The following is a 141,739-nucleotide window of genomic DNA, read 5'->3' on the forward strand; positions in this document are numbered from 1 at the left end:
TGTGTTTCCCACCAAGGCTCTAGTCTCTGATAGCCCACCCTTCATTTCATCTTACATAGCTCCTGGACTCCTGTGTGGAGCAAACCAATTTGGAGGAGAGGCTAGCTGGCTCAACTGGCTCCTAGGGAGGCAGTCTTCAAGCACACAAGGAAGATCAGTCAGCTGTGGTTGTTACTGAGCCAGGGACTTGATGTGGCACGAGTCCCAAACACGGTACACGTGTGGTAAAACACCTTAGCAGCGTTGAACATCACATGCTTTCTCCTCACTTTCTTCATGAAAGCCTCATGCCTTCTTTTGCTCTCTGTCACTGTTTTTGCCCAGCAGAGACCTTTTACAATTATTTTCACTTTGGTGTAGAAATACTAAAGCAAAATAAATACTATGCTCTGGGTTTCTTGGCTTCCATGTTCATGTTTTTGCCTTTGGGCCATGACACTGTGATAGGTTTAAGAATGCAGTATTTTGACACTTGTAATTCTGGTTTCATTATTACCATTACAGTGTGCTTTTACGTTAGCTATGTAGGTAGGTGGTCTAGTTTATAATATAGTTCTGCACAAGTCTGACATTAATGGTAAGAAACAAATCCAGTTTATTGGGGGGAGATCTAATTCAGCCAAGGTGGTGCTAATTTTCACAAACATGGCGTGGTAGCTGTCACAAAGACTGTCTCTCTTAGAGCAGTAAATCCAATCTCTGATTTTTTAATAGACCGAGTACATGCTTATCAGGTTTGTGCTAGTTCTCTATGCAGGTCACTATGTATTTCTCAAAAGTCCACTGCTATGGCAACAAATTAAGTATTTTGTTCACTTAGAGGCTAATGACATTACTCTAAAAGGGAAATTGAGGGCATTTATCAGAGATTTTTACAGTGACAGATACTGATAAATGTCATAATAAAGCTAACATCCACAGACTTAGTTGAAGTAATTATCAGAATAAGAAGAAAATTGTAGTTTTGTAAATATAACCAAATAACCACTGTATTTCTTAACAATGTTTTCTTTTCCTGAAGTCTTAATTATTCTAAATTGGGGAAAGAGAGAACAAATATTAACATGGCAAACTGGCTACTCCGTTGGGAACACAGTACTAGCAATACACACAGAGCCCTTTACTGCTCCATGTCTCATTTTAAATCAAACCAAGCCAGTGATGACTGAAATGAATTTGTCACATGCCAGATGGCATAACTGATAAGGGTTGGTGGCTTCAGCCAAGCTTCTGCTCACATCATGATCACTTCTGCCATTACTGCCAACTATTCTATTCTAATTCTCTACCCTGCCCTAATTTCTATCTTACTATACTCTACACCTTCCTTCTCAGAATATTTCCTTTCCTGTCCTCTCACAGCAGGAGATCTTGTTGATTGTTTTCTGTAGATAGTGCTGTGTGGTAGTACCATCGAAGGCTTAATAGGAAGTTTTCCTCGCATTTTTAAGTCTCAGGATGGAGGCTGAGACTGGATATCTTCCCGTCAGAAGAAATTATTTTCCTGCACAAGATTATACAAGCTGTCAGGAATACTGTGTTATTTTTGTGCATAGACATAATTTTCTGTGAACAAGAAGAGGTGCTTTTCCTGTTCACTGTCCTTTGGCTGATGCCAGTTAACCCAGGTATCTGAGCCCTGAGGAACAGCTCCAGCAATCATCCTGTGTCAACCATGATACATGCTGTAGCCTATTTGAGTTGAGCCTAACTGTCTAGTTTAATCCTAGACAGACTTTTCCCTCAAGCAATTATCTATTTTACAATCATTCATGAGGATTAATGCTTACAGAGAGCAAAGATTTAGAGATAAATTAAATTTCATGGGGTCTAACTATTGCTGTCAAATACGCATGTCTGAGCCTGAGGGACTCTCTCTGCTGTTTGAATCTGACAGAGAGGAGGTTGGTCCCTACACAGGACCTATACAGGCTCCAGTCCTGTACCAAGTCCCCTGCATCAGCATTGGTTTAGCCTAGTAAATACCCAAAAAGCACCATGTGGATTGAAAAGTCCTGAGGGCCAGAGAAGTTTGCCTTCTGCTCCAGTTGACTCTGTGTTTGACTTTTCTTACGGGATTACCATTGGCTCATCAAGCAGACTCTGCTCTCCCCTGACTCCCTCCATGCCACAGCCTTTAATTCAGATAGGCTTGTAGTGATTACTTTTCAAACATGTCCCCACCTCTACTGTGGCTTTTAATATCCTTATCACCATGCAGTTATTGATAACTTCCTGCCAAAAAATGAGGACATTTCAAAAAATCAAGACATTGACTTAAAATAAATGAAATTGGAAGTTGGCTGGTTTTGTTTTGTGTTGTTTTATAAAACTTCCAAAGCATTTAGGCCCTTGCCTCTCATTTAGGCATTGAAATCCTCATTTGTTTCAAACATTGTTTATATTGCATTTGAGTCTTTGAATATGTCAGGCAAGAACTAACTTTCATTTAAAATTCAACTAGAGATTCTTGTAATTACCTGACTCTGGAAGCTGAGCCTCTAAGGAAACATCATGGGAATGTAATAAGGGTTGGTAACAGTGGCCACGTCTGTATATAAATGAGTAAATATATACCTGTAAACAGATAGATGAATTTTTTTTAATATATGAATACATTTACTTTAATTTATGAACAATTTAAGGAATTTTCTGTACATGATTCAAGGTAGGATAGCTTAGGATTTTGTATTTTTCAGAAAGGATTACCTTTCTAAAAGTAGATTTGCTAATGCTTGGAGATTAAAAAAAAATCTCTGTTTGGAGCTGAACACTTGAAAATGTAATTCAAAATGACAACAGTCATATAAATAGTGACTTCGGCTCTTGATGACTTCTTTTCCCCTTACAGTGTTTTCATTAATTTATTCTTGAATTAAATTGTAACTACAATGCACACTGTTAGGCAGACAAAGTTTAGTTAAAAACCAGCACAATGCACAGAAACAGGATGCTCCCCAACCCTTCCAAACCTTATTTACCTTATCCTGCAAAAGCCACAGCAGAAGGAAATATGATAATTAAGTCTATTCAGCCAGTGAAACAGAGAATGCAGTTTATAACTAATTCCTCAGTGAGGGGTAGATGTATTTCATAACTATCTTGAATATATTTTTTCACCTTAGTATCCAGACATCCAGCTGACTGATATTCAAGGATCACCTCCGTCAAGTGCCAGAATGGTCTCTTCCAACATGGAGATTGTCAAGCACAGGTCCAGGAGACATGCATGGCTGAACAAGGTGTTCCTGACCAAAGCCAAGAAAAAAAGCATACAAAATGTGAAAGAAGGAGCAGGTGACCTGTGATTCATGCAGAAACACTGGCCAAGTGTGCAGGGATGGGGTTAGGAAAAGCAAGGACCACTAGGAAATGAATAGGTTGAGGGAAGATGAAGAACAATGAAAAGGGATTTTATGGAAACAGCAGCAGCAAAAGGAAGGCTAGGGAAAATGTGGGTCTGTTGCTGAATGGGGCAGGGGACCTGCTGATGAATGAAATGAAAGTGGCCAAAGTACTCAAATTCTCCTTTACTTTGGTCTTTTCTGGTAAGACCTTGTCTTCAGGAATCCCAGGCCTCTGTGGTCAGTGGGACATTCTGGAACAAGGAGGACTTACCTGTCAGTAGAGGACAATCAGATAAGGGAACATTTTAAAACAACCTGACATACACAAGTCCATGGGACATGATAGGATGCACACACAAGTGCTGAAGGAGTTGGCCAATGACATGGTAAGACTGCTTTTGATTATCTTTAAAAAGGACAAAACAACTGGGAGAGTCCTGAGAAACTGAAGAAAGCAAATGTCATTCCTATTTTCAAGAAGGACAAGCAAGAGGATCCAGGAAACCATAGGTCATTTCTCTTCACCTTGATCCCTGGGAAGATGATGGAGCAAATAATCTGGTAAACCAATTCCAGACACATTGAGGACAAGGAGGTGATTTGATGCAGTCACTGTGCATTTACAAAGGCAAAATCATGCCTGACCAACCTGATAGCTTTCCACAACAAAATTACTAGCTCAGTGGATGAGGGGAGACCAGTGAATGTTTATCTTTACTTTAGCAAAATTTTCATCTGTCTCCCACAACATTGGCATAGACAAACTGATGAAGTATGGACTAGGCAAGTTGACAATGATACGAATTCAAAAGTGGCCAAACAAACTACCAGGCTCAAAGGGTTGTGATCAGGGGCAAAATGTTCACCTGGAAAGTAGTCACTAGTGCTGTACTGCAGGGGTCAATACTGGGCTGGTACTGTTTCCTATCGCTGCCAGTGACCCAGATGATGGGACACCCTCTGCAGATATATAGGTGATACAAAACTGGGAGGAGCAGTTGATACACCGGTTGGTTTTGCTGCCATTCAAATGAGTCTCGAGAGGTTGGAGACGTGGGCCAACAGGAATCTCATGAAGTTGAACAGATGAAAATTCAAGTCCTGCACATCAGGGGCAATAACTAAGCACCAGTACAGGGGAGGCTGGCCAGCTGAAAAGCAGCTCTGCGAAGAATGACATGGGGGTGCTGGTAGTCACCAAATTGACTGTGAACCAGCAATAAGCCTTTGTGGCAAGAAGGCCAACAGAATCCTGAGCTGCATTAGGAAGACCATGGTCAGCTGGTCAAGGGAGATGGTTATTCTCCTCTACTTAGCACCAACTAGACCAGTGGTATGTCTAGTTCGGGTCTCACCAGTACAAGAAAGACATGCATATACTGGAGTAAGTCAAGGAAGGGCTAGGTGATGAAGAGACTGGAGCACCTCTCATATAAGGGGATGCTGAGAGGGCTGGGATTGTTTAGCCTCAATGAGAAAAGATTTGGAGCAGGGAGCAGTGGGGGGTCTTGTCAGTGTGTACAAATTCTGTAGGGGAGGGAGTAAGGAGATGGAGACAGACTTTTCTCAGTGGACGTCAGTGGCAGGACTAGAGGCAATGGAAACAAACTGAAATATGGGAATTTCCACTTAAACATAAGAAAAAACTTTCTACTGTGAGGATGGTCAGATGTTTGGACAGGTTGTGTAGAGAGGTTGTGTGGTCTCCATCCTTGTAGATATTCAAAACCTGACTGGACAGGGCCCTGAGCAATTTGCTTGCTGACCTTGCTTTGAGCAGGGGAGTTAGATCAGACAAGCTCCAGAGCTTCCTTCCAAACTCAGAGATTCTATGATTCTGTAAAATTTCAATGCATGATCTCAGAAAAGTAACATTTATTCTTTTCATTTTTATCAGTTGGTATGTAAGTTTTCCACTCCCCATTCATTTATTGTTAAAAGTATGTTCATCCATTAATGGCTTGTTGACTTTCAGATGCCTGCAGATTTATGTGTTCTCTTAACTGAGTGTGTGTAGAGGTAAAAAGCATATGGAAATAAACCTTAGCTGCTTAAAAATGTTTCCAATGGAGCACTGTACCCATTTTACTAGGCACTCTCATGAGGATCTTGCTGAGAAATGATGACTTTGGTTCAGCACAGAGACTTGAGAAATTAATTCCCAGGGTGCCATGTTCCCTTTATTTGCTTGTTTATGACATTTGTTCACAATGTAAAGTGTGATTCTCCATACTTGTATTAAAAAACTAGGTAACTATTAAATTGTTTGACCAAATAACAGATGGCTTGTATAGGATTTAGTTAGAGCTTAGGCATTGTTTAGACATGCAAAAGGACTTATAAGTAATAAATTGCTTTCCATGTACCTGAACTACATGCGGAACTGTGTAGGACCTTGTTCAGTAAATGCAGGCATAGCTGCAATTTTCAGGCACTTAAACCAAAGAAGAAATTTTACAAGAGAAATGGAATTAATATTTTCTCAGTGTATTCCTACTTCATCAAGCTGAGTGTTTTTAGTATTCTCACCACTGTAGTATGTGAACATTTGGTATATTTTAAAGATACCTATGAAATCTGAGTTCCTCTCAGTGCAGAGAGTTCCCTATTGTTCTGTAATGCACAATAAAGCAATTCAGATTGATTTGTGGTATCAGCAGACGCTAATTTAGACTTAGACTAAAGATGAAACCTGCTTTCAACATCTTATTTCAATGAAGTCTGAAACCCATTTTTATGTATTTTCATCACTTACGCTCTACAATGAGAGACCTAGGGTTGGGGGCAGCGGGGCTTGCAGCACCACATGACATCCCTGGGCACTTCATTAAATAAAATTAAATAGAAAAACTTCCATTGACTTCAATGGGATCTCATATCAGCTTCTAATAAAAGAAAAATCCTAAATGTTTACTCTCAAATATTTAAATGAAAAGAGAAAACTTAGATGTTCAGGTAGAAACCTACATGATCTTACAGCGAGCTCAACAGGAAGAAGAAAACCATATATAGGAATGAACACCTCGCTGGTGTTCCTTGCTTTTGTCAAGTAGTACTCAGGGAAATGGAGACAACTTCTCTCCCAGTTAACTCATGCCTTTCAGTTGCTGATCAGTGCCACTGTAGTCGTGGCAGCCTGTTCATGCTAGCCAGTGGTAGTGGTATAAATCGGCTCTACTCTCTCTTTGGGGCTCACAAGCAGCAGGGAGTGTGGAAAAAACTATGGCCTCAAGTAAGAGCTCTGTTTTGTACCTAAGAGGTGCTGAAGAAAATTGCACGTGCAGTATATTTAGAAGATTGCTTTCAGAAAAAAACCCCAACCTATTAAATGCCAGTGAACAGCATCTGCCCCTTTGCTGCAGCTCCTGGCACAGAATGTGCATCATCACCAAATCAGGGCAGCACTGCCTTGTTCAATGAATAATAAAACATACCTGTTTTCCTCCACCTCCACAGCACAGTTCTCTTTGGTTGCCACAGGCCTACTCATCTTACACAGCTCAGTGTTTTGATGATGTTGCAACTGAATTTTTTGTGTGTAAACATCAAGGCTCCCATGCCCTGGCTGATGAAATACTATTGCTTCCATGAAGCTTTTTCAGAGGTGTGAGGATCTAAAAAACTGGTTTGGAAAGTTTCACAGAAGAAACTCATAGCTAACTTTTCATTTCTGAGACCTGGTAAGGCCAAGTCAGGACACCCGGGAAGTTGACAGGACACATGGTGGTGAAATAATTTCTCTTGGAGCAATTTTATTGTTATTACTGTACTCCCACTACAATCAGATGAAGGCCTTTTCATTCCACCTTCGTCCTGAGACAGTCACCATGGCTGGGATCTGGTGATGGAGAGGGAACACAGTCGGGGCTGAGCGCAGCCCTCGTCTTAGGGAAGGCATGACGGTCCCTAGGGGCTTGGTGCACTATGGAATCAGGTTGGGAAACCCGGGCAGAGGTACCCGACTGCCTGCCCTCCTGGGGTAAACAGCTGGAGCCCAGGGGGGTCGAGGGGAGAGGTACTCAAGGGAGCCACAGTTCTGTTCCATGCAAAGAATCAAATGGGATACCCAGAACTGTCCGCTCTGGACTCGCTCAGCGCAGCCGGGGGTGAGCAGCACCAGCCCCTCCGCGGTCTCAGCCCCCCAGGATACCCGGGGGACACCGCCGAGGCTTACGAAGATCTTCGGGCTCGGCAGCTCCCAACCCGGCGCCGTGGGAAGCTCGGTGGGGCACCCCACCCCAACACACCCGACCCGGCTCGCACGCGCTCCCGTCCTGACCAGCGCAGCTCCCCTCCTCTCCCGTCCCGTCCCGTCCCGTCGCTTCCCGAGGCCGTTCCCGGTCGCGGCCGCCAGGCGCTGCCCCTTTAAGCGCGCTCCCGCCGGCGCCGCCCGCCCGCCGCTCCCCGGCCCGCAGCCCTGCGGCAGCGGCACCGGCGGCGCACCCGGCACCGGCGCAGCTCCATCGCGGCCGGGGGCCGCGCTCCGCGGCGCCGCGGGGCAGAGCGGGGCGGCAGCATGTCCACCAAGGCGGAGCAGTTGAGTGGGGGCCGGGCGGGCGGCGCGGGCCGGGGTCCGTCCGAGGGGAGGGGGGCGGGGGCGGGGGCGCGTCCCGCCGGTGTCGCTGCCCCGCTGCCCCCCCGCCGCCGCCCCGGCCGGACAGCGCTGCCCCGCGCCCCTCCGCGCCTTTGGCGAGCGGGCGGTGCGGGGGAGGGGGCTGCCGGCGTTCTGGCTCTTTGCTGCCGGAGCCGCCGCCGGTGCGCGCGGTGACGGCGGCCCCCGGAGCCCCCTCGCTGGCCAGGCGGTCCCGCGGGGCGGCGGCGCGTTTGTGTGAAGGCAGCGCCGGGGATCCGCGGGGAGAAATGAGGGGTCGGGGCTGCCAGTTAAGACTGAGACCGCCGGCTTGGCCCTTCGCCCCACGGCGGGAAGGGGCCAGCCTGCCTCGTCTGCCAGCGCCATGCTCTATCTCAAGGGATGCAGCCACCTGAGAGACTGGAGATGCGCTGTGAGGACCAGCGATGACCCACGCGTTGCCACCTTGCAGGTGGTCTGATAGTGAGATAGAGTGAAGACAGAGTCGTGCTGCAGTTCTTGCCCGTGCTATTCACCTTTTGGGTGAATGTAGGCTGGGTGTTTGTGTCTTGCCTGCGGACAGCCTGCGACAGTGCCCAGAGTGTCCCGTCAGGATTCCCCCGCTGCTAGCATTCCCCTGTGACTCTGCTCTGTCACGGGTGTTTTAACCACCATGTTGGCTGGATCCGATCGGAGGATGATCAGATGACATGGTGGTTGGCATATCAGCATCTGTGGAATGGAACTGTTCCCCAGTGTTGTTACAGCTGGTAACACCTGATGTGTCTGCAAGAGTCCTAATGGGAGGCTGAGAGGAAAATAACGGGATAGTCAAGCTCGTCATCCATATCAGAGCTACTTTCTCCCCTGATACAGTGCCATGGTTATGAGCAGGCAGTCTGTGACCAGGAGGTTGGATTGATGTTTGTCATGATGATGTGATGTGATTTGACACTTCACATGCTGAGATTTGCTCTCTTCTTCCTCCAGGTCACTGAGGAGGATCCTTGTATTTATATATGCCTTTGCTGAACCTATCTAACAAAAATACCTGTATTTTTTTCCTTTAGGGTTTACTGCTTATTTAATGGATGATCTTGCTTTTAAAATATTATGTGTATGTTAATATATTGCTGTAGATGTACAGTTCTGGCCTCATAAACAGAGACATAATGTTCTGACTGTGCAGAAACCCTAAAGTGTGCAATGTTTGGATATGTACCATTCTGTTCTTTCTACCTTCTCTACCCTCCACCTGAGTTCTGAAATAGTTTCATCTTTCATGTGACACTTATACATTAATTACGCTTCTTTCACACTGCCATGCGGAAGAATTTGTGCCACCTTTTGTCCCAGCACTGCCTATGACATTTTCTTTTATTCTGCCTTCTCTGCTCCTCCATTCCTAATGCTTTCGGTCTGCTCCATTTGAGCTTCTTTTTCATATGTAATCCTTGGCTGCTTTTAATTTTCATCCCTTTGTACTTTTCAAGACACTACATCTAGGTCTGCCACGTCCCTGTTGCTCTCTATTTTAAGATTTACTTGGGGTCTGGATTTCAGGTCTTTCCACCTACTAATGTTCTTTTTCATGATACTCCAGGAAGAATATTCAGTTAATGGGCATATTCTGTGCATTCTAATGTACTGAATGTATGTTGTTTACCAAGGCTACTCCCCTGACTAGTTCTTATGACATTACCAAATGTCTTTGTTTCTACATAACTTCAAGATTCCCTCAGCTGCAATTTTTGACTAATGGGCTCTGACAAGGATGTATTGATGTGCATACACCACTACCAGTCAAACTTTCAAACCCCAACTGTTGCTGTTGTTGCTTCTGCCCTCACTGACTGACAGGCAAGAACCAGCATGTCTTGGGAAGGACTCAAGTCACAAGTCATAATGAATCTCAATTTACCAAGAACATCAGCAAAACACTACGAATGAGGAATCACACTGATGGGAACAGAAGATGTGCTGGTCTAAACATGACTCTGTGGCTACCCCACAGCTCTTGAGCAGGCTGTATGAACAACAGGTAAAATGGTGTAAATCTGGGAGGTTGACTGGAGAAGCCTCCCTTTTTTGTGACCACATGCATCTTGTATCACATACCAGGCACATTGACAGTGACTTTGCAGCATGCCTGAGGTGTTCTGTTGTATTCAAAGAAAATGAATTCTTTTTCACCTTACTTAGCAGTAACTGATATTTAGTTGTGGTAAGTAATGTCCTGGGAATGCCTGATGCCCACTGTTCTCCTGCAGGACAGTCGAGCAACCAGAGCCATCTTTGAAGACTCCTAATTGTTTCACTCTTGATTCAGCTAATGCTTATAAGGGGACTAAAGAGTTTAGTGAGGTCTGTGTAGATCCTAGAGAGATACCCATTTGTTTTTTGTGATGACCCTATGACAGGGGCCATATACTTCCACAGGGTGACATCACTTTTGAAGTGTGCCTATGAGTACTCAGAAAATTGGGTCATTCACACATTTCTGTAACTTGAAAGCTGGCAAAGATTTTGCTCTGGAACTTTCCTTCAGAAGATTCTTTGTGTTCTGGGAGGCTGTGCTGAAATGGACAGAATTCTGGGAAACAGAACTGAGAGATGAGGCTGAAACCTTTAGCCTAAAGCTAGTGTTAATATTTAGGCTTTATAAATAATTTTTCTGCTTTGGTATTTTGTCTGATACAATTGCGTGACAATCCTGATTAATAGAAATAAATAGGTTTCCTTCTTTATTAAAAAAAAGGTGATTCTAGATACCCTATGCCCTTTATTGAAAGTTAGTAACTGTAGGGAGGCAGACAGTTCTCTGAAATGCATCTAGATCTGAATTCTGACATCATCTTTGGCATTTTGTTAATCCATTTAATTTACACATATCTGACAACAAACCGTGGCAGCCACAGTAATCTGTGCATCTGGCTGTGAATTGTTCTTTGTTGGGTACTATGAAATGTGGTCTGGTTTTTTTGCAAATATACCTGGCTTTTTTTTTCCCAGACAAGAGTAAGTAACATCACAAAATACATCTGTGAAGTAATTTCTTTCTTGATCTACAAACTAATCAAAAGTGTCTATCGTCTAGCAAGATGACCTGCAAATCTGGGACTAAAACTGAGATTAGTGGGCAGAGAGAATGAGATATGGGACGAGAAGGGGAAAACAGTCTTGGACTGCTAAAGTCAACCTCTGTAATCTGGAGTGAAAGACGTCCTGATCAAATGTTACTACCCCGGTGGTTTCAGGAGTGTATAGGAATATAGTTATGGCTGGTCTCACACAGGATAACTTCCTGGAAAGCATAGTTCGTAGTTCAGGCCTATGTAGTGACCTGAAAGGCTCTGATCTTGCTCCCAGCTATACTGAGGCAATCTGAGTCCATGTGACAAAATTTCTGTTTTCATTTGTTTGGCGGGGGGGGAGGTCTTGATTGACTTTTGGTTATTCATTAATGTCACCTTAAAATAAATTTGTGAGGTAAAAGACTTAAAAGTGTTGAAATAATAGGATGCTTATGTGTTTTTAGTTTGTTACTTTTACATATGCATTATGACAGCGTCCCTAGTTGCATTTTTACTTGTTTTTACAAAGACCCCAACCTTATTCAGTCACATAAGGGGCTTTCTCCTTATGATGAAGCTGGGTAATATCGTGAGGGGGACTTTTTTTTGTAGAAGCTTCACTTGCTGCAGAAATTGGGTGGGTATGGTCAATACAGCAGGAAATGGGTGAAAGAATTACCCTGGTTGGGTGCTGCAAGATTGATTTCTTGTCATGCATTCAAGCAAACAATATCCTTCATTTGATGATTATTTGAGTGTTCCTATCTTGTGGATAATTGACTTGATGTTGTCAAACCTCATTTTTTGTATGGCTGACCACTCACAGAATCTTCTCTTTTCTGGATGTGGAAGTCCAGTGTGTACTGTTACCTGTCTGGCAGAATGGCTCTCAGTATCTCAAGCTGAGCAACTCCCCTTTTCACTGCCTGTTACACAGTCTTGGTGCACATTTAACATGATGAAGAGTTCCCAGCCAGCTCTGCTGTCATGAAGGCTGTATCTGCAGTCCAGCACAGCTGAGCAGCCCCTGCCACAGCCAATGCACTGTTTCTCAGCAGAGTTGGTTGATCTGAGCAGAGCAAAAGGAGTTGAGCGTGTGTACATGTCTCTACATGGGACTATATTGTGCTCTATAGGCAATGTAAGGCATTGCAACTATGGTGGGTCATCATTTTTTTCCAATACTGAACAAGGATCCCCATTAGAAAGTAAACCCACTGTTACTTGTAAAACAACAAAAAAATGGTTTTAGTAAGGGTGTGCACCTCCTACTGCTCTTTGAAATCCCCTCATTTGCTTGATCAGACTTCCTAAGACACTTAAATAAACAGCACAGATCTTTTTATGTCTTTAGTTCATTGCATAAAGCAAATGTATGGCCTACAATAAATCACATAAGCTTTCTCTGTCTTAGTTTATATCTCTACTTTGGCTGTAGGAATACTTACCTGTCTCACATGAACTTCCTGTGATCCAAAGACTCATTCATTATAAATGAATCTTGAGATGCTTGGAGACATGGAAGAAGTGCAGGGTGGTAATATATATATATTTTTTTTAAATTTACTAGCATGAAGTTTTGCCTAATACAGATGCAGCCATTCACTTCCATGTTTTCTCCTTGGCAATCTTGTTCATTTTATGCAGTCAAAATAGAAGGAGCAGAGAAACTTTTCTGTTCGTTAAGTTTAATTCTTAAATTTAAAAAAAATCAGAAATGGAAGAAACAAATATGACTCTGTCAAAGTCTGCAAAAAACCTAAATGAAAGTTTCTGTGTTTGTTTTTTTGTCTTTTATGTAGTTGCTTCCAAAATCCGTTACCTTCAGGAATACCACAACCGGGTTCTCCACAATATTTACCCTGTGCCCTCTGGAACTGACATTGCAAATACTCTGAAATACTTTTCTCAGACGTTATTGAGGTAAGTTTTAACTAATGCTCTTGAAGAAAAAAGAGCTAAAGAATTGTAGGGGCTATTGATTGGCTTTGAATTGGTTGCAAGATTTAATGAGTCAATGCTCAGACAAAAAGAGTCAGAGCATAATTGAAGAAAAAAATGGTATAAATTAATCTTTTCAGTGGCTGTTGCCCAATTTGCCCAGTTAAGCCCCCTTATTGAGTGGCTGATTCTAAAATAAGCTTGGTTGATTATGCATTTGCTTGGCCCTCCTAAGACTTAGCTGAACGCACAAACATGCTGAACTTGTGAAGAATGGAGTTTGTGACCTATGAAGTTTTAGATGGGTGTACTCATGACCTCCTTGACAGTCCTTGTGCCCCACAATCCTAGAGTGACGAGCCAGACGAGCAGAACTAGGTTATTATTGTGCCATTGTTCAGCTGACTGTCAGGTTCGGGTTCTGGTTCAGTCCCTCAGAACAACAGGAGTAGACACAAAATTCGTTTACAGATCTGGATTTGGATGGCAACAACAGGTCAGGATTGTTCTGACCCAGGGTTTTGATTTATTCTGATATTTAGTTATAACATGCAGTACTAAATACCATGTGATTACAGGATATATTATGGATAGAAAATACTACCTGTTGCCTTGCTAAAAAAACCAGGAAAAATTACGAGACTTTATTAGGAATGATATACATTCCACAGTGCTTCCTAGTGGATTCATATTTTCAAATTGCTTTTAAAATGGCTTTTGACCACAAAGAGGTGATTATTATCTGCCCAGATTTTGACTGGCACTAGTTTTCACATCCAGAAAAATGCAGTTAAAACTGCATTTCTATGCATAGCTTCCTGATTTATACCTGGAAAGATTGTCCCTAGTAGTTTGGAAATAAAATGATTTGCCTTATTTGAGGAGGAAATATTAACAAAATACAATTTACCCATACATTTGTATGCGTACCTCTATGATGTATACAAGTTGAGAAGCAAGAATTTAAACTTGAGAGAATGAGAAAAGTTCATTCTAAAAGTGAAAGAGCCTGAGATGCATCAGAATTCTTGACCCTATTTATAAGAAGGAAAGACATAGAAATAATTTTCGGTGGAACATCTGTTTGCAGCAAACTTTAAAACCTCTCATTTACTTTTGAAATTTTCAAGAGCAGAATTGTTTAACCACTGAAATTTGTTTCCTTCCTCATTTGCTCTTTTAACTGTAACTACCAAGTGCTATAATGAGATATGTTTCTTTTTGGTCGGAAATTCACTGAGTCAGGATAGATTTAGAGTCTGCCACTTAAAGAAAGCATCTTTATACTGCTCTGTTGTCTTCACCTTTCTAAGCAGTACAGGTGACACATTCTGTGTGATAAATTCTTTGCACTCCAGGAGCAGTGATGTTTCTGGGCTTACTGAAAAAGCTTTATACTTAGCACCTTTGAGAGCAGATCAGAAATCAGGGCAGCAATTGCACAACTGAGCAACTCCATTTTTTTATTTCATGTTCAGAATGGGACTGAACCAAAATCCTATTGTTTATAATGCTGAACCTCATGGGTTAGAAGTCATACTCGTATCTGATACCCAAGTCTACACAAGTGGCTTTGTCCTTCATGATCTGAGATCTGATCAGCCTCAGAACTAAAAAGGCATGAGAAATTAAAGCCAAGACCTGAATCTAAATTTAAGTGGACTGATTTCTGATACTCAGCTAGGTCAAATTCATATTTTAAATCCCTGTAACTGGGGAGTTTGAACTGTGGATCAAAGCCTGAGTGCTATGGCTGAACCAGTATAAGTTTATATACTTGCTGATACTAAGAAAGAAGCTGGATAAAAAAGCAAAACAACACACCCTGTATTTAGTGTGACAGATGGAAAGAAGGAAACTCCCACCCACTGCGTGCAGATCTCTGCGAGATTTACCCTAAAACTAAACAGACTGGTTAAGAACCTTTCTGAAGAGCATGTTCAGAAATTTCTTTGAATATTTTGCATGCCAAGTCTCCTTTCTACCTCCTACACTGAGACTCCATTGTACAAGGTTTAACATCAATGATAGAAGTACATGGTGGAGAATAATCTTTCTAGCTTCACACCAAACATATGCAATGAATTTGGGCTGCTAAGAGAATGTTGATCAAACAGTAGCAAAAATGCCCATTGATATCTGGAGGTTTTAGATTGGTTGTCATCATCTAATATTTTAAAATAACTTTAAAAATGTTTCTCAGTTTATCAACTCTCCTTGCAGCTGATTTTTTTAGGACAAACAATTCTTGATGAACATATGTAGTCATAGAAATAATGGAGGAATAGTGATTAATCAGATTTTACTGTTTATTACAATTTTACCTTTTCCATGTTATGGACACGTTGACTGTGTTCTTTTCAGTGGGACATGCCCACTGTTTCAAATGACATTGATATCTGGTGTCATTTTGCTAGCTAAAGATGGATTGCACAAGGGATTAATTTGCTCCTTTGCTCTGTATGCAGCCTTCATAAATTACAAGTTGGGGGGGGGGGACAGATGTGAAATGGCTGAAAAAAAAATTCCTTATTTCTATGAACAAACATCACATAAAATCACCATACACAATGCATAGCACATTGATTCATTTAGTTCTTCTTTAGTTTTCTCTTTGGGACAAGCATTTCTTTACATTACAGCATGAATTTGTTTCATGCCCTGCTCATTTTCAGTGTTTCCTCCCTCATTTGAGGAATGATCTAAGGCTTAATAAACATCCTGGGAAAGAATTTATTCTTTCACATTTTCATGAAGAAAATTCTCCATATGTATTTCTAAATAAAACATTTTACATAAGAAATAGTTATAAATGCCTTGGTGGCTAACTAATGATCAAGCTTGTTTTGCTGCCTTGGTGAGATGTAATTCTCTTGTAGGCATTCTAGGAAACCTTTCCAGGAAGGCAGTACTTTTGGGATAGATTTGTAGCAAAGATATACACATCTTGAAACGAGCCTTGGTAGCTTTGTCCCTAGTCACAGAGCAAGTTCAGTATGGAGTAAGTTCAGTATGGAGTTATGATTTGCAGACATTCCAAATTCTCAGTACTTGGTTTGAATGTAAACAGAAGCAAAGTGCTGTTATTGTGTCTTGGTCTTAAGAGACTTCCTAGAATTTCAGTTTTGACACTTCTGTTTATTACTTTTAAAAATATGGGTCAGGCGGGTCAGGCAAAAGCCTGTGTCTGAAATTTTTTTTTTTTTTAATAAATCTGGTGTGATTCCAGCTGGAATTTAGTTCTGATCTTATTATTGTTGAACAGAAGGATGCCCTGCTCAAGATACAAGCATGCTTTGGCTTCTAATCCACAGATGGGCCGTAGCTCCATGTAAAAAGGAAGGATTAATATTCTTTCTAGAAATAAGTGCACTTGAAGTGATGTTTTGGCAAGTAAAGAGATGGGTAATTGGTATCACCTGTTGGTAGACAAGAAAGGAATATAGTGTAGTACCTTCATATCTCTAAACATGAGCTGCAAATTATGGCAAATGAACATCAAGCAAATTAAAAGGAATCAGCACTCTGGTAATTGCTTTTTAAAGTCATACTAGATCTTAGGTGATTTTCTGATACAATTTCATAAACACTGCCATGACAGTCACCATGTTTCTTGTACTGGACGTTGGGTAACAGAACAAAAATAATCTGCCAAATATGTAAGGAACAATAAAAAAGGAAAAAAAAAAGTATGTAGTTTCTTAAAACAGACTGAGCCTGCCATCTCTGACTGCAAGTGTGATGCGATAGTAGCCACTTGGCGTAGAACTGTTTTTGTAAAAATGTTTTATATATGTGGCAAATGAATGGCACCTTCTCTTGTAAGCACCTTAGCAGGAGTTTGGCTTGTTTGTGTAAATTGTTGAATTGACTTGGAAGTAAGATGTATCTTTGCTAAGGTGATTATATGATGGGGATTTCTGTACTGTTAAAGAGATCAGAGGTTTCCAGAAGTGCTCCCTCTTGGCATAACTCTGCTCTTCACGGGTCAGTGGAAATTTTAATGTTACTGACTTGTCTTTTGTAAGTTTTAACACTGACTTTGGGAACAGAGTTAAACCAACAGCAACTGCTTTTGGAAATCCCAACCACTGAGAGGTGCAAAATGTGCTTAAAAAAAAAAAAAGGCGCATTGTGTGTGGTTTAATATATTTAAAAGGTGTATTATATTTTATAGGCACATATTAAGATTATGAACTAACCCTATAATTGCTTGATAACTAAACTATAACACTGCTTAAGTGACAATTGATTTCTATTTAAAATAGTGGGGTTTATTTTTTTAAAAAATTAATTAGATTAACATGTTTACAACCATGTTTGCAACATTCTTAAAGTGACATAACAAGCTGGTTGACGTATAGCCTCTATTTTGATTCCCACTAAATCCTTTTTATTTTTTGAAATTATCTCTCCTTTAATTTATAGTGAGTTTTGTTGAATAATAACGTAAGTAACAGCAGGAATGTATGGTAACATACTGTCTGATCTGCAGTTACATAATTGATCTTGCTTGCTTAGCCCTTAGATTTTTGAAGGTAACTATTTACCTAAGGAGTGTTTGTATTCATAAAGTAAAATGTTTCCTCCCTAAACATGGGCAAAATTAAAAACACACATAAACAACCATTATCATTAGCTCACAAACATATGCCAAAGACCATCTACTATATATTATTTTATAACTTTTCCAAATGTAGTTTAGTTAACATTTTAGAAATATTATATTATTTCTAAATCCATGTGCCTGTTTAAACTTCATTATCTCAAATGATACTGAGTGAGTGGTCATGAAACAGTATCATAAAATACATACAGACATTATTTTAATGCAATAAACATGTGATTTTTTAAGACTATCTTAACAAACACACATGTTTATTCTTTGCTAAAACATGTTTCTGCAAGTGCCACACCTATATTTTGCATGTTTTCAGTCAGTTGGCTCAAAAGATTGTAGGGGGAAAAAAATAAATCTCTCAAAATCTTCAGAATCTCAGAGCGAAATACCAGCCTATTTTGACACAGCTATTTTTCCATAGCAAACAGTTTTAATTCTCAGAATTTTTCTTAACTGTGAAACATGGGTAGGGCACTGAAACATGCATTTTTATATTTTTGCTCCTTATGAACCAGATAACACATGAGATGCAATGAAATTTTCCTAGATGTCAATTTTTAATTCCCTTATCTTGAAGCATGAAAGTAAATGGTTGCTAGATTTGTAGATACACTGGTTTTGGTAGTGATTGCATCTTATGTGGGATGTATCTGGTCTTTTATTATTTGTTTTATAGTGTCATTTCAATGTAATGTGCTGTTCTTTGTGTCTTTGTTGTCTCTTTTTTTTCTTTGTCCCCCCAACAGCATTTTGTCCCGCACAGGGAAGAAGGAGAATCAAGATGCCTCCAATTTGACAGTGCCCATGACCATGTGTCTTTTTCCTGTGCCATTCCCACTCACCCCATCTCTAAGACCACAGGTCAGTTCCATCAACCCTACTGTTACTCGCTCCCTCCTTTACAGCGTCCTGCGAGATGCTCCATCTGAACGTGGCCAGCAAAGTCGTGATGCTCAGTTATCAGACTACCCATCTTTGGACTATCAAGGACTTTACGTGACACTGGTGACACTGCTGGATCTAGTTCCCTTGCTACAACATGGTCAACATGGTAAGCAGGCCCTTGAACCCTTCCAGTATGCTTAACTTCAGTGCTGTGAATCCGTGAGTGATGATATGCAGTAGAAGAGATGGGCCTGAGCTGACCTGGATCTGGAATTCAAATCTTCTGGGATGTGTTTATATCCAAGTGTTTGGTTTGACTTTCTTAAATAAAAGACTTTTTTTTGCTAACTGTGGATTTGAGTTTGAATTCTGAGGTTGTCTGATTTTTAGTGATATGCTGGTGGTATGTAACTAAAATACAATGGTCTGTAACAAAAATTAGACAGATGGGTCTAAAAATATCCAGATTTTGGACTTGAATCTGCTGGGATAACTTCAGACTGTCTTTTTGGGGTGAATCTCTTAAAAAGGCACGAAGAGCTTGCCAATGTGTATCTGGCCTATAACAAATATACAGATTGAGTGTTTTGGTGAAGGTCCATCTCTAAACAGAATATAGTATATATCTAATTGAAGAAAAAACATGGTAACTGTGCTTTGAGATGGCTTTAAAATATTCCTGTGTAAAAGGATGGCAACATCTTTGTCTGACTCACAGAAAAGCAATATTTTCTTACGTTTTGAATTAGTTATTTGCAAGCTTTTTTCGTGACTGTGTTGTATTTGTACTGTTTTCCCTCAAGTTCTTCATCTGTCTGCTTCTTAATCTTTAGGCTTTCCATACTGGGATTCAGTAGCCCAGTATTCTCCCTTTGTTACATTAGCCAAATATTAACTTTCGCTATGGTATCAGGAACTATTAATTACATAGTTCAGTATAGGAAGATTGTTGTCAATCTGATAACACTGCTGAAATTCTTTAGGAGAAAAGTTATGTCTGTTAAATGCTGAATTCCTTTTGAGCTGGCAACAGCATGTTTGAATCAAAGAGCACTGCAGTATGAAGAAGTATGATCTTGCAAAAGTGGGGCTCCCAGCAAGTCGTAGATTTGTTGACTTACCTTCAATTTCTAGAAATTTTGGAGTTAATTATCAGAACAGTCTTTTCCTGAGTAGATAACATGGTGATAATTAACAATCAATGGAGACCTGTAAAGAAAAAATAACACTGAGCAAACACAATGTCTCTCCTTGCGTGGTTTTCCTCTCCTTAGTCAGGTTATGTTGCTGTGTCACTTGACATCCTAATGGGCAATCTGGGACATGGTCTCACCAGAGTAAGGAAGACACTCTGGGAGTAATTACCAGTGGCTCAGCAGCTGGAAGGGGATACCAGCCGGAAATCTTACAAGAGTCTGTGCTGGGTCTAGTGTTATTAAATATTTTAATTTTTTTTACTTAGCTTATAGAATTGAGAGAACACTTTGATTTGCAGATGTTATCAAGATGTCCTTTATGTGAAGGATATGTCATCATTCAGAGTAACTGTAGCAAATTGCATTCTGTTTTGAAACATCTTCAAAGGAGAAATATGAAATACTATGTTTAAGTGGGAGAAATCAAAGGAAATGGGAAAAATACTAGCTTGCAGCTGTACTGCAGAAAGATCTGGTGTTCACGGTAGAACAGAGCAGACCATAACTCACCAATATATTAATATTATTCTAGCAGTAAGTAAACAATTTTTTTGTGTATGAGACACCAAAGCATTATGCTTATTATTTTAACAGCCCTACCATGGCCTCAGGTGGAGTAAAATTTTCAGATTTGTCCATCTAACTTCAAGAAAAACATGGAGTATTTGGGATGAGTCCAGGAAGAATAAACAAGAATGAATTGAGGTCTAGGAAATGTGAACAGTGGGGAAAAACAGAAAGAACTTAGTATGTCTAGCTTAGAGAAAAATGGAAGGAAGATATGTTTATCATATGCAAATATGTAAATGTTACTGTGAGGAGAAATGAACTAAACCAGTCTATTTGTGGTTACAGTTAATTAGGATAAGAAATGTCAGCAAGCAAAATTTTTTTAAAAAAGAAGGTCTTTATATGATAAAAATAATTATGATGAATTGACAGGAGAAGGAGTGAACTGTCTTGCAGATTTTTAAGAACAGTTTAGATAAATATCTGCCAGGAATAATTTGGTTGACTCATGCTTGGGGCAAGGGGAGGTCACTTGCTATTTTTATGAGTTTGTGTGTGGAGAATTACATTTTGCAATACAACTTGTTATTTATTTCTTCCTCAGCCTAGTATTTGACTAAAAGAAATATATATTTTTTTTTTATCAGAACAATCAATGTTGTTTGGGTAAGTACAACTGCTGTGCTAGGCAATCCTGAGTTTCAGCCCAATCAGATTATAAAAGACTGTGTATTTAGCTGAGAAGTATGAATTGCAAGAGAGAAGCACTCTCTAGCACTAGAGGTCTAGTCAGACCCTTGCATAGAAGACTTGCCAGAACCACTGAAATGGAGAGGCAGTTTTTAATCTTACTATGACCCGGGATGTTCACAGCTGCAGATGTCTCTGCACGTTACAGAGACAGTTTTACATTGCACTGGTTTTACAGATGAGACTGAAGGCCTATGTAATGTACTTAAGGCTGGGGAGTAAGTAACAAAAGGAGAAAGGTCTTCTGATGTATTTGGATCATCATACAGATTGAAACGTGGGGTTCACTGAGTGCTGTAACCTTTGTCAGAGGGTTATGGGCACCAGCTTAATTCCCTATTTGGGAGAGAGTGTAAAGATTCCACATGATGGCACAGATACATAATAAATTGTCCCTTCCCTTTAGATCTTGGAATGTTGTGCAGTTATTAAGTATCCTTTCCGAAGACTTATACTGTGATAATAAGTATAGAAATTCTTGATAAATATTATTTTTCTTTTAAACCTTGGCCATTTTTGACCTCAAAGACTTCCCAGGAAATCAAGATCTGTAGTTTAATCGTGTGTGGTTTGAAAAATGCAGTGATGCTTCCTGTAGTCAGTATGTGTGGGGTACTTTGCAGCACTCTTGATGGTAATTAAGATAAAACCCTTATTTTAATATGACTGATAAAGGCTAGAATGCTTTTTGCAAAAGCTGGCCTTTCAATACAACATGCATTTCAAATTCTGATTCTAGTAACATCTCTGCTTAAATACAAGCTATTATATGTTAATCACTCTATGATTAAAGTCAATATTGATTTAAAACTATTATTTTATTGGTTGTAGTATTCATATTCCCTTCAGACTCTTCTGATTAGTGTTCAACAGCTGTTTCCCTCAACTTAGGAGGGGCTTAAAAATTATGAGTGAAGTCACTTGCTTCCCAAATGGTGATTAGCTTCCCAAATTATTTTGAGATGAAAGCTTGAATTTAAATGTAATTTATTTTTATAGATTTGTAAACAAAAAAGTACCTAGTCATAATTACTTTTTCATTGTAATGATTCTGTATTTTTTTTCATTTTATTCAACAGATCTTGGGCAATCAATTTTTTACACTACTACATGCTTACTTCCTTTTCTCAGTGATGATATTTTGAGTACTTTACCCTATACAATGATTTCAACACTAGCTACCTTTCCTCCATTTCTGCACAAGGATATTATAGAGTATCTCAGCACATCTTTTCTGCCTATGGCTATATGTAAGTAGAACAAATAGTATTGTTTTGTCTTGGTGCATAATAGTATCAGACTGTAGGAGTCAAAGCTGGGTCTGTCATAGTATTGTAATGGGACATCAATCTACTGTATATATGCAAAATAATTTCATGTGACTACTTTTCAAAGGGAAATAATTCCATAATTTGTATTTATTTATTATGCTATGTTTTTGTGTGAATTCTTCCTTCATTTAAGGGGTGAAGTTCACCTTATTTAAGAAATACCAGGTTTTCAGACCTGTAGAACTTCCGGTGCCAACAGTGGGAGTTTTGAATACAGAAAATGGGCAAACTGCTCCTGAAATTAATAGATGCAATAACAACATGTGTAACTTTTGCATCTGGACTATATCTGGATGTACAAGGATGATTCTTTTCAATGTAATGATGTTGTGATGAATTTCCGATTTTTCTTTGTCTTTTCTACACTTTCTTAAGTTCTGTACTAAATAGCTGTGCCTGTGTCTCCTATCCACAAGTGTTAAGATTGAATTTGATGGTGCCTGCCTTTTCTCCTCTTTTGTTTTTCTTCCCCTCCCTGAGGATGTCATGTGATTACTTAATTACACAGACCTTGGACAATGTGGATCCTAAGGTGTGTTTTGGGCGGTCATCCATGTACCTGATAAAAAGCCTGATGGGATTTCAGTAGTAACAAGAAACGTGACCATATTCTGCAGATGGAAGCGTTAGGGTCAATATTAAGTCAGTTTTAACCAACAGGCCTTTTACTGTGTGGGATAAAACACTGGAACAGTTTACTAGAGTAGTTGCAGATTCTCCATCCTGGTACATGCTCAAAGCACAACTGGTCCTGAGTACCTGCTCTAGTTACTTTTCTTTGAGTAGAGGGGTCAGACAAGATGATCTCCAGGGGTCCCTTTTAACATGAACTGTTCTGTGAGTCTGTGAGAATGTCTCCTACTTACTCTGTATTCCAGACCTTTATGGAAAAACATGAACAACTTTTGTATAGAGATCAACACTGATGTCATTTAAGCATGTAGAAGATGCTGAAAGAAGCATGGTGCAGTGTTGAGATTTAGGTTTTATGTAAACTTATCACGTATGTTTTCTGACTCGACCAGTCAATGGTCTTGGAAAAAATCCCTTACCTCTCCTGTACCTCATTTTTCCCATATAAAATAGTAATTGTAATTAGACACTGCATTGAGGTTTTCTCTGTTACCTTTGACAGGTCTAATGACAGTATGGGAATGAATATTGCTAAGATATAAGTCATACATATGTGCAATATAGCTCCTCTTCCGGTTAAGACCATAATGCTGCATTAAACAACTCTTTTTTCCATTAGTGCTATCTGTTAAAGAGCAACTGGAGTTGGTGACTTATCCTTTCTGTCCTCAGATCTGTAGAACTATTCCTCAGAATAACTGGTTGAGCCAAATGCTTGGTTTACTTAAATAGATACTGTTCCCGAACTGCCCTTGACAGAGATTGCATTCGTGCATTTGCATTTGTCATGCTGCCTTTCTCCTCAAACTGTTTTGGTGAGATCTCTGTATGTAACCAGTCTGCTGCATTTTAAATTTGGCTTCTAGTAGTGTCCTACTTTTTTTGCTGATGGCCACATTTTAATTGCCCAGTTGGAGCCGCTGAGTATTTTTCAATTTAAATCCATACAAGTAGACCTTGCTGTAATAATTTGGGGGGCTCTTATTTGTGTGAATGAGATTCGAAAACAAAAGTGCAATGAAGAGAGCCATAGTACTGCTGGATCATGTGGAGAACAGAGAGAAATTCTCCATTTTCCCTTCCCTTCTTTTTTTCTGGTTGAGTGCTCTTTTAATTGGTGTCCTAGTCTTTCCCCACTGAGAATTATATGCTCCTTTACAAGGCGAGTGCAGAACCTCTCCTTCCTCTAGTGTTCAGCTGTGATTTAAACTGAAAGGGAGGATTCAAGAGATTGTGTAAGCAGTTGGAGAGCCAGATGGGAGGGATGAAAACAGCTCACTGAGCTGGTAGCTACAGTTCTGTGCTTCTATCCCAAATGCTTGGTATTTGGGTCCTGGCAGCCAGGCTTGGGAAAGTACTGTGAGGATGGAAAGATATATGCCACATCTCTGTGTAGGAGGTTGCCTTCAGAGATGTATTGCCCTGTAATAGTTCAGCAAATAAACACCTACACTCTGCAGGGTTTTTCCAAGTATGCCATTTAATAGTAGCCCACTTCATAGGAGACCAGAAGGAACTCCGGCCACTTTCTGTGTGAGGTCAAAGTTACAATGTAGCTTAGCTACAGTGCTACTGTTTATCATTATCTTAGCACAGTTCACATAACAGTGGGGACTAATGTTTCTGGTATGTAGCTGTGACTTGAGCTCATACCATGTGCTCCCAAGAAGTGCTCTGCCGTACACCTGCAGCTATCACCAGCCCCAACCCTTCGTCAGGATGCCTCAGCAGCAGGCTTTCCATTTTTTCTCCATTCTTTACCCTCCAGTTCCTTTTCACCCTTCCTACAATCCAAGGCTTAGGTGGACTTGGCTGTGTAAGTAATGTTATTTTGATCAATCTGTGGGTTCTGAAGGAGAGTGCCTGAGAAGATAACTGTCTGGTTAATGTAGCTCTGGGAATGAAATCTTACTGATCTGGAAAACCAGGTGTGCGCTCTGGGAATCAATATCTAGTCATCTTTCTCTTTCACCAGAAAAGGTGGAATACAGAAAGTTTCTAGTTTTTTAGGGTTTTTGTTTGTTTATTTTGGGGGTTTTGCTTTTATTTTTTTTCCCTTTTTCTTTATTTCTTTGGTTTTGTTTTCATGACATGGTACCTTAGGAATTTTATTTGCATGTGTTGAAAACAGTTACATGCTATTGTCACCTATGACAATAGAAAATTTATATATTTGTTGCCCTTTCTTTTAAGTGGGATCCTCAAAAAGAGAAGGTGTTCCAGCACATGTCAATCTGTCTGCATCATCAATGCTAATGATTGCAATGCAGTACACATCAAACCCAGGTATGTGTAAACATGCAACACGGTATCATTCTTTCTGAGACTATCAATCAGGAAGAATTGTCAAATGCAATCAGAAAAGTTTAGATGATGGGAAAAATCTGTGTCGTTATCCAGCACAGGATGAACAGTAATTGATTTTAGTCAAAACTGGAATTTCTGAACATCATACTGGAAGTAATCCTTATGTGGATAAGAGATCTCATTGTGATGAAGAAATAGGATTTTGCCCAGGACTGGAGATTCTGGTCTACTCTTGTTTGACATCAGAAAATCATGTTAATATATATAACATCAGTATTGGAGAGAAATACCACTTACCTTGACTATAGGAACTCATAGTAACAGTTTGTCTTATACTATGATTCATCTACCATCAAGTTCACAACTGGTACTATCTGTTAAAGAAAACAGGTAATGCTGGCTGCAGGCTCAATGGAACGATAATGAATTTAAATGTAATCATGAGTATCTAAACACAAGTCCAAGGCCATTCTCTCTCACGGAGACACAGTCCCAGTTAAATCAGTGGGATCACATAAACAAATTGAAACAAAATTTAACCCCAAGGGGCGGTTACATTACATGATAGTCAACTATCTCCTGTTTTATATAGATGGGTAGATGGTGTGTATGTGAGGTGTCACATCATGACATATACTTCACACAGGTAAATAAAAGCAGCACACCATTCTTAAAAACTACTTGCAGAAGTCAGGTTTTTTCATGAAATGTTCTGGGGGTTTTTTTTGTAAATTCCATGTTCAAACCATCTGAGAAAAACGTTGCCCTGTGGTTTTTGGGAAATCAAACATGTAAAGTAGTTCATTTGGCTCTTGTGTTTGTTTGGTGCAGAGTGGCTCCTGTAGCCTTTGGTATTCATGGGAACAATGTATTGTTACATGTGACTCCTATTGTTGCCTCAAGATGAATGAAAAGATACCCATTTACATTGTGGCAGAGGGATAAAATTTAAATGAATCATCAGGTATTCTTCAACTAGATGTTTGAAAAAGATCTCCATTGCTGTACAAAAAGCTGTACACTCATGATAATCACCTTACTGCATTTCTTAACAGAAACAAGTTACCAATATTCAATTTCTAATATTTTATGATGACTGTCAGGGCAATGATTCTTTAGCACTTTAAAATAAAAAATAATTGAATAGAGTTTTGGATGGACAAAGCAAAGCCAATCAGCTAATTAAATAATTTCTGTAACCTGAGTTTCCATTTCCATATTAAGACTATACTGTCTCTTTTCTCTCAGTGTATCACTGCCAATTATTGGAGTGTCTCATGAAATATAAGCAAGAAGTATGGAAAGTAAGTTTATGATCATATATACTTTGTGGAAATGACTGTATTTGGGTAGCCATGAAAACCAGATGGCTTGAAAATTGAACTGACTGTATGCCAAGAAGTTATAAATGATCTTTATATCCAATCCTCCCTCTGGATTATGGAGAGGAAGGTCCCTCTAATTTCTAGTTACTGTCTAGAGACAGTTCCATGTTTTGTGGAATAGAGCTCTGTTTCCTAAGTACCATGTGGTCGTGGCTCCAATTAGCAGAAATTTTAGTAACTAGCAGTCTTCTCAGTTCATGTGGGACTGGATTTTTACGAGAACTATTTGTGAGTATTGTCATCATCTGAATCTGCTCTGGATTCAGTTCTTTATCTATACAGCACCTCTTTGCTCCATGGCTATATAGGGGGTTCATTCTGCTCTGTTAGTACACTGCAGGGTGGGTGGTAGCTGTTGCATGCTCTGAACAAAATCAGAAGAGCTGAAGTTAGTCATCTAATCTGTCTGTAAGAACTGCAAAGGAAGTTTGGTAGGGCATGAAATGTATTAACTTTGTGTGTTCAGATGTCTTTGAAAACAAGGACTATTTTGAATTGTTGTTTGTTACCTTGCAAAAATAAACACTTTGTACATGTCTTTCCTTAGGATTTGCTGTATGTGATAGCCTATGGACCATCTCAAGTTAAACCTCCAGCCGTACAAATGTTATTTCACTATTGGCCCAATTTAAAACCCCCTGGGGCAATCAGTGAGTACAGAGGACTGCAGTACACAGGTCAGTGCAGATGGTTTTGTATAGGCCAAAAGAAATAAATGATCAGAAGTATGTTAAAGTCACATATTTACAGTTCTATGATGTATTTTGAATTTTTTTGTTTGATAAGTTGTACTTTCATAAGTATTCAATATCTGTTTATCTGCATTTTCAAAAGATGTTATGAAAAATAAAAACTCAGATCGTGTCTAGTAAATACGTTGTCTTACTCCCAATATTAACTAAACCAGAACAGGAGAAGGAACAGGATATACTCTGTTTGTTCCAAGTGGTCTGTGAAGCTGCTGCCTTGGCCTTACAATGGTTCTGGTTTATGTTCCTTTCAATTATTGCTTTGTTTGCTTTTGTTCTGCCAGCTGCTAACACTGCTGCTGTTGCTAAGACTCCTTATCTGGCTGTTACTGTCAAAAAAAGTCAGGTGATGTCAGGTGCAGTCAGTATAATGGATATGTTCTCAAGGTTGATTATAGGATGAAAATGAGAGACAAACTCAGCAATGCAGCTGGAGCTGAGTAGGTGGATGGTACAAAGTCCACTGTCTGCCAAACTCCCAGTGGTACTGATGGGACAGTGCTGCTAGAGGGAAGACTGTCCATTCATGACTTGCTTTTACCTGTGTGTCTGTCTCAACCTGTTTCAAATAATCTCTGTCATATGGCATATGTTTTTTTCACTTTTAAAATTTCTGGACCAAAATGTGACATTTTAAATTATAAAAATGAAGGGTTGGAAGAAACCTTAGAAGAGCCCCTAGACCAACTCAAGTGCATCCTGAATGTTCCTGATAGAAGTTTGTCTGATCTGTTCTAAAGCTTTCCATTGAAGGGTTGATGGGTTTTCATGACGACTTTTTAAAAAAAAAAAGTCTTCATATACTGCTCTGCATCACTTCTATGCAAGCAGGTCTGTAAACTAAGCATGATATTCCATCTGAACTGTTACTAACACTGTATAGACTGGATTTTTTTTAATATATATAAGCTTTTTGTTAATATATCCCAGAATGGGATGAGTATTATCTGCGGTTGCATAGCATTTTGACATGGGGGCAACCAAATGTTACCACTTGATCATCCCTTTGTTGTTTACTTCTTGTTGTTACAAAACTAAGGCTCCTGTCACTGGACTAGTTTTCCTTTGTTATAGTTGTGTTTTCATTTTGCCTGGGAATGTTACTGAATTTACTCAGCTACTCCTACCATCCTGCTCCTGGAGTGGAAGGATATTTAATTAATCAAGGTGTCGGTGAGATGAAGAAGGGTCTGCAACAGGAATATCTGTGTCTTACTTTTTCCATTTCTTCGCTGAGTCCATGGTTCATTTCATTATATCGTAAATAACTCAGTAGGCATGTATGTTCAAGTTGTTTATTGTAATTATTAAGCCTCCTGAGGAATGGCTATTTGTGTAGTACTCATGTTTGTATAGTACTTACTACAAGAGCATCTTGTTCTCAATTGATATCACTAGAGGCAAAGAATATAAATATCTCTTCTCCATTTATTAATCAGCTGTGTTTTGGTTTTGCAGCCTGGAATCCTATTCATTGCCAGCACATTGAATGCCATAATGCAATTAACAAACCAGCTGTGAAGGTACTGCTGTTACTTTGGGGGGTCAAACCCAACTATCTGGGGGATGGGAGGTTGCACTTTTACCCCAGCCATATGCTGTGGTTTTGTGCAGGTGACCAAGAGCAGGAGCTAAGGGAACAGCAAAGCCTGTTGAGACCACGGGTGTCAGACCTTTGTGAATATGTTCTTTGGCTGCTTAAAGCAAGATGAGATATTCACTGCAACTACCATGGGCCAGATCTTGAAATTAAACATGGGGATGGTGGTAGAACACTTTATAAAATTCTAAGCTGGTTCCTGGCTAATCCATGTATATATTTTCCTGAACATGTATATGTGTATAAATATGTGCACAAATATTTCTGTATACAGGAAACATTATTTCAATTACATAGGTACATGTTCACCTTGGTATCTTGACTGAGGTCATACAATGCACCTACTCTGATTGTGATCCTTGCTTGAAATGTGTCCTAAAGCAAATAGCAAAAAAGCTTTACTTACCTCTTCTGCAGCCCTGTTGAGGGAGGTAAATTGTATCTTTACACACAGAGTAAAAATGCAAAAAGGTTTGACCAGGATCACAACACAGTTTGATGGCAGCAGCAAGAATACATCCCGAGTCCAGAGCATATTACAGTTAGGTGTACTAATTAATTGATTTGTATCTTGTTAAGTATGTAGACACAACCAATTTTTCTAGCATCAGTTCATACACTAACATAATTTCTTTAGTTAAACAGTTCTTCAGTGAGCCGTTTCTGCAGGTTCTGACACTGACAGGGCATAATGGTGATACCTATCTCAAAAGTCCTGCAAGAGACCACCTTCCTGCCTATTCCAATCATTCTCAATGATCCCTATTTATAGGAAAAATGCTGAAAGGTGTTGCTTCATGTTGAAGTGATTGCTAGATTCAGACTCATAACTCAATAAAGCAAGATGTCAAAAAAGTACAGTTCCAAGCTTTGCAGATGAAATACTTGAATATTTTTGAACGATCTCTTATCTTCATTTTGACAGAACCAGTCTTGATCAGTCGTCACTCAGAAAAATGCAGCCTGTTTTATCTTGTAGAGATGAATGTAAATTTGGTTAACGAAAATGAGAAACATTCAAGGACACATTTTTCTTTGTAAATAAGGTCTTGCACTTGAATGGATTAAGAAACATTTTGATTAAAGTGGTTAAGATATTGTGTATGCATACTACTGTTCAATGTTTCCTTAGTAGTACAGAACACTGACAAATATGTACGTAACTGGCTATTAACTGTAACTGTTTTCTGTAACTGACTAATGTGAAAGAATAAAAGCTAATGCAAGACAAAGTCTGGACCTATGTTGCCAAGGGAACTGTGAGTCTTTGTTCTGTCACTGCAGTTGTGCTGTATATTAACAACTGTGATGACTGAAAATTAGATTTTGCTGGAAGAGGCGTTACTGAGAGAGAAAAATCCAGACTTTTACATTACCTTCTCCTAAACAATGGAACCTCTAAGTGACTATGTCTTTGGGTGGAAAAAAATAAATTAGAAGTCTATAGTGAATATGCAATGTGAATATGTAACACAACGTACCTGTCTTTCAGACAGTGATAATACTGATTCTGAAGGATGTCCTGTTTCTTATAGGCTCTTATTTTTCACGTAGATCCTTCTCTTTTTTAGAAATAATTTGAGATCTTGTGTGCCACATGCTGAGTACCCTCTTTCAGAATGTTGCTCTGAACACATATCAGAGCTGTGTTACATTGTATGTCCCAGCATTAATGCGTTGAACTTTTTCAGTGGGTTTCGGTGAACAGGTGTCTTAATTCTTTTCCTTCTCTGTTTTTCAGATGTGCATTGACCCATCCTTGTCTGTGGCTTTGGGTGATAAGCCACCTCCCCTATATCTTTGTGAAGAATGCAGCCAGAGAATTGCAGGGTAGGTAAGCTAAGAGCTGGAAAGTGATCAAGTATCATCAGACTCCAGAACTCTGGAGTTTTGCCTAATTTTATTATGATTAGCATATACTTTATATAGATAAACCTGATGAAATATATGGAGCACGCTGCCATTTGTTATGAATAAGGATTGCAGAAATTTATCTCACATGATTAGCATTTGCACCTAGCTTAAACAGAAGTGAATTTTGAAGTTGAGATCTCTGAATGAATAGATGCTGTGGGATGCATTGACTATAACAGGGGAACCTCATTATTGTACAAGCTGCTGCTTATGAAATGTCTTTTGTCCTCATCCATTAGTTGCCATTAAAAGCAAAACGTTGCAGTGAAGGCTCTTTCACAGAGACTTCATTAGTTTTCTGTAGCGTGCATTTGGGATTATTCTCTAAGGTGTACTGTGAGGCAGCAGAGATCAAAGAAATTGATCCAGGATTGGCTGGTGCTTGAAAGAAATATAGCCTGAGATGAATTAACCTCACTTGGGTTTTTGTTTTGATTTTTCTTTTTTTCCTTTAAATTTCTAATATGGTTTGCATTAGTTTATAAAATCTACTAATACTTACAGGGAATGCCAATAATTAGTTGAAATGAACAAGATTACAGGTAATTCAGAACCTACATGGGTGTTTTTCTCCCCAGTTTAAGACAACTTTATATCACACCAGCTGTGGGAAAAGCAATTACATCTCACCTTAGGTTTTAAGTCATCATTGATTTAAAGCTGCAGGAAAAAGCAGCTGAATTCTGTAGAAGCATAGCTTCTATGGACACACAGAAAATGCTACTGGTACTTTGGTTTTTTTCCATGTTCGTCTGTTATTCTTCACTATCATTTCTTAGCTGTCAGGCTTTCAGAGCACACACTATTTTAATTTGATAAATTTATGCCTCAAAAGTAATTTTGGAAAGCCTTGAACATAGTGACCAACATCAGCAAAGTGGTAATTTAATAAGACAGGCACAACAAAGAGATGTAATGTAAAGCAGCCTGCAATTTATAGAACTACATTTGAAAAAAGTAGCTTCAGAATAATGTCAGTGCTACCATATTAATTTATCTCAGTTTCCTCTGTGCAAAAAATAAATGCATATATAAACAAAAAATGGAAAGCTAATTATATCTATAATATTTATAGGGATCACAGTGAGTGGTTGATTGATGTTCTTCTGCCACAAGGTAAGAGGTATTTTAAGGGTAGGTGCAAACTAATCATAATTGTACAAACCTATGGTTCAGTATGATATTTCTGCATACTGTATTACTTGAAATGCTGCATTCTGTTCAAAAGGGTTTTTTTTTTTTAGAATTTTGAAGTAACTTGTACTTAATGCTGCTGAATGACCTTGAAGTACTATGAAAAATTGACTAATCCTCTATCTGAAAATTGATACAACTCTTTATGTGTGAGGAAACAGAGACAACTGACAATTTTGACATCTTGAAGTATTCACAGTTGGGACCAAGTTCTTAAAAAGTATTTGTGTCCCACACCAGTGTCCAAAAAGAGGGACTGGTTCTTCCAGTAACCTGGGTCTGATTCAAAAGCTCTTAAAGCTTGTGAAAATCTCTAATATGACCCTGCAAAGGATATCAGAAAAAAACATAAAAATATAAAAAACATAAAATATTTGTCCATGATCCAGTCATTGATCCAATCATTGTCCTTTGGCCAGTGATATTTTATTATCTAGTAGAATGCAGACAAAGCTTGTTGACAGACTAATCAGCACGTTATCTAAAATAACCCTTTCAGGGACACAAGGAAGACACCACCTCTCTCTTTGCTCTGCAAACTGAAAATTTGTAAGCAGTTGAGATTTTTTTGCTGTCTGCTTTTAGTTGAAATGTTACCCAGATTAAGAATGTTTTATTTACTTAAGGGAAGTACTTCCTTTTAATCAGCCACTTAAATTTACTGAATCATATGTTGCCAGGACAACAGATGGAATAGCTACTGCTTACAGGTTCAATCTGCAAACATTTCACATGAAATTATAGGGCACAGACGTAGTAGCTGCTTCATCCATATTCACTACTCTTTTATCCCATGAACTTTCACAAGCAGTGTAGGCACATCTAAGCCTACAGCATGTTACTTACAGCATGCCACAGTAGTGTGCCTGTGAGGTGTACTTCTACAAGTCTGTCCAGGAGGCAGAAGCATAGGCAGAAGGTGGATGGGTAGCAGAGCACACCACACTTAATGCACAAATGCTGTTATTGCATTTCAATGTGGAAATAGCCATAGGCTTAAGTATAGTGTCCTACCTTATGCTGTCCAACAGGCTTAGAGGTTTCAACAGTATCTGGAAACCCAAGTTTAACCTCAGAGATTTCCTTGCAGGAAGTCCCTTTTCCCATGGCTGCCATAATAAAACAGAAAGATCGTCATTTTGTGTTCATGTTTTGTATGCCTTCCCCTTACAGCTGAAATTTCTGCTATATGTCAGAAGAAGGTAAGATTCAGCCATTTGTGTGATGAGGCATGATTTGATGTTGTGTGTAGTGTCATTCCATTAATATGTAGTGTGCTCTTCTTTGTATCATTCCAAAATTTCACAATTTATCCATGAATGCATTTGTTGATGGATGAGAATGATTCAGCAGCAAGGTTTCTTTTTGTTAAAACTGACAGTGTTTGATTTGAGTTGTAGAGTTTAGTTGAAGTGTCAATTAGTAAAGCAATTCAATTATGCAATTGAGCTCATTTTGTATTCTATAACTCTGCCTATGAAGAGGGTAGAGGAAGAGGTGAATTTTAAATTCAAGTGTTTATATATATCTTCTTATCTCCTCAAAGTCTTGGATTAATCCTAAATTGGACAAAAATCGTACTCTACAATGTGTATTTTTAAAACTCTTCAGTGCTTGGCTCTGAAAAGATTGCTGACAAAAAGAATCTGCTTGCAATACATACCAGCTAGTGTGTTTTAATAACACTTTAACAGCAAGGAATACAGTGCATAACATATTCTAGTTCTCATATGGTAAAGAAAGCTTTTGTGTTGGGCTGGATTACCAGGTGACAAAAATAAAGGTAGCACCTACTTCAGAGCCTTGGTCAGTTACCTGTGATAAGGTAGATCCTTACATAGCATAAACTGTGTCACGGTGGCACCATTTTTTTGCAATCCTAAGGATCTGCCTGTTGCTACTTGTAACTTAAAAAGGCATTCTGAAGCATAAGAGAATGATTGTAAATTTTAGAGATTGCTTCAAGCCAGAAGGTTGAGGCTGATGACTTAAATGTCAATTTGGTCTGCTCCAAAGAAAGAGCAACTGTGACATTTAAGTTCAGGCTCGGCACTTGATCCTGAGTTTATCTTTCTGGAAGGTCAGTGATACTTGACTTCAGAAGTTTCCACACAGTAGTGCTTATATATAACGATTTTGGAAATTACCAACACTTGAGCCAGTTCCCAAGTTTTCATGCCTGTTTTCATTCCATTTCCTGCTACCTGTGGCCTGATAAAATCTTTTCTGTTTTTCAGAACTGTAGTTCACACGTCAGAAGAGCTGTTGTCACGTGCTTCTCAGCGGGCTGCTGTGGCCGCCATGGCAACAGGCCAGTGCGCTACTGCAAGAGATGCCACTCGAATCACCACAGCAGCGAAGTTGGGGCAGCTGCAGAAACCCACCTTTATCAGACCTCACCCCCTCCTATCAACACCCGGGAGTGTGGGGCAGAGGAACTCGTGTGTACTGTGGAAGCTGTGATCAGGTAATATGGCAGCTTACGAGGCATCAGTATGTAAAGCAGGATCAGGCTTTCCTGTAAATATTACCTGCAGGTCTTGTGCAAGTGGATTTTAGATTCACCTGGATGAGTTCAGAGCAGGGACACTGAACTCCAGCTGCCTTATCAGACAATGGATCAGCTGTGAGTGTTGTCCTGACCAGGAAGTCAGCCTTGAATCCTAGAATTTGATGTTATTTTGTTACTGTTCTCAGGAAAATGATGACATCTAATGCCTTAACCTGTAGTTATTCTTGGTTATTCTCACCTGTATCCAGTGCAGGAAAGCTGCATTCACTGACCACAAGCTTGTTTTATAGCTTGCTGAAGGAAGCAGAGTTTCATGCTGAGCAGAGGGAGCATGAACTCAACCGCAGGAGACAGATGGGCCTCTCCTCTTCCCATCACTCCCTGGACAACACAGACTTTGATAATAAAGATGATGACAAGCATGACCAACGCCTCCTGAGCCAGTTTGGAATATGGTTCTTGGTGAGAAATTCATGCTTTCTTCTCTCACTCTTCATGGTTCAGTCTACTTTCTGAAGCCTCTGTTTTATCTGATTTTTTTCCCCCCACTTCTTTGCTTTAGTTGGAGACTTTTCTGATTTGTAAGCAAAAAGTTGTTCTTTGAAGCTGTCAGACTTGGAGATTTCATAACTAGTTTGGGTGGAGCTTGTGACTGCCTCCGACTACTATGTAGAGTGTAGAACAGAATTGTTCAGTCTAGTTTTTTAATTGCCTTTCTATGTGCCATCAGCTTCTGCTCACAAGTGCCCCTTGCTGAGTGTCATTATTTTAACTTCAAAAGGCAATCCCCTAAGAATCTATTTTTTACCTTCCAGCTTTCAACATCACTCTCTGGAAGCACAGCTTTCTCTCTTACCTCCAAAAGGCTGGAGGAGTCTTAATGGGCTGCTCTTCCTTCCTGCGTTTTGCTTGGTCTGTCTGGATCAGCCAGTGTACTCCAGCTCATTTACCTGGTGTGGGTTGACAGAATGAAGCTGTGCTGGTTCTACTACTCACAGTAGTTAGCAGAGATTATTCCAAAATATCAGGACTGCTGCTGGCCAGTTCATGAGCAGGCCAGGCTGCAGCCTGATAGATCCTCAGAAATTGCATTCTGCAATTCCCCTTAAGGAAAATTCTCCCTCTCAGGCTGTTTCCAATTCCCTTTGAGCTCTCAGGCTCTCTCCTCAGTCACCTAGTGACAGGTGGGGAATAGCAGGACCCTCATCTGTCATCTAAACAGAGATAGGATCTCTGGATGGCCAGGTGCCAGGTGTGGAATTCCATAGTTCCAACAAAGCTGCTATGCAGTTTCAAGTGACTATATGAATAAAGTTTATATTCTGATGATAGGTTTTGGGTTTTGTTGTTCAATATTGTTTTAGTGTTAAAGCCTTTTATTATTTTAACCTTTTTTTTTATTTTACTGTGTTCATCTATTTCATTTCAAATGATACCTTATAAAGACTGAAGACCTGCATTTCCAGAAGTAGAACTGAATTGAGAACAAAAAAGGTTTTGTTACACTGTACATACCTCATCCTAGACATTCAGCATGTACCTTTCTGTGATAGGGAGGAGGAGCTCTCTGAATCCATTCTATTCTTATAAAATCTCTTGATCTCTCCGTACTGAGTATTGGTAGAGATCACCATGCAGGTTGTGAGAAATCATGGGTTGCTGTTTTCTTTCATAAAATGAATACCTGTCATCTAGAAACTGGACAGGGCTCAAGAGTTCCTATTAAAACGGCAGCCAGCTGATACTGTCTTTGAGTTAACACTCAACTGAGACAAGCACAAGGAAGCAAACACCTTAACTTCAACCTGCAATGAAGTAGAACAATGAAGACTACTTTGAATTGAAAGGGGTGTTGATTGCTGCCTCATCCCAAGAAAAATCACGGAGAAGAACATTTGTAAGGTGGATTCTGGTCTTCTCTGGAAAGCAGTGCTGTCATCTTTCCCCCCAGATATTACAACACACTTTCTCCTTTGTTCACTTGCTGCAAAGCAACAGTGACCAGTTTCAGGCTGCCAAGTGAAGAGAGTACAGTTTTCACTAGGAAGTGGCTGATAGGTGGTTAAAGGAGCTTCTAAAATCTCCTGTCATCTGTCATTTTCCACTCTTTGCATTCAGTGCAGCAACTTGACTTGAAACTTTGTCTTCTGTCGCCAAGAGCTCAAATAGCAGATAATTAAGGGCTTAGCAGTGTACTGGTCTGTGAACTGGGGTAGAGGGTCGGTCTCAGATTTGGGACAGTTTTATAGTCCAGATATCATTTTAGAAAGACTTTGGAGCGGGGGAGAATAATGTTGATTATTATGTGAGGATTTCTGAGGACCTAAAACTCACCCCAAGTGAGGACAAAAAATCAAAATTTGAATCTTTTTGCAAAGTAAAGATCACTTATTGTATTAAGTAGACATCTTCTTTCAGAATTTTTGAAGTTCTTGATTTGCCCTTTTATCTTGTATGTTTTATATATGTGTGCGTATGTATATCATATTTTTTACCAGGTATTACATTACCTTCTGAAATGAAAAGTCATTTTAAAGTTCAAACCAAAATGTTTCAGTTTGTCAAACATTCTATATTGATATTTTTCAGTGTTGAAAATAAATAAAAAAATTCAGTGCTTGGCTTTTTTTTTATTTTTCTGGTTTGGAAATGTTTTGTCAATTGTCCTGTGCCAACCTCTACTTAAAACTGATCATCTTATTTGTCTTCTAGATATATCCTTGTAAATCTGAGAATATGCAAAATATAGTAGATAAATAATTTGCCACCTTTAATTCTAGAAATGAAAGTTGATTTGTGTTTCTCTTTTCCAGGTGAGCCTTTGCACTCCCAGTGAGAATACACCCACAGAGAGTTTAGCAAGGCTGGTTAGCATGGTATTCCAATGGTTTCACTCTACAGCTTACATGATGGATGATGAAGTTGGTAGCTTGGTTGAAAAGCTCAAACCCCAGTTTGTTACCAAGTGGTTGAAGACTGTTTGTGATGTCCGTTTTGATGTCATGGTTATGTGCCTCCTTCCTAAACCAATGGAGTTTGCCAGGGTAAGAATGATTTATCTGAAGGTTCCTTTATTTGCTGCAGAATTTAAGGTATTAAGTAAAAAGATCCTTTTTTTCCTAGTCTGTCAAGGCAAAGAAATCTCAGTGGTAGAGGGAGCAGTGAAGTTCAGGAATTTTTGCTCTTCATAGCATTTTTAGTTTTACTATATTAGAAAGTGAGCATTATTTACACTAATGCGAAGACAGGTTGGAAGAATATTGTAAGTATTGAAAAATACTGCGTGTTTTTGATAACTGCATGTTTTCATTATGCTGCTGAAGTACCCAAACTTGTCTTTAGTAAAAGGTATCATTTACCTACTCACAGATATAAGCCTGTCCTTTCATAATGTTTCTGTGTTCTTTGCATACCTCATCTCTGAAACTGTGAATTCGGGTTTGTGAAATCACACAGTTGTAACCAAAGGGAACTCTGGGCATACTGATGCCCTGTAGCTTCAGAGACCTGATTTAAGTGACTGAGTTGAAGACCAGTCTGACATGGTTTGCCTTGTTGCTGGTGAAGAGAAAGAGATTTACCGGGAAGGCCATCCAGGGTGCCTAAGTGCAACCACTGGTAGGATCTCTTCCAGAAAGAGTGTCATTCTTTCTGTCGTAGAATCACAGAATCAACTGGGTTGGAAAAGACCTCCGAGATCATCAAGTTGCAACCCTTGATCCAACAGTGCCGTGGTTACCAGACCATGGCACTAAGTGCCACATTCAGTCTCATCTTAAAAACCTCCAGAGACGGTGAATCCACCATCTCCCTGGGCAGCCCATTCCAGTGTCTGATTACTCTCTCTGTAAAAAATTTCTTCCTAATGTCCAACATAAATCTCCCCTGCTACAGCTTAAGATTGTGCCCTCTTGTCCTACTGCTGGCTGCCTGAGAGAAGAGACCAACACCCACCTGGCTACAACCTCCTTGCAGGTAGTTGTACAGAGTGATGAGGTCTCCCCTTCTCCAGGCTGAACAACCCCAGCTCCCTCAGCCTCTCCTCACAGGACTTGTGCTCAAGTCCTTTCACCAGCTTCGTTGCTCTTCTCTGGACCTGCTCAATATCCTTCCTGAACTGAGGGGCCCAGAATTGGACGCAGTACTCCAAGTGTGGCCTCACCAGTGCTGAGTACAGAGGAAGAATTCCTTCCCTGGTCCTGCTGACCACACTGTTCCTGATCCAGGCCAGGAGGCCATTGGCCTTCTTGGCCACCTGGGCACACTGCTGGCTCATGTTCAACTTCCTGTCAATCCAAACTCCCAGATCCCTTTCTGCCTGGCTGCTCTCCAGCCACTCTGTGCCCAGCCTGTAGCACTGCAGGGGGTTGTTGTGACCAAAGTGGAGGACCCGACACTTGGCCTTGTTGAACCTCATCCCATTGGAATCAGACCATCTCTCCAGGTTGTCCAGATCCCTCTGCAGAGCCCTCCCGCCTTCCATCAGATCAACACTCCTCCCCAGCTGGGTGTCATCTGCAAATTTGCTAATGGCACACTCAATCCCCTCATCCAGATCATCAATAAAGATATTAATTAGAACTGGGCTCAACACTGATCCCTGGGGGACACCACTAGTGACCGGCTGCCAACTGGATGCAGCCCCGTTCACCACCACTCTGGGCCCGGCCCTCCAACCAGTTGTAACCCAGCACAGGGTGCCCCTGTCCAAGCCGTGGGCTGCCAGCTTTTCCAGGAGTATGCTATGGGAGATGGTGTCAAAGGCTTTGCTCAAGTCCAGATAGACACATCCACAGCCTTCCCGTCATCCACCAGGCAGGTCACCTGATCATAAAAGGAGATCAGGTTGGTCAGACAGGACTTGCCCTTCCAAACCCATGCTGGCTGGGTCTGATCCCTTGTCCATCCTGTAGATGCTGAGTGATTGCACTTAGGATCATCTGCTCCATAATTAGGATGATCTGTCCATTAATTATGAAGCAGAAATCACTACTTAACCATGCTTTTCTAAGACATTAATTTTGTGACCTCTCATGTAAAATGTTCAGAAGACATGTTGGGTTTGTTTCCCAAAATTAAGTTTAGTTTCCTAAAATTAAGGCTATGCTAGAAAGGGCCATTGGGGCTTGATGCAATGTATCACATCATCAGGCATGAACATCTGTGGATTTTTCATGACCTAACTAATGGGATTTGCTGTAGACAGACCAGCATACGTGTGCAGACCAGCATGTATATGTGTCTTACTGTGAACCATTGCTCAGAAGATACATAGGGCTGTGGGAGGATCAGAGGGCAGCTGAGGGAATTTGAGAGGTGGATGGATACTTTGACTGTTAGAAACTGAAAAAAGAGATCAGAGCTTTGAGGCTAGGGGGTAAAGGAAGGACTGAACCTCATTCTGTAATCTCTTATGTATTTTTTTTCTTGGATCCAGCCCCTCTTTTGAATTTTGTTACCCTCACTGCAATACTTAAGACTAGACTGACAACTTGCCAGATTTGCAGGGCTTCACTGGAACATGTAGACAAACAGCCATGAAATTAGCTGTGATGAAGAAGAAAAAGTAGTTTGTTGGCTGAGATTACCAGTAGTTTCTGCCAGAACAGCAGGCATCTCAAGAGCCATTAGTCAGGAACAGCAGATGTGAGCTGAGGTCAGTTAGAATAATTAATCTCTGTATGCCAATTACTTACGTGCTTAGAAGTATACTTTTTGACTTACATCACTTAGAACCTTTCCTCAATAAAACCTAAACAAACATCTATGAAAGAACACCTAGTACAGACCATGTTTTTCAAAATAAAGATCCAGCACTGTAACAATTTATGGAGAGCAAATACTTTATGGTGCAAGTTTAACCAAATAAATCTGTCCCTTTTTGAGAACTGTAAACAGTAATACACTGTAAACAGTAATATAATGGCCTGGAAGTGAGTGAACTTCTAAGACTTTGACAGTGCTTTTGGGTACTGTGAGTCAAATGGAAGAGGAAAAAAACAGTGCAACCCCCATGGCCGAATTCTAAATTCTGCCTTGCAGGTACTAATGATCACCCCCTACAGTTTCCTGGCTGCAATACACTGAACAAATTTATGATGCTGAGCAAGTTACAGGGACTAGAAATGTTGTTCATCATTGTAATGCTTGGAAATACCCACAGGTTGGCGGATACTGGGACAAATCGTGTAGTGCTGTAACCCAGTTAAAAGAAGGGCTAAATCGAATCCTTTGCTTGATTCCATATAATGTGATAAACCAGTCGGTGTGGGAATGTATCATGCCAGAATGGTTGGAAGCTATAAGGACAGAAGTGCCTGACAATCAACTGAAAGAGTTTCGGGAAGTGCTGAGGTATGTAGACATAAGTTGGAATCATTCTGTTGTTGCCTATGTTGATTCTTGAGTGTTATAGCACAAGATGGTGACAAGGAATAAAAATGCCTATATGTGCAACAAACAGTAGTGAGTGAATGCTTCTGATTTGTTTTTATGACTTATATTTAGACTAAAGCACTTAAGCTTTGGGAAAGTCTTCTTTTATTGCTTCTGATATCCTCAAATCTGGTTCAAGAACCAAGTACATGGATGCTTCTTTGCTGTGAGCAAGTCACATTATTAGTGGCTTCCTGCAACATGCTGGAAGGAGCATCTTTCTCCTTCTGTCAAGTTGATGAGAAATGGTGGGGATTAGTAGAGCTTTCAGTGATATATTTATTTAGCTAATATGTTCCCCTATTGAGCTAAGAAAACACCAGAATAAGAATGGTGGCTGAGTCATAATTTCATGCCTTTAACAGTAAAACTTCTCGTTGCCTTTTAATTGATGAAGAGGCTCTGAAACTGACTCTTAAGTTCATATCTCTAGGTATTGCTGTAAACTTTTTTTTAGTGCAAGCATGGAATAGTGGACTATTGGTGAGATGAGAAATTTTCCAATTTTTACGTTGGATGTTGGAGGAGATATTGCTATCAGATGCAACTGGGCATATTAGATGTGATGTAAATTCTTAAGGTGTGTCACCAAATTCAGAGATGAACTTACACAGTCAGGACAGCTGGTATCAGCAACCTAGCAACCCTGTGGAGGGTGAAAATGCAAGCTTTCTACCAGTTTTCTGTTATGTCTCATGTGGTGTGTGCCATCATAACTCAGTGATGGTATGTTTTTGTTCTACTTTTCAGCAAAATGTTTGACACTGAACTTTGTCCTCTCCCTTTCTCCATGGAGGAGATGTTTGGCTTTATTAGCTGTCGATTCACAGGATATCCATCCTCTGTGCAAGAGCAAGCATTACTCTGGCTGCATGTAAGTGTCCTCTCTTGATGACTCATGCTGGAAGAGCTTTTAATTTTGAAAAAGAAAAGAAAAAGGAGAGTAAAAAAATGAAGCCACTTAACCACTTTTCCAGAGTTCATACAATCCTTCTGCTCTTTGCTTAGCTCCTGTGTAAGGATGGTTGGTAGACGGACCCTGAGAAGCTTTGTTACTAACCCATCATGAACAATAATCTAGTTGACAGGGTGGTGATCTAGTTGACAAGGTGGGGATCAGTCAGAGGTTGGACTTTATGATCTTGGAGGTCTTTTCCAACCTAAATAATTTTGTGATTCTGTAATAAAATAGAAGGCTGGGAATTTCTGTTACTTCTGAATGCCAGTTGTGTTTTCAGGGTCATTGAGCTGGTTGACTTTTTGGCAGCAGAATTTGTTCTGTAGATTCCAAAATTAATTCCAGACTCCAGAAACAGCTGTAGTTGTTCCTGCATATGAAGACCTGAATGAGACTAGCTCTATACCCATCAAGCTTTCTGCTGATCTGGCCCTTTTGCACTATATTTGCCCACGAAACTGGCGTTCACCCAATGTTCATATTTTAAAGCTACAGGGATAATCATGTCAGCTGAGGGCAGTGACTTGAAAAGGGGTGTAAAATTTTCCACAGCACCTTGGGATAATACCTGTACTTTTCATTATCGCTTCTTTTCTGCTGAGGCTTATTTGAATTGAGCCTCTGCAAAGACCAATTTACCTGATGACTAGCAATTTTCAGGTATACAAGGTTTTCAATTAAAGCATGATATTTTTAGAATTTTCTTGACTTAATAACATTTAATGACAAGTACAAATGAGCTCATATTTTTCTGAGTGTTGGTGACAAAATAGATTGTGAATATTCTCAGTGATTTGCAAAAAACTATCCAGTTACTATGTTGACACCTGTAGGCTACCATTGTGACTGGATTCAGAATAAATACAGGAATTCAGTTTTAAGTAGTAATAAATAAAGTAAATAGTTATTCATTCAAGTATTGGTAATCTTCTGCTTTACAGAAATATTTTTGTGGAATAACCTCACATCCCTGTATGGTTTTGTGCATAAAACTGATCTCAAGGTGCACCAAGTGGATGCCAACAAATATTTTGAAAATAACCTATTTTTTACCAGTTTTCTTTTGCTTGGATTCTAAAAGAAATCTGAACTTGCACCTCACCTCATTGAATCTCAAAATTAAATACATGGAATTTGCTGAGCTGAGGATTGTATTATAAAGATGCTTATAAAGTAGATGGTGTTTGTGATTAAACTTGAAACTTACTTTTTATTTATTGTCTATCCTCAGGTGTTGTCTGAACTTGACATTGTTGTACCTCTTCAGTTACTAATCAGCATGTTTTCTGATGGAGTTAATTCTGTAAAAGAGTTAGCAAATCAAAGAAAATCGAGAGTCAGTGAACTGGCAGGAAATCTTGCAGCTCGGAGGGTAACTGTTTCTTATCCTGCTTATTTTTTTTGCTTAGAACAGTCTTCCTAATAGAATGCAGGTGAAGGATTAAAAAGCCATCTTTCAATATGGCGGCATTTGATTGGAAACACTATAAATTTTGAAAATGGAAGAAAATTGACATAACTTCACTTAACATCGCTCTATCACATGATCAGTGTAAAGATAATACAGGTAGCAACTTGGTATCTTTTCCAACCTTTTTTGTTCTTTTCACCTTCTATTAATGACTGTCAATGGCAAGTTGTTATGGACAACTGGTCACCCAGAGTAACCTTTTGTGTTCCGGTACGAATTTGGTGGGCCCAGGTATGTTTTGGAAGAGTGATGGAACAGAATTATTTCTGTTTCCCAGAATTTTTTTCCACACCCAAGAGATGCAAAATTTGATCTGAAGTTGCCAAAGGCTTTTGGTCTGAAAGAAAATACGTACAAATCTGTAGGCATTACACATGCTTGGTCTGATGTGGCTAACTTCCCAGTAGTTTGGATGAAGTGCTTCAAGGACATCAGGAACAAGATTGCTTGGGAAGGTCAAATTCTTTAGATTTAAGGAACTACAGCATCGAGGCAGTTGATGATGCTTTACATGTGGTCTGCCTGTCTTCTGATGTAGCTCTGCAGACAGCTCTCCCACACCTAGCCCAGGATCACTTCTAAACTAAGCAGAAAAATGGACAAACTTACTCTCTGGTCTTTCAGACCATACCTGGCCTGAAAATAGACCTCATGTGTCATATACATGTGTATCTCCCTACAACACCTAGAGCTTCTCAGGTATTTTAGGTGGCCTATTGTGATGTGGGCATGAATCAGTGCAGACATACACATCTTATTACCATGGTGTCTAGTTCAATTCCAGCTACCTGTACTCTTAGTACAGCCTTAGTTAACACCCTTCTCTTGAGATGGCCTCCTTTATTAGCCTCCTGCTATTAAAATTAGTGACCATAGATCATGGACCAGATCGTTGTAACCTGATGGCTGCTTTACTGTCTGCACCAGTTTTCTGTTTGGTTTATGATGTTGAAATTCCTTCTCAGTAAGAATAATATAATGAATGTCAGCCACTTAGCTTAAGAGAATATATACATCTGTGCAGAAAATGGTTCCCATACTTCTATCATATTTTATCATTTAGTGGCATTAAGGGACGTGTATATTTTGCAAAACAGCTACAGAAGGGTAAGGCTGTCATAGTTCTTGATATTTTTTGCATTTTCATATAGAATGGGATTTCTTAAATGTCTAACAGTCATTTGGACATGTTGATTTTTTTAATATTTTCAGGTGAGCGTTGCTTCTGACCCTGGGCGCAGAGTTCAGAACAACATGCTGAGTCCTTACCCAAGCCCCTTCCAAAGCCCATTCCGGAGTCCAATACGTAGTCCTTTTCACAGCCCTTTCAAGAACTTTGGACACCCTAGTGGAAAAACAATTGATTTTGACTGTGAAGATGAAGAAATGAATCTTAACTGCTTCATTCTGATGTTTGATCTCATACTGAAGCAGGTATTTGCAGAAGAAAAACACCCACGTGGAAGGGACACTGAAGTTCTGTAGTCACTTTTGGCTCTCCTTTGGTCCTGTATTGATTCCCTTTCTGTTAAGGGATTGGCATGAAGTATAAGACATTTAAATTCCAATACAACTGTCATCTGCCTTTACCTCTATAGGAGTTATAGGTTCATGTTCAGTGAAGAGAAGTTAAATACCTCCACATTCAGGTTAGATGCTAACCTCATAATAGTGAAAGGAACTTCTTGAAGATTTCTACAGACTAGAAGCAGAGGATTCTTGATACGCTTAGATTAGATACATAATTTTTGGATAGCTAAATTTGGACATTGTGAATCCAAGGGCAAGTGCTTTAGATAACTGTCTCCAGGTAAAATTAGTGGATCTTGTGCTTGAAATTGTCTCTTTAGTTTAGCCGTTGAAGCTCGGGCCTCAACACCAGTGAAAATTTAAAATTTAATATGTTACAGTTTATCTCAAATTCTTCCCAGCACTGTAATATAAAACTAGTAGAAATGTAGGACGAGTCAGACAGTTAGGGCTCTGGCTTTTAAATAAATAATAAATCCTTATCATTTTCACTTTCTTTCAGATGGAACTCCAGGATGATGGTGTCACTTTGGGCTTAGAGAACAGCATTTCAAAAGATATAATATCCATCATAAACAATGTATTCCAGGCACCCTGGGGTGGTTCTCACACCTGTCAGAAAGATGAAAAAGCAGTTGAATGTGGTCTGTGCCAGTCCAGCATTTTGTGTTACCAACTGGGTTTTGAGCTGCTGGAACAGCTTGCTCCAAAGGAAGAAATTAGGCTTGTGGTAAGTAGAGCTGGGAAAGGGTCTGTATTATTGGTGTGCTAAAATTCCTCTTCCTCATTTTTCTCATTCCATTGTGCTTGAGGGAGCAAAACTGCACTGACCTTTGGCAGGAAGGATTCATGAGGTTAAAGCAAAGTGCCACTGAACTGTAAAATTTAAGTCTGAATTGATTCAAAGTGTGGGTACTTTGAAATGATTATTGATTTTGAGTGAATCAGTTGTCAAGTGAGCAAGCCTTAGTTGGTGCTTGACCATTGAAAATGCTGAGCATTGTTGAAAAACTGAATGTACTTCAGGTTGTGTATCCAGCTTTTCGGACATAAATCTGTACTCTTCAATCACTAGTTGTCATTAAAGTCTTCTGTAGGTTTGCAGAAGAACTAGAGCATTTCCTGTGGTGGTGATGGTTTGATGAATTTGTTTTAAGCTGTATGTCTATTATACATAACTCTTCAAACTGATAGTTGAGAAGACAGCATCATTCCGCTTATTCTGAGTGCTCATTTGCTGTGACATGTTAGTAGCAGATGTTTATTAGTATTTCCTTTTTCAGTGGAGGGCATAGTGATGCCCTTCTAAGTGTAAAAGGTTCAGGATTTCATTTGGATGTTTTTGCTAGTAGCAGGTATTGTGCATGTGGTATTCAGTAACTTGTGCTAGAGAAATCTTCTCATGCCTGGTCAGTACAGATTCTCATCTCAAAATTAGCAAGTAGTGCAGTCTTGGGTGCTGGGGTATGGTACCACTTCTAGGATCCACCCTGCAATTTACAACATAAATGTCACAATGACAACCTTTAATCCTGAGCTCCTGGCCACTGGCAGAAGTAACTACAGCCTACTCCTTTGTTCAATGTAAAAGTGGTTGAGGTAGGTCCTGCCCCTAAGCCTGTAACTCTGCAATCATGTAGGAGATGCCTTGCTCCTGTCTGTTACTCCTTTCAGGCAAGGATGACAAACTTGGTGAAACATTGGCTCCGTGACTGGATCCACCTCAGGTCCAATATGGATATGCAGTTTCTGTTAAATCCATGTCTGAAAAATAGTCTTTCTGTTGGTATGCATTTGCTGATGCAAAATATTAGATAGCAGGTGATTTGAATGCACAAGTGTACATGGAACTAAACAATGCCTCATTTGAGCTCAGCTTATCACACCAAATGTAGCTTTAACAGCAGGATATGGACAATATCAAGAAATGAATTTAACCTATTATATTCTTAAAGGAGCCCACAGATAACCTCGAAGATAGTCTTCTGTATACTAGACCTGAGTTTATTATAGGAACTGAAGGAGAAGAGGAAGACAAATCAGCACCAAAACATGGTGAAAATCCAGGAAATCACACAGAGACCACAGAAAATGCTGGTAGGTAGAGGATGAGAAGGTTGAGTATTTCCATAAGGCTTTAAAAGAAATGCTTTACTCATATAGAATACAAATTTCTGAAACAGTCTTCCAAGTCACTTTTTTATCATGCATTTAATTATTTCAACATATTAATTAAATAAGAAGGCTGTATTTAGGTTGGTAGCATGTATGACTGTCTCTCAGAAAATTGTTAAAAGAAATTTTGACTTTTTGAACATAAAATAGCAAAAACACTGCATGCCAAATTCCATGCTGTTCTAACTTTACTGACTGCAGGTTCTGTGGCTAGAATTAATATATCTTTCATCACCTCAACATTCTTTAGTTTCATTTTTTATCCACAGATAAAAGAATTTTAACATTGTCTGTAACTTATATTTTTAACAGCGATAAAAAATGACACAGAAAGAAAGTTTTGTTATCAGCAACTTCCAGTTACCTTGAAGCTCATATACACTATATTGCAGGTAACATTGATTACTTGTTTGTTTGGTTTGAATTGTTGGTGAAGTGGTGTCATTATGTTGACAGTAATAGATCTGCTTACACAGGAAATGTCAAGGTTTGAAGAACCAGACATTCTTTTTAACATGCTGAATTGTCTGAAGATCCTGTGTCTTCACGGGGAATGCCTATATATAGCAAGAAAGGACCATCCACAATTTCTTGCCTATATTCAAGATCACATGCTGATTTCAAGGTAGGTTTTTATTGCATATTTTGTCCTCATACTTTGTTGGTTCTCCAGCTATCCATTTGTTGTTAGCATCAAAGAATTTGCACGTTTAGTATGGAAAATTAACACGGGTGGTAGGGAAGCATGGAAGGGTTAAGAAACCCATTTAAGAGCTCATTGCACAGGCTAATTAAGACATTAGAAATGAAGCCAAAGTACCCTGCATTGTCCATCATGGCTACTCTGTCATGCACCATTTGTTTTGAATAATAGCATTATCTGAGACTGAGGTATATCTTCTCTGACTCTACAAAATAAAATAAAAGATGATGTAGAGACAGGTACACAGTTTGTAGGACTTTATCATTAAAACTGAGAGAACAATAGTATTACACCTTACTTTTATGAGGAAGAGGAAGTTTTTTCATTTAGAATCAGAGTGAATTGGATTGAAATCTGTGCATTTTAAGATTCTCTTTGGAGAAAGGGACTTTACAGAAAACTAGCTGAATAAACATCAGCATATAATCTTCTAAAATAGTGTGTTCAGCACCACTTACAGCTGCTCTGTATCAATTTCACTGAGCATCTCCTGAGGCTGTAAGGTTTCAGCAGATGAGAGAATCTGTTCTGAATCTAGATACCAGCAAATTGTGAACACGCAACATCTTAGTTATTCGTGGTGCCGGGGAAGTTCATGTGGCTTATGTGCTGAAGCTGGTCATGCTGAAACTCCTGATTCATAGGACAGTTTATGTTCCATGGTAGTTGCCTTGAATTAGGCAACCTCTTTTAAAATCTGAAGTGTTTCAAAGTAAGGAATATTTAAACTTGGATTTTCCAGACAAACTACTCAAGTTGAAGATTTGCAAGTAGCTCAATTTTCCTACAAGTCACTCTGTAGAATTCACATAAGTGCCTAGGATGGCTCACAAAGATTTTCATGAAAAGTGCATTACATTTAGAAGAAAGGATATAAAGGGAGTGTTTTTATAAGCAGGCTTGCTCTTTTTTGTCTTTCCAGTTTATGGGGAGTTGTGAAGTCTGAGTTCTCTCAGCTTTCTTCCCTGGCAGTCCCACTTCTTCTTCATGCACTTTCGCTTCCCCATGGAGCTGACATTTTCTGGACAATCATAAACAGCAATTTCAACAGCAAAGATTGGAAGATGAGATTTGAAGCAGGTAGGCCTGAGGAATGTACTCTATTTTCTCTTCGTTACTTCTCTGAAGAGGTAGAACTTTCTCTGCTGTAACTGAGGAGACCTATAATAGATGATGATCTTTTTGCTGCTATGGAGAGTTTTGAAGATAGTCTGTTGCAAAACTATGGCACAACAGTGCTGTAAAATAGAGGAGAACATGAAACATTTTGGGTAATAAAAACAAAATTACAACTCTTGCTAGCTATTCTTGTTGTTACTTTCTCAGCTGTGCATGTTTCTAGGAAAGTTCTATTCATCAGTACATAAAGAAGCCATTGCCTAAATGAATATGCCTCTTTTCTTTGTCTGGGTACTTGATGGCTACAGTGGAGAAGGTAGCTGTTTTGTGCAGATTTTTGGATATTCACTCTGTGACAAAAAACCACCTACTGAAGTACTCCTTAGCTCATGCATTCTGCTGTTTCCTGACTGCTGTGGAAGATGTCAACCCAGCAGTAGCTACAAGAGCTGGGTTATTACTTGACACCATAAAAAGACCAGCTTTACAGGTGGGTGCATTGTGTGGGAAAAAGTACATTCAAACAGGAAACTGGGTTTTCACCTGAAGTTCAGATGTACAGCATCACAGTCACTGCTAATACATCTTTAGGCAAGCATTATAGGTCTTGATCATTGACACAGGCACAAAATAGCCAAAGGAAATGGTACTGCCCTACCCCCAACTTAGAATCATGGAATTGTTTACATTGGAAAAGACCTTTTAAAGATCATCTAGTCCAACCATAAATACTTTGATGACTGCAGAGGATACTATTGCATTTGAAGTGGTTGTAAAAAGCTGTAAATATTTTTTATTACTTTAAAATAATTTGATATTTTTCAAATAAAAATACATTTGTAAGTCTTATGACACCCTGCTGAGCTCACAATGAGAAAATTTATTTGAGCAAAACCAAACATGGCCTTCAAAAAATTTACGTAGGCATGTCATTTTATCATGTGAGAGAGCCTGTCAATTCGAATTCTCATGATTAAAACTAAATGGATATGAGAGAGAGATAAGCAAGGTAAATAAATCTCACAGTACTCAGTTCAGTTCTAGTTCTCTGGAGAATAGAATGAATATGTATTTTGAAATGTTCAGTTTTGCTGCCTGTAAGAAGTTTTTAATATTTTCTAGTTTTATTCCATTTGGTACCTTTTCAAAATAGTTACCAGAGAATAGTTACCAGAGTTCAGTGAGACTGTACCAGTATACCACACTTCCATATTTAATGTGAGCTTTCTTCTCAAAGTTAAGTCTTGACACTAGAACCGAAATTCTAGTGCAAGTAATGTGCAGAAGAATTTTGAGGCAAAGTGCCTCTGATACACTTCACCATGTAATTTTTCTTTCTCTGTTTGGGCTTGATGATTCATTCTTTTTATAATTAAGGGCTTGATTCAGTTACCTGAATGTAAGGTTTTTCTCAAGCAGGGGTGTATGAGCAAAGTACTTTGATATTATGTACCAAATGTGCAGTAGGGCAGAACTTTGCCTGCACCTTTACATTCCTTGGAATCCTAGCAAATTCTATATTCTAAATATTATGTTCATTTATCTCCTTACTTACCTTACTTTCCTGTTGATATCAATAGCATTAGTTCTGACTTAAAGGACTTGATAGAAAAGAGGAGCTAAATCTTTATCCAATACTAATTGGCAGGAGTTGTGACCTTTCACCTCCTTTTGCTTTAAAAAATCCTGAAAAGATTTCATATCTCACTTCTCTGTTATTTTTTTTTTTGTTTCCCTCTACAGGGTCTCTGCCTCTGCCTTGATTTCCAGTTTGACACAGTAGTCAAGGACAGGCCCACAATTCTTAGTAAGCTTTTGCTACTTCATTTTTTAAAAGCAGATATTCCAGCTTTGAGCTGGGAGTTCTTTGTGAATCGCTTTGAGACCCTGTCTCTGGAAGCACAGCTTCATCTGGACTGCAACAAAGAATTCCCTTTCCCAACAAGTAAGCAGAATCCAAATCAATCTGCTCTCCTTTTATCATGTTCTGGAATTTAATCTTCCTGCAATGGTCTGAGAGACTTGTAGATATCACATGTATAAATTCTCTGAATTTAAGTAATCTTTCGGGCCAAAATAAAATAAATCAAAGTGAGGATTTTTTGACTGCCCAACTATGGATTAAGCTATACTCTGTTACACCTTTGGGCATCATGTTTTGCTCTCCCTAGCATGTGATTGCCAGCCTTGGTCGAAATGCAGTCTGGTTCTGTCATCAGCTGCAACCTGCATTAACCCACCTGTTCTGTTGTAGCTGTTCTTATGCTGTCAAGTTCACTATTTTCAAAGTCCTAAATTGTGCCTGACCCTGTTCTGTGATGGTCTGTCTAAACTCAGCCCTAGGAGCTGTATGATCCTCAAAAAAACCCCAGTGTATGTGGCACAACACAAGAGGCACATGGACTCCTGGAGCCAGTGTTCAGTTAACTATTCTTGCAGTGACAAATGTATGTAAATGTTTATCCTGTTCGTACTTGGTTTCTTGATGAGATACCATGTCTCCTTACATTCACTAGGAAGGGGCTAAAAAATAATTCATGCATGATTGTTTGGCATTTAGAGTAATTGAAAATTTCCTAACACAAGTGGTGGCCCATAAGGAAGATCTATTTCCATCTGATTTTCTTGGAGGAGGTGGGAACAGCTGTTTGAACAGCATGTGCTCCCTCAGCAGCCTAATGCCTCCTCCTACATTTCCATGGAGCCCAGTGCCTGAAAATTCCCGGGTGCTGCTGCACAGGAGAGGGGTGGAACTGCAAATGTATTTTCTTCTCCATATGTGAGTAGCTTAACCCAGTCCTGGGGACTGCTGATGTGGCCTGAGGAGGGAATCTTGACACTGTTTTCTAGCATCTCTAGCTACAAGTGTGGGGTCATATCTTTAAATATGTGTATTTGGGAGTTATTTAAATTATGCAAAAGATAATTTTTAGATTTCTTTTTAACCTTCTCTTTGCCATTTCAAAGAGTGGTGCAAAGGATGGGCTCACTGGCTTGTCACTCAGATCATTAAACTCAAGGGGTTTCAGTGCACTCTAGACGTAAGTATGGAAAAGTATTGGTGACCACATTAAGACATGCAGTGATGCTACTGGTAACACCACTGTAACTGCATAATGAACACTCACAGGTTTTTTGTTCAAATACAGGACGATAGGTGTAGGCAGGACCAGAGGTCAGTGAGGCAAGACTAGAGGCCAAATCAGTGTATGAGTGCACTAAATGTGATCTGTACTCATGATATTTTTGACATTTTAAGTAGGGTGCATCTCATATTCCCTTAGCCTGAAATTCAGGTTTTGATTTTAAGAACCTGTTTTTATCCAATCTCTAAAGAAAGAAGTAACAGCATATTTTTTTAACATAGTTACGCCACTTGGGATTTTATGGATTTCAGAACGAGAGCATGCAAATGAGTACCTTGCAGGTGGACCCTTGAGCCCATGTGAAGCTTTCTTGACTGGAGTGGGACCTGGGGCCCAGTTGCATTAGGCACTTGGCAGCGCTGGGGCCTCACCATGCTGTGGAATGAATCCTAACTTGGTCAATTGCATTTGCAAAGCTATCACTGCTGTCCGGACGAATGTCGCCAACCTCAGTGATGCAGCAATGTGGAAGATCAAGAGGGCTCGTTTCGCGCGTAACCGTCAGAAGAGCGTGCGCTCCCTGAGGGACAGTGTGAAGGGACCAGCGGAGTCAAAGAGAGCGCTCTCCCTTCCAGAAACCTTAACCACCAAAATTCGTTGAGTATCTGTTTATGTTTTTGTGACACACCTCCATCTTCTCCCTTAGGGTCGTATCCTATTTATGGGTACACATTGGAGCTGCCAATATTTATCCAATTGGATAGCAAATTTAGGTTTCTGACTGTTTTGGGCAGTATTCAGATAATGACAAGTTAGTGAGTTTGACAAAGAACATAGACAGACATTATGTCTATGCTGTGTTTGTTTAAAATGACATAACAAAATGCTCCAAGACTAGTTTGTATATAGATCTTTATTTGTGGCTAAAACACACTAGTTTTGTCTTAAATTGAAACAGTGTTTACAGGAAAATTCATTTGTTACTAGTTTATCTATTATTTGTAATTATTAATCAGTGCATGCAATATATGGTAGACACGTAAAATCAACTTTTAATATCTCAAATGAATTTTTGGATATACTCAGAATTCTTTTGTTAAGAAAACAATGTCAATGCAGCACATCCTTCCTACTAGCTTCTATAGGAGGATGTAGGTGCAGGAAAACCATAGGCCTATATGGAGTGCCATGCAGATACCTTTCCAAGCAGAAATAAACCTCAGCCATTCTCATTTAGAGAATTTTACGAACACAAATTAGTGTTTATATTCAAAATGGACCTTTACTCTTACCCATATAAAAGGATGATAAACCTTTCAAACTTGGGTGCTAGTAAACTATTAAGGTACAAAGTAATTTTCTTTCCAACATTCCCTCTGCCCTTGAATATTTTGGTATTCTTAGGTAATCCTTCTTGACCAATTATCGATCCTGCACATGGACTCCTGTGTGATAACTCTTCTACCAGCAAAATTAAATGATGGAGAAAGTTAGAGTTATAGAACATGGTACACAAAACCTGTAGGGCACAGAAGAAACACATTCCAAGCAATTACACTCACTGCCTGACAACAGCACATGAGTAAATGAACATAAATATGCTAGCACTGAATATATGCTAAGTGTAAGATGTCAGTGCTGCCTTATTAAACAGAGTTGCTCTTGTTTTTTTTAAAGCTGTGAGCTTGACCAGACATGAGCAGTCTGCACCAGCACTTGGAGGAACACCAGAGCAAACACCAGGTGGGTTTGACAAGGGAGGTGTGTTTTGATGGAACAGGAAAAGGAAGGCTCTAACTCTGACTTTCTTGCTGAATCATGAGATAAACTTACACAAGATGAAGGTTGTCTAAGTGGCACAGTGAATCACATCTCAGCATGGTTCCAAAAAGTGTAAATTGAAGCTTTGCTCACAATTTGTGCTGAAAACTGCCTCCAGTTGTAAGTAGTACTTCAGAGTTGGGGGGAGGTTATTCAGAGGCAGTCAGCTATGCCAGCAGTGCCTCACCTTCCTGTGTTTCATTGCCCACAAGTAAATCTTTAGTAAACTGGCCCTGTGGGTCATCTATGTTGAGTCTGATCTTTGACCAGGTCAGGTTTTACAGACAGCTTTTGCTTGTCAGTACCATAAATAACACTTATCTCTTCTGTATGCTTACAGACATCTTAAGTCCTTTGTTTTGTATTAAGTTTTGTGAAGATGTCACCCTTCTGTCAGCAACTGTAGAACATACCAGTTTATTGGGCGATCAGCTGAAAGGAAGATATCTTGTCAGTGTGGGTGCTGACTAAGCTGTGAAATGGAATAGTAGAGCTGCTGAATTAGTGGTATATAGCCCTGTTCTGCTAGCCCAGTGAGAGCTGCAAGTCAACTGGTTTCTTACAGAACGGGTGGGTTGTCACAGGCTCATAGAAGGAACAAGTGAAATAATGGTGTGATGAATAGATGTGTCAGTGAATGACTGTTCTTCACTTAATGGCACCAGTCACCTGGTATGTACTGGGCTTAAAGGAACTTGTCATATAAGGAGTGTCAGTCTCACAGTAGGCATTGTTAGCCATTGTGATTTTATTAGATGTATTCCGGTATTTTGAACCTTCACTTTCCATGCTCAGGCTCTCTTCTGCCTCTCAGTCACCTGAGGTTCAAATGAAATTTCCACTAAAAATGTATATATAAAAGAAGTTGCATGTAGCTAGTAACTACTGATCTGAAGTCTGATAATATGATTCAGACTATCACAGGTGATTTGGGAACTAGGAGACAAGTGACTGTCCCTCTCCTCCTGCCCAGTATTTATTATTTCTTTCTGAAATAAATAAATAAATTCTTGTAAAAAATTATTTTAAGGTTTGACTCATTGTTTTTGACACTGCATTGGCAGTACTGAACATATCTGATTCAGCTAAGGAATTGACTGACTGCTGAACAGAGGCTCTACATCTGTTGTAGAAAAACATTTGTTTTACACGTATCACTTGAATGAACTAGTCCTCGTGCTGGTCTGTTCTTTCTAGATCTAAAACTGTCATTCTTGCACAGTCCAAATGCAAGCTGAGTTCTGTGTGCATTTTGTATGCACTGAACACCAGGATCATGTATTTGTTCGTGTATCCTCTACCTGTATCCTGGACAGTCACTGTGAGAGTTCAGCCTGAAGAAGAGGAGACTGAGGGGAGACCTCATTGCGATCTACAATTTCCTTGTGAGGGGAAGAGGAGGGGCAGGCACTGATCTCTGTGGTGACCAGTGACAGAACCTGGGGAATGGCCTGAAGTTGTGTCAGGGGAGGTTTAGGTTGGATATGAGAAAGAGGTTCTTCACCCAGCAGGTGGTTGGATGCTACAACAGGCTCCCCAGGGAAGTGATTACAGCACCAAACCTGACAGAGTTCAGGAAATGTTTGGATGATACTCTCAGGCACACTATTGGGAGCAAGGCCAGGAGCTGGACTCAATCCTGGATCATCGAGGTCCCATCCTGGACCCACTCGATGACCATGGGTCCCTTCCAACTCAGAATATTCTGTGATTCTATAAATTGAAATTTCAGGAAAAATCCTGGGAAGTCTTTGTTAGCTGGTGTTAGTATTACGAAATACTGGCAAAATTGAACATTTTATCACTGAGCTTCTAAATTATATTGTTCAACAAGTGAAAGTAAAATGGATTAATCTTTTCAGATTAATTACTCATTGAGTTCTGTTTGGAGAACCAGGATTTATTTAGAGCTCAATGATCCTTTTCCTCACTTCATCTTATCTCCTTCTTTGTTTTCTTGAAAATATCACAACATGTTAAAGAGATGAAAATAAATAGGACTAATTAAAACAGATCTAATGTCATCCTTAAAAATTATGTCTTTATGATACAATTTCACGGAAAATTTTAACCTGGGTATAATATGTGGAAAGATTATTTCTCAGTTGATGTCCACAAAGCTAAGGTTATTTACTATGTGCATTTTTAATGTGCTTCTGAAAATGGTACTTGCTTTATTTCTCATTCAAATTATTTCAGATTTCATTGTTTTTGCATCCGTAAATCTTGGTCCATCAAAAGTTTGGGTAGAGAATTTTCATTTTGAGGGAAGGTTTCAGTAAATAAAAAATCCCAGTGAAAACTGTCTGGAACAAAAAATATCGTAGAACATGAAATTCATTGTTTCCTTTTACCAAAATGAGACCAGGAAAGGAAAGTTATTCTTAGCAGATGTGGATCTGAAAATTGCACACCCCCCTGCCCAGTGGAATGACAGTTTTCATTTTCACCTGTCATAGAAATAAAAACCTTCTCCCATACTCTGCAAAACAGCCAATCAAACAAACCCCTTTGCTCACCCACCAGTAAAAAATGTAAAATATTTTACCATTGTTCAAAAAACTTACAGACACTGCAGTTTGTCTAGTGAAGATGCAGTTGTACCAGCAAAGGAGTCCCTTGTCAGAATAGCATATTACATTGAGAATATTGGTAAATTAGAAAATTAAAATAATTTTTAGTATTTACTATAAATATATAGCTATGAATGTACATAAAACCTAGGGCATGTAAGTAACTTGGATATTAAATGCTGACTAGTAACCCTGACACAGATGCAGGAGCCATTTTAAGATTATACTTTGAGTAATCTTGCTTGTTTAATTTTCAGATTAAAGTGTTGTTGCAAAAGTAAGGACTATGTCTGGTAGTTGAAAGGATTTACACTTGAAATGAAAACAAGTGGATCGCTTTATAATTCTGCTTCATACCAGCTTCCTTTATCTCAATTATTCACTGTCAGACAAATTTTAACCATGGATCAGAAAATACATCAGAATACATTTTAGTAGCAATTAATTTTAATTATTCAGTTATAGTGATTAATGAACAAACTAAAATTAATGGTGCAATAAAAAATTAATGTTCATGTATTACCCTGTTTTGATGCTGTCAAAATATTTCTTTTATTCCTTTTGTTGATCAATACAATGAAAAGTTTTTAATATATTTTGCATATAATGCATATATAATGCATTTTATTTATACAAAAATATTTAATTTAAGTTGCTCTTTTAAAATAGAACACTGTGGACTAATACACTTTACTGTTATTTGGCTATGGATTTATTCAGAATTATTTAATAAAAAGAGTTGTATCTACTGTTGTGTGAAATGATTTCTGTTTTTTCATTCCTAGTGTTCCTACCATGTAGAGCTTTAGAAACAGCTAAGCACTAAAAAAAGGCTTCATACATAGGGTGAAATGGAAGAGAATAATTTCAAAGGGAATTGCTAGAAAATTCTATTAATCATACATGGTTTTAAGAGTGACTGGAAATACTGTATTTAAAAAAAAATTAAAATATGAGAATGAAAACACTTGCCCAGTTGGCAACTGTTATTTGCAGTGTATCTGTTTTGGATAGTGACAGCCAGCATCCAAACCTTCCTGTGCTTTGTAAGTAGCCTCTTGTCTTTGACATTATCATATTCCTGTGGAAAGTACTACAGATTCATTATTTCCATTCAGAGTTTATAAACCAAATCTTAAGGTTCTACTCTGGGGAAAAAGTCACCAATGTTTTCACATAATACATAATGTCCTAAGAACTAATAAATGGTAATAGTGCCTGTGTTTTGGTCCAGGTTATTTAAGTGAAATACAGATTCAGCACTGAAAGGGAAAGTCTTCATTCTTTGTTTAATCATTATTTGGTAGAATTTTTCGTATTTCCTACCTATACTCTGTACCCTGTTTTCGGTGTTACCCAGTGTCTGATTCCAGTGTCTCTTGTGCTGATAGGACAACCCTCCCCAGAGAATGATAATACCATAAAAGACCTGCTGCCAGAGGATGCTGGGATTGATCACCAGACTGTCCACCAGCTCATTACGGTGCTAATGAAGTTCATGGCAAAGGATGAGAGCAGCGCCGAGTCGGACATCAGCAGTGCTAAAGCTTTCAACACAGTCAAGCGCCATCTGTACGTCCTGCTTGGCTATGATCAGCAGGAAGGATGCTTCATGATTGCACCGCAAAAAATGCGTGTTTCAACATGCTTTAATGCCTTTATTGCTGGAATAGCACAGGTAGGTGAAGGCACTTACTACTTTTTGCCTCTATTGCTTATTGCCTGTTGTTGAAATGGTGGTAGCATAGCGTTCTTTGTAGCAAAATAATGGCTAAATGTGTTAATCTGACTTAAAACTTCAAGACCTCTTCTGTTGGTGAAAGAATTTCTACTTTCTACTAGTAGTCTAAACTTGCTGCCTCATTGGCATAGGGATAATGGTTTTGTGTGCATGGAGACATGCAAATACTATTACTGTATGAAAAATTAGTGACTGCTTCAGACCTCTTTGCCTTCTTTCACTAGCCTGTGAATGCCTTACTTTCCTCATGTGTATTTCCTCCTTTCCTCTTCAGGAAGACCTGGGACCCATGTGTTCTTGCTTGTTTCCCTGTGTGAGTGATCTGTAAACTCTTGAACATTCTTCACTTTGTAGGAGGCTCATTTTTCTTCCAGTACTTTCTGTTCTCCCTTTCCTAGGAATTGGCATCACCATGATGAACTTTTGCCTACAGTGCTATGATAAATGACCAAGCACATCCTTGCCTTGTACCTTCTTTCTCCATCTTGTAAGGAGGACCATAATTTTCTACCTCACAAGGCTCTTCTAAGGCTCAATTAATTCTTAGTCATAGCAAGTGCGTGGTACTGGGCTGAAAAATATTTCACACTTATAGAATATTATTTGCAATGAAGCATTATCATGACTTCAATGCTTTTTCCTTATCACAGACTCTCATAAAGGATTACCTTAGGGGAATAAGAGGGTTTTGATTTCAGGTGTCCACTGTAACCTTCAAATTTCAGTGATCATAGTTGACCTGATTTTCAAAAGTACTACTTACTGCAACTCTAAATATCACCGCCTGCCTTTCTCTTCCACCTTTAAAATGTCTCATGATAGCTGAATTCACCATTTCTGTTTAAAAGCTTCATAATTGAATCCTAGTTCCTCTGACGTCAAATGGAGTTTGAGAACTTCAGTAGGCCAGGATTTTTTTCTGTGCAGCAGACATCAATATTTTAGTTTATATTTTGGGGGAATTTGTTTCTTAGCTATAGGGCTGCTTAGTGTTGGGAATCACTGTAGTGCAAGAGAAATGCTCTTTGCAATCTGAAGATGTGTTTACACAGTGTAAAGTCAATACTGAGCTCCTAAGAGATCTATTTCAGTTTTAGTTCCTGAAGTCCTAAATACTTGCTTTCCCCACCAGCTCCACAAAGGTTGGGATTGGGTTGGCTTGCTGGTTCGTTGATTTTGATTCAAAGCTTGATTGGAATCGCCAGTTCAAGAAAAAAAGGTCCAATATCTCTTAGTATTTTTCATCATAAAATCTGAGTATTTTGAACTGCTGAAGACATAACCCACCTATTTCTCCCCCTGGCAGCCCAAGCTTTGGCTCTGGCCGCCAGTGCGGTGCTGCCCCACGTGGTGGCGCTGCTGCGCAGGCCTGGCCCAGCATCCATCCCAAATCTCCCTGTGGGAACTAAAAAATGGGTCTGCTCAGCCTGAGACATGTTTGCATTACAGCATGTGCTGTGCGCTAAGGCAGCGCTCTGTCTTCTTTGTATGGATGAGTTTTTCCTAACCGTGCTCTGTAACTATCACAAGTTACATAGGCACCAAATTCGGTGATTATATATCATATATTCGACAGGCTCACCCTATATGGAAAGGCACGGGGGTTCATCTATTTAGCTTTGTGCACGCAACACAAATATTTGAGACAGCTGCGCATCGAACTAGAGAATTTTACGTGGAAAAACTAGTCATCTTGTTTAGAGAGAACTTGAGACACAAGTTTAGTGTTTGTAAATTAGGCTCATCCCCTTGTTCTAATAAAAAACAAAACAAATACAGACTGTCTGTTTAAATGTACAGAGCTCCTGATAAAATGTGCTTAGTCCACTGAAACTGCAGGGACATGTTAGATCTTGGGGTTGTGCTGGAGTTGGTTTGGCCTGTTGTTACATCTTCCTGGTGTCAACCAGTATAGGTCAGCATCAGAGATGAGAGCTTTGTGGATCCTTGTTAGCATCTAGTTTAACTGCTGATTTCAGGGTGTGTGATTTTAAAAATAGCTAATGTTGCAATGCTAATGGGAAGATTATGAAAAATAGCAATGCAGTTTCAATCGAAAGCGCAATTGTGCCAGGGTAGTGGAAATATGTGGCCTCAGTGCACCTAACGATCAGGATTCAAACCTCTAGGACAGACCCCAAATACCATAATGCTCTTCAAAGTTCATGGAAGGCAAGGCATATGAGTAGCAGTAATCACAGCAACCTGTCTGGAGCAACACTGCCGCTTAAGATTGATGAGCATTTTATTTAAAGCAAGAGATTTTTCATTCACTTTATTGTCGGATCCTTTAGAATTTGTGTGCTTAGGCTTCCCACATAACATAGTGGACATACTCTTACCTTTGCTATGGTGGAGAGTGGGATTCTAGTGTCATTACCTAATTCCAGAACCTGAGGCTTAAACACCTAATGTGGCAAGCCTGTTGAGAAAAAAATAAAAAAATGGCAAAACAGTGTTAATACAAAGCCCCCAAATAATTAAAAGATGCAACACCAACCTTCAAAGCTCACGGCTGCATCCTGTCTGTTAAACATGGGATATACATGATATGGTTTTGTGTGTTGAAGTATGATCAGCTTGTGCTATAATGCAGGGCTATCCCACCATAATATACTTTATGAAATTGCCAGCGTATGTTAGAATTTAGACTGTACTGAATGAAAGGCTTTCAGAATACATTTTCTTTTGTTTAATTTTGCCTATCTAGCTAAAATGAGAACATGGCAATCTGGCAGAAAGCTTCTCACTGGTGGTGAGGCTTCCTTAAAACTATCCATTTCTTTTCAGTTAACTAGGACCTCAACTGTATTATTTTATTTTTCAACATAAGTGGATTTGGTTTTGGTGAGGTGACTCCTGTGCTCTTTTCAGGTGATGGACTATAACATTAACCTGGGAAAACACCTTCTTCCCTTGGTGGTGCAGGTGTTGAAATATTGCACTTGTCCTCAGCTAAGGCATTACTTTCAACAGCCTCCTCGCTGCTCCCTCTGGTCCCTCAAGCCTCACATTCGGCAAATGTGGTTAAAGGCTTTGCTCGTTATTCTCTATAAGGTGAGTGGTCTTAAAAAGATGCTGTCCACAGAAAAATTTACCCTTCAATTTAAAATTTGTTGCAGGGAACACCTAAATGTACAGCAAGTGAAAGGAACTGTAAAGAACACTTTTCTTTTATATGCTTACTCACTGCATTTAATTTCAATGTCTGAAATAGTTAGGCTTTCTTCTGTGCTACTGACTTCATCTATGCTTCTGCAGTGTATATTATCTTTTGTGTGTTTACCTGAGAAAGAAAAGTATGAATTTGAAAATAGGAAAATGATGTATGAAATTCCAGTGAGAAGTATTTTGAGTAACTTAAAATTAGTTTTGAAAAATTAGTAACTTTAAATGGGGGAGTGTGTCAGTTTAACAGCTTGTATTCTTTAGCTGAGTGATGTTAAATGGTAATGTGTCTATGCACTGAAATGGAGCTGTGAGTACTTTTGATATGCTTAACAAATTTCCAGGAAGTCTGTAGGGCATACAAGGAAGTGGAGACACTAAATGTTACTATGGACTTCTAATATTTTATTAAAATAATTCTGTGTACAAAGCTGACAACAGTCCTGCTTCTCATGGTGTAATTGTGAATGTATGATGAAAGGAAGGCAAAGGGCATCCAGCTGACCATATTCTTGTAATTTTTCTATTTTACTGCCTAAATGTTTATCCAAGGAGAAAAGTTAGTTTTTAAGCTGAAGTTTTTCTCTTTTGCTGAACAGTACCCCTACAGAGACTGTGAAATCAGCAAGATTGTACTTCACCTAATCCACATCACAGTCAATACCCTCAACGCTCAGTATCACAGCTGCAAGCCCCATGCAACTGCTGGTCCTTTGTATAGTGACAACAGTAACATAAGCCGATACAGTGAGAAGGAGAAAGGTACTTTTAACACTGATTTGTATGATAGTCATTGATTTAATTCATTAAATCTTGCAGTTGTTGTAGAAATGGGTAAATAGGGTCTAAACCTTAGAACATAATACTCAGAATTAAGTCTGAAGTGTGACTTATCTGAGCAGCTATAGCCACCTACAGTAAAAGACATTCACAGTTGCTCCTTAGGTTGAGATGTCTCACATCTCTTGGGGGAGTGTATCTTAAACTTAGTGGTTCAGTCACCATGATAGTGATGGTAGTTCTTGGCCTTTTCCATGGCAGTGCTAACTGACCATGTTCACATGCAAGGTGTGCAACCAGCCTAATGCCACATTCTGATTTTACATTGTAATGACTTGGAATCATAGCAAGAAAAGAGAAAATTATCAATTCAGTCTATAGTTTGCTTTTCTCTGTTAAAGGAGCTGAAGTTGACTAGTTTAATGCAAATGTATTTGTGGATGTCTAACGGCAGAAGAGAATGGTTCAACCCCTGGAGTCAGTGTTCGATTGTTAACTCTATGTGCTTGCAAGGGTACTCTGATGATGTGAGCTGGTGTAAACTTGGGGCTTGAAGTCACATGGTGTCACTGAGTGTAACTCCTTACAATTGTGAGGTTTATTACATGGTAAGTGTTAGTGATCAAAAGGTTTTATCAGGTTTAGCAGGTTCTTTTGATGATAATCTGTAGCTGCTTTTCGGTTATTTTGCCTTTTAGCTGCTTGTTTGTGATTTACATCCTCCTTCTCAGTCGTCTTAGTGTGGAGCAAACTTCTGAAAAAAAATCCAAGAAGCACTCTTGTTATGCATGTTGGTCCCTTTTCCTCTTGCTGCTTGTTGCTTGTGAAAAGATATCCAGCAAAAGAAGAACACATTTTTCTTATTATCTGAGCACCCCATTACTCACCTCTTGAAAATTAAAGCAAGCTTAACATGGATTTAACCTATATATCACATATTCTCACTCACTTGGATGTTTAGTATTGGTAGTGGAGGGCTAAGAGTGTTTAAATAACTGTGGCCTTACTATAAATTTATCTTTGTTTTGAGCCAAGTTAACGATTTAATTCATAGTGACTTAATAATGCTGAGGGTAGTAATAATACATTTACAAAGTGCATTCACTTTCTGGATTGATTCTGAGATGTTTCTGAGACAAAGTGAGGTGACTAAGTACCCAGCTTGTCCAACACTGGTTCCCTGGGTGGCCTTGTGTCTCACTTCATCATTGTTTCCCTATGTTTACAGTAAGGTTAATAATATTTACTTGCTTTCCAAAGCTGTTGTGATGGGCTTTGGGCTGTGTGGAGGTAAAGGACCATAAATGGGTGCATTTTACTCTGTAAATTCTGACTTAACCATAGGGCTTATTCTCCTCCTTTGTGGAAGGGCTGCAGAAAAAGGAGGATGTAGGAAAGTTTTCTTCCATCTGCAAGAAGCAGCCAATATAATTCCATAGGGACTTGGAAAGTTGAAGCCTTTCCCACCTTTTCTTAGGAGACTTGCTTAATCTCTGGTCAGGTAATGTGTGTGTTGCTGTCATCATCAAAAGTGGTGTTTAGAGAAATGAACAGATGAGAATTTCTTGTCAGGCAGCAAGAATCCCTATACTAAAGATGGATTTTCCAACTATTGAACCTTTTTCCTACTTTTTCTGCCAAAGTTTGTTGTGGAGTTTGTGAGTGTTGTGGGAATCAAGTATACAGACTGCTGCAGAACTGGTGATAAATATTGTGAGAAGAACCATTTGTTGCCAAGGGGAAGAAGAAGTCACACATAGGATGTGACATTAAAAGCGATCTTCTAACTTATTAAACCCAGTTCATGTAGAAATTCTTACTATCAACCTTGTTTGATTTTTCTGGATTTGTCATTTCAATTATGTATCTTATGCCCTGGTGCTTTTAGGTGGCAGTTCCATAGCTTCACATGTACTAGCACTTTCCAGAAATTTCAAAGCTAAAGATATTTATGTCGAGTTTAAGTCTTCAATTTTTGTCCATTCTAACTCTTTGACTTACTTAGCTCTCCACTCCTAGACACCAAATGCATTTCCTCTCCGTATTTACTTGCTAGAATAAACAAGGCAAACTTTGTTTTTCTTTTGAGTGCTCTGTTTTCTTTATGGTCCCAGTAGTGTTTTATTTCCTTGGAGATGAATCACTGGATGTAGAATCACAGAATGATTCCTCGTGATAAGTATGGATTTTTCCTTTTTTTATTTCTGTTTCTTTTAATAGCCATTTCATACAGATGATGTGGCATTTTTGAGATGGATAAATAGATTTGGATCTTTCTTTCTCTTTGCCATTTTCAACTGGCAGGTCTCAGGGCATAACATTTTACTATTACTACTTATATCAATAATTTCATAGTTCATACTCTTAGGTCTTATTCTATTACCAACTTCTCCAGCTTCTCCATTTCTTTCTTTTTCACTTTCGTATTTTGCTGGTTTATGACTGACCCTGCAGTTCTTTGAGTAATTTCCATCTTCTTCAAGTTACCATTTCTCACTGAGCATTACAGAAGTTGTTTACTCGAGTCAGTGTCCCGATCAAGTGTATTTCTTCCATCTAAACAATCTGTATTATTATCAGTAGAAAAGATCAGCTTAGAATGGTAAAAGCATTGGTATACTTTTGTTGTGTTGTAACCCATTTTTATCTCTGACTTTAACTGAAGAGGTAACAAGAATGACAAAGTTATACCTGGGATATAAATTGTCTTGCAAACGTCAGATGATTCTTCATTTTTCAATCAAATTTAGTTGAAACTAGCTGGGGTTTTGTTACATAGACAGCTTTTCATTCGAGAAATTGTGCTCTCTTAAGAGTAATAAAGCTTTTTCTTTCTCCAGCAGAGGAAGACAGTGTTTTTGATGAATCTGATATTCATGATACACCAACTGGACCTTGCAATAAAGAGTCTCAAACTTTCTTTGCAAGACTGAAAAGAATTGGTGGCAGCAAAATGGTGAAATATCAGCCAGTTGAGATGAATGCTCAAAGAAGTATGAATTGTTTTGTTGGTATAAATTCATGTAGAAATACAATTTCCTACTCTTAGTTTCAAGCTAATGCCTTTCTTTGTAGAGTTTGTTGCCCTGCCTGATTTGAATACAACTACTCTATCTGACTTAAAAGAGCAGATACTCCTCATTTTCCTGAATGAATTATCTTTCAAGAATCTCAGAGTAGGCATTCCAGAATAAAAATATCTGAAATCAGCAGTTGTTCTCTGAAACATTAAGCTCTTTTGAATTAAATAAAATTATGAGGATTTGCTGGAATTTTCTTTGACCATTGGGCTGAAGATTTTTACTCAAATTAATTTTTTACTAGAAATTGATTTTGTTGGTGAGGTGGGACTCTATGGTAAGCAAATTTGTTGTTGCTGCTGCAAATGTTACGCTTTCCCATTGGCAAAAATGGTCATTTGGGGGTTTTGAAAAGTTGGAACTATTTGGATTTCAAATTTAGGGTTCTGAAATGAATAGCCTAAAAAAAGTTGAAGAGATTTCCATCACCACCCTCCTGCCTTTTTTTTCTTTCAGGTGTTTGCATGGGGTGGGGGGATGATTCTGACTAGAGCAAGCATCTACTTTAACTTTTCTCACTTCATGTGTGAAGTATTTTGAAATATGGGGATATTGATGATTAGGAATATCCTGTTTTATGTGAAAATATGTAATTCATAATAATACTACAACAGTGTTAACCCCTTAAATGTTCTCAGTGAGTATGTTTGCACAGCAAAATACCAGTGCAGTGGTAGTACCAGCAAGTGTAACTGTGCTTACTTCCCTCCTCCCTAGGACAAGGAACTATGACTAAGTGGTGTGATAGTTGCTAGACTTACTGCTGATACTACCCTTGCTTCTTGAATTAGAAGCATCCATTTTAAGCCCACTTTGCTGCAGTAAATTAATGTAGGTGTACTTACATGCAGCCAGCCCAAGTATCTGTAGAAATGTCTTCTTTCAATGCACAAGGCTAAACAGTCTATCTTTAGGGTACATCTGTCCAGGATGTATAGAGTTTGGACAGTTTTTAGATAAATCCTATTATCCAAATGGCAGGTTTTTGTTATTATTCTTTGTAAAAATCTGTGTAATGTGATTCTGAGGTTAAAACGAATGTGGACAATTTTGACTAATACTGGGTTTGTATTTGAAATGCTAGTCATGTTGAATTGTGAGATAAAGATGAAGATATCTGCCAAAAGTCTCCAACTGAGGTAGTATTAGCTCTTTCTGTTTTGATCAGGTGAAATAGAGCTGGCTGAATATAGAGAGACGGGGGCCTTACAAGACAGTATTCTACGCTGTGTGAGAGAAGAAAGCATTCAGAAAAAAAAACTGCGCTCTCTAAAACAAAAATCTCTTGATATAGGGAATGCAGACTCCCTGTTGTTTTCATTAGATGAACATCGCAGGAAGTCCTGCATAGACCGGTGTGACTTAGAAAAACCACCTGTCCCTGCTGCTTATGCCATGCACAGGCAGAGCGATTATGGACGGTCTCGGCAGAATTCTTCTACTAAAGCTGAAAATATAGAAACACAAGAAAGTCTTCCTCGTACAGAGAGTTTCCAGGAAACAAGAAGGCCTGTCATACCAGAAGTTAGGCTAAACTGCATGGAAACCTATGAAGTAAAAGTGGACTCCCCAGTTAAACCTGGCGGTCCTAAGGAAGATTTAGATCTGATAGATTTGTCCTCTGATTCAACGTCGGGTCCTGAAAAGCATTCAGTGCTCTCCACTTCAGACAGTGACTCTTTAGTCTTTGAACCACTTCCTCCCCTTCGAATAGTGGAGAGTGATGAAGAAGAAGAAGCAACAAACCCGCTGAACGATGAGGTCTCTGGAAAAACTGCTGTGTCATCTCCTTCAACTCCTATCAACGTCTCTGCACTCAGCCTCAGCACAACTCCTCTGGTACAGTTCAGCATTGAAGATTGCTCCAAAGACTTTAGTTCTAAGGATACAAGCAACAATACTTCATCAGGAATAGAGGAGATAATTTCCACTTCTCCCAAAGATCAAAAGGGCTCTTCAGAGTTAGTTAAGCCGGAAGAACCTCAGGACATGTCCCCTGGGAACCCACTAACACTGAAACAGAAAAGGGACCTGCTGCAGAAGTCATTTGCCCTTCCAGAAATGTCCCTTGATGATAACTCGGAGCTCAATGTGGAGGAAATTAGACCTAGTGGAACAATTCCAAGCCCTAATGTAAAGACAGTCCTTATTAAAGTCCCCGAAGATTCTGAAAAGCAAACAGAAAGTGATAAACTTGATACCAACACAGAGTCTGACACCGAACAAAACGCAGAGCAGAAACAAGAAGAGGAGACTGAGGAGTCAGAATTTAAGATTCAAATTGTTCCTCGCCAGAGAAAGCAGAGGAAGATTGCTGTGAGTGCTATTCAGAGAGAATACCTGGACATTTCCTTTAACATCCTTGACAAGCTGGGAGAGCAGAAGGAGGCAGGTGAGCTCACTGACCCAATTGAAAGGCTTATTACTGCATGAAGGTTTTAGTAACAGACTGGTGTAAGGAGAGACGTGTATATTTATAGGGAGAGATGTGTATATGTAGCATCTGATGTGGTCCCAGGCAGCTGATGCTTCCAGGTGTTTGTTTCTCACAAGGAATGTACTGATACAGGCATTGTGCCTGTGCGAGGGCCCATTTGAAAAGAAAGTGGAGCTCAGTGACAAAAATATTCATTCTGATTCAAAGTTAAGGAGTGAAACTCCATGGCCTCTTTATACAGGGAGTCAGAAAAATGGTCATACCTCTGTGCCTTTTATCCTGCTGAACTAGTCTCTGCTACACTGATTCTCTTCTGGTGTAGTGATTTTTGGCCTTTATTTCTTTTGCCATCATAAGGCAGTGGAAAGCAGAGTGGATCACAAAGTGCAAAGCTGAGCAGGCTGTGAACTTCAGAACTAAGAGCACTTAGAATTAACCACAGTTTGCATTTAGGAACAGACATACACACATATTTTGGTTTTATACACTAAAAGCTTTTGTATTGGGTATCCACAAAGTTTACACGGCCTGTTTAAATCTTTGTTAAAAATTTAAAATTCAAGCATGGGGAATCCTCTGTGTACTGTAAGTTTTTTCAGGTGATTTCAATGCAAAGTTTTGTTACTAAGTTTTTTCAGGTGGAGAGAAAGTAAGTTTTTTCTGTTTCCTCAGTTTCCAATTGAGTCTGTGAAACAGTTTGAAAAACTGTATGCTGCTGTGCTTTTAATTGTGTGGCGCAGTGAGGGGGGATATTTACGCATTCCCGACCTCACTTTTTTCTTAATTGCTTCAGAGACAATCACAGTGTACTTTCTTATTATGATATTCCACTTTCACAAGGAGCAGTCGTTCAGTGTAATCATAGTTACATTGTTCCCTTTATGTTTCAGGCCTATTGTCCCATTTATGGTTGTAGTAAGCTGAAGAACTACTGGAGCTTTATAAAAACTAAAGAGAGCTGAGTGCTTTTGAACCTTTTTGAACTGGGTTCTTAGGGAAACAGAGTCCTGAAAGAATTGTGCAATTAGACTCAGTGCTTTTTGACCATTCATAAGGACCAGTTTTCATGCAATAACTAGCACTATCATCCCTGAAACTGCTGTGCCAGTTCTGTAGTACCAAGTGGAATCTTTTTAGTGAAAGACTTAAACTTTATGAATCTTTGGGATCAACTGCTGGATCAACCACCTTTTGAACGGTAAACCAGACAACATGTTGGGGATAAGGCTTTTAAAAGATGTTAAACCATCACTTAAACTAGATTTACATCAGTGGTACCTCTATTATTTCCATGTTGGTGGTTCCAATAATCACTCTGTGAGTGGGATCAAGATCAAACGATGTGCATTTATTAGTTCTGAGCTCTAAAGACCACAGGCAGAAATCTCCTTTAAAAAGTGATTTTGAGCACTAGATCCCTGTTCCCCTATAAAAATTCTTGTGACACACACACTGAATCCTTTTAAAGCTGCTGGGAATGCCAGATGGTGTATGGATGACTGAAATGATTTGAAAAAGCACAATTTTCACATGCAGATTCTGCTGCCAAAGGACTTTCAACACTGGAAATGCCAAGAGAATCATCATCTGCACCGACCCTTGAAGCAGGTGTCCCAGAGACAAGTAGTCACTCTTCCATATCAAGTAAGTTTACCTCTGGTTTGATGATTAAATCAAAGTTGCTGTATTTGTGCAGCAAATGCATATCATGTATGGTAAATTCCTTCCTCTGAGTTTCATGGATTTGTGGAAATAATGTGTTGGATATAATTAGATCTGTTAAACCTCTGATGGTCAGCAGGATTTTAGCAGTTAATGGGTACAAGATTTTCTGTTGTGACATGGCAGGTTTGATAACTGTGGTTTTCTTGAATTAAAGTAGGTAGCAGCTAAAAGCAATATTTCACTAAAGCATTGTCAACTGTCAGTGCACAGAGGCAGAGGATGAGAACTCCACAGGGCTGTTACTGTGGCCTTTGATACATTTCTTGCTGTACCTTAGGGAAAGAATCTCATGCAATTTTTGTAAAATGCCTTGAGTGCCACTTCCTCAGCTGCTTGCTGTAATGTGGTAACTATTTATCTGAGACTCCCATATCCATTTCAATTGAAAATGAACTATATTGACTCAAGTAGACATGACACATGGCTTAACAGAGCACATGAAGATAACATGGTTAGAACACTAACAAAATTCAGAATGGTGTGTCCATCTAGGTAGTGCTAAATAACACATCTGAAGGCTGATGGGACAGAACTCTGACTAGTAGAGAAGGGAGGGGAAATGACCTTTGATACCAGTGAACTGCTAGATCAACTCAACTGTCTTGCCGTGCTTCAATTTCAGATTGCTATAGAAATGTTAAATTTCAGTTTCTGAAATTCATTGTCTGCTGATTTGATCAGAAGGGGTTTCTGGCCTATTAAAGGAAGGTGTTAATTTAGACATGCAAGTTGAATACTCTGAATTAGATCTTACCTCTCCAGTTTTCCCACACGTGTCTCATGTCATGTGTATCTCATGGTCAGAGTACATTTGTTGGCCACCTAATGATACAGATGTCACTTCCTAAAGCAGCTGAAGAGGTACCAGTTAAGACCTATCTCTTGTGGGTTTAGCTGAGTGCTGAGGGTTCCTGTAAATACCAGCATATGACACTGAGATTAGCTCAGTTGTTTAGAGCATGGTGTTAGTAACACCAAGGTCGTGGCTTTGATCCCCATATGAGCCATGAGTTGGACTCGATGTTCCTTGTGGGTCCCTTCCAATTCAGAATATTCTGTGGTTCTGTGAAATTGGAAATATTACTGGTATGATGTTAAGCCTAAGTTCCTATGTAAATATTTCTTTCCTCTTTCTGTGTGCCTCAGTTTCCAGCTGCAAAAAAGATCATGAATGCTTCCATTGTGTCTCTTGTCCATTTAGACTGAAACGGTTGTGACCTACTGTGTGTCTTTACAGTGCTTGGCATAAAAAGCCCTGATCAGGACTGTGAGCACAAGACACTTCAGTAACACAAAGAGATAACATTACTTTTACAGCCAGTGCCTGGCCACAGGAAGCATACATCACTGATTGTGACAGGAAGATTTTGCCTTTGAACTTCTCTTTTTGAGTAGAGAATTCCACAGGAATGGAGGGATGATTGTGTAGATCACTAGCTACCAAATGAAAGAGTTGCCAGCTACTATATGAAGGTTACTGATTTTCTCATGATTGTTAGGTTTGTTGGAGAAAACCTGATAAGGGAAAACTTCCCTCCCTATGCCACTAGTCAGTCACAGGCATGAAAAGTTACGTGCTGATCCACAGCAATCAGCCGGCCTCCAACACTGTTCAAAGGCTGGCAGCTCTTTGGTTTTTTGTTTTGTTTGGTTTTGGTTTTGTTTGTTTGTTTGTTTTTTTTGTTTGGGTTTTTTGTTTTGTTTTGTTTTGGTTTGGTTTTTATATTTCTGTGTTTTGGGTTTTTTATTTTATTTTTTATTTTATTTTTTTAATTAACTTATCAATATTTGAAATCATGGCTGTCCTTGAGAAATGAGCTAAATAGTCCTGGAAATACAAACCTGCTCAACAATAGCCTGATCATGTGAAATATGCATGAAATTTTTTTAATTACAATCACAAAAAGCTGTTAAGAAAATTCAAAGAGATAATTTTCTCTATTTTGACAGTCATCTGCTCTCCAAGCAGTCTTGTCAGTTCTAACATTAATTGCTGTTCTTTTATCAGGAAGTTCTGTGCTTGATAAAGTGATAAAGCATCTATTTAAAATGATTGCCCTGGAAACGATGGAAATTCTGTTTTTTTCCTAATTTGCTCTGAAAGGCAGCTGCAATATAACTTTTAAAAGTGAAATATGGAATGGTCTCTTGGTCTGCTTCAGTTCCGCCAGCTCAGTTACACCAGGACTGCTTTGCAAAAATGCTGTAGAGGTTTGTACTTGGACGAAAAATAGAATTTAAGTGGACTTTGAAAGGGTATCACTGAAAAGGATATAATGAGGAAAACTTGAAATACTTTATCCAATAAAATTTCAGCGTGCAGATTTCCTCTGAGGTATTTATTGTGTTTACTATTATGCAAGGCCTGTGTATGTTTTGTGAGGGAGTACTCTGCTTACTCTACATTTTAAAGTCTCCGATAGAAACTGAGTAGAGCAATTTTAGAAGGCACTCAACCCTCAGAGCTTTCTGAAAGTTGTAATTTATCCCTTATCTCTAGTTCTTCATCACAGTTAATAATGTGAAATGCTGAGTTTAATTTCACAGCTTAGCTGGATACTGTTTGGAATTTTAGAACGGAACTAACTGATATTATGTTAATGTCCTTTTTAATGATGTTGAATGTAGTTGCAGATGAAAATAATCATTCGGAAAAGATTTTACTTTGTTGCCCTTGTTTTAAGGCCCTACTGAGGAAAGAAGTTAAACATATACTTAAGGCAACGTTTTAAAAGCTTTCCTGGATATTTGTGTCAGCAGTTTCACAGTCCTTGTTCAAGCATGGTCTTAAAACTCTGTCTTCGTACTGTGAACAATGATTTTATTTTCAGTGGTGGAAATATATTGTTCGGACTCAACTGTCCAAGTGAATTTATTATACTTATTCAATTTTAATTTTTTTATGAATGAAGGAAAAAGTAAGAAACTCAGGAATTGTGTATAATCTGTTTCTTCTTCAGTTTGAGCATAGAAAATACATAGAATCATTTAGGTTGGAAATTACCTTTAGCATGGTAATTTAGCCAAGTCCACCCTTCAGTCATGTTCCTAAGCACCAAATCAACATAAACAAAAAGTGTAAAATTTTAAATCCACTTTATGTTTTGATTTTGAGCATTATCCAGTGAGAAATATCTCATAAAGCAATCCTTTTAAAGAAGTAAATAGTTGGATGAGGAAAAATTGAATGCTTGTTGCTAGATAGATTTGTGTAGGAAATATGGCAGTTAAGTTACAAAAGGGTCTCATCTTCAAAGGTGTGCTGGCTTCACACTCCAGCAGAATGTGCAGGTGTTAAGCCTGAGTGGTGGGTATGTAGGAGTCATGTTCAGGTTGTACCACCCACGAAGGGTGCTGGTGGTACCCTCGGAGGGTGCTGGTGGAGAGCACTAGTGTCAGTGAATTTGTTTTCTTGCAGTGAGCACAGACGTAGAGCAGCAATCCTTACTTTGTCAGGAGGAGACTGAGTTTCCTTCCTTGGTACATTGTGTATGAGTGAGATTCAAGAACACATTTTTTGACTCAGAATGGGAATTTTGGGGTAGTATCTGACACTTCACAGATACCCAGTGTTTTGATGAACTTTCATGATATTTGGAGATAAAAAGGCACTGACAGTTGACACAGTGAATCCAAGCCACTTCTGACTGATGGGATTGAAGCCAGAATTGTAGCCTGTGTAGTTGTGTGAAAGGTGTGTATTGACTTGAGAAAGATCCTTAGAGCAAGCAGTCATCGTCCTTTCAGTATTTCTATAATGCTGGCTTGTAAGATCAGGAAATAAGAGTAGTTTTAAGTGTTGTCTGAGCTCCTGAAATCCTTTTGCATTTCTGACTTGCAGCTCAGTTCAGACAAATGAAAAGAGGCTCTTTGGGAGCTCTGACAATGAACCAGCTAATGAAGAGGCAGCTGGAACACCAGTCTAGTGCTCCTCACAATATCAGCACTTGGGATACTGGTGAGCTGCATTTATTGTTCTTTATTTTTATTTTTATTTTCTAAATCAATTACTGTGTAACAATCCACTTAAAAAAGAGGAATATTTCTGTTCTATCATCACAGATAAGTAATCAAGATCAAGTCTAAAGTGAATCTTTGTAGTGAGTACAAGATTCTCACCTGGTATGAGTTGGAATAGTTACGTATTTGGGAGGTAGATCCTCTGGTACAGTGGTGTGCCTACAGTTTTGCATATTACCTGGATTATTCCCTGGCCTCATTGAAAGAAATGGAAGTATCACTGTTGATTTAATTAGGTATAGGATTTCATCCCTGGTGCATGGAATTATTTATTTGCATGTGTTTTTACAATGGTGTTGCTACATCACAGAGTTGTACCTTATACCAGCCAGTTTTGTTTCTCTTTAGAGAAGTTTCTACCAGCTCATGCTGAACACATGAAGTTTCTGTTCACTCACTGTTTTTTCTCCCCTTAAGATGAATGAAAGCAATGAAAACTGAATTAAACACAACATTTACTCATTACTTGTTTTATTTGTTTTTATCGTCTGTAAAACATTTTCAGTTATGACCAAATTCATAGCAGATGTCACTAAACAATGGATTCATTCTGGTTTATCATAAATGCTAGATATTTCAATGCCCATCTTGATATTAGTGGCATTACACAATCATGCTACTTAGGAATTTATCAGCAGATCCAGATGCATCCAGAGGCAGGAATGCTTAAAATGTTATGTGGTACTTCTGCTGACTGAATTGTCTCACCAGCAGCTCTGGATAGCTGAGTTGAAATTTGTCACCAATTTAGATTTCAGCATGAAGTTCCATCAAACTAAATTTTGTAGCTGAAGAGTGGCTAAAGATGTGGTATGTAGTTCAGGATTATCCTTTGTGTTCCAGTCTGCTGAACAGCATGCTCAGCATGAGATCCTTAAATCATAAAGGTCAGAATTTGTCAAAGATAACAATGGTGGTTTTGTCCTATCAGCAGGTAAGTTTATTTATTGAGGAGACTTAACTGGATCAGCTAATCTCTCAGACAGGGTTTTAAAGATTGAAAAGTTACTACTTTTTTCTGCAAGAAGTAGTTAGCCTGTATTCAAGAGAAATGAGTAAATACTCAACACCACTTAGGAACTCTGTCTTGTTAATCTTGTTGCAAGTTTAGTAGCTTTCTTCATCTATGACTTTTCCCCCCAACATTAATTTCAGCTAAAGGCCTTCAAGCATGGAGAGGCAAAAGAAAATGTTCTTTTCTGGAAAGCTTTTCATCTCTCAATCTCTTGTTCAACCACTAGCTTAAAAGTAAAATTATTATTTGAACAGTGGGGGTTTTTTTCAGGGTTAAATGCTCAGTGTGACTATTTCTAATTTCAATGTTACACCACAGTTTTAAGAAATGAAAATATGAGTTGGTATATTTATGTACCAACTAGGAGGTGGTCTCATCCTACATAAGTATATGACTTGTGTTTGGTCCATGCATGCTTTAGTAATTTATTTATTTATTACATGGATATGTAATGTGTGTCTCTTTCATTGCTTATTTGAAACCACTCTTTTCTCAGGCTTGCTCTCTGTAGAATAAAATTATTCTGTGCCTGGCTTCTTTCAGTACAAACTATATCTGACTTCTAGTCTCTTGGTATTTCTAAACACTGTCTCTTTCTCTTTTTGTGGTTCATATATTTTGTATCTTGTTGAACCTTTATGGTTAGAACTTCCTTCCCTTTTTAAATGACATTTTTCTAAAATACTTTCTTTGTTATTTGGTTACCTGTGTCCTTTTTCCTTTATGGACTTCTTTTGTCTTTCTCTCCCCTTCCTCTCTATGCTTAAAAAATTAACTCTTTTGTTTGTTTGTTTTTTCAGTAGCAGTTGTATTTGTCTTTTTCTTGTTTTAACCGTTCAAGACTTGTGGTGCTGGTGACTGGTGACAGATGCCAGAATCATGGTTCCGGAGACTGAAATTCTTTCTTTATTCACAGAGCAGATACAGCATGGAAAGAGGTTGTGCAATGTTCCTGTTTGCCTAAACCCTGACTTGGAGGGACCACCGTTAAGAATCAGAGGTTAGTTCAGTGTCCATTTGACCTGTCTCTCTGCTAAGACTGCCAGGAAAGTTTTATAGCTCGTACAAAATGGTACTGAATTTTATGTTCCAATCAGCTGTTTTAAAGCCCTCAGCTGTCCTGTAGACTGTAGGTTATTGGGAAATTATTACACAAAACATTTAATTTAAGACAGGAACAACTGATAAGGAAGTACTGGCTTTCCTCTGTTATTTGTTTTGGCTGTCAACCTGGAAATAAAAGACTCTGTGTGCAGAGTTGAATGTCATTTCTTTATGAACTTTCCTCCCTCTCAGCTGAAGTACATCCAGACTTTCTTACAGCCCTGCAAGTGAGGCAGTGACCTACCTTCTTTGCCTAAATCATGTGGTTTTTTTCCTACTCTTCAGTAAACAAGAGAGGACATTTTCATTTTGAGTGGTTAAGTCTTATTCGAGCATCGTAACATGGGTTATGACTGCTTTTAGCATTTGTGTGCTGCAGTGGTGACTTAAATCTAGAGAATGTAACAATGGAACTTCCAAAGTCACAGCAGAGGGATCTTTATGCATTTGTGAGGGAAAGGAAAAACTTGTCTAGAAAAACCTGAAGATCTGTTCCTGTTCCTTGCATTCTGGATGTTGTCCTACATTACTGGAGTATTCTGGACTTCCTGAAGTGTCTGCTCATATCCAATAAAATCTTAGGGGACAGTTATGAAGTCCTAAACTCTCTATGTAGACGAAATGTTTCCTTCCATGCTTAGTGAAATGTTTGTTGAAAACCTGTCCTATTCTTGTGAAACAAGCCCTCATCACTCCACATATATGGACTTCAGAAATGGCGCGAGCTTCTTAGATTATTTTGCCTGAGAACTGATGTTAAATATGCCTTTCCTGCCATAACAGGATTATCTCATGATAAATTCCATCTGAACCTTACACAGAGAAGCTTCCTTCTGTTTCCATACTTAAATATTATCAGAACAGGCTAATGGTAACATTAAATCTGAATCTACAGATTGAAGCAACCAGAAAGTCAATAATGAATTATTTAATCTGTGGTTGAATTGGCATCAAAAGGGCTTTGATACTCTTTTAAAAATTGATTCACAAAATGAGCTTTTCATAAATTGGTCTTTAGAGTGAGACACTCTTGAGGGACAGCTTATATAAATAACGATGAGGTTTATCAGCTGAGCTCCCTGGCTTTGTTATTGCAGCTGAGCTGTATAGGAACAGGAGTTAATGCTGTTTCTTTTATGGCAGCTACATGTGACAACAAAGAGATATTTTTCTTTAAGAACAAAATATCTTGTTTTGTCTTAGTGACTTGGAGAATGAAACTGCTAACAATATTTAAATGTTCATCATGAGGCATTGCAGATGAATGATGTAGCTCATACATCACAGTAACTTTGATCCAAGTTTCTGAATGCTCATAAGTGAGTGTGATTATTCTTGAATGTTTCTGAGCAATCAGACTAGCTGGAGAGTTGTCTGTTATTTAGTTTTGTTTGGGTTTGGATTTTTTTTTTCAATTGCTGTTGTCTTCTTAATGAAAACAAAGGGACCAAGGGAGGAAAACTCTCCTTACTGGAGAGAAGTTAGACAGTCAGACTACCCATATTGCTGTAATTCTGGAAAGCAATGCTCTCAGAAGCCAGGACTTTGGATCTTTCATTATACATAACTTTTCCTATTAAAACAAGCATCTATCAGACATTAGGTGCATATAACATGCCAAAGGCAAAGGTAACCCTGTATGTTGGCATGATCACAATGGCTGTGCCCCCAGCGAACAACTCAGCTTTGAAGAATAAAGATATTTGTGAAGACTTTCAATAGAAAGCATTTCAAATGATCAGCCCTCCAATGTATTCAATATTTTTCAACTCATGAATTATTTCTTCTGTCTGTTCTTTCCTGGTTTCTCTCCTGTGGCTCTGTTAGGGATGGTATGAATAGATTGATGACCTGATTTTGAGACATAAGAACTTATTTTCTTCTTCATGTCACTGAGAACTGTAGAAAGTTAGTTGTCCACAAGTATGGGGGAAGAATACAATCTTCTGATATCCACTTTCATAGCAACTGTAGAACCATCCTCTCTCCCTACTAGATACAATTGTACCCACTTTCCTGAACTTCTTGTTATTTGTCATATTTTTTTCACCAAGGATTTATTTATTTATTTTTAATTGATAGTTCCAGGTAATTGGAATAATCTGGCAGAAGCAAGGAATGTGCTGTATGTCCTTTTGTGGACACACTTTATTTCTTATTTCTAGGCATAGTAAAACCATTATGATTATTCTTTAGAAGTTTGCTCTTTGGATTTCTGTTTAGTGATTTTCTTTCTTTTTTTTTCCCCCTAATTGCCATAAGGTGCTACAAAATCTAGCTTGCTGTCAGCACCCAGTATAGTCAGTATGTTTGTACCTGCACCAGAAGAATTTGCTGATGACCAGCCCATTATGATGACTGACAAGTAAGTTTTTTTTCTGTTCCTTTCAAAGAACTAGTTGAACTTTAAATATGTCAAGTAAAGTATAGATATACTTTATGGAAACATTCTGTTATTTATCTCTATGCCAAGTTTTTTACTTAATTTTTTTTACCCCAAGGTAAACACTTCCTAAACACTGCCAGCAAGATGTGGTTTTAATTCGGTAGGACCTGGATGATTTTACCCAGGTGAAATGATGACTCAGGCTATTGCGTGTGCACAGATGGCAAGGGAAGCACTTTCCATCCTATTTTAAATCAAGGCTTCTTTGTGATCCATCAGAAACCACTTTTGTCTTAGGGGAAAAAAAAGAAGTTCCATTTAAAAATTCCTTTGGGTTTCTGTTGAAATCAGTATTGCGTAATCATGTGTAATCAGTGTAGCATTTTTAAAGCTGATACTCACTGATCCTCAAAGCTTTTTCAAACCCTAATTGGTTGATTCAAATGCCTCTAAAGGAAATGTTAAACAGAAGTGTATTCATTTAATGGAGAGGTAAAGCAGTCATCAGGGAGCCATGCAATACTTGGGAAGAGAAACTACAAGTTCTTTCCTGCTCAGTCCAAACATGCAAGGATAATCACTGGAGAAAGACAGGACCATTGTGCAGGCTGTGACTGGAAATGGACTGTATTGTGTGACTAAGTGAAGCATCCCAAAAGTTAGTCTGGTCTGTGGCACTTCCCTTGGCCATTTCAGCAAAGCTTAAGCACCACCTATTAACATACAGACCAGCTCAGCTTGACTTTCATGGCTTTGTTGGCATATTTTCTTTCTGTTCAGTAACAAAGGCAAGAAAATTGCCTGTTCAGTTCCATTAAGTTAAAATCTCACAATCTGCTGGAGTCATTAGCAACTGATTGATCAAATTAAGCAAGCCTTCCTACTGGGCTGAGATGAGCCAGTTTCCCACATTGGTTTGCCTTTTTCCTAGGTTGTGAAAGCCTGTCTCATCTCTCCTAAATCTGACATCCCCTTTATAATTAGACATTACGGAGCCCTTTCAGAACTTCATCACTTGTCTTTGAGCATTTCAGGTAGGATAAGTGACTCAGAAGCAAATCTGCCCTGGGAAAGTAGACTTGTCTGAAATCTAAGGTTCTGTGCCCCTGAAAGGTCCTTTCATTTATTTCTTAATAGCTGTAACTGCTGTGGGAACCAATCATATTGTTTCCTAATCATGTAATTTGTTATTCATAATTCATGACTAACAGGAAGGGCAATGTGAAATTGTTCCATCTCTTTAAGATCATTTATGAGTGTCATTGTTTGTGTCTATGCTGCTAAACAGAAGAGTGCCAGGGACTTGAGCCCTTGCCTGAGTCCAAGTCACAGGAATTGGCTTGTGCTCACATTGCTGAGGGCTAGTCTTCACTGCTGCAGGTTTCTCTTGGATAGTGCAAACTGTAGCAGACCAATACAGTGAGGGAGTTGGAATACAATTACCAATGAAGGACTCAAAACAAGGCCAGCCCCGTGGCCCTCTTTCATTCCTCACGGAAGAAACAGCCAGTGCAGCTAGTGAGAAGCTTCATTAACGTTTAAAAGCTATAGACTGTTACACAATTTCATTATCTTTCTAAATAAATTTGGAGTAGAATGTACTAAGTAATAGTATTTTAAAAGACATAATTATACACAGATGTATGTATAATAATACTTTGTTTTAAATTTGTAAACATCAGTTTTAAAAACTGTTCTTTGCAGGTGCCATGACTGTGGAGCTATTCTTGAAGAATATGATGAAGAAACACTAGGCCTAGCCATAGTTGTACTCTCAACCTTCATTCACCTTAGTCCAGACTTGGCTGCTCCTCTGCTATTGGACATCATGCAGTCTGTAGGAAGGTAAATTCAGGACTTTCCTCTCTCCAATAAGATTGAAAGAATTTTGTGCCTGGAATTGGGTTTACATAACCTTCACTGTAAAAAAGCATATCTTTTAGAACTCTTAAGTAAATAACATCTGTTTCTGTCTGTGTCTTCATTACTCATAATTTTATACATTTCTTATGTAACTTCTTCCACTATTAGTTCAATTTTGGGCAGCTCCTTTGATGTTTTCCCTTTTTACTATGCAAAGGGAGATTCCAGCTCAGGAATCTTTCCAGTTTGTCCCGCTGTAAGCAGTGATGTAAAGAACAAATTCAGATTTTTTGCAGTACACTTATTTATTTACTACCCTGTTTATTACCTGAGCAGTATTTGATGCAGTAATTGGCATACTTCTTGATTGTTTTATGTGAAGAAAAATTTACTGTTAGTTTTTATTCGTCCTGCTAGTTGCTCCTTGAACTGTTTTTTTGTGCTTTGCTAGTTGCTCCTTGAACTGCCTTCCTGTGGTTTTTATATCCTATTTGCTTTCATTTGAGACATGACTTCATCTTTTTGAAAGAAGCCTTCTTTTTGTAATAATCTCCCTCACCTTACTTTCTTCGGCTCTTCTGAAGACTTCCTTAACAAGTATGGTACCTTTACCCTGTGCTTCTGCTGTAATATTCTTAAGCAGCATCTGTGCTTCTTATAAAAAATGAATTCTCTTGGCTCCCCCTTTTTCCTGCTTTGACAGAATTTTTCACTTTTATGTGATTCCTGCTTTAAAAGTTATGCAGAAGTGTGATCAGGTTTTCTGAACTTTGCTCCTGGAGGACTCATTGGTAGGATCATTCATTAGCATACCTGAAACTCTTCAGGCTTTTCACCTGTATTTTTTATGCTAATTAGGACTAGGTAACAAGTTGCATCTCCTTATGAGGGCTTCCAAACCAGCTGCTGCCTGAGGTTGTCTCTGATAAGGTCTTAAACACATTACCTGTGGTTGCTACCTTGGCCACTTCAGGCTTTTTGCCTCAGAGGTGGGGTGGGTGTGTTGGGGGTGTTATAGAATAAATTTCTGAGCAACACTAGACATGTAGAAATGATGCTCTCCTCCTCCATGTTCTTTTTAGTGACTGAAGTTCAATTTGCTTGACTGTGGCTTCTGCAGGGACACAGCTCTTCACAGCCCTGCTTCTCTATTACCTCCCAATTCCATTTAAACACAGAAGCTATTCAAGTCCTCTATTTCCATTAATTGCAAGGCTGCACTTCCCTGCCATCACTGCTAATTAACTCCAGTGGAGGCAAAGTTTCTGATCTAGACAGATGCTGCTCATTCTGTATGACTCTTGTAAATACAGCAGTACTACAGCCACAGAGAGTAAATAATTTGGAAGATGAATTAGTCTTGTTGCTACTGGCTGTAGTTTTGGACAAATTCTAAGTCCAATAAGAGGCTTCCCACAAAAGAATTATTTTGAATATATGCTAAATAAGTAACATATACAGGCAGAGAGGCATTCAGGTGCCTCATGTATATAACCTAAGTCTGTCTTTCATCTAGCAGTGCCATATCATTACCTCCAAATACCCATCTAGCAGCAGAAGTGAGAATGAATTAGACTTTTTGCATTTTTATTCTTACAAAAAGAACTTCTGCTTTCATGCATAGAAGAGGAAACAAGGAGTTAGGTAATCCAAGGTCTTTCAGAATACCTAAACAACACACAGAGAGATTTTCAAAAGTTATTTGGGTACACACAAATACAAAGGGGCATCTATTGTGATTTTCAGAAGACAAGAAATTTTTGGGTTCAAATGACTGAGGATTAGAGATTGACATGTTCCTAAGATTCTGACATGCATTTTAGTTTATGCTCTGGTTCCTGAATTAAGATTTTTGATTTGGTGATTCTTATTTTATTGATTTCCAAACAGTAAAACTGGATTTGAAAGTTTACATTTAGACTCCTGACGTAGTGAAGAGCTTTGAAAAGCTTAACTTCTGTTCCTAACATGTACAGATTTAAACACATCCATTTACTACCTTCTGTCCATTTACTGTTCTGCTCTGTGGTCTGCAAAGTGGAGGTAATGATGGGAGTTCATGGCCTTTGTGCAACTAAGATATTTAGAGTAATGATAAATACATACAAACTGCACGTTTCACAAAGTTTCAGATGTTCCCAAGTGTTCAGTGTAGTTTATGTCTCATGAAGTTTTTCCAAAGTTAGAAACCAAATACTTTGTTTATCATAAAACCCATCCTTGCATTATCAAATTCAAAAGGAGAAAAAAACATTGGACTTCGACTTCTTTTAGAAGAAAGATTTTAAGTTCTTGTTTTTCTATGCTTCAGCAGATTTTTGAAAACAAGTATCATGTCCATTGGACATGTGATTAGTCTCATTGCATTCTGCAGAAATCCTCCTGTGCTTTAATGTAAGCCCATGCTACAGTTATTCCAGAATAAAGGTCTGTAGTGCTTGAAGGTGGCTTCAGACCTTTTCACCCAGAAAAAACTTTGCACAGCAGAATTAATATGTTGTATTTTAGTGTGGATTCCTCTTAGCAATAGTGGAGTCAGGAACTCTAATGAGTTTTTCTGATTTATGCTACCACAACTGAAGAGAATTTAATCTTCAATCCCCTGCACCATCCAGTTTGAGATTATTGCACTGTTGACAGTATACTGTGTCCCCAGCTTGCCAGGCATAAGTAATGAAAATCACCATCCATTTTGGTTTATGCTTTTGCATTCAGATGAGCTGCCTTAGGGTCCTTTTTGGATTTTGTTTTCTAAACACCTCTGTGGTGTTTAGAGAGGAAACTATCTTCAGAACAGAGGCTGAGCAACAGCCTAAAAGGATCATAAATCAAAAATAAACATTGAAGGCCAGGTCATCAGCAGATATAAAATAATGTAGTTCTCTGAACTTTCCACTTAGATATATTGTCTTATACCATCTGAAATACTAGTGTACAGCAGATTAAAGTAAAAATTGCATAGTATTTTGTATGTAAGAGATGTTTCCTGTGTACATGTTTATAATTGCTTTTTAGTGGCTTTTATTATTAAAGGTGTGTTGCTTTGACATTGTAAGCCCTGATTCTGTTCATTTACATGTCCTGCATATTGAAGTGCATGATTTTACTTTAAGATTGTGTTCAGTGTTTTCATCACTGAATGCCCATATTTAGCTTTAAAGTCTATATTTAGGTACTAAAATAAATGACCTGATTTTGGGAACACAGTCTTTCTCATCTGACTTTGTCAGAGCTCGTAGGTAACTTAGTATTTCTGAAATTAGGACAGTTATTTAGGTGCCAAAATCTGGAACTAGGAGCCTTACTTCAGACTGCCAAGCAGAGAATTTTTTGCTTAGTCTGTGTTGCTGAGTTAATCAGAAACAATTCAGTCAGTAGGCACCTTCTGGCAAACTTTCTTTCCCTCTAAAAAAAATCAGTTATTATCCATGATGTGCTCTAAGGCAATAACTTCACTATCTTTGTGTTAGTGGAGGGAGTCAAGTAGATTTGTCTTTAGAGCTGTTAAGTATTAGTGAAACTGCAAGACTGAATAGAGTTTATATGTCATGCAAACATTATTTTTCTGAATTTAAATGCTCTGCAGAAGATCTTTCTGGTGACATTTTAAATGTTCTCTAAAGTTGTTGTTCATTATTTATTTAAAATAATACTTTATTGGCTTACTTAAAGGCGAAACACAAAAAAGCGCATATGAGCTTCAGTTACTTTTCTATTTTTATTCCAGGTTGGCATCAAGCACCAGTTTTTCTAATCAAGCAGAAAGGTATGGTAGCAAATGATACCTTGATAAAAATGAAACAATGAATCTAAAGCACCATATTCCCTGACCCTGAAATCAACTAAATTTAACTTTTAAAAATGTTATGTAAGGTTTGTGAGTAAGAGGAAAAAACTGCTCGTTCCCGCTTGTTTCAAATACCATGCGTGTTCTGAAGATGAACAGGAACCCTTATTCATGTGTATTAAACTTGAAAAAACTCAGATTCAAATGTAATTTAAAGAGACTGCCTGGTTTTCGCAATTTCAATGCAGCTTTTTCTAACCTGTCCAGTGTTCAGTATTTGTCTTGATGAACTATCTCTATACATTCAGTCAAATGAATTGTCCTTGGCCGTGGATAATCCCTGGTAGTGTTGTCTTATGATGTAAAGCAGATGCTGAATAGGGTGAATTCATTTTAAGAAGCTGTAAAGCACGCTAAGATATGCAGTTTATGAGTAAATAGGTAATACTTAGCTTTTTAAATTAAATCATTCATTTATGAGTGATTAGGAAGTATTTAAGCTCTTGAAGAAAACTGCAAGAGGCAAATAAATATTATTGTGCTTGTTTCCTTATTGTTCTTATGTATGTTGGTAAAGCAGAGAGCCTTACCCTGTGTCACTGAAATACACAAGGTGAGAGCAGGATTTTGGACTCAGATAACTCACAAATAAAACTGGAAAATCAGGAAATATACAAATACAAATATTTATTGAGACAAATACTTTAGGTATGTGTACATAACTTATTCAGCTCTTCATAGTTGATCTGAAGTTATAAAATCAATATGCTAAATTTCTGTGGGGATCAGGACAGTTCTGCTATTGACTATCTCACTCAAAACTGAACAGTTCCACAATTAGAAAGAGTAGCATCATTATTTTCTCCCTGTAGTTAGCTTTGAGAAGTGTTTTATCTGCAATGCAATTTTTTCTTCTTTTTTCTTGCCTTCATTTCAGCATGATGATCCCTGGAAATGCTGCAGGTGTGGCCAAGCAGTTCCTCCGTTGTGTGTTCCATCAGCTGGCTCCCAATGGCATCTTCCCTCAGCTCTTCCAGAGCATTATTAAAGGTAATGTGTGATACCTGAGTGCATTTCTGACCTTTGGTTTCCTCTGTATGAGCAGCCAGTGCAAAAATGTCCTTCGAATTTCAGATGGAAGCTTTTTAAGGACCTTGGCCACGTCTCTTATGGACTTCAGTGAGCTGAGTTCCATTGCTGCTCTGAGCCAGCTCTTAGAGGTATGTTGACAATTGGCTGTATTAATGGTGCTGGTTTTATTAGCGTTATCATGCACAGTGGATTATTTCTCCTCATTCGAGTTCAAACTTGCATCATCAAAAACAGAGTGAATTTTTGTATTGTCCTCCCTGGAAGCAAGCTGTCCTCACCATTTTCTTTCTGGGTTTTGCTCTCACTAGTAGTTTGGTTTTTTGTTTTTTGTTTTGTTTTGTTTTGTTTTTTTAACCACACACCAGCTCCTGGAGCTATTCTATTCATTGGTAGTGTGGCCCATTCCTTCTTAAGAGTTAGGATCCTGCTTATAACATTTTGGCTCAAAATCTTTTGGTCAGTGGTTTAGGAACTGAACTGGACTAACACATAAATGTCACATATACAGTTCAAATTCTCTCCACAACATTATCATTAACATCACAGAAAAGCTAAGTGGTATTTGATCTGAACAAATTAGCCTCAGGACTTCCAAATTCTGCTTAAGGGACCATTTCTGCATGTGTACGTTTGTTCACAGTTCTCATTTTCTTTCCCAGGGTTTAAACAACAAAAAGAATTTGCCAGCAGGGGGGGCAATGCTACGCTGTTTGGATAACATTGCTACCTTTATGGAAGCCTTGCCGATGGATTCACCCAGCAACCTCTGGACCACGATTAGTAATCAGTTTCAGACCTTTCTTACTAAACTCCCATGTGTTTTGCCACTTAAGGTATGATATACGGACATCTGAAACAAGATATACTGCCATTGTTCAGGATGTACTGAAACAGTGGGAGAACTGTGGATGACAAATCAGAGTGTGTTGTGAATATTTTCTAATGATTCGACTAATGTTTCCAGAGGACGGGATTTATTGCACCTCTGATCCATCCCTTTAATTATGTTTTCCGTGGGTGACTGACCAGAGTACTCTTTGCTTCTTTCTTGGCTTTTTGCCTATGTGTTTTTCATGCCCTATCTTTGTCAGATTGTATTTGAGAGAGTCAACATTTAGGCAATAAAAATCCATGTGGTTTTAACTGTTAAAACTAAATAAAACTCTCAAGAAGAGCAGCACCACTTAATTAATTTGCTGAAAGTACACAGTAGTCAGACAGGCAGAGAGAACTGAGACTACTGGGAATTGGACCTAGCCTGTTTGGCTGATCAGGTTGTAGTTCTGGCTGTAATCAGAATATAGTTGCAGAAACTGAATCTAGAAGCTTTAGACTCTGCTTTCTGAGAGCTCAGAGGACATACAGCAGGATCTTAACTCCTAGGAGTGTATTTCCAGATGTCTTTTCAGTAAATACAGTAAAAATTTTTCTGAGTCTTTCCAGTAAACATGGAATTCTGATGCCCTTACTCTGACTTTATTTCCTATGGTATAAATGAGGCCAGTGATAATTTCTTCTGTGCAAAGTAGTGTTGCTCAGTATGAGCTGAGGGATCCAAGATCTGATTTTGTGATTGATAACATTGTCTTTTGAATTTGGGGTCATTGCCCAAGTACATGAATGATATTAAATTCCATGGCAGTATTATGCAATAGTCAGATCTTGAAACCTCTTTAGGTTTTGGAAGATTGAGACATTATCCTGCAGCACTTATTAAGCCAAACAGGCAATAACCATTCCCTCTGTATACTAGCCACCCCAATCTGCTGCATCTTATGTAACTGAAATAAATAGAAAGAAATTAATTGGATCTTAGTGGTTCCAACTGCATATGTGCCATTCACAGAACCTTTAAGGTGGAGTGTTTACTCTGATTTTCATGGAGTGAAGCTAACTTTCCTAAACTAGCCCTTTAGTGGAGCAATCTCATCTGAAGGCCTAAGCTGTGGTATGTTACCACTGAAGGGATATGATTGTATTCAGGAATAAGCCACTTTAGAGAAAGTAATTAAGAAATCATTTTTCAGACTCTACCTATAACTTACTCATAGCTGCTACCACTGTAAGCAAGATGTGCACAGAAAGGTACTAACTCTGTTTTTTTCTTTTTCTTTTCTGTCTTCAAATATGTTCAGTGTTCTTTAGACTCTAGTTTAAGAATCATGATTTGCTTGTTGAAGATACCCACCACTAGTGCCACCAGGGTAAGTTCCAAGAAGACAAAATTCTATTGCCTCGGATTTAGCCAGCCTGTGCTACTGTATCTATTGTATGGTGTTGTGCTACTGTATTGTATTCTTATCCCCTGGATAGTAAAGTAATATATAAACATAAAATGGTGCAGTCCAATACTCTTTGGAGAATAATAAGATGTTTGGAATCTAGGTTACAGTAAAGCGTGGATAGAATTACCTTCTTGCATGGGTGTGAATGTATATCTTCTTAAAGATCTGATGTTCTCTTTTTTTTTCACCTCCTCTTTTTTTTTCTTGAAAAAGCCCCACATGAGTAATGAACTTCCTTAGGCATTTTTCAGTACAATTCCACTGAGGTCAGTGAGGTTTTCCTGCATAAACGCTACAGAATCTCGTATATCTCATAAGCACCGTGTCAGGGGTGAAACTGTTCTCTAATTTTTCGCTTCTAATTTCTCACAGAAGCAGGAAAGCAGATGACACAGCTGTTGGACGAAAGCAATGTAAATCCCAGGCAGATAGACTCTGAGCTAAAAATAGTACTGTTCCATTCAGGCATTTCTGAGTTGGAATGCTTTTTGCTGTGTTGGGCAACCAGTTATTGATTTCTCTAAATCATGTCATTGCAGAGTCTTCTGGACCCTTTTTCAAAATTGCTAAGTTTTGTAATTCAGAATGCTGTCTTCACTCTGGCCTACCTGGTGGAACTGTGTGGTTTGTGCTACCGAGCCTTCACTAAGGTAACAATGATGCTGTATCTTCCTTTGGGGACAAGGGAAAATAGGACCAAGTCCTACTTCCCACAAGTAGTTTGGAAGTAAAGATGAAATCATTGTCAAGTTTCAGACATGTCAACAGTTTTAATGTAGTTTGGCTAATCAAGCAGTCATCATGATTCAGTGCCTTTTAATAATACTGAGTTTTACATTCATAGTGAAGATGCAGATGAAGGGAACCTGCTGATAACATTTTTCAGAAAAGTATTTTGGTGTGATTTCATGACTTGGACTTTTTTCTCTGTTGTTGAGAAGATACCTGGTATTCATGCATTGCTTAAAATGTCTGTACAGTCTTATCTTTCCTAGTGCACAGGTTTAGCCACACACTTTGTGAGTAGAAATGTAAATATTCCTGGTAGTGCCTTTTGAGAGCACAGCTGTGGGGGGAGGCAGCAGATAATTAAGTAAAATGGAAGACTCCAAGATAGAAGTTTTCCAGCTTAGGTAATGTTTCATTCTGTATTAGTGTTTCCCTTTGGCATGCACGGCTGTAAGCTGTGTAGAAAAGAGAACAGTATGTGTGCACCTTAAAAAGGTTTTAAGGTTCATGGATGAAAGCTATGGTCTACAAATACGATCAGTTATTACTAAGTTTCATTTTTGTAGCTACCAGTAAGAAATTGAACAACAAAATCCACAAAAAGCAATCAAACCTTTTACTAAGGTCGTATATGTTCCATTATTGTAGATGGTCAAGGTCCTGAGCAAAAATGCTGCTTCAGCCACTAAGTGCACAGTCTTCCATCCTCAATATGTTTGTCAGAACAGTAATTAATCCTCAGGAAACATTTTGTCATAAGTAGCTACATGATTTTCTATATTGGTAATGTATAGCTGGAACGTGCGTTGTTTGAGTCTTGTTAAGACTTAAAATATTGCTGAACAAACAGTGAAGAAATGATAAAAGGAATGACACTCTCACAGAAAAGCTGCACCACAAGAAAATAGGAAACACTTTTACCAGATTTAATGGTTTGAAGCTAACAGTATGTTTGATGACAGCAAACAAATACTACCTTTTTGTCTCATTTGAAACAGTAGAGTTTATGAGACAGAAAGATCCTGAATACAGAAGAGATTGTCTAGCTTTTGGAAGTAATTTGAGTTAGATTTATAGTTAAGGCTTTGGGAAAGACAAAGTGAAAAAAATTAATGACCGCTGTTAAAAAAAAAAGAAATCAGTTGTGATGTGTTTCTCTACAGTGAAAATTACTGTAGGTAAATAAGAGTGTTGTTTGTGATAGAATACCAAATAGAAGTGAATTCCAGAATAATTTGTGAACATTGAAACTACTCAAATTTAATTACTTGTTTTGCAACTTTGAGTATGCTGACTGGAACAAAACAGCAACTTCCAGCTAAGCTGTGGAGGGTTCTTGTCTTTTCAAAGAGCAAGCTACTCCAACATGCACTTTGTAGAGGTCAGTGCTGTACAGCCACTCCAAATCTTTTTATATCTCCAACATTTTCCTAATACCCTGTGGCAGAAATATCTGAGTTTCTCTTGTCTTGGAGCCTGAAGACTCACGTCAATCTGATATTTCCTTGTCTGAGGTTCTGTTCCAGGTCAGCAATTTGATTTTCTCAGTGCCTTTGGAACTCTCAGTTGAGAGAAGCATCTCTTCTGTGGATTGTAATCTTATCTTTAAGTTTTCCTTTCAAGTATCTTAAGGTCCTAAATGGACACTTTCTGGCTTTCTTATCTCTTACAGCTGCAGAAGCTTGAACCTAAACATAGCCTTTGCTAGTATTCTGTTTTCCCTTACAAAGTAAATGCAGAATGCCTCATGATTTTGCTATTGAATTTTTTGAAAGAATATTAAGTGGCTGATCTTCACTATTTGTAATTACCATAATACCAACAGAGGTAAAATAAAGAATTTTGCTTTATACTGGCTTACTTGGAGGATAGCATACCACTCCATTAAATATCCAAATTTACTCTTCTTATTACTCAGTTTGGAACCTGTGGTACTGCTAGAACTTCAGTAGTTTCATGTTCTACATGTAGACATCTGGTAAGTCACAATTTGACGGTTGCAAGGCATTTTTTTATAGGGATGCATAGACATTTGAGAGGGTTAATTTGGCTGAACAGTGACTAAAGTGTTGTATTCTTTACACTCTGATACCAGGTTTACACATGGGGTTCCCCTGGGTGTTATTCTCATGCAACAATGGCTCTGTGGCAGAATATGAAGTTCTTAAAGTATGTATAAAATAGGCTTATACATATTTATCACCAACATAATGATAGGAATAAGTAAACTTGGATAGGAAGGGTATTCTGGGCCATGGACTTACATGTTGTCACTCCTGATTATAGTGCAGGAAGCAAGAGGTCAGATGTCAAAAAACATTTTGCCTGATTTTGCTTGATCTCTCTGTACTGCATGTGCTTAACAAACATTAAGAGTTTAGACTGTGAGATAGGAGACTTCTTTGAGAAAGAGGTAGTTAACTGTTGTATTATCCTTAAAGCCAAGAAAAGCTGGGATTCTTGAAGCCTGTGATTCCTTTCCAGTGTTCTGACAAAGCAATTTATTATGGCCCAGTTATGTCCTCTATTGCATAGATGTTAGTATGTTAAGTAGCTGAAAGCTTTTGAAAGAATTTTGTTTCTGTTCTTTTCCAGTATGTGCAGGCTACTGTACTGGGTTACTGATAGGAACTTCTGTCCACTTTTTTGAGGCATATAGTTGTCAACTGACTTGAGGATGGCACTGTGTAATGTATGTGTCTCAAGACTGAAGGCATGTGATGGTAGGAAGGGTCACTCTTCCTGGTGAATTTTAGGAAGTTGTCAGGGCCTGTTTGCACCATGAGTATTGTGCACTGTTCTGGTTCTCCATTCCCAGTCAGAGTGGAGTAGAATCAGAGAAAGTTCAGGTAAGTGGTAAGAAGAATGATCAAAAAGTAGGATGAGTTCCACATACAGAGGAATTAAGTTAGGGCTCTTTAATCTGAAAGAGCAGTAACTGATGAGAATGTGAGAGGTCTGCAAGGTCATAAGACAGGGATGGGTAATTTCATTCCTTTCCAGTACAAGAACATACTAAGTTTGTAGGACTTAGTGTCAAAGCAAGTAATGGTAAGTGATTCTTCAACAGTGTGTGACTCCTTGCCAAGTACCATGTGTACTAAATGAGTCCAAGAGGTCAATGGGCACCTATGTGGAAGAGAAATCCACTGAGAGTTATGAATAATACAGAAACCACACTGAGCTCAAGAAGGTCCCTGAGCTGAAAATAGTTGGTGGAATTATACGTGCTTACCTTGTTTTTTTTCTTCCTTATGCTTCTGCAATGGCTTAGTTGGAGATAAGTTACTGAAGACATTTTTTCTGGTCTGAACTCTCCTGGATATTCTTATATTGTATTATTTTTATCAGAGCACCACTCATGCTTGTGGAACGTGTGACTTTTGAATGCTTGCCCCCTCAAGTAATGGTTTCATAACACAGCTGATTTTGGAGTGTTAGCTTCCTATGAGTTTAGCCTAGACTGCAGCAATGTAGTCAGACAAGGACAAGGACTGCAGTTTGGGTCCCATTCCATCATCTAAATGTGTTATCTGTCTGCACACTCCATGTAATTGAAGATGAAACTAGGAAGGTTGAAGTAAGGTCTGTTGATTCACAGACTGGCATCATAATGTCCATGAAAGACATACCATTTTGTTGTTTTGGCACCTTCTCTGAAATCGAGGCCTGATATTTAAAATCTGTTTTCATTAAAAGATATGTGTGTTCTGTGGGAGACAAGCAGTGTTTCTGTAAGCTTTGTTTGATAGTATGCTGCACACATAGTGTGGTGACATCAGTTCTCTGAAGAGGAACACTGGTGACTGTTTGGTCTGAGGCAAGCAAAGCTCTCTCTCACTTTCAGCTACTCATGTTCTCCAGCTCCTTCTTTTAGCTGCATTCTCTACTGTGTGTGGCTGGAGGTGGCTTCAAACTGACTATCACTAACTATACCTTGTAAGACTTCTCTGAGGAAGAGACAAATGAACCCATTTTACAGATGCTGCAGAGAAACTGAGGCCCTGATTGAGTAAAAATTTTCACTCATTTAACTTAAGTGAGCAGGCAAGTGCATGCGATTTACAAGATGGAAGATACTAGGTTTTTAATCTTAAGCACACTTTGGATATGCTCTCATTATTGGACAATATTATGTCGTTTCTAATGGTTGTCTGAAAGAGAACACAGCCTAAGTCGTCCTGCTGATCAAAATTCTCGAGTTGCTGTGGTTGGTAGCAGGTTATAGATTTGTTCCACATTTTTATCTTACCATCTAAAGTCGGAGAATGTCAAAGTAAGATGTATAACAGGCCCATCTTATCTCTTGTACCTCCTTGCTGACTCAGCTCTACAACTCTATTCTTAGGCTTCTGTCTTCTAATCTCCTCTGGCTGATTTCCCCCTATGTTTTAAAATGTTTCTGTTGTAGCAGCTGTAGCCAAGACTGTTTGTGTTGTGGAAGTGGAAAAGTACTGCTAGTCTAATGAGTGAAAATGGATGTCCAAGCAACCATAGTGCAGCCACCTTTACTGTAAGGGGAATAACAACAGAAAAAAAGTATGGTAAAGTGTAAACAATTTTTGGCAGGTTCAGTGAAAGAATAATGCTAAATACTATACCAGTTTTGCTCTCCTGTGTAATTTTTTACTGCTTTCCCCTCTTCTTATTGTATGGAACTTAGTGACAGCTACATTTGTATGCCTGGGCTTTATAACTGTTTTATAAAATCTATCTGTATTTCACATGAGAAATATTAAATCTTGGATATAGTGCCTGATAAAACATCAAAGCATAATGACATTCACTGATGTCTGTTCAGTCAAGTCCATAGAATTATATAAGTGATGAGCGATGTCTGCTTTTTTGTAAGACAGGAGAAACTAGTACCCTTTTGTAACTTTGTTATTCTCAAACTTAAATAAAAAGTATCCCTGTTTACTAGTGGCTGTTGGTGACTTTCAGGACATTCATAATTCTGTGTTCTTTTTGTTGTAGGAAAGGGACAAATTCTACTTGACGCGCAGTGTCATATTGGAGTTACTGCAAGCACTCAAGTTAAAGTCACCCTTGCCAGACATGAATCTGCTGCTGTTGGTGCAGGTACAGGAGATTCTTGTGTAATTCTCATACTGAACCTGTCTCAGCCCAACTTCAGGAGTGGGACAGAGGAAGAAGAACTAAGTCCAACATGGTTGCAAAAAGTACCAGCAATGTTGGGAAAGCAGGAACTCTTTGAATGGAAATCCAGTTACTTATGTACGCATTGTTGCATGCATTGAGGCTTCCACATTAAAATTTAAGAAACTAAATTTGGAATCCACATTTCACAGAATGATAATGAGCTGTGCATCATTGCTGCCATATTGAGGATCATAGAATATATCTTGAGTTGGAAGGGACCCATAAGGGTTGAGTCCATTGAGCTTCATACCATGTCGCAGTGGAGCAGGTGCCCCAGGTACTCATATCCTAGCCCCAAGCACAGTGTGCAGTTTGTTTGGGAAAGGGTGCTAGTTGATCATGGGCCAAAACTCAGTTTCTAGCAGTAAACTGTCTCCAGTCCCTGAAGACCATTGTCTTTTAGCCTGTAGTTTTTCAGTAAAGAATACATAGACAATATTTCTGTTCTTTTCATTCTATGGAGTTAAGCTAACTTTTTCATTGGAATATCTGAGGAAATAAGACACAGACTTGTGAAAACTTCTTCTGCCTCCAAGATGGCAAGTGTGACACAAGTTTGCCACCACAAACCTGTCCCACAAAAACAATTTACTGAAGTTCTTCAAATGTAGTCACAGGTAGTGGGCTCTCATTGTTTACAATGAGCTAACAATGATATGTGTTTAAGAACTTAAAATTATAGCATAACAGCACTCCATAAGGTGCAAACAAGATGTTTATTACGTAGGTCATTCATAATGCTTCCAGCATCTGAGCTCCATTCACTCTTTCCGTTCCCGTTGTGGGATCAGAGCTTCATGTAGCTTACTATGGCCTTATTTTCTTCTGAGTACTGGTACATTACTCATAGTAAGTGATTGCCAGTTGACAGAGAAATAATACTGACAAATGAAATTATATAGCCGTTAGGATAACTCTGAAAACAATTATTTTGCCATCAGTGTTAGGGGAAGAATTTGGGAGGCAACGCTTGGTTTTTTGTTTTTTCTTTTGTTGGTAAAGGGTTATTTTTTAAAATCCATTTTAATTTAAAAAGCAGGAATTTGCCCTTTTAAAAAAATTATTATTAATTCCAAACTTCTTTTTTTTCAGTCCCAGCCAGTACCATCAAATAGCTTAACAACCACCAATCTCTTTCTGTCTTACAGGTGCAGTGATGCACCTTGATACTGTGTGCATTGGTATTTGGTTGACTAGAACTGACTTTTCCTGTATTACAGAATAAAGCAATTATTCTGCATTACTCCGTTGTATAGCTCAGTCCTGTGACTGCCCCAAAGGATGACCATCCCCCAGTTTAGGCAATCCTGAATTTCTCATTTGAGAATGCAAACATGCCATGTCAGTTTTAGCAGTGGTATTTAACCAATAAACACTTGCTCTTCATATTGAGTCAAACACCTTATAGACCCAGTAAACAAAACTATGTATCTTTACATTATCTCATAAAGTTAAAGTGATATTTGCCTGGATTTTCCTCCTAGCACTGTTCCCATATGCTGTATTCACTTTGAGATGTATTCATACCTTACACAACAGCATCTAATGTGGATATAAATGTCTTTTATGATGTCTTTCTTTCAGAGGCTGATGAAGTGATTCATATTTCCTGCTATCCAAAGCAGCCAGCTTCTGTTTTTATGCAGTCAGTGGTAAAGAATAGGGGTTGTATTCAGACCATCTGCCATAGATGATGCCTACTGGAGGCATGATGACTACTTCTCCCATTGACTGTGCAAATTGGCAGCTCTCAGTAGTATGTGGTCTGAATCATTCAACAGCCTCTTGAATTTAAATACCATAGTAACCACTAAGCCCACTGTAATTTAAGAAATTTGCTAGTAAAAAACGCATACATATCTGATTTTTTAAATTTTCTTTGGTGTCATTAATAGAATGAAGGGATTATTTCATTTACCACACAGAACCACTACAATATTAATTCAAATTGTATGCTTTGAATCAACAAGGCCATAGCAGAATTAACACAGCAAATGGCTTTAATGGCTTTAATTTCCAACAGTCGTGTCTCCATGGACATGTGAGCTTGTATGCAAGATTCCATACAGACAGTGCACACAGAATACAGAGATTCCATCAAAATGTTCCAGATAACAAAGAAGTTAGGAGCACTTTAATTTAATGATAGATCAGTCGTGGGCTGACTAACAAAGGAATTCCTAGAAATGTACATTTGACACCCACATTTTTCCAGATTATATAGTGCCATCAGTGTCACTGGTGACATAAGTACTAAGATGAGAGTTAACTTTATCCCACTTTACAAAGAATGAGAATTTTAACCACATCACTCCAATCATTGCATAGGTGTCCTGGATGATAAAAGATACAGAAAGTCTGTCTCCTTGATTTGTCCTAGCAAATGAAAGCCATCATGTACATGCTGCTGTTCCATGGGTTTCCATAGGAACTGCTTCTTCACCCAGCATTTTGTTTCCCATTGCTTTTCTCCTGCTCACATTTCATTAGCACACATCTTCAGGATTTTCACTGACTTCAGATTGTATTAGTGTCTCTTTAGAATTTGCTTGTTCAGTCAGGCTCTAAGACTCAGTGTATCTGATCTGTTTTGTTTAGATGACTCCTATTTTGGGAGGAGCTAATGTAAATCAGTGTATATCTAGTGGTTTCACTTTATGTTTCTGTGAAGATCTAATCCACTAATTACTGAATGAAAAGATTTAAGGTGACATATAATATGTTTATAAGAATATATATTTTAAAACATCTGATTATGATGGTAGAGGTATAATATATACAGATTATGATGTATAGATAATTCATTACAGTCAGCAGACATTACAGTTTAGACATTACACTGCAGCTGTACCTCAGCAGGCAATGCCAGTAAGATGCATGACAACTACTTACCCATTTCTCATTTTTTTACACTGTCGGGGTATTTTTCTTTCCCTTTTTTTTCCTTTTTTTGTTTTTTACACGACTGGCATGAAATTGCTTACCAATGACATCTTAATGTATTATAATATCTGTAGAGGGAGACAACATAAATGACAATGAACTGGACTGGAAATGTAAGAAATTTTTCATTTTGAGTTTGGTTTCCCCATGTTGTAGTGAGGTCGGGGTCAGTCTCTTTTCCCAAGTGACAAATGAAAGGACAAGAGAAGATGGCCTCAAGTTGCACCAGAAGAGTTTTAGGTTGGCTATTAGGAAAAATTTCTTCACTGAAAGGATTGTCAGGCACTGGGGCAGGCTGCCCAGGGAAGTGATGGAGTGGAGTGGCACATAAGGATATGGTTTAGTGGTAGCCTTGGCAGTGTTAGGTTTATGGTTGGACTCTGGTCTTAATGTCTTTTCCAACCTAAATGATTCTGATTCTGTGATCCTTTTTTGACTGCATTGCAACTTCAGGAAGGATGCCTGGAACTGCCAGTCTGACAATGAGAAAAATAAGCTAAACAAGGCCTAATTATTCACTAGAGGTTGACTTAAATTTATCAGGTTTTTTTACATATAAATTAATATCTCTTATTTAACCCAAACTCTTCTGTACAAAAGATACAGAAAAGCTATAGATATATAGTTTTTTTTTAATATAGCTCTCCTGCTTTTTTAGAAAGCTTATAGCAGACCAGTAGAGGTTCCTTTGGGTGCTGTTTCTTGTTGTTGTTTTGAAAAGAAAATGTCTGAAATAAATGGCATTTGTCTTTGGTGAGGGTTTTTTGTGACTTAGATGTCGAGTCCTGTACAGTGGCTGTAGTAGTGCACTGAATTGTTGGGTGCTAAATATACTCAGCCAGATTCGTCGTGGAATTATGGTCTTTTTTTGCAGCTGATGTAGTACAAGAGAAGCCAAATCTGCACAAAAATGGTTGACTGAAAAATTGTTTACACAGGAAAACAACCTCTCTGTTGTCCAGTGGACCTAGTGTCAGCATTGCTCTTTCTGAAATAGGGTGCATTAAGAGAAAATCTGTCATCTGTTTGCCTAAGTCCATTAACGGTCCTTTTTAAAAGAGAAGTGAAGAGTCATGGTTGCTGTTTGAACTAAGACTCATCGGTCTTTGCTGGATTGATATGCCCATACCCTAAGGCTTTCATTTGCTTTCCATGTACCTATTATAGCTGTGGCACAGAAGAGCACCAGGCCATGTCTCATCTGAAATATGAGTTAGATTCCTGGTTTATTTCTATTTGGCTCATTCTGGTGTAAAATAAATTTTAACCAGAAGAAGAGTCAACTGGAGCCAGGCCAGTGTCTGAGGATAACTAGTTAGATTATTAGTCTAAACTCAAGTATGTCTCGGACTTTTTGTCAAGACAGGTGAAGTAGTTTCCAAGTCTTGGTTGGCAGTCTGAGTTCAGATTAAATCCAGTTGAAAGGTAAAGCTTGTGGAAGAGTAAATTCTAGGTCTGTAGAGGATATTCTGAAATTTTCACAAAGTGGTCGGTCATTGAGAGTACTGCTAACACACGTGCATTAGACAACCATAAATTATATTGTGTAGTCAATATCTGTCCTAGTTTGTGAAAGTACCGTGGTATTAATTTTCCAGAAAGAAAATTAAATCTTAGACCTTAGTTTGGCAGTTATTTTCTGTCTGCTCTTTCTTAGAAATTTACATTGCATCGCTATGGACAGAAATTGCTCAAGTGCAAATGTAGTGTTAGGACAAGAAGTTGTAGGAACAAGCAAATCATCTGCAGGGTGTCCAATGCCTTATTGAATCTTATAATGATTAAATAACAGTATTAGCTTGTTTAATATATGAATGATGTGGACATTGGAGATTTTAGGTCAAGGGATTTGGAAATAAAAAGAAATAAGAAAAAAGAAAAATAAAGCAAGGAAAATAAAAGTGTAAGAGCAATTAGAAATATTCTACTATAACAGAATGACACTGACCATCTCTCAGAAACTCCTTGTTTATGTAATACTGCAGCCTGTATTGTGCAGAAGTTATATGACACCATACCGGTATGGTCTCATCTTCAAAACTGTTTATATAATTCATCATTGCAGAACTTCAGTGAACGTGTTATATCACAGTGAAGAATATAGCATGTTCTACCTTGTCGTTCTCTATCATGGTTTATTCTATAATGAATGAGGAGCATTTGATATATAGAAGGAATAGAAAATATGTATATATATATTTGTTCATAAAGAAAGTCTGATTTATTATGCAGTATTCTCCAAATTGCTCCTGCACAACATATGTGTTAATTAAGCACATTAAAGTCAGAATTTTTTCATTATATTTATCTCATTTATAATGATGAGTTAACTAGGTTGTTTGTGAAGAAAGACGTCTAGAAGGGCAAATTACCATGAATAAAATCAAGAAGACATCTGAACTGATTTTAATGAAGTAATGAATAAATTATTAGTGTCTTCAGGTTACTCCAAAAAATTTAAAAAATAACTTGTATTTAATTTTTTCTTAGTTTGTTTGTGCAGATGCTGGAACAAAACTAGCTGAGTCAACAATCTTGCATAAACAGATGATTGCCTCAATGCCTGGAGTAAGTACTGAATCAAAGTCTATTTCTTAGTTCTGTTGTTCTGTTTTTAAAAAAAATATCTTATTCAGCTTGTTTCCTTAAAATTAATGCTCTTTCTTTTTCATTTCTCCTCTGGTTGGTAAGATGTATTACAGGCAGAGGTTGAGATGCTTCATCCTTTTTATTAATTTTGGAAAAGTTCTGAACTTGATGTTGCTTCCCTTAGTTTCACTGATAATCTTTAGTCATGTAACTACTTTAGTGGAACCTACGCTCAAGACAAATCGAGACCTTCTACTATTCTGTGTGGGGAACAGAGCAGCTGAATGCCTCAAAAAATAGTAGCAGGGTGGAAAGCTACAAGCCATTGCCTCCATTCTCACAAAAGATTATTTGGTTAAAGAAGGGGGTTAATGCTATATTCATGGCAATGTGTAAAGCATTCATCTATATCCTGATGATGAGTTTAGTTTAGGAGTACTAAATTACAAGTACTCCTATTTGCCTAGGCACTGAGCATGTCCCTGGTGAATATGCGAGGAAGTAGCACAGTGGGAAGTCTTCTCTTGTTCCATGACACATGTGACTGAGTACCCAAACAGATGGAAGAGGGTTAGCCCAGGTTTGCTTCACAAGCTGAGTGAGGAAAATGTTTCCCAATATGTGTGTCAGCTTTAGGGATGACGGGATAGGATCTTTCCCATTATCTTCTGAAGTTCATGATTTTTTAAATGCCAATCTTTAATAATACCTTTCCTCTCAACAGAATATTTTAATTTATACTTGCTTTAAATAGATAGACTAACACTGGTGTGGGAAGCTGTGATAGGAATGTGATCATTTCAGAAGAAATCATAGAAAATCAGACTCTGAATGAAACAGAGTAGATGGTTGGAAAGAAGTCTTGTGCAACTGAGCATTATTTTCAGAGATTGGAGTATAGTATCTTGTATAATTCTGTTATTCAATATTCTGAAACCCACGTGGAATCCTTCATACACATAAACTAGATGGAGGATATACTGACAGGGTGACCTTATTTTACTTATTTTGGTTTTTATTCTGTCATGGAAACTGACAGAAACAACCTTTGAAAAGCCAGAAGGTGGCGCAGTTCAACACTGTGTAGATTGATATTACCATACAAAAATGAGGAGTGCCCGGGTCAGTTGTTTAAGAGTTGTTTAAGAATGCTAGCAGTTTTTCAAATTTCAGCCACTAAAACTCAATTAAGGCTTAATTTTGTGATCAAAACTAAATCTGGTTTATTTGTATACTCAGAGAGGGTAATCAGCCTCTGTGCTTCAAAGTGTAGTTAATTAAGTAGAGGTCAAAGAGGAGTAGTTTTCTTCTGTAAACTCTACAGCAAGGTTTCACCCTGAGCATATGACTTTGGATAAAGTAGTCTTTTGTGACTTCAAAAGGATATTTAATTTAATAATTTCATTGTTTAGCTTCAAAAGTTAATCATTGCTTTAACTTGGCCCCTAAGCATGAGGCATTCATAGTTCCTTTGAATTCAGCTAGCATTGTCTTCACCTCAGACTATTAACATAGAAACAGAAGTTTATTTGATACCTAGTGGGTTGGTGGTATCACCTTCTGAAAGCTTGTCTCCAGGGTTCTCTGGTCTGTTCAAAGTCTTTATTTAATCTGACAGCTTTGTTCCGTTGACTGCTTTGCACACCTTGGGCACATCATGTACTAGCTGAAGGCCAGATTCGCATTTCTCACTATGTTCTAGGAAAAGGATTATGAAAATTTGTACTGCAGAAATACAGCAAGCACCACATGGAGTCCTTTTGTTTTCCCTTTGGGGTCGTTCTTGCTCTGGCACATGTGGCTTCTCAATGCTCATACCTTTAAGATCTAACTGAAGCAGTTTGTAGCTTAAGTGCCATTAAGATGCTGTATTTTGAATGCTTTTGCTTCAGGAGTATATCAGAAATACTCGTTAGTTTTTAAAAAAGGGGAAAAAAGTAAATTTCAGTGATGTTCATTTTAGTGATGTTTACACGTAAAATACCTGAAGACAGTTATTTATACTATTTTTCCATCATGATTAATGTGAATATAAGGGCATCTGTGCGTGTGACTGAATTTCAGTTATAGATTATTGTTTCCATTTGCAGAAATGCTCAGCTGCCTGAAAAACTGAGTTGTTAAATTCTCATCGTGTTTTTAAAACTTTGATTTTCCTGTAAATTTCAGGATTACATGACAGGGTATTCTTGCAAGTTTCATGAGTTAATCTTTTATCACTGTGGCAGATAAGAGTATTTTATGATGCATGAAGAAGCTTACAGACACTGGGCCATCTTCTTATACTGTAATCAGATAAGAGGGCATATTACAGATAGAAGAAGAAGATCAAAGCATACCTATTCTTAATTAAAGTAATCTAACTAAAAAGTAAAATAAAGAATTTGAGACAGACATTGTATTCTGGTGAAGAAGAAACAAAGACAAAAACATGAACATTCAAAACCTGGTACTTAAACTTATTTCTGTTGTGTTTTAGTGTGGAACAGCAGCAATGGAATGCATGAGGCAGTATGTTGGGGAAGTGCTGGATTTCATTGCAGATATGCATACCTTAACCAAATTAAAGGTTGGTTCTGAGCATACATTGATTTAAAGTGTATGTGCTTTTTTTAGAAGAAGTGTATTTTCTGTAAGGAACCTGCCTGGGAGAAGTATTTGAGGATGAGTGACAACTTTTTTTTCTTTCTATTTTAAAAAGCTGTTAGTACTGCTATAGGTTAGAGATTTCTGGGGGATCAGTAAAAAGTAGCTTATGCAGTGTTGAAATGGAGGCTGATTCAAATATAGTGAGCACACAATAGAAATGCAGGCTTGATTTTTCTGAAATGTTGATGATAAGCTAATGATAAGTTTTTCTGAAATGTTGATGATAAGCTAATGTCATAGCAAAGTCACTCTGAGAAGCAGTGGTGTTTAATATAACACAGGGAAACATAAAAGTCCTTGCCTGTATGACTAAGTACACTCCTCTGGAGGAATCCTGTGTCTTTTCTATACACAAACAGACACTGAAAAAAGGGGGTGTCCTTTTTCTAATGGAAGTTGTTTTCATTTTCAGGTTATGTTCTGTTGAGGTGGGGAAAACCCAAATATTGGTCTTACCTCTGTAGTTGAAACTGCTTTTTGTTTTATTTTCATTAGTTGGATGCTGATTGTAGCAGGAGTGATAGGAAAATACTTCTGTCAACATAAAATATTTTATTTAGGAATGCATTTCATGAAAGCATCCTAGTAATCAATAGCTGATCGAAACCTAGAATTCCTAAAACTTCTACCTGGTTTTTCACTTTTATGTTTTGAAATTGGACAAGAAGCTTCCCAAATACGTGGTCTGGCTGTTTAAAACTACATCAGAACCCTAAAATTACATGTTTTGATTTAACCATGTCATACAGGAATCTGAGAACAAGATTAGCATAATAGGAGAGTCAAATATGACTAAAACATTATGTATTGTAAAAAATAAGCTTTGTCTGTCTTGGAAAATTAAAGGGCAGTTCTTGTTTAACCAGACCAGATAAAACTTACTCTGTGGTTCCAACATAGTTGAGAAAATATTTGTAAGCATTTCTGATTTCCGAAATAGTCAGAACTTTAAACAAATTCACAAAATCTAGATTCAAATTCTTGTAAACTCATTTAATATATTTACTTACATTACTTGGGTTTTATTAACAGAGGTGTTACTCACTAGGAAGTGAGTCCTAAGATCATCCAGTTGTACAGTTTCTTACTACAAGTATGTATTATCAACAGCATCTGGAGTACCAAGCTAACTAAGAATGCTATATAATTTATATGACCAGTAACAATCCCAACAGCAAAATTTTAATGTGTGTGTTCAAATTTGGAAATTTCTACTCTCTGTAGGAATCAAGTGAAGAGAAATAGTTGTTTGTTTATTCTTGCCTGATATCATCTTTTGCATGTCTGAGAATAGTTTTTTTGAAAGAGGTTAATTATTTTTAGTCCTTTGTATTAGCAATTACTGCATTATTGAAAAGGTAAAAATGTTAATTCTGAAGATAATCACATTTCAGTGTACTGTTTCAATTCAGTTTATGATGCTTTTTATCCCTTTGGGATAACAGCTTGCAAAGTTTGGCAAGGCTTTATTTAGAAAATTCCACCTTTTTTGAAGGTGTATAATGTATCTGCCTACATACCTGTCTGTCGTTTTTACCTGGCTGTATAACAAAGCCATTAGATATTCATGCTGCTACACAGGATTTTTTTTCTCTTGAAAAAGACTTTAAGTAAGTGATTTTTGAGAGTGTAAGTTTCTGGAGTCAGATACTTATCTGTTACAAAAATATTATTGGTTCACTGATTTTTTTATCCTATTATAATAATTGAATAACTGATGACCTAGATTTTCTTGTACAAAGCATATGGCTCTCCTTTTAAGCAAGCAACTGCAGTTAGCATGTATTCTGTTATAGTCTAGTAGCAGAAGGTAATGCAAAGTTAGCTTAATAGAAATATAGAAGTATTTCAAGAAGCGCGAATGAAACATTCCTTAAAGCTGGCAAAGCAGGATGATAAATCATCTTTCCAGGAATAAATATGTATGTGTTTCTTGGTAAAAGGTTGGCCCTTTTTATTTCCAGGGTTCTAAGGCATTTGTAACAACAGAATAGTGCAATATAGTCATATTGCTGGTGAATAAGTGAGAGCTTCTTTCTGAACGTGTAAATGGAATATTGTACAGGGAAGGCACTTCCTGCCCAGATGCTGTCTTGTTAAATGGTTAGATTCTTCCATCTTCACTTAAGCTCTCTGGATGTGCAAGCATTAGTTTGTATTTATCAGCTGTTGAGTTTGCTGAGACAAAAGCTGCCTATACATTTTGTACAATTTATATTTTGTGTAGACTCTTGAAAATATGACCCTCTGTGGAAAGATCTGCATATCAAGCTGTTACTAATACAGCTAATACAGGGACTAATACTAATACAGGTGCTGGAGAATTTTTAAAAATCTATTTCCGGGTTTTGTTTTGTAGACACAGTTAGAGATCCTGAGAAAGAATTGAAGTGAAATGAAATAAAACATGCTGTTGCTTGGAAGAACTTAGTTTTTGGGTAGGAAATCAGATCTTTGCCTTACAGAGTCACATGAAGACTTGTTCTCAGCCACTGCATGAAGACACATTTGGTGGACATCTGAAAGTTGGTTTAGCTCAGATTGCTGCTATGGAAATCACTCGGGGAAACCACAGAGACAACAAAGCTGTGATCCGATATTTGCCTTGGCTTTACCATCCTCCTTCTGCAATGCAACAAGGGTGAGAATGCTTTTCCACAGGAAGGAATACTAAAATGAGTTAGAAATCTTCACCAAGTTCTGTGTTTATTGCCAGATTCCATAGATAAGACCCACAGTAGGGAATAATGGGAGTGGGACATAGAAGCAGCTGGTCAGCAGCTCCCTGATCCTTAACTGAGGAGTTTGTCAATGTAATATTTAAAGTACATGCCAAAGGGACACTGGAGGTAACTTCAATGGCTTGACTGGAGTTACCTCGGAAATTATCTTGATTCTTGATCTAGATGCAGACAGTGTAAAGCACACAAGTGCCTGATCAATCCTAGAATGATAGAAAATATTTTGGGAATTACAGAGAATACAATGGGAAATGGCCTTTGAATTTAGGGAGTACAAATGAGTGAGAACTCTTAAGGATAAGCCTACTGATGTGATGATAAAAATACTAACTTCATTTATGAAGTTAGGTGTGAGAAATCCTGCTCAAGACATGTTTTTTGTCCCTTTTCACTGTGATAAATCCTGATGTGCAGCATTTTATCTTCTAAAAAAAGGGAGATACTGTCCCTTGTCTTACCTTGACAACAAATGAGATGTTTTGAGTCTAGGCTGTTTGACTGTTTATTCTTGTCCTAGATTTATCCTGGACTACTTGTCCACTAAATTCTGTGTAGTCTAAGTCTTCTCTCAAGCTGTACCAATGATCTGTGCCTCCAGCACACTGAGACTGCATCTGCTTAATGTGTATAAGGAGACTCCATATTTTGGGGAAAGCCAGAAAAGCTATTATTGTTTAAAATCTGCTCTCTCTTGACAGGCCCAAAGAGTTCATAGAATGTGTCTCACACATTCGTTTGCTGTCCTGGCTACTTCTGGGATCTCTGACACATAATGTTGTCTGTCCAAATTCTCCATCATCTTGCATGCCTATTCCACTGGATGCAGGCTCACAAATTGCTGACCACCTTATTGTTATTCTGATTGGGTTTCCAGAGCAATCAAAGGTAAGGGGTTCCGTGTTATATGTGGAGAGGTGTTATGTGTTGGCCTTATTGCAAACACTTATTTATTTTTTTATAACAAGAAAGGAGGGTTAAAACCTTAATAAAATCTGGGATCTAGGGAAAGAGATCTCTGTAGTTCTTTTTACATAGCTACCTCTTTATGCATGGAAAACTGATGAAATCTGTACAATTAGGTTTGAAGTTCAGCTACTTCAAAATGTCTCAGCACAGGAGTGAGGAAGGAAAAACTGAATTTCAAATTGAAGCTTTAACAATGACCTAAATTGTAGCAAATCTCTCAGAAAATTATTTATTCTAGTTGTATATTCAGACTGGATAATTTGTAAATAATTTTATGATCAAAATAATTGCAAGCAGTGATGATTTAAGCACAACTTTTTTCTCAAGGTGCTCAGGACAAGAAGAGTTATTGAAGATTATAAGACATTTGTGACAGTAGTTTAACAGAAGTATAGCAGCAGTCTTTGACACCAACAAGGTTTTTATTAGTGACAGAAGTGGAATGATCACACATTTATCTTGTACATAAAATCCTCCTTTCTTCCCTTCACCTAACCAAGACACTGGTGCTTCCCATTCATTTCTTTGGCCTTTTTTTGCTCTTTCAAATACCTCTTTCCAGTTACCAGGCAACCATTGCAATGTTTGGTGCAGTCAGACGACCACAGAGCATGAATTCCTGTTGCATTTACAAACTGAGAAAACATCTCTGGCCAGAAGTATCTTTGTTGTAGTGAAGTAGTTAATGTCCAGCACTCCTGGAGGCTCAGACACTGTGATATGTAACAAGGATTAGCAAAGAGCCATGCTTGAGTATGCAAAATGAGTTCTTAGTTTTTCAAAACTTACTTTCCTTGACTGTTTTCCTGTGACTGTGAGCAGTCCCAACAAAGTAGAAATGGATGACAGGTTAACAGAACACATGTAAGGGCATGTATTTTGTATGATAGCCATCCTTTCAGGTGATCAGAAGCTGAATGACTTAATCTAGCAGCATTTCTGAAATGGAGTCATATATGCCAGGGCCTCTAGGCCTTCCATAGATTGCAGTGAAATTTTCCATGAAGAAAGCCTCAGAACAAGTCCTGAATACCTGTTTTGCAAAACTAACCTTCTTTTAAAGGAACTGACCTTAATGCCATACTCTTAGATTGCATGGGAGTGTGTTTGCAAATGCAGTTTTTAGTCTGAAAATATAAACCCATTTTTTAAACATGGAGAAGATGTTATCAAGTGTACTTGATTTACTGGCTCCGACTTAGAGGGAAATAGAGGAACGGGAGGGGTGAGACTGCACAGTCTCGGGATGCATGACAGAGGAGTGCTTTGATGAAAGCCTCTGCGCTGTATCCCAATGCACTTACTTAAATAAACATTTTCTTGTATTTTCTGTTTCTGTACAGACATCTGTTCTGCACATGTGTTCCCTCTTCCATGCATTTATATTTGCTCAGCTCTGGACAGTGTACTGCGAACAAACAGCCGTAGCTCCGACAGTCCAGAATCAGAATGAATTTAGCTTTACAGCCATCCTTACAGCCCTGGAGTTCTGGAGCCGAGTGACACCGAGCATCCTTCAGCTAATGGCACATAACAAAGTGGTGAGTCAGGTGCTGCAGACAGATTTAGTACAGATTAAACTTGGAGAGGGCTTGGCTCTGCTTCAGTGTTTCAATGGAATACAACCGACTATGAATAACATCATAAAGTGACTTTGTTGCTTTTGAGAAATTAAAGGGATAGCTAATTAGTAGTGGTTTAACTCTGCAGTGGGCCTGAAACAGGATCTAACCAGGTTCTGCCTGAATCAGGATCAAGAGCTAGAGTCACTGCTTGTTGGATTAAGAGCTCCTTGAATCATATATCCTGCTCTTAACTGTGATCTCTTGTTTTATCTGACTCTGCCTTACAGCAGCAATGAAGTGTTCTAGGATAATTCTGTGAATATCCACTTGATTATTTTTTGCCATGTGATGGTGAAAAAAATACACAACTGCTGACAATTGACTATTCATAACTCACTGGCCACTCATCAAAAATAAGCTGAATAAATATCACTTCACTTTTGAGTAATGAATGACCTGAAGGAGGTGTCTCTAGAGATAAGAGTTGAAAAGGAAATATTCACTACATCCAGAAATCATCCAGACTATTTATTTGGAAATAACTTTTAAACATTTGTTTATCTCAAATACTCACTACTGTTGGAGCAATTTTGTACAATAAGAACCCAGAGGGGTCCCAGCAGCCCTCTCATAGCTGGTACCATTGCTTGCCCTTGACTAATGATTCTCTGTGCCTGCAGGCTTAGGATTAAGAACTTGTTTCTGATGGGCAAGACCTACTGTTTCCCACTTCTCAGAAAGTCATGACAGGTCAAAACTTTTTAACTGAGACGTTAACTAGTAGCTCTGGCTCTGGGGAGCCTGATGTTAGCTTTGAGTGAGAAACATCCTTTATACACAGCCCAGTCCACTAAGTCAGGTGCTCTTAAGGTTTGGGTTTTTAAGGTTTGGTGCTTTCGAGTTTTTTCATTCTGTGTTTGTTTGGATTATATTTTTTCTTTTTTAAATGTAGACCTGCTATCTCTATGGAAATTATTTTACGTAATTCCCCTTTCCCCATGTGAAACATCTTCCATCCCAGGCAGGCATGGACCTTGCCCTTTTAGTTGTCATTGTGTGGGCTGCACTTGAATGTCTCTGAACCAATTATTATTTGCTTGTGTCTTGTCCATATCAGGCAAGGGCCACCTATAGCTGTCTTTAGATGATATTTTAGCCTCTGACACCTAGTGAGGTCTCTGTGGTTCAGAAGCCTCTTTTGGGAACAGTACTTCATGAAGCTCCATTTGAAGAAATGGGAAGTGTGCATAATGTTTCTAACCAGCCAGTTCTTTAGTCAGGCACAAAAGCCTCTTGTCAAGCCTTAGGACAAGAACATGACCTGGAAGTCCTAAGTTCCAATCCTGATTCTGAAAGTATATTGTTAAGTGGCTTTAGTGCAAGTTATTAAGCTCTCTACCTCAGCCATTGCTCTTTGAAATGTAGATAATAATACTTGCCTGTCTCACAGGGGTGTTGTGAGGTTAATTACTTAGTGTTTGTGAAGCACTTTGAAGATGAAAAGCACAACATAAAAGCTAAGCTTATTATTATTGAGGGGAGTTTACATGTAGTTTAGACAGGCACTGTAAATACTCACTGCTGGCTCAGGGTGTTTGTCTTGTATCTATGAATTTACACAATATGAAACATAAAAAGCTGTCTACTACCAAATAACTGATATTTGCATCTGTCATAAATTGTGGTACAAAATGGAAGAATTACAGACTAGCTGTCAGTTCAAAACAATAAATTGTCTTTTGATGGGGGATAAAAAGATGGTTTTTGTGAGTATGTTAATTTTCAAAGATTCAGTAAATAAAAATACCAATTTGTGACACACAGATTGATGAGAACTACACAGCAAAATAAAAACAATTTATGATGTCTGAAAAGAACAAAGCTGAAGGAAACTTGTTTTGATGTGTGATATGAATTAAAATACATCAAGCACTTGAAATACTTAATAGATAGATGTTATCACATCAGGAGAAAACTAAATTAAAAAAATGTCCCGTATGTGCTCATGTAGTATTTAATCTTGTATGTTAGTGGTTAATAAATGCACATCTAGTGATTCAGTAGTATAACTGCCCAGCAAATACAGGAAGACTGTGCTTAGAGAGTGTTGGCTTAGCTTACTACATTGTTATGCTTGGACATTTTTTGATTTTATGCTTGACTTTTTTTTCCAAGATGGTGGAAATGGTGTGCCTGCATGTGATCAGTTTAATGGAGGCTTTACAGGAATGCAACTCTACTATCTTTGTAAAGGTAGGCGTACCATACCATGAATATTTAGTTAATGCTGTTGCCTGACTATTGTGATTTCTAAACATACTGTCTTCTGTTTCCCCTCCCACTGAGAAAAAGAAAGCGGAAGAAACTGAAGTTGAATGATAATGCAGAAATAAAATGTAGTAGAGCATAATGAAAAGTAAAATGTCTGGTAAGAAGACCAGACCATAATCTCAAATTCAAGTTCTTCTGATTTTTTTAAAGCAATATTTAATTTACTTCCTCTTTACGTTGTTGCAATGGTCTTATTCCTCTAATAGACATAACTGATGTCGCTGACTTTGGGAACTTCTAGCTAGTGTCTGAATTTTCAGCCATCCTTTAATCAACATAGGTCCTTTGCAGATCACCTCACTGTGCCAAGCCTCCCATTTTTAGGTGGATAACAAAACGTTCGTGCCACAGTGGTTTTCTTGTTATTTTATGTACCTGTTGATTTTTTAGAAATCAGTAGTCAGTCTCCTATGGGTTACCACAGTGCTTGCAGAATAGATTCCCAAAGGAGTAGGGTAGTCTCACAAGCATAAATTGATTTTACTAGCCTTTTATACATGTTTTCACAGTGCATTATTCTGAAGAGAGTTTTCACATGAAATATAAGCAAATCAAGTAGTTAAGGTTAATATAGTTCTTCTATTGTCATAAAGGAAACTGCTGACTGTTGCTTTACTCCAGTCTTTTATGATCCAACAAGAATTGAAAATAAAGTAGCTAAAATTGAAGGTCTTTATGTCAACTGCATAAAAACATTCACATTCACTGTGAAAATACAGGTTTATAGTCAGTAATGGCTTGATTCACTACAGAAATTCTGTCACTAAGGGATGTTAAAATGATTATGGCTGTCCCTGGAAGACATGTGGGCTTCTCTTTCAGCCATCCAGGATGTTCAGAATTTGACAAGGATGAAGAATGACTTTAAAGCTGTGAAAATAGAGGCCTTTAGGGCCAAATCCCTGTCACAATTCAAATGAATGCTTTCAAGGGGGTTATATTTGAGAGTATATATCAATACTGTGCTAAATCAGGTTAAAAGGACATAGTTGTTACTACAAAATCAAGCTCATAAAACTGTGAAACTCAGAGTTAAGTTGCTAAGCTTTCATGTTTAGTGGATGGGAGATGGAAGAGAAGAATCTGGGTGACCAAATCCCCTTCATTCAGCCCTAAAGTGAAATCCTGAAGGAACAATATACATACATAATGGTACTATAGGATTTTTAGTTCCAGGTTACTATATCTTTTTTATAAGTAACTAAGTGTAAAAGTACATACTGTAGATCTGAAAAGTAAGTGCCACAATTTAGGGAAAGACTTACTGTATTGTTTAAGCCCTTCAGAGATTCAGCAGCACAAAGTTTACAGAGGAACCTGTGAGTGGCTTCTCTATAATTTAAAAAAATCAGATTTGATACTCTTCAGTGGCTGTGAAGTGGATCTGAACTTTGTTACTCCTACTTCAGAAGTCTGCATGGATGACAATTCTTTGAAAACAGTTGACTGGACAGTCTTTTGGTAGCTTGTTTTATTCTAGACAATTTTATCTTATGTTTTAAAGCTTTTTATTTCTTTTATTTTAGATGTAAGTCTTTCAAGCAAGGTTTAGTTTTCACTGAAGGAAAGGACATAGTGTAGTGAGATATATTTTTTTATACAGAACATTGTTAACACTTTCAGAGATTCATTCAGCAAAATTAATAATTACCAATTATTTTCTCTTGGAACAGAGCACATTAGCACTGATAAATATTGACCATTTATCGTTCATATAATGATGTTTACTGCAGTGTCTTTTATTCCATCTAAGGATCCAGGTGCTGCAAGAACTTACTTTGTTAATGAAGTCATGGCATGACTCCACACACACATTTTTAATGCACCAAAATGAGAAGGTGGTGCATGTCACATGGTGCCAGGCAGTTTACGGGATTGCTATCCTACCTAGGTGGTCATGTATGACAAGTGAGGGGAAATTTGTCATAAAACAAGCAAGAAAGAGATGACATAAACAATCTCCTTCACTGAAAGAAGAGCTTTCTTTACACCTGAGATAAGCACTCCATCTCCTCCTTGTGTTGGCGCTGTGTGATTTCCTCCTCCTGGTACCATTGGCCTTTGCTATTAAATTAAAGTCACACTGATAGCATTGAGACAGGTCTTGATTACTTCCTATAGTCTTTGAGCCATTCCATATATTCACAGAAGATATTTTTTGGATCTGATATTAGACTATCTTTACCAGTCTGCTGCAGAAAACAAAGTTGCTTTCCTGTGAAAACATTTCAACCATTTAATTTTCTTACTAAGTTGTAGTGAGATATATATATACACACACATTTACACAGATGCACATATACCTGCATCTATATTTAATTCATTATATATTCCTCTGAGGGAAAGCATTCTGCTTTGGGAGAGCTTAAATGGAAGTGTTCAATTTTTCTCCTGTTTTTCTATGTCAAAGGAACTGGGAAACTGGCCATCCCAGTGATAGCTGTTGATGACAGGGACCAGCTCCTTGCTGATCACATCTTTGTCTGACCATCAAATGTACCTCTGAGGAACTTGGGGGCTTACAGTAAAGACAGGAACAGCTCACCAATCACAAGGCCATTTTTAGAGATCCAGGGGTTCTAGGCAGCTCCAGCAGCTGCTGGGTAGCTTTCTAGAGAACTGGGCAGGCAGCAGAGTTGGGAAGCCAGAATAGCACAGTGACCAGTCTATTGTACAGCCTGGTTTCCATAAAAAATTGCTTTGGAATCAATACAATTCCGTTGAAAATATAAACTCAAAAAATTTAACATTGTCTGACAGCACTCTGTTCTTCCAGCTTTTCTTTCTAACTAGCTTTATGTATTCTTCCTTTGTGAAGAAAAGGTGGGCTAGGGATTAGTTAACAAAACTCAAATGCTTCAATAAAAATGTCTTCTTGTCTCATTTATCTGTCTGGCAGCTGTAGCACTAGAGGATTTGCTTGCTTGTGCCTGCAGCAGAATGTTATGTTTCCCTAAATGAGTCCAGACCCTGGAAGACAGAAGTGGTGCTGGAGGACAAAGATCTGTATCTAACCTTAGACCTTTCCATAAGAGAGTCAATATAAGCTAGTTTCCATAAGTGTCCTTTATAGTCAGTGGAGATAAACAGTATTTTTGGACATGATTCATCCTGATCTATTTTAGATACTTGCTTTGGGACAAGATGAACTGGATGTGAAGTGCTTCGTTCTCTCAGCTGACTGTAAAAGTTGTCCAGTGAATTGGTTCAGATGCAGTGGGGTATCCTAAGTTTTCTACCTAGCTTCCCTCCTTGCTTGACGTACTTCTGACACCAGTCCTGTCACCACTGGCTGTCTGCATAGGAACTTCATTAATGCTGGATGAAATTTTCAGTGACATTTTGTTGATGGCACTGGGGCACAGAGCATGGCTTCTCAGTATGATTACCTGTTTCCTCCTCACCAAAGAACACTCCAGCAGTCACTGGATTTTATTAAGCACTTCATTAGTGTGAGAGCCCACAGAAGGATGTACAGAGCTCACGTCTGCTGCATCTGGCTGCATTCCAGCTGTTTTGGCATTCATCTCTCTGTAAATGCTGAGGTTTGACTATGGTTCTTCATGTGGTAGACTTAAGTAATGAGTCCTGACAGAGCTGCATATGATTCTCCAGCAAAACAGCACTGAAATTGAAACAATTATCATTCCTTGCACAAGGGAAGCAGCACTTTATCTAATGTTGTCAATAGTGATTAGGTTTAACTTGCAGCTCCCGGAAGCTTAATTGGCAAATTGCAAATTTTAATGCCATTTGGAGGAACATTTTAGAACAGTAACCTCAGTGGTTAAATTAATATAGAAAAACATGAATACTTTTGCTAGAAATGCCTCTCTGTCTTCCATAAGCTTGTCACGTTACACTTACTCAGAAGTAAAACTTCCCTAAGGAGCAGGAGTCTGAAATGCATACCAGTCCAGTTCAATAGTAAGTGACAGATTTGTATACCTCCTCACCTTGTAATTCTGGATAGTTTTTACCTGTTCTACCAGGCCTAGAGAATGTCTTACATCCTGTAGTGAAGCACTGATGTGACTAGTGCTTATAAAATGCTGGTTACCATTTAAATATATGGCATTTTATTAGGAACCTCTGCTGCATGTTTTTTTTCAGTTCCCAATGAATGCCTCACGTTGCAGAATGTTTACTGTATTCACTCCAGTACTGCTCACCTGCACATACAGAAACACCCTCACAAGGAAAATAAGTGATTTCCTTTAATATATTTTTATTCTGTACTCTCATCATTGCCTTAAACAGGATATTAATAATTGTTACCAGTGATTCATCAAGCTACAAAAAAGGGAAGCTGGCTTCTTTACCTCTGACAGTTACCTTCCCCAAAACATATGCATCATTTAAAAATAACCACATTCTCAGATTTGTGGTTCAAACTATGTCAATTCAAATGGCTAAATGCATTAGATATATCCTTCTCTGTCTCACAGTAACTGAAGCATGTTTACAGTCACTTGTGTAATAACAAAATACACCTCTCATCTTACAGCTCATACCAATGTGGTTGCCAATGATACAGTCAAACCTAAAGGTGAGTATTTTCTAGTACCTTATCCTTTTATTCTTGGTGTTATACATTCCTGTAAGTTCTGAAAGTAAAATCACTAGATGTGGTCTCCAGACTCTCTCAAAATAGATCCTTTTAGTGTATCCAGATGAAGATCTCAAGTGTGAGCATACAGAGCATCACTGGCTGAGATACTTGCCCTGTGATCAGTACTGCTCTCCTTTTGCCTTCTGAAACTTTCCTGTAACCTGGTTCTGCATCGAGGCCTTTCCTCAGTATTTACTGAGATTGGTTGTTCCCTGATCTGTGGTTTTCCTGATGTCTTAGGCTTGAGAGTCCCCTGACAAATCAGGATTGTGACTGTTGACTCAGGAGATAGATTTGCGTTCTAAAGCAGATATTATGGGCTTGGGTAAAACTGTGTCAGCTGGCCCTCCTTGTAAGAGAGAGCAAGGTGGATCGAAGTGGTTTGTGAGTCAAGAAAATTTTGGTGAAGAGAATAAAAGTCGTGGAGTTGGTGTCAATATGGAGTTGTTTCTGTAAGCACATTTGCCCTCTGTGGCAACACTACAGTGCAGGATGTGGAAGAAAGAAATTCGACACTCGGGCAAGTGTAAGAACTTTCCCTGGCCAACAACCTGTAGCTGTCACAGTGCTGTATTAAAGGAAAGAAACTGAATGGTTTGCGTTATTTCAACAGCATTTATCTGCAGGACTACAGCTACGCCTCCAAGCCATCCAGAGCAATGTCAACCATCACAGCCTAAGGATGTTACAGGGCTCAGGACAAATGAACAATAGCTCATCTGTGCTCCGCAAATGGCTACAGTGTACCCAGTTCAAAATGGCTCAAGTAGAAATTCAATCATCAGAAGCTGCATCTCAATTTTATCCTTTATGATTCATGTAATTTGTTTCAAAATATTAATTTTTTAGCCTAGCAATAACAGAGTTAGAGCTGTAAAAGACCTTTTGTATAAGTCAGTATACAGAGTATATACTGTATCTATACTTTTTAGCCTAGGACAGATTGTGAAAAAGCTTATAATGGGTGAAGCTAAGAGCCTGATCCTGCCAGTTTATAGTTACAATTACTCAGGATCAACAGGTTCTAAGTCTGCATTCTTGAGCATATATTGGGAGGATTGGACTCAAATCTATCACATTGTACATATCTCTCTGATCATTGAAATATCTTGTTCTTAAATGTTTCTTTACATTATTTTTGAAGCTAAGACGAAAATCACTTTTCTTTAACTTCTATTTTTTTTAAAAATAGAATTGTGGGTATTCACAAACATGGAAGTGCTATGTTGCTATTTTTTTGACAATAACAAAAGAAAATCGGGTTTTTAGGAACCTTTATAGGAGTTTTTAGGGGGGATGTCTTTTTTTTTTTTTTAGATTCACAGCTGGCAATGCAATAAAATCTGTCACTATAAAACAGTGATGTTCTAATGAGGCTTTTTGTCATCATCTTCTGGGAAAACAGCAGCTTGTAAGGAGAGTTGTTATGAAGTGCACTTAGAAATTAGGTTGTTAAACTGTGCCAATTCATTCGTCTTTTTTTCAGTAGGTTTTCCAAAACTGCCAAGTCTGATTTATAATTCTTTGAAATACTGCTTTTACTTCATTGATTCTCTGCTGCTCTTCTTTGTAGGTTTCATAGAAGCCTTTTTAATTTTGTGATTACTGTACTGTATTCTTCTGTCAATACTTGTATACAGTGCAATTAAAAATGGATATCCCAGATCTATTCTTATTGATGTCTACAGAATTTATGTTGCAGACTTCAAGAGGAGCATGATTGGACCTGAAGTTTTGCATAATGGTATTTACAAATCCCAGCATTTGCATACTGCTGTATTAAACATGATGTTTAATAACAGATGGATTTTAACATCATTAGGGGATTCAGCCAAAGCCCATTGGAATCTAAGGAGAATCAATTAACTCAGTGGATTTTACATAAAATCTTGAAAGCATCATAGTTTACCACCTCTTGTAATAAATACTTAAATCTGTGCTATCCCAGTTGTATTTTCTGTATTTATTCTGTAATGCACTGATTAGAAGAATAACAAACATTAAGTTGTATATTAGAATGCTATTAAATCCCTAGTCCTTATTACTACTCTCGGAATCTGCCTAGGTACATCTCAGATTTTGTGAAGGGTCAATCTTTCCTCACTGCATTTACTAAAATAAGAATGGAAATGTTTGCATATATGCCATTATAATACCATTATACATTAAGAAAACAGCAACCAAAAATAAAACTAACCTATGAAACAAAGAAAAGACAGTAAGGCATGTGCTAGCTTGCTTAAAATAGCCCCCTATCTGTGTTTTCAATGGGGAGAAATTGATTTGGCTTTCCTTCCTTCTTAGATTCACACATTATAGGGTCTAAGCTTAAATGGCAAAGGGGGCATTCAGTACTTCAACCTTTTCCATGTCATGTATAACCAGGTGCCCTGTCTTATTCAGCAGCAGGCCCACATTTTCCCCAGTCTTCCTTTTGTCCCCTATGTACTTATAGAAGCCCTTCTTTTTGATATCCCTTGCCAGCTTCAAATACTGCTGGGCTTTAGCTTTCCTAACTTCATCCTCGGATGACTGGACAATGTCTCTGCATTTCTTTCAGAATGCCCATCCTTGCTTCTGCCCTCTGTATGCCTCCTTTTCGTGTTTGAGGTTGGCCAGGAGTTTTTTGTCTGTCCACACAGGTCTCCTGGTGTTTTTGTCTGACTTTCAACTCATTGGCATTGTCATGAATGAGTGTTTTAGGTCACTCAAAAAATCCCCGGCAAAGGTATCGGCACAAGCAGGTTTAATATAAAAGTGAAAGTTGGCAAGGTCCACTCTCCTATTTTAGTCGGTGGCTACAGCACACAGAGAAAAATCAGACTAAAATCAATAAATCATTCTAAAACTAAAATCAACCTAAAATGATCTACATGGAGGCTGGGGATGAAGAAGGGATAAGGATAAAAAGGAATGAGAGACACCCTCCTATTGAGTCACAAGGGTTCAGAGTGGACCTTCTTGCCAAACTGAACCACAGTGTTTAGGCCTAAAGGTTTTAACAGCACTTAACAGCACTTAATTGATAGCCTAATTTAAACAATTTAACAAAAGATACTATAGAATTTACTATAAACAGTAACTCACTTATAGGCCTATCTTACTTATGCACCTAACACGCTTAAGAGTCTAAGAGAGGAACATTCATAGTACATTTGCTAGAGCACATTTGCACTTACTGTGTCTTCTTCATGGTTGTGTCTGCAACACAGGTGATAACTTTGCTGGCTAACCACATAAATAGGGCCCAGGTTCACTATTGTGGGGACTGGGGTCACCCTAGTGAAACAGGAGTGCTATTGGGCCCCTGAAAAGTGGGACATGTAGGAGAGAGATATTTTTGTGTTTTGATGTGCTGTCACCTGGTGAATCTGAAAGACAACTGAAAGGCAAGGAGAGGGAGGAAATATGAGGCCCTCGGGTATCAAGTGGATGAGCTCAGGTGGGTACAATGGGAACTGTGGAAACCTGAAAGATGAAGACATGATTTGCAGGGAAGAACAGAGCCTGAGAAAATTTGTCATAAAACTAACTTCTGGAAAGGAGAATCTATGATCGGGCATCTCACTTGGTAGATAATGCATGTAGACAACATGGCATAAGTGCTTTCCCTGCCTAGCAAAATCTCTGCTTCAAAGCATCTAGTGTTCAGACTGGCAAAACAAAAAGAATGCAAATATAGTGGTGGGTAGTTATTAAAATTAAACACAGGCCAAAACCAGACCTGCTGAATCCAGGTCTGGAACTAAACACTTTAAGCCTTTGTGGGAATTGAGATCTGGTTTCAGCTCTGGGTTTAGAGATAAGAGCTGGTCACAGAATCTACTTCCATGTTTGAGCATAGGGTTTAGTATGTATCTGTCACTGATTATAATTAATACGGTTCCTATGGAGCTGTCATGCATAGGCAAATTAAGACTACTTATAAACTGAGAAGCTGCTTTAGCATAGAGAATACAGCCTGGAAGATGGTATGGCCAATGATTAGGGGTATGTTGACTAATAAAAACAAATAGCATGGGGCTTGACCAGGTGTGTGTGCTTTAACACTTCATGAAAATCTCTTTAAGTGCACTCTAGGGATCTTCAGAAGTACAGAAATCTGCATTAGGGGTTTTTTAAAGCACTGTAAAATATATCTTTACTGTGCCTGAGGTCAGTATACAACTCAAGTGAGTCACTCACATTAAGTCTCTGAAATAGCCTAGAGCAGCAATTCTTTATATTCTGTAGGAAGATTAGGAAGTAAATAACATTTGGTGTTCCCTGAAAATGCTACCAAGTAGCAGGGGCCAATCTTTCTGCTCTGCCGCGCTCCCAGCACGGCTGTGTCTCTGTGCACGTGTCACAAGGAGCAGAATCCATCCTCTGTCTGATCATAGAGACCTGCCATTTAGGAAGAGCATTTAGTCTTCTGTTGAAATAAGCTGCTTAAATCAACGCCTGTTACCAGGCCTGACCTAGTAAAAGAATCAATTTACTGTGTGCTGAACTGTGAAATTTCCAACAACAAGGGGCACTTTGGATGAAGCGATGGTTAAAGCCTCACACCGGCCGCAGTGCGTCCTACCGCTGGGTTACATAACCCGTGTCCTGAGTGCGGGGTTAATGTCTACGTGGGCATCTCAGGGTGCTTTCCTCTGCCTGTCAAGAAAGCCATGGCCTGAGCTACACACAGGGTCACACAAACAAAGGCTTTTGCAGCACATCAGTTACTATCTACATACATGCCTTATCTTGTACGTAACGTTTCTGCAACGTGTCATTAGAGCCATGGCAGTTCAAAGGCCCTAGAAACACAGTTGGTTTTCTGGCTCTCTTTTCCATGCTATGACAGCAGTCGATGTGCTCTAGGACTGATGAACATTCTGAGATGGAAGATCTTTCTGAACTCTGGCCTGTACAGCCTCCTTTCAAGCTGGATGAAGATTACCAGAGCCCAGAGCTGTTTGTCTTTGCTAGCGTGTCCTGGAAAAGAGCTCTGCAGCCAAGAATCCTGTGCTGTTCCCCCAGCTGCACGCAGCTCTGGGAGAGTTCTATCCACAGTTTTTCTTGTAGACTTTTGCAGCAAGGCTGAAGTCTGTTTTTTTCAAAAGGATCTGAATCTCAATTGCACAGCAGCCATTTAGTCAACAGTGTGGGTCTTCATCTTAGCAGTCTGCCTGAAGTCAGGAAGAGGCAACAGCATTAGAGTTTGTGGGACTTGATGCAAATTTGGAAGGAAGGGCTCTGCATTTGTCATTTGATTTATAACTCTGAATTACTCTATGCCCTTCAGCCTCTCCCTGCTGAGAACAATTTCAGCTGGAGGCTGAGCATCAAGGGACAGCAGTGAGAATTGTAACCGGAGGGGAAGGTATCCTGGTGGTCTCCAACTGCAAAGGGCTCAGGAGGAGAACTTGAATCCACCCTTGGCATTGCTCTCCCTGGGGCTTGCTGATGGGGAGTCGGGCTATCACTGGAAATGCCTCCAGTCAGATAACAGGAGGCCACATGACAATGAGGCCTGACCAGCCTGGTGAGCCGCTATGGTGCCTAAATCCTGCAGCTGGGAACTGGGGGGCTTTCAGCTATCACTGTGTATGGTTTGTGTATGATAATGTGTGCAAGGGGCAGGAGGAGGTGAAGAGCTGGCAGGGCTTGGGAGGGGTGGCTGTTTTCTTCATTCATCATTACGAAGCATTAACATGGAAAAGCAGAACCCATGACTCAGTCATTGGAAGTCTACATCATGAATTATTTTCCAGCATTTGGCTGGATTTGATAGATACCACAGGGCTTTCAGCCAACTGGCGTGCAGCCTTCCGTGCATTGCCCCAGGTAACCTACTCTGACACTGCATTTAAACAGCTCCTCATCAAACCTGACAAGCCATGACTGTGAGCTGGGAGGCTCTGAGTTTGATAGACACAATGTAATGCTAGGTTCAGTTTTCTCAATGCATAATTCAGCAGCTGGGCAGCATAACTGTTACAGCTGTTCTACTACTTTAAATCCTTTCAGAAAGGTACAATAGCACACCTGTGAAGTTTTACACACAAAATAAAAATTTTATAGGTAATAGATTTTTTACACAGGTTAGCTTTTCTGGCAGGTCCACTACTTTTATGTCAAATTGATTGCAGTAAAGTTCTTTACAAAAGCTTTGCTACACCTGTGAATCCTTGTCATGCAGGAAAAGTGTCAGTAAAACAGAATATAAAGGACTATCGCTAAAAGAAATAAATTATTTATTAAAACTGTTACCTATTTTGCACTTGTGAGGAAATCCTGTGTACATGCTGTTTGTTAGTGATATCCAAAGAAAGTACAAACTGCCAGACGTAGCAAAATCTACAGAGAGGTACGATTTATACCTGTTATGGATCACACCCTGTATTTATAGCTCAGAAGGAGCAAGGACTGATATGGTGAAGCAACTGAGCACCACAGCAATATGTGTTTCAGGTGCTAGTTGATTCCAGGGAGGTGTCAGATTAAACTGCTAAACTGATGCAGCCATGATCTGATTTTCCTCCAGATGCGTTTACTCAAGACCAGGTTTTGCCATCATTTTAGAATCAACAATGGAGGTTTTATTCTTTGTCATGTGTGTGTGTGTGGCACATCTGTTCTCCTGTTTGCTCTGATCACACAGAGTCCAGCATCTTCCTAAATCAGCTTAGTGCTCCAGAAGCTGCAGCTCAACTATTGCTCAGGAGATCCTGTTAACTGTACCAGATCAAAGCATTTTTCACATTTTTCAGTAGCATATAAAATCATAGTATTGGCATTTTCCTCCCTGTGATCACCACCCTTAAGACACCGATCTGGCTCATGTCAGATGTTCATCTGCTGTAAGTGTGTGTCCTGAGTAACAATAGCCCAGACATGTTTTCAAGCTTTCCCAGGAAAAGTGTTAGAGGACCATATTATTTTACCAACTGATTTTGTTAGACCAGCTTTCAAATTTAAAATAGTTTATTTCTTTTTCCTTGCACTAGACCCTATATCAGTTTCAAAAACATTTGTGCTTGGATCCCAGTCAGAACTTTCTCGGCCTGTCTCTAATGATTATTTAAGATCCATTAAGAGTTGACAGGGTGAGAAAAGCTGTACAAGCCAGGACAAAAATATGCTTCCTACTGATTTTATGAAATTTAAACTTATCCATCCCCAGCATTTACAGTTAAAGACTTCCATGTAGAGGTAGCCTTCTTCAGAACCTTTTCAGTAGCAATATTTATCTATGTTTCATTGTAGCTACTTCAATATTTTCTAACATTTCTGTCAAAATGAATTGCAACTGATTCACCTAATGTGTACTAATTTGCAAATTAATTCTATTAACTGAATTAGGCTTAACTGATCTGCATTGTCCAATTATTCATCTGACTCACCCATCCACAGACAGGAGGAGTAGCCTCAATGGGCTATTGTTCTGTTCCTTTTGAATTACAAAACAGCTGCTAGTTTTCCCAAGCTGTGAGGCCGAGATGAAACATTAGGGCTGCTGAAGATGCTTCACTTCAAATGAGAGTATTAGATATAGGGAATTTAATGTTGCCTCAAGTGTCACAAAGGTGCAGAATGAGATGGCTAAGAATCCACAGCAGCATTTCAAGGCTCTACTTAGTCCTGCCTGAGGGTGTTTTCCCATGTACTGTGACATCTCTCCTGGGATTCATAGTGAGTGTTACTATTCTACTTAGGATGTGTAAAGTAGAGCAGGACAAATAACCAATCCCCCTTTATGTCTTCCATTGGTGGACCAGCCCTAAGTGTGGCATAATGCTATTCCCTCACCATTCAGCAAAATAAGAAGAGTTTTGGTGAGTCTTTGATCTCCCGTATCTCTTCATGAATGCAAGGAGCATGGCCTGTAGAGACCTGAAGAACCAAGGAAGTGCTGTTCCTACCCTGTTCCAGGTGTGAGTGGGAAAGGCCACACTAAGATGCTTTGGGATGGGCATGTAGACCTGTGCCAGTGTGAGGTTTCCCTGACCAACTTTTCCAGCTGAGAAACCTGGATCTTAAATTTTACCCAGAGGTTAATTTTCAGGTAAGTGATAGTAGCCTGGGGCATTTAAAATGCAACTCACTTTCCTAATAAAGCATAGTTCCAGAGGTCAGGAAATGAACGTCAGATGTTGGGACGTTTACATCCCTTGCAGCTAATTTTACTGTTTGACATGGGACAGCTGTTTTGGCTGGTACCTAGAGCAGAGGGAAACATAGAAGGCACCTCAAATACATCTGGTTTGGGTTGAGCTTAGAGCTAAAGCTAAGAGAGGCCTTTGTCATAATTTCAGTGCAAAAGGAACAGCTGATCTTATAATCACAGTCAACATGAAGGATCCTGGCATCATCAAATAAAAAACCTAGATGTGATTTAGCTTATTATCTCTGAGTCAACAGCATCTTGCCTGAGCTGTCACATGATTCTGAATTGGACCCAAATCTTACATGCCCTCCTTAGTCCACTCACTTTAAGTTCAGTAAAATATTAATTCCCAGTGCTGCTTCCATATGAAAAGCTGAAAGTACCAGTGAAATGTATTGATTTTTAAAAGTGAAAACTGAGTCTCGAGGGAGTCTGGCTAGCTCAGAGGATTGTGTAATACACTGGAAAATCTGACATCCATTGCTATCTCCAGAAGAGAATGGTAGCTTGTGGTTGTGGAGTGATGCTCATTTTTAGCCCACTCTCAGGAAGTAAAAGCCTTGACTCTTTGGGATTTCTGGGTATTCACCTCAAAGGGAGCAGGCACATTGCAGTTCTGATCTAAACACCTTCAGTTATTGTTTGTTGCTTAGGTTTTGTTTTTAGAGGGTGTTCTGTTGCTGAAAATCTCCCTTTAAGAGACTTAATAGAGACAGATAGCAATTTAAGAACTACATAAAGGAAAAACATTTTCATTATCGAGAGGATTGCTTTATAATTTTCAAGATAAAAAGGGTATTTCTAATTCAATGACTTACTATGCTTAAGCAACATGAATTTAGCTCAGAAAAACTGCAAGAGTGATCCCCAAAGTGTCTCTGTAAATACCATACTTTTTGTGCTCTGAATACTGCAGAAGCAGTTAAGCTTCTCAGAACAACTTTTTAATTAAAGCAACAAAATGTGCCACTCACCACAGAACTGAAGTGGCCTCCTCTTTGCCTTCTAAATAGTAATTATGATTTCAACTCCTTTATTGCCACTTCTACTAAGCAAGAATCAAAAAGCAATCAAGTCTGAAGGACTGTAGGAATCTCAGATTAATACAATCAGCCCAACAGTAGGGAGACTTCTTTTTCTGGAGTAAAAATAGCAAATAGCAATGCCAAGTAGGTCCTTTTTTTTTTTTTTTATTGCCACTTGTTTCACACCATTAAATGCTTTGAACGAAAGGTACAGTAACTGCAGCTATAATAGTTAAACTTTAGATAAATGTACCTGTCAGAATATAAATGAAATCCTATATCACTTTGCTCATTTTGTTTTGTTTTCCCCATCCTAAATAAAATTACAGAGAATTAAATTTTTGAAGCATGACCATTGCACAGAGAATCATTCAGCTAAGAGCTGGCCACCTGCAAGAGATTCTCTCCTCCCTCCCCTTAAGCTTGTTATTTATTGTCTCCGTTACTAATTAGGTTTGCTGACTTAAACTTAGTTTGCAGATGATGGATTTTAAAGAATATTGCAAGGGACAAGACATCAAGGTCAATATCTAAAATTTGTAGAGTAGTTACCTTCAGAGGTCTCATGCTCTGTAACAGCCCAGGAAGGGAAACGCTGCGAGCTGAGCTGACACTCTTGTTAGTGTTTTTTGTTGTTGTGGGTTTTTTTTTTCACCCTTAAACCACAGCATGCAGCAAATAGGACTGCTGGTAGTGGTACCATAGTTATGAAAGTTAAAAGCCTTACTCATTAAAAGCAGCACCTGGTATGTGTGAAGGGCTTCCCTAGGCATCTGGAAAATGCTTCCAGGGTGGAAAAACAATACATTTTCTTGCAATCTGAGGACAAACTGACAAGGAGTAAAAGGGAGAGGGAAGCACTATAAGCATTTTGGATAAACATTGACTGCTTTATTGCTTACTGCAAATTCAGACAGGAGCTTTTCAAGGCTGAAGGGAGAAGAGTCATAATTGGATCCATGGCTAATTCTGCAGCAGTGAGGTGCAGTTCCAGTCTAATCTTTCATATGTATAAAATGGAAAATTCCACTTCAGTTCAGTTCTGGTGCTGGATCTACTTTAAATCTTTCTTTTCTCCCTCATTAGGCCTAATGACTTCATTACAGTCTCTTGTGATATAAGTCACTGCTTGGAGCAATAGGGTGATTGGAGTATGGTCCTCCATTGGTTTCATGGTTCAGGGAGCCCTCTCAGTAGCAGTTTCACCTTCTGGCCTATGGGGGCTAGGGACCATAAGAAGAGTATTCTCTGAGAAAAAGCCCAGGGTGAAAAAGCAAGAACAATTTTAGACTAAGTGTACTTTGGTGGAGTCTCATCTCTCTGAGATATCTGAGTTGTTTGTTCAGCCAGACTGGAATTTCCTTCCCTGACTGATGTGGTGGTGTCGGAATTCTTCTGAAGTCCATTCAGTCTTCCTTGACTTCTACATTACTTTTCCTTTTGCCGTGGCATACCTAGGCTTTAACTTGTGATCAACCAGGAAGTGGTCAGGCAGTTGGTCTAGATGATCATTGTAGACCCCTTCCAAGAGATATGTCCTATTCTATTCTATTCTATTCTATTCCATTCTACTCTATTCTATATATTCTATATAGAATATAGAATATATTCTAAGGCCCCTTCCAAGAGATATGTCCTATTCTATTCTATTCTATTCTATTCTATTCTATTCTATTCTATTCTATTCTATTCTATTCTATATATTCTATGTAGAATAGAATAGAATAGACACCCGGGGGTGTCATGTCCAGGGCTTGGAATCTGTGATGATGCCTTTGTCACTGGAAGCTCTTCTTTTAGCGTCAGCATCAGCATCAACTGCGGTCTCAAAGATATACAGACTCTTGGCTAGATCTGCTAAAGCTTGTGTAGGACTTCTTATGAAATGCAGGTGGCTGGGGCTACAGCCTTGAGATCTTCCTAAGAAATCTAATAAGTTGTAATTGTTATGACTCATTTATATACAAAGCCAGGATGACAATCTGAAACAAACTTAGAATCACTGGTTTACAGAATATTCCAGTAATTCATGCATTACTGACAGAAAACCCCAATATTTCAGGTTGTTATTGTTCCATACTTGCTTCTGATATCTTGGTATTTATATATGCAAAGTCTTGTTTTTTCACACTGTGAGTAAGTGGGGGGAATCACTAATTTCAATCAGTCTTACATCAGTAATAATTCAGCTCTCCCCAGCAGGTTGATTAGGTTCGTTGGATAAGACAGCTGTAGGATGTGCTGTGACAGGAGAGAATGACTGTTTGCTGAAACACTGCTGTCCATGGAGGTGGTTCATTTGGGAAATGCCAGCAGTGGGTGAGATGGAAAGGATGTGTTTGAAAGCTTAGAAGCTAATGATGGGACAGGCTGTTTCCTACAAGAGAAAGCAGAGGACTTGGAATAATTGTTGCTGGTTTTGTTCCAAGTCATTGCTCTTTATTGGATTAGCCAAGCTAAAATCCCCTCTAAATTAATGCTTAGGAACAAAACATATGTAATAATAGAAATAATATTTATGTAATTAAATTTATTTGTCCCCAAATTATCTGATTTCCTTTGCTGTCACAGAGTCATATTCTAAAATGTGCATACTTTGATACTACATTCAGTTCCAGCATACACAGATTTAAGTTGTCACTGAAGTACTGATACAACCATTTTATGCTTTTGTGAGGCAAACTGAATCGAAGACTTGTATAGATCTACTCTGTAATATACAGATAGGAAAAAAAATTGTTTAATGTATGGTATTCATTGCGATACTGTGATTACATTGACTTGAGTAATTGTCAGCAGTCAAATGATCTGCATAGTAATGCCCTGGGACTGGACATGGAGAAGAGAGGACTGACTTCCATCTTCTTGGTCCCAGAGTGGCACCAGTCTTAGACAATGCATCTGTGTCTCAGTTCCTTCATCATATTGTGAGGGAGGTAAGACTAAACTCCCTCAGAGAAATTTTATGAAAATTAGGTTTATATTTGTAAAGCCCTCTGAGAAATGTCAAAGGAACTTTCCCATCCCCAGGGTCTCTGTGTAAAGATCTGTGCACAAATGATGGTTTAAAAGGAATTTGAAGGCCTCAAGAGATAGAGATCTGAGGTAGCCATGGGGTCTCAATGGGTCAGTGGAAGAAATTCCACATGAACCTGTAAGCAAAACAAATAAAGCCAAACCAGTTCTTTGTAAATTCCAGTACTCCTAGAGGGAAAATTACCCACTCGACAAGGATTTCAGATGAACTTTTTCTGGATGTGCTACCTGAATTTGAGGGCATATCAAAATTAAATTAGAAGTAGAGTAGCTCACATATCGGATGGAGCAGAAAGAATTTAATTTATTCGACCTTTAGAGATTGCATCGTGTTTTGAAATTTAGAAGTGAACTTATAGTCCGGATTGAACCTGCCTGTACTTCATGCCAGAAAGACTGATTATAGCCTAAGAAGGGCAATTTGATATGTTTTCATAACAATATTTTGTTAGCACTAATAGGCAGCCAAATGCCAAACAGAAGATTAATTGAAGCAACAGTCAGGGAAGAGCTGAAGTTCAGCTGGGTAGTCCTTAATGAGCAAAATACAAATTGTGCATCATTGTCAGTGACCCATAAATATTTCTGAGAAATATTTCTTCCTGTTAAGAAGCAAAGAGATGTTCTTAAATTTAAACAAAGGGGGAAATTGGGAAAGAAAGGTTTTACTAATAAAAAGGCAGAAGGAGGAAGAGATGAGCAATAGTATGACAGGCTGTGGAATGGTTTGTATTTTCTCTAGAAAGATGGCTTTCAGTTCTCTGAACATCTGATGACTTTGGTGCTTTATATCACTACAGTTCTGGACCCTGAGCTACCAATGGTCATACATCACACAGTACATGTCTGATCCCTTTAGGGGAATCTGTGTGCCTGAAGCAGCTCCTTGGTATATGTAGGACATCTGCCTGTGATGCAAGAGGGGTACGTTAAATTGTTGCTTCTGCGCAAGGGAGTTGTAGCCAATCTTCTCCCTGAAGAGTGGTGTGTGCACCCACTCATAGGGCAGGATTTGCTGATTGGGGAAACTTCTGCTAAAAATCCAAACTTCTTCACTCCTTCAAAGGTTTGAAATGTAGTCACCCAACAGCCCAAAAAACCAAAAAGATGGAACCTTCCAAATATACCAGAGCAAAATCCAGTGCTATCCTTTTACAATCATCAGCAACGATAACTCAGCTTTGGGTTGGACAATGGAGTGGGTTCAGAGTAGGACAGATGACAAAATCTGGCCCATAAAGGCAATCCCATCTGCATTTTTTCCCCAGGCATGTAAATAAATAGGGGTTTTTTTGGGAAAAAATATTGCTGCTTTTGGAAAAAAGTAGATGTTTTATTTTCTTAGTTTTGATGAGGTGTTTTAGCTAAGGATAAAGGCTTCTATCAAATTCTGATCCTGCAGAAAACATTTTCTCCTCAAATCCAATTTCTACTCTTCTTTTCCTCAGTATAACAACCTCAGGCCTTACATGGCAGAGGAGTAACATTTATTAAGCTTCAGTGGCAGGAACTGATGAGCTTAGCAAAGATGTCACAGCGTGCCTTGCTTGCAGGCATGTGTGTAGAGTAACAATTCAGAGACAATCACTTGAAGTCTAAATCAGGCAACTTCTTGATCAATGAAAAAACACTCTCAGAAAATTAAATTGTGAAAAGTCAAGCTTGGTTGTTCATTTTCTAGAGAGCGTGATGGAGTGGGAAAAGCAATAGAAAACAAGCTCTCTGAACTCAGAAAGCCTGCTCCCCGCTGTGCTCCAGATTTCCTACTAAGTCCCCTCTGTGCCAGCCCCAGGAGGTGTGAGAGTCTGTGTTGGAACAATTTAATTACCCATCCCAGAAACAGTGCTGGAGACACTGTGCACTCCACTTTTGGGAAGCTTGGGGCTGGATGCAAGCAGTTTCCTCTCCTGATCCTGACAGAGAGGCTAGAGTCCCTGTGTAACACACCCACTTTTCCTGCCATGACTGGAAGAATGTATAAACTTTTAATCTCAGAAGCTTCCCTGGGGGAGGGAAGGAGCAGAAACACACTGAAGAGGCAGCAAAGCCTTTTAAAGTCTGGCATGGTGGTAGTCACGGAGATGGAGACAGTGGCATTCCACTGCAGTCTGCTGGCCTGTCTGCTCCTCAGCTTTCTCCTCCCTCTTTATGGAATGGCGATGTGTGACTCTGTGCTTGTCATGGGCTGGCCTCACTTTCCTGCTGCTGCACTACTAAGGTACCTCTGTATACTGCTGCACTCAGAGCACAGACATGTCATCAGTATCATAACACACCAGGCTCCTAGGAGACTATGGGAAGCTGTGGAAGCTGAAGAAGACAAGAAAGCTTATGTATATCTGCAGCAATCCTTGTGTTTGACGTTTTCAGAGGAGGCTTTCCATAACCAGAACTGACTGGCCACCACTGGTCTATCTTACAGGCTTCAGTGCCTGGATGATTCCTGGAGGTATCTGTCTTCCTTGGTGCAGAGTTAGCATTTGTGAAAACCATATTTAAACACTTGGTTCATTTTACTTAAACACCCATCTCATTTTACCTCTACTTGCATGCAGTACAGCTGCCATGGTGGGGCATGGGGAGATGCAATGTTTCCCACTTCTCTGGAATATAAAGCAGCTGCTTTGCTGATTTGATTTGTACTGAGGTTTGATTCTGGCTCTTACTTCCAGGATGTGGCTGTCTTTGGGTTTCTTGGTTTTCTTTCCTTTCTTTCCTCTCTCCCCATTTTGCACAGTATTGACCAGACAGGCCAATGATGATGACTCCCTTTCACCCTGGTCAGTGCCCTCACCACAGGCTGTAAAGCTGGAGTCTCCCTGCACATTCCAGTGAGATCGAGTCAGAAAAAACAACCAGTCTGTGATTCTTGGTAAGTTTTAGCATTCAGCATTGCTCGGTTGGATGGAGCCCAGAACAAATCTACTCTGGTGGAGGTGTCCCAGCAGCATGTGAATTTAAGCCCCTGTGAAGGCAGGCAGCAGCTCAAGAGGCACTCGAAAGCCCTGCCTTTGGATTGCTCTGTCAGATGTCTGCTGGGGATCTGGCTTTGTTTGTTTTGTCCATGTCTTCAGAGAAGTACATGACAGAATGAGGATTTACATAAAAGTCTCTGTCTCCCTTTTTTTTTTTTTTTAATAAATCTTAAAAGGAAACTTATTTTGGACTGAAACTAACTTTGAGGGAGGAACAAAGGAAGTTGTTTACAATGTCTAGGTCATTGGTTCACGAGAGAAGAAAAATAGAATTTATGTAATAGGTCACATTGGTCACACTGTTCGAAATTTCAAATTGTGATTGGTTAGATAAAATTTTATCAACAAACTGTTTGCAGAAGAATGTCCCTGTATCAGGGTTTGTTTGGATTAGAAATAACGAGAAGTCTTCTTGCATGAAGACTTAAAGATCTTAAATGAAGAAACAATGTCAGATCAGAGCATCAGCTGCTGAACTAATTAACTTAATGGATTTGGCTCTCTAGAGTAGAAGTGGTTCTGCATCACTTTTCCTGGTGGGTTTTTTGTTTGTTTGTTTTCCTGTTGTTGTTTGTTTTTTAATTCCACATTTGAGCACTGTTAATTTTAATCTGATTTTTCTGACTCTGTACTGTCTGAATACCTCAAACCCTCTATAGAACATTTTCATGTACAACAAAAAACCAAGCCCTGCTGACATTAAACCATAAGATGCAGTTTTAGTTTTATGCCTGTTGGGACAGTGGAAGCTTAAGAGGCTTTGCCAATTTTCCTGGATATATTCACATTTTGACCTTTCTCTGCTGTGAAACTCATAAATATAGCGAAATCGAGTTTCACATCTTCAGGGTAGATAAATTTCTGGTTGAAATGCTGCTCTGAGGCATGTTCTTTTTTGTATGAATTTTCTCCCCCAGCTAGAAAGAAAAATAGAAACCTTCCTGTCCTAACTGGTTTGGACAAGCAAACCAAGAGGGTCTGCAGATGTTTAAAGTGGTTACGAGAAAATGCCAACCTCTTTAACTACAGGAAAGTTAGAGAAAGATACACTGTCTTTGAACTGCTTTCTCCATTGAAAGAGAAATGCATTTCTTTCAAAAGTTAAAAATGCCAAGAAAGAAAGCAGCAAGAAAAGGCAGTAATTTCCATCAAAAACAGTGACAGAATAAGCATCATTGTGGCTCAGAGTGTATCTGTCACTAAAGGTGGTGACTGGGGGTGTAGGGCCATGCTGGCAGGGTCAGACTCTGTACACAGGAGCAAGCTTCAGGGACTCTTGCTGAGTCCTCCCCACTGGATGTTATAGGCATCCCCAAAACTATGGGCTTTTTGGGCTATTCCTTATGAGCTTTTTTGTGCAGGTCACTGAGTCTCACAGTTTTCCCATTTTAGAATAGGAATAAAATTTCTCAATTTCTCCTTGATTTTTCTATCTCTTCAGTTATTTGGAGACAGAATATCTCTTGTTATATGCATGCCCAGCATAACTGGACCTCTCTCATGATATGCCCATCTGCAATGAGGCATAGTTGGATGGAAATTCACACTTAGAACCAAAAGAGAATAATTATTCTTCTATGATGAACAGATCTTCTGTTCCAACAGACAAATCAGAATATTGGTACTGACACTTATTAAGTCCTTTTTCCCATCTTAGACTCAAAACAAGGACATGTTCCATATTATTATTACTACTATTATTATTAAATTATTTCACTATTATTATATTGGATTCACATATCCTAGCACCCATATCTGTTTTAAGTGAAACATATTCTTGAAAGACATTGTTATTTTCTTCTTCTTGCCAAGATCCCTACATAGTGTAAAAGCATACTTGTCCTAAGTAGCACAGCTAGAGCCCCTAGGAGAAGGCATTTGAAATGCTGTTTTCATTTTTGGCTGCATTTATAGGAATACATTTCTGCGAGGCCCTTCTATAATCTGTGAAATCATAGGAAGCCAGAGCATAAGGGAAATATACAGCTTCATCTTTCTATGAGGGTTTTTTATAACCTGTCATTGAAAAGAAATAAGTGATTTTCAAAAATCCATGTCAAATAAGTACGTCACCTAAAAAGCTCTGTATTGCTTGACTAGTTTGCTACAGGGTAGCTTTGTATAATTCCTTGGATAAAATAAATGTTATGAGCTTTCTCTTTCCAGGTAATTACATGGTATCATGCTTAGCCACACTAAACCCTGGGATATCCTGACCATGGCAAGATTTCATGTGCAGTACAGAGATGAAGAGTTAACATGACCATATCACAGGTTTAGGACATCTTGGCTACCCTTTGCTCCTGACCATCAAGGTAAATGCATTAAAGCAAAACTCCTTGAATGTGTAACACAGGCCCCATTAAACAGATCATAAATGTTCTTCAAACAGGTAATCAAACAACAAATATTAAGACAACCAGTAGTAAGGTGATGTCAGAATAGCAAAAAAAGAAGCAAGCAGTGAAACACAGTAGAGCAGATCAAAAGAGCAGGGCAGTACATCTAGTACTGCAGTGTGGAGATCCCCCTATTTAAAGAACATTAATTGGGCAGCAATTGATTTTTAAGGAGATGCTGGATACTGTGGATAAAGGATCATTATTATAATAATGCAGATAAACTGGCGCCCTGGAACCTGTCTGGAAAAGCGTTCTGTATTTGCCTAAATAATGGACATAAGGTAATGAAAAGCTCTGGGTTACTGGAAGCCATCCTTGTGCTGCAGGCAGAGGGCACAGGCTGTGCAGAAGCAACCATAGTCACAAGGATGGGGAGAGGGAATAGGGCAGATACTAGTTCACAACAGGACAACTTTTTTTCCTGACAGTTTGGTGAAGGGAGAAAAAGGGATCTTTGCTTTCAATAAAACTTAAGACCCTTTGCTCCGGTGTGAGGTGACCTTTTACAAGGTGAAGATCTCAGCTCATTTCTATGACTGGAGCAGATTTACGGCAGTTGCTCTATTTTGCATGAAGTAGCACAATTCTATGGGAGGGACAGATTGCAGCATGCTATCATTAGTGAGGCAAGACTGCAGTATTTCTGTTCTTGGGTGACTATCAGAAATTGATGTTATCCATAAGTTGGGGGTTTTTATCTACATAAAATTGTAAAGTGGAAAAAAAGTGCAACCATAAAAATAGAATCAACTAGTAAATAATTTAAACATTGAACAAAAGAGAAAAGGGAAAACAGAAGAGAGAAAAATTTTGAAGTGTGGTATCAGTTCTATTGCCTCCATCATTTGAACTTAGTGACTGGGACATGGGATCAGACAAATTACCTTTTTGCCCAGTTTATCCTTTCCTACAGCACCCACTGCCAGTAAACTGTAGTGTACTTGTCCCCACTGGGAAGCTGAAGAGGCTCTGTCTGAGGAGTCACATTTCTTTCAGGGAGGTGGTGGGTGCATATGCAAATAATTACTGCTGGATACCCAGGGCACTGGAAAAAAATTCTTCTGACTCCAGCAAATGCTCTTTTTGGGCCCTGCATTGATGTTCCCAAATCAGTTGCCTAAATTTACCTCAGCTTTGAGACTATATTCACTGATGCCAAGAGAGAGAGCAGTCATACTCTGAGACCTGTGAGGGCTAATGTAAACTCAGCACTTGCCTGTTACCTCTTTTACCCACATGGTCCAGGGAGAAACAGAAGCTTTGATGTTTCACAGATTTCACAGAATATTTTGAGCTGGGTCCCTTCCTTTGTTCAAAGCTTTAAAGTGCAAGGTGAATCTAGAAAATATTTATCCCTAGAAACAAACAAATAAACAAACTGCAGTCCTCTGTGAGATGAGATCAAGGTAGGCAACAAGCAAAGAAGAAACAAATGCTTGTATGAGCTGCAGTGCCATATCTGAAGATGAACATCTGAGTACCTGCAGTCCATCAGAGTCTGACATCCTCCCCAGGCTTTCTGCCACCAGGAAAGTGCAGGAGAGTCTGTCTCTACAGCCTGGCACAGGCACCCTCAACCTACCAGAGGTCATGTGGAAAAGCTCCTACCACAATCCCTAGTTCTGTAAATTCAGTTTTCATACAGCTGGTGATGCCCCCTGAGGCCCTCCTGGTTTGTGGATGCAGGTAGGGTCCATCAGGGTGAACTTACGTTTATCACAGCTGAGAAGGGTTTTAAATTTGACCTGAAAATGTGGCTCTTAGCTAAAAATCTGTCTTTTTGTTGTTATTTTGGATCGCAGAGATGAAGAACTAGGAAAAAAATGACACCTTTGTTCACCAGGATAGTTTCAGATTGTGTTTTCAAGGACCCAATACCTGTTTCATTTATCATACCAGTAAGATTGATTAACGTTGTATCAAGAATGCACAGGCTGGCCTTGTGCTTACCATTCAATATCAATCCAGAGAGGAAGACATGATCTGCAACAAGGGCTTCACCAAAATGTGACAACTTTTCCCTCCAGTGCTTTTCCAGAGCTATGACTTTCTCTGAGAGTGGTTTCATGCAGCACATGAGGCTGTGAGGCTGAGCCTCAGCGGTGAGGTGGTGAGCAGGATGGGATGCTCATTGCTCAGCTCTGTTGAGTCAAATATATGAGTAAAAACATATAGGCATCTACTGGGAAAATCACATTTAATTAGAAGGGAATAAAATGAACATGCAGAATAAAAAGAGACGAGAGCTGTCGCAGAAAGGAAGTTGAATTAATCCATCTGAGAATTCTCTGAATAATGATTATTATTAATAATGCTGAGCATTATGTAGCATTTTTTGGGTCAAGTTCATTGCTATGAATCATCACAACAAATGTGGAATGTAGGTTATTCTTCAGTATCCAAATGTCATATCTAATGTATATTAGTTTTAATTATCACTATCATATGATAAGGAGATGAATTCTGTCTTTGTTATTGAAGGGATTTTCCCACCTCTACTGCAAATAAGAATCTCATCACTTGTGCATCACCTTAGTCTGTCACCTGGCATATTAAGTATGGAATAAAATGTACAGGACAGAATATGGAATAACTGTTTTCATCTTCAGTGTAATTTTAAAATGTGTTCCTTTATGCAAAACAAAACTTAAGATAAACCTTTTATACTTTGGTTTCAACAAACATAATCTTATCTACTTCAAGCCCCAGAACTCTGTATGAAACAGCACTTCCTTTGGTCTGGAAAGCCTGAACACAAACCGACCAGCAGCCAAGGTCCCATACCAACGCAGCCCATGGGAGTCAAGCCACGGATATTAGTACACTTAGGGTACCACTCTATAAAAAACATTAACCACACAGCTCCATTTCCCCTCCTCAGTTCTTCAGGTCTGGCAGTTTCAACAGAGCCTTAATTATCAGCAGCCAGGATCATTCGCTGGGCACCTTTGATAGTTAGGATCTCCTTCTCTAATCTAACATCAAGGGTTTGCAGCCTCAGCTGATGATCTATCTCATTCATACACATTATTTACAGGCCATTGTCTTAATTCAGTTACAGCTGAAAATTAATACAGGCCAAAGCAAGATCTGACATTATGATTGTTTTCCAGACACACTCTAGAGAATGATGCATAATCTGACAGAGAGAAACTGTCCTGAAGCAGATCTCACCCTGTATAGACAAGTTGTTTGGGTAACCAGGAGAGCAGTTAACAGGTTTGAAAAACAATTGTGAAAGAGATATTTTAAAAATATCTGTTCATGCTATGAATAACATTAACAGGAACATTCTTAGAATAAAGGCATGTTTTCCTGGAGTAACTGGGCTTGAGGGTTTGAAATGTTTGGGAAAGGTGGGTTCGTAGCTAGTATATTTTAGACTCTCTCTTTTCCCGCCCCCCCCTTCTTTCTGATGGTTAAATGTAAGTCAAGGCAGAAAATCCCTGAAAACCCAAACTCAGTGCTTATTGCTTTTAAGCTTTCCTAAGCTGATAGAGTGTCATGTTGTTTTCAGCTGCTTGGTTCCCTTGGAGAAAGGGCACGTCTGTGCAATGTGCGCTGAATTCAGCTGATGGTGACAGACTGAGACATCAGAAGGGTTGAGTTGGCTTTTTGGACAGCTCCGGTCATTTTTGTCAACAATGTGTGACCAGCCCTCTTGGATAGATGATGCAGCTCCTCACCCTGAGGCGAGTCGGGTCAAAGGGCATTCTCTTCCTCACTTACGCATCTGGGTTCTTTTCCCTGATATGAGAAACTGCTCAAAATAGGAGGAAAAACAGATTTGAAGGAGGTGTCCTATGCCTGCTACAGCTTTTCTTAGCCTAAAAAAGAAAATGGATTGTAGGAAGAGGGGCTTAGTGCTTTAATACCCTTGCAATCTGCATTTCCATGTTTACTGCAACATTGGAGAGCTGGCCTTGCCAGAAGGCTGGGCTGGGATCACTGGGTCCTCTCCCATGTGCTCTCCAGACCCCCCTGAGGTCCCAGTTTGGGTTTCTTTCTCTGGAGACAGTAGCTGAACCTCTGAGCAGCCATGACCCAAAACTGCTGTGAAAGCCTGTGCTGCATGTGCTGCTCCTGGCTGGGAGTGAGGAGGAGGCACCACAGGCTCTTCAGCTGTCCCATTCAGTGGGTGCCTGACCAGGCTGTGCAAGTGACCTCAAAGGTATTGTCTGCCCGAGAATTATTATTTTCAGAATAACATTCATCTATGCAGACTGAACTAAATTGCATCCATGTGCACACATACAAATATGTGCACACACACACACAAATATGTGGACACACACACGGTGTTCTGCATCAAATTTCATAAAGTCTTGTTTTGTATTAATGAATTGACTGTGTTTTCCAGAATGAAGTTGCATTTTCTGTACAAGTTTGTATGAATATGTCCAGTTTTGGATGGACTGTTCATACTCTGATTATTGATTATTGTTACCCAATTCTACATAATGTTCCACTACAATGGGTGTCTGACATCATTGGACTGGATGCTGCCCGCCCTGCTGAACTGCCTGTGTGCAGCAGCATCTGCCCTCTCAGCATCAGTAAATTCAGACCCTGTGAGACATGTTCTGTGTTACAACAGTTGTTCCTATGCAACCAAACAGACTGAGGCTGTTCAGCCCCCCCAGGCATAGGTACTTATTTTAGGGTAAGATGGGTTGCCATCTGGAGATGCCATCTTTCTCCACTGAAAACGAGATTCTTGAGAATTTAGATGTATTAAACACTACATTTTTAGTTTGGTTGAAATTACATGAGAGAAATCCTGCCTCAAGTATTCAGTGGCTTCGTAAATCACAGGTGTTGAGAATAAACCTCTTCTCCCTATGACAAATGAAACTGCAATGTTACTGATATTCCTCAAGGTACTGACAGCAGAAATGGAGCCAATTCAGATCACATGGTGCTGGACAGAGAACGTCTCTCAGCACATACCCAGCACAGTAGAAATACCAAATGGGAATTCATCACAAGACTCATCTTGGTAAGTCAAAACTCTTAAAGGGAATGTTGAATATAGAGCATCCCTCAAATTTATGATGGATCAGTTTCCTGTTTGTAAGGTAAATAGCATTTCAGAGAAGACTTTTTTTTCTCTCAGAAATGATAAATTTTAATTCTAAAAGTGCTTGGCTCCATCTGGTATCTGATCAACACAATTCCTACACAACATTACAATTACTAAAATAAACTTCTGGTGCTTTTCCCCATGCCTATTTCTATGGAGTAGTTCTACTGCTTTTAGTTGGGCCATAAAAGATGGCATGCAACCTTGTGGGCACCACACAGCCTGATGCCTCACCTAAGGAACTTCTTGCTAAATATGCATTTCTTTTTTCTTCCTGGACAAGCTTCTTCAACACAGAAAGATCGTAATCTGAAACTCATGAGTCACTGAAATGCAGCCAAACCTCCAATTTGGAGACCCGAATTCATATTACAGGTGATGAGGCATGAGGAAAAACAAACCCTAAATAAAATAGCCGCTGAATCTGTAATTTCTTCATTCCGGTCCATTCCTCCATCCCATAAAGCCTCAGTAACTTCAGATTTGCATCTTCAGTACATAAAAAAAGTTGGGGAAAACGATAAACCCAGAGATATCTCCCACTCCCTTTCCCCCTCTTCTCCTCCTTCCCCCATAGTTTTTCAAAGGAGAATCAGATAATGACAATTCTGCCTCAGTGGCTGGAGACAGGGAGAAATTCTTTCCTCAAAAGATGCCCTGAAACATTTTATGCTGCAGTGCCATGGAAAATTGCAGATAGTTGCTGCTGACTTATAGACAGTCAGCATGTGTACATCTGTGTGTGTGTCTGAATGTATCTGCATGCAGGAGGCAGGTTTAGATAGCTGTAAAATCATAGCTTTGTCTGTGCAGTGCCAAAGGCAGCAGGAAACAGGAGAGTGGAGCAGATTCACGTGGTCATTCATTCGAGGGATTTCTAATGCTGAAGGTCTCTATCTGCATGTACGACCAACATCACCTGTTTCAAGGTAAAAAAATACCATGAGTAGGAAGGTTCTACTTTTTATTTCTCCTAAGTGTTTTTTATATTCTACTAAGGTGTGTTCCTACCAAGATATCTGAAGATGAGAGCATCCTAACTATTGCAAATATTTTGAGCAAAACTCACCACTAATTTTGAACTAAATTTACAAATGGTTTTGAGCTTTAAAAACAAATGAGCTGCATTTCTTTTATTTAGCTCAACTCTTGTTTTTATTACATATATTGAATTGAATAATTCTTGGACAAGAACTGATTGAACTTCAGTGTCCTAATTTTAGTAGGAATGTTAAGAAATGAAGCAACCTCACTGCAGAGAGGCTTGTAACTGTTAATAAAAACATTGCTCTGCTTATCAAATTTAATCCATCTCCAAAGATTGAAGGAATTAGAGATTCTCAAAAAAACCAGTCAGAAGTTACTGTTAGGTTTTGTTATAATATTTTTTCCCCAAATATCATTCTTGGAAGAAACTGTTCTTCTTCAACTCCCGGACAAATGCAAAGGTCAGCTTGCAGCAGAAGTCAGCTTGGAAAATTTCAGCACAAACTGTTCACACCTATAGGTTATAAGCATGCTAAACACTGGATCTTCAAATAGAATGGCCCAAGAAAATTACCACTGTTTCTGGCATCCATGTGTACTGTATGTACTTTTTGTGGTTTTACCATCCAAACTTGGTCCTGTGTAATGCTTAAAATGAAGAGAGGATAGGTGTGATACATTCCTAGAAAATTTTACATATGAGTTTTCTACTCCAGAGATTTTCTGAGGGGCTGTTGAAGGGACACCAGAGGCACATAACCTGCCAGAAAATTTTACTTGATGATTCCTGATGCTTTCATCACCTTCCTCTAAAAGTTGTTAGCAAAGGAATGACTTTGAGCAATCCAAGTCTGTGTCTATCAAAGCAGTCAGTCAGCCAGTCCATAGGTTAGGGTGACCTCCTGCTTCCAGGGCAACTTGCTGGGGACAAGGCAAATAGCATTTCTTCCCCTGGGTCCAGAGGTCACAAGGGACAACATGTTTAAAGCAAACAAGGCTCTGAAACACTCTTGTTTGAAATTCCACCTGAAATTCTTGCATTATTATTACATCCAGTGTTTTAATACCACTAAGCTATCACCCCAGCAGCCAATATCTCCACTTGTGGGCGCAGAGCCATGTACTCCATGGTTACCCCACAGGGATTTGGTTGCTGGTGGCCAGGGCAGCCAGGGTGAGCAGGGCAGCAGGTGTCAGGCTCACGATGCTGAGCAAGGAGCTGTGCGATGCCTTGTTGTGGTGAAATGGGCTCCGGGAGTTTCCTGCTCTCTGATTTCTCCCTGCCACCTCTGAGGGGGCCATGGGTCCAGGCAGGACTTCCTCCTGCTGCTTGGGTACTGCACCAGGACCTTGGGATGGGGCAATACCTTCAGATACCTCAGTGTGGCTGAGTGTGGGCAGGAGGGACCTGGCTTTCACGAGCAGTTGCTTATGAAAATTTCCCATTTTGCTCCTGAATGCCTGCCTGCCTTTCTGCTACCACTGGAGAGGTGAGCAGATGGGTGATCAGGTGCATTTGTGTTTTAATCCCTCCTTAAAAGGAACACACAGGCTTTGAAATATTCTGTTAAGCAAATGGCTGCAAATGAGGTGTGAAGCCCACAGCCAGGATACACCCCTCACTCTGTCCTTTGTACTTCCCTCACTCTCCGGGTACCCCCCTGCACCCCCCCGCCCTTCTTTTTTTTTTTTTTTTTTTTTTTTTTTTTTTTAATTTTCCGGTAGGCATCAATTAGATGAGGGCTTTTCCTTTTAAACATTGGGATTTTCACTCGGCCTGCTAAGGCTGTCAGGTCTTGTTTGCTGCTGAACAGTTCATGCTTTGGTGCTGGACAATACATGAATGTTTAAATTGCTTGAAATGTCTAATTGAATTATCCTCAAATTACAAATCAAAATAGGAGAGGCTGTCTCTGGCTCACAGGCTCATTCACTGGGATGTGTCTGCTGTACTGCTGCTTTTCTTTATATTTTCTTTTCTGCTTCCGACTACGCCCGTGTTAAATGAAACTTAAATACTGAAAGCATTTCTGTCTGTGTGTGCAGGGGGAAGTGATGCCGAACTTAAAGGGAAATTTATTCACGTTCAGGCTCCAAGTTCTTTTTGTGCTGCACGAAAATGAATTCATGAAATTTATTTCAATGCACAGGAAAGGAAAACAGCCAGCTGCTATTTACAAAGAAACTTCCTTTCTCTTTCAGCCACAGTGATATATCATATAAAATACTTTCAGGCAGATATATATATACAATTTAACTACTTTTTTATGAGAGCTCACAGGTTAAGGAAACCAACAGCCATTAAAAAGATTTTATGCTTCTAGCCAGCACTCATGACAAAATCAGCTTCTTAAAGCCTTGCCATTTATGCAACAAGGGAGAAATTTAAATCCATAGGATTTTCTTTTGTAAGTTGTTAAGGGAGGCAGAGCTGGGTCTCCAAGCATCACATCTGCCCTGCCCTGCCCCCTCCCCAGCAACACTGGAGACTGATCAGAAACTCTAGTTAGTGCAGGAATGCTTCTTTCATGGGTATAATGTTTTTTATGGCATTTAATAATATATGATACAGGGGGTTTGACTACCTACCTCCAGCCTCAATTGGTTTGCTGCTGCATCTTAACTTCTTCAGTGACTGTCTGTACCAAGGGCCCAAAGTGGGTATTGGTGCTCCGTATTGTGCTCAGCAGTTGCACCATTCCTCCTCTCCCCAGAAAACACCCCTGCAGGGGCTGCACACTTTATCCAGGGGTTCGTACCTCCCTCCATGGCTGTCAGGACATCTCATGTGCTATATATTAGCTGATCAGGTAAGGAGCCCTTGCCAGGGCTCACAGCACTGCATGGATGCTCACACCCAGACAGGTTGGGCTGGCAGGACACTCAGTCTAATCAGGAGAATTGCCAATCACCATGGATATACCAAACTGTGCCACGGCATAAGACAGAGGCAGCAGGACAAGAGTTTAAATGTTGCACTCACGAAAGTGAGGGCTTCTATTTCAACTAAAACCAAAAATAAGACAAGTTCAAAACATGTTAGGCATCTTGGTATTAATATTCTCAGTATCTTTTCCTGAACAGTAAAAAAAAAAAAAGTAGTTTCAGGCCACTTTCAAGGGCAACTTCTCGTTAGCTTGCAATTAAACAACTGTTTCTGTGTGTCTTCTGGTTGAAGACATAATAGTTAGGAAAGAACCTTAAGGAAATGGCTTAGATAAAATCTTTATTAATGGAAGATCATCTCTGAAGGGATATTTTTGATAAGAAAGAAACATATATTAAAATGTTAACACTTAAGTAACTGAAGACTAATACACACTATAACATCAGTTGTTGGTTGTTTTTTTAAAACATTTGATTGCTTTTTGGGCAAAGATTACAACTGCATGAATCAAGCGTGCCCAAACAAGAGCATATTTCAGAAATGGAGAAAGCTCTAGTTTGAAACTAATTGTACTGGACATCTTTTAAAATGATGTAGACTTTGGAAATGCATGTGCCTAGACGAAACTAGTGAAAAGGACTTCATGATTTTATATTACTGAAATCACAGAATACACCCCATCCCTCTCATTACAAATTTCTTGCTCCCTCTCCAAATATATTAAAACTTTGCAATCTAATTTCTCTCTGGTATCATAACACAGGTTTCCAGTGATGGGACAGTGGAGGAAAAGCATACCAGGCAACACCAGGCTCTTCAGCACAGCAAGTTGCTGCATATTGCATTATTTAACAATGTTTTCAGCTATGCTCAAGATGTAACCTTGGTTTTAGGTTTGGAGCTCTTTTACTGTGCTCTAGTCTAATCAAATTTGCACTCAATGCTCCTGTTGCTTGCTGTGACTATTCCACCATAGCTAAAGCATGACAAGAGCTCAGCCAAACAGCACGGAATCTGGGCTGATATTTTTAGTGTAAGTAGGACTTGAGGGACCTCACCAGAATTTCACCAGGGTGTGCCCTACTTTTTTCTGCTGCATGGTTTCTCTGTGGTCTCTTCCTGATTGTGGCGATCTCTTCAAAGTGACATCCTTCTTCCTCTGCTGCAAATGGGAGGTAGGAATGTTTATCCAACAGCTTTGATGCCTGAAGCAGGGGTCAATGACTTCCAGAGGCATTTTTCTTTCTCAGTGGTCACAGGGAAATTTTAATGTGGAAGTTTTCTTCTGCGAAATGTCTCTGATATTTAAGTCTGCTGGATATCATAGTCTATGACAGAATGGTTATTGCTGTAATTCATTAAACTGCCACTTGATCACCTTTCATTATAGAATCATAGAATTGTTTATGTTGGAAAAGGACCATCAAGTCCAACCACTAACTTAGCACCACCCTGTTCACTGCTAAACCATGTCCCTAAGTGGCACATCTACATGTCTTTTAAATAGGTCCAGGGTTGGTGACTCTACCACTTCCCTGGGCAGCCTCGTCCAATGCTTCTTTTGGTGAAGAAATTTTTCTTAACATCCAATCTAAAACTCCCTTGGTACAACTTGAGGCCCTCTTCTTTTGTCCTATCGCTTGTTATTTGGGAGAAGAGACTGACTCCCATCTTGTTAGAACCTCCTTCCAAGTAGCTGTAGAGAGAGATAAGGTTTCCCTTGAACCTTTGTTCCTCCAAACTAAACATCCCCAGCTCCCTTAGCCTATCCTCATAAGACTTGTTCTCCAGACCCTTCATACTCCTGCCATTCTAGATGATTAGTGTTCCTCAGTCCCATTTAAGGTTTTTGTCCAGCTGGGACATGAAATAATTCCTAAGGGACCTGCAAAAACTGTTAGGGAATATCATCTTGGGAACTAAAGACAACCAAGATGCCTCCTGATTTATAATAAAATCCTCCCATCCCATGGCTGGTGTTCAACTGACCTCAGTCAGGTACCTGGCAGTCCCTGGGGGAATTACTTCAGCCTCCTTCTG

At 38.9% G+C, this 141,739-nt stretch overlaps 1 protein-coding gene across 6 annotated transcripts; it reads left to right on the top strand.

Moving 5' to 3' along the window:
- The first annotated feature begins 12,799 nt into the window (after positions 1-12,799).
- Positions 12,800-115,206, top strand: UNC79 (unc-79 homolog, NALCN channel complex subunit). Of its 6 annotated transcripts, none has more exons than XM_018082856.3 (51): positions 12,800-12,914; positions 18,300-18,604; positions 21,974-22,144; positions 25,052-25,144; positions 26,414-26,469; positions 27,098-27,227; positions 28,758-28,822; positions 30,641-30,729; positions 31,889-31,929; positions 33,181-33,209; positions 34,245-34,474; positions 34,810-34,981; positions 37,333-37,563; positions 40,683-40,873; positions 41,705-41,828; positions 43,144-43,284; positions 44,596-44,817; positions 45,416-45,643; positions 46,869-47,010; positions 47,401-47,480; positions 47,565-47,713; positions 48,714-48,871; positions 49,219-49,400; positions 50,654-50,855; positions 52,473-52,652; positions 53,674-53,739; positions 57,782-58,068; positions 61,006-61,188; positions 61,899-62,061; positions 64,923-65,072; positions 66,328-67,551; positions 69,133-69,240; positions 73,163-73,279; positions 75,273-75,356; positions 77,723-77,825; positions 79,551-79,691; positions 83,437-83,475; positions 84,434-84,546; positions 84,631-84,716; positions 85,248-85,421; positions 86,724-86,792; positions 87,413-87,523; positions 92,580-92,684; positions 98,199-98,276; positions 100,777-100,866; positions 103,412-103,587; positions 104,386-104,572; positions 105,997-106,194; positions 108,394-108,471; positions 113,057-113,098; positions 113,775-115,206. In XM_018082856.3, exons 2-51 carry the CDS (start codon positions 18,358-18,360, stop codon positions 113,973-113,975), a joined length of 7,926 nt encoding a protein of 2,641 aa, XP_017938345.1. In that variant the 5' UTR covers positions 12,800-12,914; positions 18,300-18,357; the 3' UTR covers positions 113,976-115,206. The 6 variants fall into 6 exon arrangements, with proteins under 6 accessions (XP_017938345.1, XP_017938343.1, XP_017938344.1 ...); XM_018082854.2 differs by having other exon boundaries at positions 64,920-65,072; positions 113,775-113,975; XM_018082855.2 differs by having other exon boundaries at positions 18,459-18,604; positions 64,920-65,072; positions 113,775-113,975.
- The last annotated feature ends 26,533 nt before the right edge of the window (positions 115,207-141,739 follow it).

The sequence above is a fragment of the Manacus vitellinus genome, unplaced genomic scaffold (assembly GCF_001715985.3).
Source record: "Manacus vitellinus isolate BGI_N305 unplaced genomic scaffold, ASM171598v3 scaffold_6_pilon, whole genome shotgun sequence".
Lineage (NCBI taxonomy): Eukaryota > Metazoa > Chordata > Aves > Passeriformes > Pipridae > Manacus > Manacus vitellinus.

Bases quoted from the DNA above. Each gene is read 5' to 3' on its own strand.
- UNC79 (XM_018082854.2), top strand. From the start codon at position 18,358: ATGACCATGTGTCTTTTTCCTGTGCCATTCCCACTCACCCCATCTCTA. The intron at 47,714-48,713 runs GTAGGTTTTTAT...TTGTCTTTCCAG, and splicing joins GATCACATGCTGATTTCAAG to TTTATGGGGAGTTGTGAAGT. The intron at 67,552-69,132 runs GTGAGCTCACTG...TTTCACATGCAG, and splicing joins GGGAGAGCAGAAGGAGGCAG to ATTCTGCTGCCAAAGGACTT.